General features: G+C 40.9%; 1 protein-coding gene and 3 long non-coding RNA genes across 8 annotated transcripts; 3 read left to right on the top strand and 1 right to left on the bottom strand.

The window, feature by feature from the left end:
- Positions 1-4,074: 4,074 nt before the first annotated feature.
- LOC144380892 (uncharacterized) lies at positions 4,075-13,016 on the top strand. The gene is made up of 3 exons (XR_013445204.1): positions 4,075-5,090; positions 7,939-8,161; positions 12,951-13,016. It is a non-coding gene; the product is annotated as an uncharacterized LOC144380892 (long non-coding RNA).
- Positions 13,017-23,028: 10,012 nt separating this feature from the next.
- On the top strand, positions 23,029-46,025 carry LOC144379835 (uncharacterized). The gene is made up of 3 exons (XR_013443282.1): positions 23,029-23,094; positions 38,312-38,575; positions 45,564-46,025. It is a non-coding gene; the product is annotated as an uncharacterized LOC144379835 (long non-coding RNA).
- Positions 46,026-89,322: 43,297 nt separating this feature from the next.
- Positions 89,323-104,483, bottom strand: LOC118519245 (uncharacterized). 4 transcript variants are annotated; one of them, XR_013445200.1, is made up of 7 exons: positions 102,584-104,483; positions 101,092-101,392; positions 99,552-99,668; positions 97,962-98,034; positions 96,482-97,408; positions 95,232-95,429; positions 89,323-89,836 (listed from the first exon to the last, which is right to left on the bottom strand). It is a non-coding gene; the product is annotated as an uncharacterized LOC118519245 (long non-coding RNA). The 4 variants fall into 4 exon arrangements; XR_004909069.2 differs by lacking the exon at positions 89,323-89,836 and adding an exon at positions 91,829-93,809; XR_013445201.1 differs by lacking the exon at positions 89,323-89,836 and adding an exon at positions 93,818-94,061.
- A 288-nt stretch (positions 104,484-104,771) lies between these two features.
- CCDC80 (coiled-coil domain containing 80) lies at positions 104,772-140,403 on the top strand. Of its 2 annotated transcripts, XM_036066599.2 has the most exons (8): positions 104,772-105,751; positions 106,190-108,096; positions 115,616-115,772; positions 127,865-128,001; positions 129,653-129,801; positions 136,277-136,380; positions 138,810-138,890; positions 139,900-140,403. In XM_036066599.2, the coding sequence occupies exons 2-8, from the start codon at positions 106,201-106,203 to the stop codon at positions 140,244-140,246; spliced, it is 2,871 nt and encodes a 956-aa protein (XP_035922492.2). In that variant the 5' UTR covers positions 104,772-105,751; positions 106,190-106,200; the 3' UTR covers positions 140,247-140,403. The 2 variants fall into 2 exon arrangements, with proteins under 2 accessions (XP_035922492.2, XP_077922173.1); XM_078066047.1 differs by lacking the exon at positions 138,810-138,890.
- The last annotated feature ends 3,776 nt before the right edge of the window (positions 140,404-144,179 follow it).

The following is a 144,179-nucleotide window of genomic DNA, read 5'->3' as shown; positions in this document are numbered from 1 at the left end:
GTGGCTTGAGTTTCATCTGTCAGTAGAAAGACAGTATAAATGTCTGAGGATATACAATTGATTTCTTCCTTGCAATTTAAGTTCATAATTTTACATATAAATGGAAATTATTTTGTTTTAGTTAAAGTGATTGATTGGATCTAGTCCTGTGTGGGCATGGACCTTGTATTCCACTAGTTTGTCCTACTTACAACCAAGGCAGTATTAGATCTTTAGTCTATAGAAATCTACACAATACAGCCACCTCACCCTATCTATAATATTTTTCTCAAGCTACCTGTCACCAAGCCCACAAAATACCATATGCTCAAATTAGGCTAAACTAACTGTATATCAGAAGAATGGTTTAGGGCTCCTGGGTGGCTCAGTCGGTTAAGCATCTGCCTTCGGCTCAGGTCATGATCCTGGAGTCCCAGGATCAAGTTCCGCCTCAGGTCCCCTGCTCAGTGGGGAGTCTGTTTCTCCCTCTGACCCTCCCCTCTCTCGTACTTTCTCTCTCTCTCAAATAAATAAACAAAATCTTTTAAAAAAAAAAGATTAAGACTTGATTTTACAAAGCTTTCTACCCAGTTTGTCCCATGATACAGAGGAATATACACTGTTCTTAATAGTTTATCCATTGAAAAACTCTTTAGGCATCATTAATTATCAAGTAGATTCCATGATTAGGATACAGAGAATGGCAAAATGTGTGTGTGTGTGTGTGTGTGCACGCGCGCATGCTTTGAATATGTAATGCCTTTTTTCCAGTGAAGAAATTTTAGAATTTCTTCTTCTATCATATCTAGATTTCTGAATTATGGAGGTCAACACTGTTTAGTATTTGGACATTATTTTTTCCTAAATGAAAATATAACTCCAAATCACTCTGAGCAGTCTGTTTATATTTCTGCATAACTGAAGAGTTTAACTTTATTTAATGGGATCTTTGAGCTCAGCATAGTGGGAAAAACAGGATACTCTCTCTGGCAAAGCTATGTGGCAGTTTTGTAAAATAAGCTCTCGATAAGGCTATAATCCCTTTGTTGGCTTAACCATGATTAGATTTGAGACTCTGGAAAAGTCCACAAAGGACTTTCATGTAACAGGGTAAAAAATTTATTACTCACATATTCAGAAGGGCACCAGAGGGAGAGATGTTAAGGCCTTTGTTCAATGCATGATTACAGCAAATCTTTAAAGTCAAATTGGATATACCTCTAATTCTGAGAATTCTGAAGACCTTGCCCTATTCCTAGTCCTCTGAGGGACAGATACATGTGGTTGGCATAGCAATAAGGGAAGAGGTAGTATATCTTCCAATATATCTGACTTATGGGGCAAAGATGTACTCTCATGATTTAGTTCTGAGTTTAAGTTCAGTTGGGCTGAAAATCATATCCAGGAAGCAAATAGCAGATTAGAAGGATTCATCCTTGGCCCACTAATCCTACATATTGGTGGTCAGTAGGAGGAAAGAGAGGCTTTGATGAGTCTTTGTAGTTTTGACTCAAATCTGTGAGGGTTTGTATTGTTGGAAAGTGAGGCATGTGGGTGTGCTAGGGTAGACTTCATCCTTGAGCTGTAGTCATCATTTAAAGAAGTGATAGGCAGAGCCACAGACAACCTCACATGGCCAAGACCATATTCACTGGCACTCTGTCAAATCCTGCTTCCCCATCCTCCAGAATCTTCTGGTGTGCAGGCAGGCCCTCAAATGTGTCATTCCACAGCAATGGGTCTCAGTCTTGTCTACATTGAGAAAAATGGATGAATGAGAAAATGATGAATGAGAAAATCCTGATGCCTAGGCTTACCTAACTCGATTAAATCAGAAATGCTGAGGACCAGGGCTCAGGCATTAGTAGTTTTTAAAGCTGTCAAGGGGTCCAATAGGCAGCTCAAGTTGAGAACACTGTTTTCAAGTTCTACATTCAATGATGGAGAATCAACACTCTCAGTCTCCTAACCTGTGGCATGTGGACTTTTTTGGAGGACCCCAGTAAGGTCTGGGGTAATGTATTATACATAGGAGTTTGGGAACTTAGGATAGGACTGATCTTCACTATAAATTCAATACAGCTAGAATCAGCTGAACTCACAAACTCCATCAATAGCTATCAGTTCACAGACATTAAAAAGGCCAGGCTCCAAAGAGCTGAGTGTTGCCATTTTTCTCCTCCTTTTCCATTGTGGTGTTCTACATCTTTCCATTCACTGCCCAACCCCAGTTTGCTGTCTGGCTATGCTCTTATTTTTAACTAAGAAAAATAAATTTGTGGGCTGTGCTGACTATTCTTTGCCCCTCTGATAAGGCAGTCAGCAGTTGTGTTCACAAAGATGTGGAAGGTGGATCTGTTCCAATAATCAATGAGGACAATCATGTTTTGAGTTGTAAAGAGGTCACTTAGTGAGAGTGATAAAGTCCATTGTATTTCCTTTTTGAAACTGGATGAAGGGATGTGAAGAAAGGGAGAAAGGATGCTGTAGGAAGTGATATACACAGTTTTGTTGCTACTTATCTCCTACATTGAAGATAAAGAGCTTGGAAAACAAGGGCCTTTAGAGTTGTAAGCTCTTTGGTGTCCTCTTAGACTAGTTCCTTGAGTCTGGCCCCTGATGAACTAAATAACGGGCAGAACTCCAGTCTTCAAGTGCCTTTGCTGTAGGTCCTGGAACACATCTGTTATCTTTCAATCTATTTCACCCAGGAAACCATCTTTTTCACTTACAGAGGGAGAAATAGTAAACAACTTAAGATCCAAAAAGTTTATATACCACACATGCTGAAAATCCTATGCTAAGCTGGCTAGGCAGAAGTTTCAAGTGGAAGTAATTGCTAAGATTCTTGCCTCTCCTCAGAAGCCTGGAGAAGGTATTCTACTCTGTTTTTAACCTCTCCCAAAGATAGTGCTAAAGGCACAAAACTGTGATCCTGTTCTTGGAAAACTTACACACATAGCTGTTTTTGTATATGGTTGAGGCATATGTAGGGTGTGATGTCTGTTTAGGGAAACAATTTCTTGAGTTGTGTTTAGCTGTATAATTGCTCAAATTTAGTTTTTGTGTGTTTAGGAAAACAGTTTCTTATGTGAAATGATTTCAATCATTTGATGAAAATGGATTGGTATCTATATCACAAGTATGAATTTTACAAAGGAGGGAAATTATATTTATTAAGAAAAAAGACACAAAGAATTTTTTGTTTGAAATTTCTTAGGGAAGATTTTTAAGAAAGGAGAGTTCAAGATTTTTCTTAGTCTTTTGTTCCTGTAACATCTGCTAGTCAATCTGATGCACTATAAGATAGTGAACTAAATAGCTACAAGATTTGAAAGTTCCAATCCTGGCTCTGTCATTTAACTGGCCAGGTGACTTTGAACAGGTTACTCAGCTTTTCCACATCCCAATCTCCACATCTGTAAGTAGGATTTAAAATAGTACTTACCTGATAGGGTGGATATGAAGTTTAAACCAGATCATAAAATTAAGTTAGTATTGTTAGAATAGTTTAAGAATCTCACTTCAGTTTAATGCAGAAACTACTTTTTACTTTTAGAAGGAATTTTGATCTTGATTATAAAGACCAGTGTGGTTAGCTGACCTTGGATTTTTCTTGAGGAGCATAATACATTAAAAGGTAAAACTGCTTTTTTTTTTTTCCCCAATATGTGCCCTCTTTAATACCCGTCACCAGGCTAACCCATCCCCCCACCCCCTCCCCTCTAGAACCCTCAGTTTGTTTCTCAGAGTCCATAGTCTCTCATGGTTCATCTCCCCCTCCAATTTCCCCCCCTTCATTTTTCCCCTCCTACTATCTTCTTTTTTTTTTTTAAACATATAATGTATTATTTGTTTCAGAGGTACAGCTCTGTGATTCATCAGTCTTACATCAACAGATGAATGGATAAAGAAGATGTGGTATATATATATACAATAGAATATTATGTACAACTGCTTTTGAAAATTAGAATTTACTTTTTATTTCTTTGTGAGCACTAATGAAAATATAGCACATCTTCCTTAAGAAAAATTGAGTCTTATCAACTGCGATATAATCCAACTAATGAATTTTTTTTATCTTGCTTTAGATCTTAGAATCCCAGAGTATTAACGCTAAATGGAAACTTAAAAAACATTTTTTTTCAGGTGTACTGCAGAATCTGACATATTTAAGCCTTCAAAAGGAAGAAGACCCATGAAGACATGATCTCTCTTGCCACCACCCTCAATCCCTGTCCTTCTCTCTTTCTGTGTCTCTGTCTCTCTCTCCTCTGACAATTCCACTCTTCCAAAATAAGAAGTTCTGTCTCTGCCCTCCCTACTACTTAAATCCTTTTTGCATCCTGCATGCTCTGGGTGCCTCAGTCTGGACTGGTTGCTGATGGGGACTCTTCAACTTAGGTATTGCTGACTATGGTATTGACTATGGGGGAAGATTTGGATTCTAGTCAGTGAGAGAGCAAAAGTGGGGGGCTCTGTTTGATTTTGGTCCACCTATCATCTAGAGTTCTGGTTTATTTTCTTGCTGATTTTTCCTGGAAGCAAACATACCTTGCCAGGATGAACATTCATCTTAGGAGAAGACAACAAACATAATCTAATCTCATAGGATGAAAATATTCCTTTTGATATCAAGGCTTTGACTCTGCCTTTTGTGAAAACGTTACTTTAGTAACCTTAATAACATGATCTGCTGGCTGTAAGTGGCTCTCTTTGCTATTCTGGAGAGTCAGAAACAACTCTAGGAGGACAGAGAGTAGGGATTTTTCTGCTATGTTACCTGCCATATCACTTGCATAGAGAATAAGGCTGAGCACAAAAAATAGCTCAATATATATTGGTTGAAATAATGAATTTATTTATGGTCCAAACTTATTATCCTGACCACCACCCACTGGAAGAAGAGACTTCTAAATTCATCCTGTAGTACATATGCACACACACACATACACGTATATGCATTCATACATGCACACACACAGAGTACAGAGTTTGGATCTTTCTTTGCAGGGGTAGCAGGCCAGAGGCTTTTAGGTCCAGGCTGTTTTTGATTCCTGCAGACCATTGGTTGGATGCAGAGCAGCACCTCATTTGCTTAACGGCTGAAGGTGAGCATACCCAAGAAAGCAATTGGGGAGGTTATATATGTATACATGTTATCAATCTTAAGGGTCTTGGTGGAGAGGGTGAATCAGGGTAGAGCCACTGGGATAAAGGGAGTTAGAGATCAAATGAGAAAGAATGTTCCAAATATAGTGTAGGAAAGTCAAATTTTGGAGTAATTCTCAGATTCCAGGCAGGGAGCAACATGACTTTTACAAGGTGACTGTGACTTCAGTGTGGGTGAGGACAGAGTAAAGACAATGATCTGGTATGGTTAGATATATTAAAAAGGAGGGTTCTCTTTACTAAAATATACACATCTTCAAGGAAAAGGGGCTTTAATTATTTCTTAAGGTTTGAATCAATTCAGAAAGTGATTTTTCAGGTAAGGGAAAATCTAATAAGGCTCTATATCAGTCAGGATCCTGTCAGGAAAGCCCAGTCCATGCCAGGTAATCCAATATTAATAATTTATATGAATGGGTAGAAGAGATGTGACACACACACACACACACACACACACACACAGGAATATTACTCAGCCATAAAAATGAATGAAATCTAGCCATTTGCAAAACATGGATGGACCTGAAGGGTATTATGCTAAGTGAAATAAGTCAGACAGAGAAAGGCAACTACTGTATGATTTCACTTATAAATGTGGAATTTAAAAACAAAAACAACAACAACAAAAACAAAACAAAACAAAAAAACAACAAATGAACAAACAAAACAAAATAGAAACAGACTCATAAATACAAAGATCAAACTGGTGGTCTCCAGAGGGATGAAAGGTGGGAAGATGGATGAAATTGGTGAATAAGATTAAGAGGTACAAACTTCCAGTTATAAAAAAAATAAGTCATGGGGATGTAATATACAGCATAGGGAATATAGTCAATAATATTATAATAACTTTGCATAGTGACAGCTGGTAGTTACACTTAGCATAGTGAACATTTCATAACGTGTATATAAGTGACAAATCACTGTGTTGTACACTTGAAACTAATATGATATTATATATCAATTATACTTCAATAAAAAAGGTAATACAATCATAATAATTTAATACAGAGAAGTAGTTACAAAGGGACTGGAAAGCTAAGAAACCAAATAAGGTGTTTCAAAGAGTAACAACTCAAAGATTGGTAAAAGGGGGAAGACGCCAACACTAACAGCGATGCAGGGACAAAAGAAGTAGATGATGCTTACTATAACTTAGGAGTCATTGCCACCTGGAGCTGGATCTACAAGATGGCTGCTGGATAGAAGATGGGACCATAGAAGAGGAATGATCATCAGGAGCTAATATTATGGAGAAGATACAGCCAGTGCTGGAGATATAGCCTAAAGCAGAGGAACAGGAGGAGAAATTTTCTGGCTTCTCTTTTCTTCTCATTTTCCAATCCCCTGCTAGTCTGCCAATGAACTATATCTAGTTGGACATCAGCTGGCAAGAGAGTTTGGAAATACCACTTAAAGGGAAGGACATAAAATAAATTTGAGAATAAAAGGTAAGTGACTAGAACAGTGGACTAAATAGGGACAATTTATTTTTCCTATTTAATAAGAGATCCTGAGATAAATACTTGTTAGTGTTGGTTCAGTGTCTATAAGGTAAAAGCAGATGAACTTGAAATTCTCCTGACCTTCCCTTAGTCACTTGAGATGGCTGGTGCAGCTCCATTTCTTACGTCCTATGTGCAAGACAGGAAGGAGAGGGAAGGGTCATGCAATCATTTATGTCTTTATTTATCAGAAAAATTAATTTTCATTTTCTAGAATATGCCTGGTTGACTTCCACTTGAGTTCTCACTGATCAGACTGAAAGGCTGAGAAACTGGGAAAAGGGTGGTCATAATTGGCTTAGACCAACTATGGTTCCCCCTCTGAAGTTGTGCATAATGCCAGTATAAACAAAGCAAGATTTCAGATGGCAAATTAAGAGTGGGGAAAGGAAAGTGGGTAGTGTCTGCCAGAGTCAAAGGTCTTCTGGACTCCCACTTGTTATGACTTGTTTCTGGCTTTAAAGTTTCAGAGCAGGGGGAAGAGTCTAAGATGGCAGAGGATTAGGCAACCTTAATTTCATCTGGTCCCAGGAATTCAGCTAGATAGCTATCAAATCATTCTGAACACCTGTGAACTGAACTGGAGATCAAAGAAAAGAATAGCTGCAACTCTATGAATAGAAAAGCGAACACTTTTTGCAAGGTAGGAGATGCAGAGTAGTGAATGCAAAGCGATATATGGGAAGATAGACTGGAGTGGAGGTGGCCTTCATCAGCTGGCTACCAGAAAGTGATATAGCAGAAGAGCACAAAATCAGAACTTTTAGAAGTTTGCTCCAGTGAGGAACATCACTCAGTTGGTTAAGTGGGGGCAGAACCCTAAGTAGGACAGTGTGGTCTCAGGACCCTCGGGGTCACAGAAAGACCAGGGGTGCCTGAATGTGGCAGAGCTCCCAGGCACCAGAGCAGGGAAGCCACCTGCAAAGAGAACCCAGGAGTGGGCTCTCAGCTCGGGGTTGCCATATACCATGAACCACGGTTAGGCAACTGCTCTCCGCCAACCAGGAGCCCAGCAAGCATCAGAACCCACAAGACCCCCAGGAGGAGTGGGGTGGGAGAACACTGCAGGAGTCTGCAGGTTTTGGAGACTCAAAACGGGTTGTGTACTTGAGATAGAAATGCTTGGTCACAGGCTGGGTGAGCACTGAGTGTGGCTGGAGACCAGGGAGACAGGGGTGACTGACTGCTTTTCCTTGAGGGTGCACTGAGGAGTGGGGACCCAAGCTCTTGGCTTTGGGGCTAGAGATTGGGAGGCTGCCATTTTCATTCTCTTTCTCTAAAGCGGCACAGAAAGCCTTCAGGGAACAAAAGCCACATAGAGCAACCTGGAGCAACTTACTTAGCCTGACCCCTGGCAAGGGCGGTGCAATCCTGCCTGGGGCAAATAGACTCGAGAATCAATGCAACAGCACCACCCCCACCCCCAGAAGATCCACAAGAACATCCAGCCAAGACCAAGTTTACCAATCAACGAGAACTGCAAACTCCAGGGCTAGGGGAATACAGTATGTAGAATTCATGGTTTTCCCCCATGATTCTTTAGTCTTTCAGCTTTAATTTAAAAAAAAAAAAAATTTCTTTCCTTTTTCAACCAATTTCTTATTTTATCAACTCCTTTTTAAAATCTTTTCTAATTTTCATTTTTACAGTTATGTTCTATTCCTTTATTGTATTTAATCTTATTTTTGTATATATATATAAGTTTTCCTTTCTTTACAATTTTGCAATGCAGTTTCTTCTAACAGACCAAAATACACCCAAAATCTAGTGTATGGCTCTGTTCTATTCATCTGTCTGATCATATTCTCTTTTTTGTTGTTGTTGTTTTCTTTTTCTTTTTTCTTTTTTTTGTTAAAGACTTATCTTTACATCTTTCACCTTTAAAGTTACATTCCATCCTTTCAATGTATTTAATTTTGTTTTTGTGTATATAACTTTTACTTTCTTTACAATTTGGACATGTAGTTTCTTCTAGCAAACTGACCAAAATACACTCAGGAGACAATGTATTGCTCTGTTCTCTTCACCTACTGTTTATATCCCTTCCTTTTGTTGTTGTTGTTTTTTTTCTCTTTTGTTTTTTTCTTGTCTTTTAATTTCCATTTACAGTTATGTTCTCCCCTTTCATTGTATTTAATTATATTTTTGTACATATATAAATTTCTCTTTCTTTATAATTTTGGGATCTAATTTTCTAAAACACAGACCAAAATTACACACCAAATCCAGTGTATTGCTCTATTCTACTCACCTGTCTGATTATATTCTTTTTTTTTTTTTTTTTTTGATTCCCAGTTTCGGGTCTCATCTGATTTGTTTAGTGTATATTTCCCTGGGGTGATTGTTGCCATTTTAGTATTTTGTTCTCTCATTCATCTATTCTTCTCTGGACAGAATGACAAGATGGAAAACTCACCTCAAAAAAGAGAACAAGAGACAGTACTGACTGCCAGGGACCTAATTAGTATGGACATTAGTAAGATGTCAGAACTAGAGTTCAGAATAATGATTATGAAGATACTAAGTGGGCTTGAAAAAAAGCATAAAACACATTAGAGAATCCCTTTCTAACCAAATCTAACCCAATCTAACCAAGTCAAAATCAAAAAGGCTATTAATGAGGCGCAATCAAAAATGGAGGCTCAAACTGCTAGGATAAATGATGCAGAAGAGAGAATTAGTGATATAGAAGACCAAATGATGGAGAATAAAGAAGCTGAGAAAAAGAAAGATAAACAACTACTGGATCAGAACGGGAGATTTCAAGAGATAAGTGATACTATAAAGCAAAACAATATTAGAATAATTGGGATCCCAGAAGAAGAGGAAAGAGAGAAGGGGGCAGAGGGTATACTGAGGCAAATTATAGTGGAGAACTTCCCTGATCAGGAGAAGGAAACAGGCATCAAAATCCAGGAGACATAGAGAATCCCCCTCAAAATCAATAAAAACAGGTCAACACCCTGACATATGATAATGAAACTTACAAATCTCGGAGACAAAGAGAAAATCCTGAAAGCAGCTTGGGACAAGATGTTGGTAACCTACAGGGGTAGAAATATTAGGTTGGCAGCAGACCTATCCACAGAGACCTGGCAAGCCAGAAAGGACTGGCATGATATATTCAGGGTGCTATATAAGAAAAATATGCAGCCAAGAATACTTTATCCAGTTAGGACATCTTTCAAAATAGGAGTGCTAAAAAGTTTCCAGGACAAACAGAAACTTAAAGAATTTGTGATCACAAAACCAGCCCTATAAGAAATATTAAAAGGGGTCCTCTAAGCAAAGAGAGAGCCCCAAAATAACATAGACCAGAAAGGAACAGAGACAATATAAATTAACAGTCACTTTACAGGCAACACAATGGCACTAAATCCATATCTTTCAATAGTTACTCTGAATGTAAATGGGCTAAATGCCCCAATCAAAAGGCACAGGGTATCAGATTGGATAAAAAAGCAAACCCTATCGATATGCTGTCTGCAAGAGACTCATTTTAGACCCAAAGACACTTCCAGATTGAAAGTGAGGGGGTGGAAAACCATTACCATGCTAATGGACATCAAAAGAAAGCTGGGGTGGCAATCCTTATATCAGACAAATTAAATTTTAAACCAAAGACTATAATAAGAGAGGAGGAAGGTCACTATATCCTACTTAAAGGGTCTATCCAACAAGAAGTTCTAACAATTGTAAATATCTATGCCCCTAACATGGGAGCAGCCAATTATATAAGCCAATTAATAACAAAATCAAAGAAACACATCGACAACAATACAATAATAGTAGGGGACTTTAACACCCACCACATGGAAATGGACAGATCATCTAAGCAAAAGATCAACAAGGAAATAAAGGCTTTAAATGACAAGCTGGACCAGATGGACTTCACAGATATATTCAGAACATTCCATCCCAAAGCAACAGAATACACATTCTTCTCTAGTGCCCATGGAACATTCTCCAGAATAGATCACATCCTAGGTCACAAATCAGGTCTCAACTGGTACCAAAAGATTGGGATCATTCCCTGCATATTTTCGGACCACAGGGCTTTGAAACTAGAACTCAATCACAAGAGGAAAGTCAGAAAGAACTCAAATACATGGAGGCTAAAGAGCATCCTACTAAAGAATGAATGGGTCAACCAGCAAATTAAAGAAGAATTTAAAAAATTCATGGAAACCAATGAAAATGAAAACACAACTGTTCAAAATCTTTGGGATGCAGCAAAGGCGGTCCTAAGAGGAAAGTACATAGCAATACAAGCCTTTCTCAAGAAACAAGAAAGGTCTCAAATACAGAACCCAACCCTACACCTAACGGAGCTGGAGAAAGAACAGCAAATAAAGCCTAAACCCAGCAGGAGAAGAGAAATAATAAAGATCAGAGCAGAAATCAATGAAATAGAAACCAAAAGAACAGTAGAACAGATCAATGAAACTAGGAGCTGGTTCTTTGAAAGAATTAATAAGATTGATAGACCCCTGGTCAGACTTATCAAAAAGAAAAGAGAAAGGACCCAAATAAATAAAATCATGAATGAAAGAGGAGAGATCATAACCAACACCAAAGAAATACAGACAATTATAAGAACATTTTTGAGCAACTATATGCCAGCAAATTAGACAATCTGGAAGAAATGGATGCATTCCTAGAGAAGTATAAACTGCCAGAACTGAACCAGGAAGAAACAGAAAACCTGAACAGACCCATAACCAGTAAGGAAATTGAAGCAGTAATCAAAAATCTCCCAACAAACAAGAGCCCAGGGCCAGATGGCTTCCCGGGGGAATTCTACCAAACATTTAAAGAAGATTAATACCAATGCTTCTGAAGCTGTTTCAAAAAATAGAAATGAAAAGAAAACTTCCAAACTCTTTCTACGAGCCTAGCATTACCTTGATCCCAAACCAGACAAAGACCTCACCAAAAAGGAGAATTACAGACCAATATCCCTGATGAACATGGATGCAGTAATTCTCACCAATGTATTAGCCAATAGGATCCAACAGTACATTAAAAGGATTATTCACCACTACCAAGGAATTTATTCCTGGGCTGCAAGGTTGGTTCAACATCCACAAATCAATCAATGTGAAAACCTCAACTCTATGGTCAACTAATCTTCGACAAAGCAGCAAAGAATATCCAATGGAAAAAAGACAGTCTCTTCAACAAATGGTGTTGGGAAAATTGGACAGCCACATGCAGAAGAATGACTCTGGACCGTTTCCTTACACCACACACAAAAATAGACTCAAAATGGATGAAAGACCTAAATGTGATACAGGAATCCATCAAAATCCTTGGAGATTTTGGAGAACACAGGGAGCAACCTCTTCTACCTTGGCTGCAGAACTTCTTGCTAGACATGTCTCCAAAGGCAAGGAAAACCAAGGCAAAAATAAACTATAGGGACTTCATTAAGATAAAAAGCTTTCGCAAAGGATAAAAAGCAAAGGCAACAGTTGACAAAAGGAAAAGACAACTGACAGAATGGGAGAAGATATTTGCAAATGACATATCAGATGAAGGGCTAGTATCCAAAATCTATAAAGAATATATCAAACTCAACACTCAAAGAACAAATAATCCAATCAAGAAATGAACAGAAGACATGAACAGATATTTCTCCAAAGAAGACCTTCAAATGGCCAACAGATGCATGAAAAGATGCTCAGAATTACTAGGCATCAGGGAAATACAAATCAAAACCACAATGAGATGCCACCTCACACCAGTCAGAATTGCTAAAATTAACAAGCCAGGAAAGACAGATGTCATCTGGTTCTGTTTACATAAGACTCACTGAATAAACATTCAACACATATTTATTCAGCATCTACCCTGTACCAGGCACTGTTCTAGGATGTTGAGACACCTCAGTGAACAAATTGGCAAACATCATTAACCCTCATAGAGCTTACATTCTGCTGAGAAAAGACAGACAATAAAAAGTAAACAGTCATTAGAAGGAGATAAGTGCTATGGAAAAAAGCAAACATAGCAAAGTGAAGGGATTGGAAGTTCCAGGGCAGGACTATTTGCAATTTTAAGTAAGATGTCTGGGGGTAGGACTCTTTTATGCTGTAGCCTCATTGGACTTTACTAGCACGGTTCTATTTCTTCTTAAAAAATCAGGTCTGGCCTTTGTCATTCTTTGGGATCCTCACACTTCCCCTGGATCTAGATAAAAGCCATTAGAGTGTTTGATTCAGAGTTTCTCTATCTTTCAAAGTAATAATTTTCTGTTCTTTGAAGCTATAATTTGTGTTATTTTTGTTCCAGATTGCAGAAGAGAGTATATTAAACAACTACATCATTCAAGATTTAAAGAAATAAATCTACTTCCACCAGCAGTTTTAGAGTTTGATTAGTTTCTGTCAACATGCCCCTTATTGAAACATTTCTGAATTAAATAGTTGCTAAAAATAGATATGCTAGGGTTGAAATAGAGATGTACCTTAAGAATTTCCAACCACTGACTTCATGCTAACTTTATGCTTAACCACATAATTTTTCTGATCTAGAATTTTGATCTTTAGAGTACAGTTGTTTTCCCAAGAGGACGGTATAAAGATGATTACTTAGTTGCAAGACTGAGTTTTTATATGGCTATCCATCCCTTACCTGTTATATTCCACTTCCTTTCATCAACTGTGACTGGGCCAGCCCTCACCTGGCATCCTGTTCCTATCCTACCTAGGAGTCACATAGTTGGGTCCAGAGCTAGGTTCCCAGATCTGCCCTACCAGTTCTACCCTGAATAAGTGACCAGCTGCCCCTGCTGGAGGATAGCCCAGGCTTGCAGGAACACATTTTTCTCTTAGAACATCAAGGGCAATTTTCATATAAATCCAGTGCCATAGTGTTATCCCAATTGGCTTTGTCCTCTATTTACCAAACACCATTTCATTTCTAAATACACTTTCTCTTTCCTAGAACTTCTTATTAGGAATATTCTTCCTTCTATAACCCTAGTAGTAAGTTAGGAAAACTTGTATGCTTTAGAGGAATCTGGAATTTGTGTTTAGAGATAAAAACCAAAGTAATTAAGTTACTGTTCTATTATTCTGGTGCTGGATAATTTTTTAAAAATTGGATTGCCCCCTGAGTCTTCAATCATCTATGTGCTGATGATAGAAAAAGCCTTTGATATTTCAATAGGTCATAGGGAAGACAGTTGAGGAATTCATTGGCAAGCTTTGGGTGTTGCTTTTTACAGTATTTAATTCTGAAATGTAGATGATTCATTGCCAGATTATTGCTACAAGACTGCAAAAATCTCAAAGAATTTTTATATAAGATTTCAAATGGGGTTGTAAAAAACAGACTTCTGAAGAGAAAGATGCACATAAATCACATAAATCAACAGAGTGTTTATATATGGTGCCATGTGGGGGAATCCTGGTATAGCATTAATCCCTCTTGGAATGTACTGAATTTACGGAACGTGGAACATTTTTGTCAGAGTCTGAGTACTCATTCTTAATATACCACCACCTGTCTGAAACTAGAGTTTGCTTTAGTATTTACTATGAGACTATAATATTATCAATGCAGTGAACCATCATATGGATTTATAGCAGAGAAAAGCTATTAGCCAGCCAATGAAAAGGTTGAACACTTGAACAAAGGTTTATTGACAAAACTACTATGTGTCAAATACTTTGCCAGTTTGCAGGGATACAGATTTGAAAAAACACACTCCCAATTTTGGAGTCCAGGCCAGGAATTGCATACATTGGACACGTGTTCCACTATTCCTTCATGTAGATTTCACACCCTTTTTTCCTTCCAAGCCTAGCTGCTCAGGGGACACACTCTTCAACACAGCCCTTCAGGAAGCCATCACCAAATTATTTGTGTTTGCATGTGAGATAATAGTAATACTATTTCATAACTAATAAGAGCTCATAATTATGGGGACTGACTCTACAGCCAGGGCTCTATGCCATGTCCATGTATTACCTCATGTTAGTTCCACAAAAGTTCCAATAGGTAACTATTATTATTATTATTATTCCCATTTTACAGATAAGAAAGTTGAGGCTTAGAGAGACTAATTTGCCACATTGACATGGCTGGTAAACATCAAAGTCACCATCTGAACCCAGGCAGTCAGAATCAAATGTTCATACTACCCAATACTGCCTGTTATATTCCATCTCTGATTAAGCCCATCAACTGTTTTAATATTAAATCCTCTTATTTAGTTTTTTAGATTTTCTTTTTCAAATCTATGTCTATTAGATATTCTTTTTTTTTTTTTTAAGATTTTATTTATTTATTTGACAGAGAGAGACAGCGAGAGAGGGAACACAAGCAGAGGGAGCTGGAGAGGGAGAAGTAGGCTCCCCGCTGAGCAGGGAGCCCGATGTGGGACTCGATCCCAGGATGCTGGGATCATGACCCGAGCTGAAGGCAGACACTTAATGACTGAGCCACCCAGGTGCCCCTATATATTCATTTTTTTAAAAGATTTATTTATTTTAGAGAGAGAGAGAGAGAGCATGAGCGGGAGGGATAGAGGGAGAGAAAATCTTAAGCAGACTCCTCGCTGAGTGTGGAGCCTGATGTGGGACTCAGTCTATGACCCTGAGATCATGACCTGAGCTGAAACTAAGGGTCGGTGCTTGAATGACTGCACCACCTAGGTGCCCCTGTTAGATATTCTTTTCATTCATGCATGCAAAAATTACTGAACAAGAACTAAGTTCCAAACCCTGGGCTAGACATTGAGAAACAGCAGTGAATAAGGCAAAGAAGTTTCCCACCATGTGGACCTGATATTCTGTACCTGTCTGAATGAGCATCCTGTTCTTTAACTCTAGAACTCTGTCCTGGAGACTTTATTTTGTGAATTTTAGGAGCAGGTGTGTCCTAGGAACACTGCTTGCCGGGGACTTGCTGCAGCAGGATCCAGCTATGTGCCCACCACTCATTGTGCCAGGTGCCATGTCCCACAGCCTCAAAGAGAAGCTGGCTTTGGCCATCATGACTGTGGATCAGGTTGTTCTTTAGGATGTCGCAAAGACTGGGTATTGAAACTTCAAGACAAGACCAAGTCCTTAGAAGGATACACCTATAAGTTCTTGAGTCTGAAGATAGGAGATTTAGGCCACAACTATTATCATAGACCCAAACTGATTCTACGGTCCATGAAGTCACTGTGAACCTCAGTGAAACAGAAAGGAAGTTTCTTAGGCAGGTAGGCAGATAGAGAGTGGGGCATCGGATACAATAACTCAACCATGTGACAAAGGGTTCTTAGGTAGGCAACTCTTGTCTCTTAGGGAAGTTGTTATAGATTTTTTTCTTCTGGAGAACAAGGTAAAAATCTGGTTACCTTTTGTGGTTCAGCTCCCTGGGAGCATGTGTATTGTAAAATTTGGAAAAGATCAAATGCATTGAATATGTATATAAACATTTTTTATGTAAAAAAATGAACATGTACGTAAAAAAAGCATGAATATGTACCTAAGCTCATATATTCCTAGATTCATATGTGTGAAATAAGAGGTACTAAAGACAGCTGTCTCAGATGACTGGAAGTGACCAGAAGGCTTAAAAAAACAGTAAAAACAGCATCTCCTGAGATGAGCTTAATAGTTTCCTGACATTCTAAATGTGAATGGCATAGAAGTAAGTAAAGTATACTTCTGACACCTAAGAAATAAGAGTAGAATCAGATTAAAGGTCTCATGTAGGTGAAAAGCCAGCCCATGTACTGTGAAGATGGAGACAAACCCAGGTAATGCAAAAGACTGGTGTGTACGCCTTGTGAGGAAGGTGTTTTTGGGTCACTAATGCTTCCTTTCGTCAGTGTGGTGAACTTGGTTCCTTGGACTGGCAGGCAAGGGATGAAGCATTTGGAGGGTGTAGAATGCCTCGATGGGTATAAGTGACTCGTTGGAATCATTCAAAGTTTACACCCACATATCAGTCTAGTTCTCTTTTTATTAACTCTCCTTCAAAATCATCCCGTCTAATGTAGTTCTGGAAACCCCAAGATGAGACTAGAACCATCAGAAAGCCCTACTCAGCTGTGTGATTGGTGTTCATTATAAACCACACTCCTCACCACCACAGTACTGCCCAGGGACAAATTTGCCTCCAGAGTGTGAAGTAGCACCTTGTGGACTGAGATTTAAAGATTATCAGGCTGTAGGGGAGAGGAAGTAAGGTCACTGTAACATGGATTGTTTTCTATCTTGAGGTATATCAGAGAATCCTAGGTTCTATGGATATGAAATTTCCCTTTAGCAGATATAGTACTTCCAAGTTAACCATAAAGACAGTGATAATCAGCCACGGTGTGGTGGTGCTATGACAAAGACAATCTGAAGCAAAGGGAAATAGGTTATGATCCTGGGTTCTGCATCTAGGGGGCTAGATTAGCTGAGGGGACATGTAGAGCCCAATGGCTCAGGGCAACATGGCATGGGGTGCTCAGAGGGAGAACTGAAAGTATCTGCCTCAATGAAATAGAATATCAGCCAATAGATGTGAGGAGAATCAGGCTACTAGCAATATGCTTTTCATCTCTGTGTACCTGCCACCCCCTGGGAGACAGGGTTCTAGGGCTCAGCTTTGGTTACTAGGCTTTAGGCATGAATCCTGCTAAGCAATCAGGAAGAAGAGATGTTCTATGTACCTACCACAGCCCCACCTACTGGAAGCATCCATAGTTGGTACCCACAGGAAATACATAGGTGAGGTTCCCACCTACAACTATGGGGAACAGGGTCAGAATAAGCATGGCTGAGTCTGAAGAACATGAATAATTGCTATTGTACCTTTGAACCTAGAAAATGCAGTTAATCTTTTAAGGATCTTTCTTCTGTATTACTTTTTCATGGCAACTGCTAAGCTCAGATTCTTTTTAAAAAGTAAAGTTATATTGAGCATCTACCACAAATCAGACATGAGCTAGGTTCTATTACCTGTGTTCCCTCATTTACCCCTAACAGCTCTGGGAAGCTGGTACAGTTTCCTTTACTTTTCAAATGGGAGAATGGGTCTCACAGAAGTCAGGGAGCGAGAGTTCACAGAGCTAGTAAGTAGGAAGCCTAGACGTGAGCTCTGACCTTCTGATGCTAACTCAATACATATGTAGGTGTTGATAAAAAATGAAACAATCTTAGTGTGAAAAATTGACTTATTTTAATGGAAGGTATATGACACAAGAAGATGCTTTTTGCAGATTCTATATATAATTTCTTCTGACACCCCCTGGTTGACTGTCCTGGGATAAGATTGACTAGACATGTGTAGGGCATATGTAGGAGAAGTTCAGCAAGAGCAAGTCAGGGCCTCTGTACAGGAGAGACTTACATTTCAGGCAGGCCACTGAGGTGAGGCTTGGTACAGAGAGACAGAGACCCAGATTCATTTAGAGCCAAATCATTAACTTGCTTTATAAGTTTATAAAGCTATAAAACTTTAGAAGTTTTATAATGGCTGAGTCCTCAATTTGGACAATAAATGCATGTGGTCACCCTACTTGTAAGGCCAGTCATTATCTGGCTCTTACAACTGGAATCACGTCTTTCGCCCTTCCTCCATGGTCCTCCCAGGCGTCAATCCTATTGAATCATGTTCAGATCCTGAAACCTGTTCTGCTTTCTTTAATCTCTAGGCTGTTGAACTTACTGTTTCTTCCCCCAACATCACTGCCCCACCCACACGCATGGCCCTTTTCTTTGCTGGGCGTAGGTCTACTTGTCTTTGCATGAGGGTTTTCTTATCACTTCCTCTAGGAAGTCTTTCCTGCCCCACCTTCCCTCCCCCAGCTGGGGTTAGCTGCCCTCCTACATGTTTCCATTTCCCCATCCCAGTACTTATCACAGCTTACTTCAACTTCCTGTCTACTGGACCCTGTCTCTCACTAGCCTGTAGTCACCATGAAGCTAGGCCAGTAACTTATTTGTAATTATATCTCCAGTGAAGGCCAGAGTGCCTGATTCATAGCAGGGGTTCCATAAACATTTCTGAGCTAAGGCTGAGGCCCAGTTTTCAGAATTGAAGGTCAAAGTTAGGGAGAGTTTAGAGGCCACAGTAATTGGGGCCAGAACCTAGATGATGGCTGGGCAGGATTGGCTTAAGTTTTGCCTTTTAGGTCAGGGCAAACCTTTGGATGGGGATCAAGGAACCTCACTTGGAGGGCTGTGGAAGCTGGGACCCAGAAGGGCCTGATTCCGGAAAACAGAGACACTCACCAATACCAATTTGGCACCAAATCGGGAAGACAAAATCTCAGAAGATGCATCCCCTCTCTTGGATGCTTTGGGGTCTAGCTTCAGCCCTGATCTCTGCATATGGAAGGGGTGGGGTGGGGTAGAGATAGAACATGTTGTAAGGGAGAAAACATGGATAAGGGGAAACTAACAGAACCTCACTCTCTGGCCTCTATGTCCAGTTCTCAAGACATGACCTCTTTTAGTCTTTGTTATTTTACTCATCCCAACCTCTCACAACCTTGGACATCTGGTCTCTGCCCTTGCCTCCTGTGCCCAAACCCCATCCCTAATATCAGCTTCGAACGTGGCTCTTCCAACAGATGCTTCCTGTTGAATTCATCCTTGCCTTTGCAACATTAGTCCTTGCCTTTTAAAGGTTCATTGTAAGCATCATCATTCCTCAGGCTGATCCATTTCCTAACAGTGGACCCCACAGGGCCTTGGTCTCTCTTCCTCTTAAACCAGCTGATGACCTGGCCTTCAGGTCCCTCAGATCCCCATCTAGGCATGCCTCCTGCTAGCTCTTTGGCTGGAGCTAGACCAAACTTCACCTGGCATTTTTATATCATAGTCCAGTATGTTTTTTTTTTTTTTTATTTTAACCAGTATGTGCTTTACAGGATCAAGAGATTATATGGAAAGGTGAGGGTCATCTCAGCCTGAGTGAGATCTGGAGAACAGAAGAGCCATGCTGTGCAGTGACTAGCCACTCACACAACAATATTTACTGAGAACCTACTGGATGCCCGCTATCAATTCATACAAAAAAATACTTAGAGTAAAAAGTAATAAGAAAGATATGAACAATATTTAAAAATTAGTTACCTATTACTATGGCAATTTAAATATTACTCTATCTTCTCCAGCATCCAAAAATGTGCTTCACCACTTCTGGCAGACACCGCAGAGACCAGTGTGCGAGCCTCCAGCCAAAGGGCATCACTAACCATTACTTCACAATGCAGGAAGCTGCCTGCCTTTTACCTGGTGCAGAGCCTCCTTCTCTGCTTCTCTTGTCCCTGAGGGCTGCACACCTCCACACGTCCAAGTGCTAATTTTACTTTCTAACAGATTCAGTGAAATTGAAGGCTTGTGGGTTCTTTTCAGAAGGAGAAAGGAACCCTGGGTAAGAAATAGCTCACCAGTGGGTGAGGCAATGGGTGAATTACCTGCTTTCGGCTTTTGAAGTTTAACGAATTCTCATTAGACACAGAGGGAACAAAACTTTACTGACTTGCCTCTCATAAAAAAGGGTATTGGGGGGTGGGGCTATTGGATTCCAGACCTAGATCTGCAATTGCTGGCAGCTAGCTCTTAAGTGTATACTGGTTAGCATCTTATGATGATGTGGGTGCCAGGGTGGATTTAAATGACACCCTTAAATGAGCCTCAGGATCTCCTCTGGAGCTGTACTCACTACCCCTGTGGAGTCGGAGACACATCTAAATTCATCAAACATTTATCACACTTTGCCTACCAAACATCCAAGTCCCTCAGGGATCCTGCTTAGATGCTTACGCCTTCTAGTACTGACAGGCATTGAGCCATAGGCAATAGAGGCCAGGTGATATAGAGCCCAGGTAACATGTTGATAGTACATGATCTTTCAGAGAAAATACAGGCTTAATTTAAAAGCCTGAATTAAGTAGTGACATTTCCTGTATTATCCGGGCTATAGAGAGATCTTTGACAATGGGAGAACTTTCTGGACAAGGGGATCTTCCAGCTCCATCAGGTTGCATTGATAGCCTCCAGCAGCTCGAGGGCCCAAGGCCACTGCAGGCCTACCTTTCTCCCAGTGGTTCTCCACCTTTTGTCCTGTGCTGAAAACATCTGTCCACCAGCAACAGTGGCTCCCAGAAGCAGGGGCTCTTACTTGGAGTTAGGGAGAGGGAGGTACATGCTCTCTTGGGGTGTGAGGGCCAGAATCCCATAGGGAAGCACTTTGAACACCCCCCTCCAGGGTGATTCTGATGTCCCCCAAGGTTGTGAGCCCACTATTTGATAATCGCTATAGGACTTAGAACTCTGGAGTATGGAATAGTCTGTGCTCAGACTCTTAAATCAGCCACGTGTCTTAGAGCTGTTTCTCCACCCGACTTGGACAGAAGTGTCCCAGACAGATGATGTCAGTGCAACCAGAGAGAAGACTTGCTAAAATCTGTGCTCTCACTGGCTGAGAAAACTTTTCCCGGAACCCTCAGGAACTGATGGTGGGAATGTAGACTGGGGAAGTCATTCTGGACAGCAATTTGGCAGTACTTGGTGAAATTAAGTGCACACCCTATGACCCAGCCATCCGTCTCTGGAGTCTACGCCCCAGAGAAACTCAGGCCTGGGTCCAATAGGAGGTGTGTAGGAGGGTGCTCCATGCAGTACTGGGTGCAGGAATAATAATCATGATGGTGATGATAATGACGGTTAACACTTGCTGGGAGCGTATGTGTGCCCAGCATTTTACACGTTCTCAGCACTCTGCAAGAGGTAGATACTACAACTCTCTGTATTTTAGAAACAGGAAGCTGAAATATGGGAGGGTGAGTGAATTGGCTCAATTCACACTGTTGGTAAATGGGAATGATGCCATCCAGTCTGGCTCCCAGGCACCCCTAATCATTGTGTTTTGTGATCTACCTCTGTGTCATCATTGACGAATGAATAAGTGAATGTGGGATACTGAAAAACATAGAGCTGAGTGAAAAAAAGAATGAGTCCCCTATCCACTACTTGCTCTCTCTCTTTCTCCATGTATGTTGATACACACATAAATACATATATATTTAAAATGCATACAAAGACAATATAACGTCATAAAATTTCAAGTGTATAAATATACACACACATCCAAGAACATATTAGTGAGTATCTGGGGTGAGGGCAAGTGGAGGAAATGTATAAGACAAAACCAAACGAAACAAGAAAAGGCCTTGCCTAGATGGTAATGATTGGGTGCCATGAGTTGAGGAGGTGCCCTGGTGTTCCTATTACTCCCCTCTCCCATAATTCCCTTCATGAAACTAGGTGCAAAACTCCTTCCCACCTTTAGGGGGGGTCAAAGAAGACAAGATCATTCTCATTCTCTTCCTCAGGGCTCCCACCAGCGAGTAGCAGAACCCTGCAATATGTGTGTGTTCTAGCTGGTGTTTTACTTCATCTAAAAATCTAAGTCTACTTCCTTCCATTTTACAGATGAGAAGACAAGCAATTCAAAGAGGTAGTGACCTTGCAAATTATCAGCAGAACTGGAGCTTAACCCACGTCCCTAGTGTGGAGGTGTGGTCCTGTGGTTTATAAGTCACCTGCTGAAATGGTCCTGGCACTGACTGCTTTCCTCTGTAGAAATAGCCACTGTTGCCATTAATCAGAGGAATTTCCCTGGCATTGTTTGATGAAGGCCTCAAAGCAAGGTCTATACATTCAAAGATGATAATAGAATTATTTTTTTAAAAGATTTTATTTATTTATTTAAGAGAGAGAGAGAGCACATGAGCAGAGGGAGGGACTGAGGAGAAGCAGGCTCCTGCTGAGCAGAGTCTGACATGGGGCTCAATCCCAGGACCCCGGGATCATGACCTGAGACGAAGGCAGACGTTTAACCGACTGAGCCACCCAGGTGCCCCGATAATAAAATTATTTTAATTAAATTTTTCCTAGGGTGGCATAGGAATAAGGTATGATTGCAAACCTTTTGAGAAAATTATTTGTTTACATTTCATGTATCTCTGGAAGTGGCTGATCCTGACAGTTGGCATTGTTTAGGAAGGACATGCCCACACGCCATGGCACACTTGTCTGTAAATGAACATCTCAGCCCATTCTTGCCAGAACATCTAGAAATGTGAATTCCTGTGTTTCTAAGCGAGTTAAATATGTGCATAGCTCACATTACCACATATCATTATTTCCCATACAGATGGAGAATTAATTCATAGTTAATGTTCTAATCAGACAGACTTCAGTGAATGATTCAACAGGCTGTTATTTGGCAAATGCGCAATGACCATAAAGTGCAGTTACCTCATTTGTCCTGTTTGGAGAGTCACATTGGCATGGGAATTCAGCTTCTTTCAACCCTTGAATGTTTTATTCTCACAACACTTATTTATAAGTTGCCCACAGTCTATCTGACATTGACAGAAGACACAGCTCTGATTGGGGGACCAACTGGCTATGAAACTGATCAGACAAAGGTACATGAGGACACACCTATAGGCTTGTGCAGCCCAAACTGGGGTTGCTGTTTAGAGCAGGGCTCTTGGTAAATTTTATAAAGAGGCTATATCAGGGTCCTAAGCAGATGGTGGGTGGGGTTTGGAGAGGAAGAGGGAAGAGGCAAGAAGGCAGAGTAGCAGCCCCCGAGCTGTGAAGTCAGAAGTGAGGAAGGAATGAGGTGGGTGGGGGAGGCAAGGACAGTGGAGAATGAGCCCTGAAGGGGAGGGAGGGAGAACTTAGGAGGTGAGGGTCCAGGCTTGGCCTGCACCATGAGACTGATGGTGACATGGCTGAATGTGTGGCTCATGTTGGCTCATACTCACTACGGGTTTGAAAGCCTGAGTTCACAGATCTGTGCTTTCAGCTCTCTTTACGCACTAGAGGCAGAGAGGGGTGCCAAGTGGCAGAGCAGATTTCCCTGGGAGCTGCTGTCGGGATGCTCAGACTCAGGCAATTCACAGAAAAATGCCCCAAATGCACAGAGCACTCCCATCTGTGAGCCTTTGCACAAATCATTCCGCTCACCTGGATGGTCCTCCAGGTCTCCTCCTAGACCTGGGCCGTCCAAAATGGGGTTCCTAGCCACATATGGACTTGAAGTGCAGATGTACCATAAGTGTGAAATAAATATCTCATCAAGAATTATTTTTATATTTATTACATGTGGAAATGCTAATTTTTGGATGTATCAATTGAAATAAAATATAATATTAAAATTAGTCCATCTCTTTCTTCCTTCTTTTTCATATGTGGCTACTAGAAAATTTAAAAACACCAATGTGGCTTCCCTTCCATGTCTCCTGACAGCCCTGCCTTAGATTTCATGGATATTTCAAGAGGTTGCACAGCATAGTGGCCAAGTTTCCAAGATCTGGAACCAGGTTATTGGAATTCAAGTGCTGGGTTCAGACCTTGCCCTTCACGGCAGGTGCCTGGAGCTGGGTACTTAATCTTTCCAGGCCTCCATTGTCTTCTCTCTTGCCACCATACCTGCCTCTTGGGGAAGTGGAGAGCTCAGATGCAGTCTCTGCTGCCTCCTGGAGGCCCTCCCCTGCACCCTGTTGCATGAGTCTTCCATCTAGCAGGACACGGGGCCTTGGCTGTCTGCTGGTGCTGAGCATACTTGGGCTCAATGTGTGTAAGTTGTTTCATTAATTCACAGAGCTCCTCTATGGAGTTGTGCCCAATTAACTTCTCATTGCCCTCCTGATCTTTCTGCCAATGCCCAGGCATCGTGGAGGGGATGATGGGCCCCTTCCCACAAAGACTGCAGAATTCCACATCATCTGGCAAAGTCTGACTGCAGGTGCAGTGCTGCATCTCACAGGTCACAGTGATGCAGTTTTCTTTTAGGGGTTATATGGGGGGGAGGGACAGGTTCTCCTTGGTTTATAAGTAAACTTATTTTTTATTGACCTACATATAATACATTTGGAAAAATACAAAATTCACAAGTGGACGAATCAGTGAGTTTGTAAAATTTTTATAACCTTCATAAAATCAAGAAATAGATCATGAAAATCTTTTTGGCAACCCCTTGTGGTCCCTCTCTGTCATCTCCCCTCCCCTAAAGATGACCACTATCTTGCCGTTGATCATCATAGACTGCTTTTGCCATTTCAACTCTATGTAAATGAAATTGCACCCTTGTGTTGGACTTCCTTCACTCAATATTATGTTTGTGAGATTCATCAAATGTTGTTATGTTAGCAGTTGTCAGTTCACTTTCAATGCTGAATAATATTCCATTTCTATAAATGTATCCCAGTTGGCTTGTTCATTCTATTGTTAATGGGTATTCAGACTGTTTTCAGTTTGGAACTATTGTGAACAATGCTGTTCTGACTATCCCGCACACTAAGGAGTGGCATTTGGGATTATAGGAAATGCATGTGTACAGTCGCAGTAGATACTTCTAAACCCATTTCCAAAGTGTTTATACCAATTTTCAGTCCCAGCAGCAATGTATGAGAGTTCCGGATGTTCCATATCTTTGCCAATATCTTTTTCTCCCCCATTAATAGGACAAGGAGTGGTTTTAATTTGCATTTCTCGGATGATTATGCTACTTTTCATATGCTTACTGGCCTGGCCATTTGGATATTTTCCCTGTGTAGTTCAAGTCTTTTGCCAATGTCCGTCCCCCTTAAAACTGTATTTATTTAGGTTGTACCTGGGTTGCAAATATCTTTTCCCAGTCCATAGCTTATCTTTTCATGCTCTTAATGGTGTTCCTAAAGAGGAGCAGTTCCTAAATTTAATGAAGTCTAATTAATCTTTTCCTGTAAGAGTTAGTTATTTTTGTAATCTGTTTAAGATGCTTTGCCTACCTGATACAGCCAGTTTAAAGTTAGGGAATATCACCAACCCATTCCACAGTGCTGGAGCCTCAAAGCTAACAAGGACTTGGAACCATCTGACAAACCAAACCATCTGTGTTATCCTTCTACATGGCATGAGTTCTGTGCCTTAATTCAATTTCTCCACTCCCCCAAACCTCATACCCAGATTCACATGCTGGCTCTGTGGTCTTTTTTTTTCCCTATTTGTCCTTCCATCCCCCAGAGCTACCTTTGTGTTCTATTTCAAACTCTCATGTGGCTCTCCTTTGTATTTAATAGTAAAAAAGTAATAGTACTGAGAGCTTACTATATGCCAAGTCCATGTGTTTTCTTGTTTAATGTCATGAAAAATTCATCAGATACCTACTAACACATTTTCAGATGAAAAAAAGTGAGGTTTAGGAAGGTCTAGGTCTCTAGCTAGAAAGCTACAGAGCCAAGCTTCAAACTAAGGTCCACTTGACCACTGAGGTCCCTGAGCTTTCACATCATGCTGCCCCTCCCAGCCCTTAGATTAGCTTTGTAGTCCTGATGAGGCCCCACATCTTGGACCCAGGATAAAAGGCCATTTAGAATTGTTTTTGACTGAGCAGTCAACTTCTGAGCAGAAATTCAATAGCCTCCAGTCCAAGAGAAGTCCCTCCTTTTCACTTCGGCCCGAGATGGAGGTGAGATGACGCTTCTCTTTGCATGCTCCTCTTCCCTCTAACACACCCCACGTTCCTCCCTCCTGACCCACCTCCTTCCACTGTTAGGTCCACCATAGCTGCTTCCTGCCCAGCTACAGCGCTCTGCATACTGCAGGGCAGGGTGGGTGGGCAGCGAGCCAGTCCAGTGTGTGGCCCCAGGGGGGAAGACAGAAGGGGTCCTCATGAGTCACACCTCATGAAAAATTGCAAACAGAGACTCAGCGAGAGAAGGGGAGACTCTCTGAGGTGACTTAGAGAGCCAGCCTGGGGGATGCGGGGATATCCTTTTAAAATAATTCTTTATTATTGCTCCTGCATGAAGAGAGGTGCAAAGGCCCCATCCCTGGCTTCCTGCAATCCAGTCTGGATCAAGGAACATGGCTATAAGCAGGAGGCTCCTGAGAAAACCGATGTCACATTTGTCCTGCATGTCTTACTTTTATATACTTTTATGCCATGACCTCATCCAATCCCTAGAGGGATCCTTGTGAGGTCAAGAAGGCAGGTGAAGGGGGTCCATTTTATAGATGTACAAGCTGACCTTTAGGGAGGATAACTTGCCTACATTAGTTCAAGTAAATGACATCAGGCCCAGGACTAGAATTCAAGTTTCCATATTTCTAGTCCAGTGTTTTCCCACTGGACATTGCTACGTCTATAGCAGGGAGACTAATATTTTTTTTAGAGAGAGTGCAAGCATGGGGGGAGGGGAAGAGAGAGAGGGAGAGAGAGTCTTAAGCGGACTCCAAACTGAGCGTAGAGCCCGACACAGGCCTCGATCCACAACCCTGAAATCACGACCTGAACCAAAACCATGAGTAGGCCACTTAACCTACTGCGTGCAATCCAGGTGCCCCAAGGGTGACTAACATTTAAATCAATGCCTCCTGAGAAGTCTTTAAGTGCCAGGCATTTTGCTATAGGTTAAGAGACATATAGAAACTAAGGTTCTCAGGGAATGGTCAAGATAGGAATAACCCTTTTATTGAAATATAACATACATACAGGAAAGCACACAAATCAGAAGTATTCAGCTTAATGTACCAACAGAGAGTGAACACATGCATGAAATCACCACTTAGATCAAGAAATGGAACAATACTGGCACCCCAGCAGTTCCCTCCATGACCTTGGGTTAGGAGCACTAACGATTAAATATCCTACAGGGCAGACCAAAACTAAGGTAAATAGTTGTAGAAATTAAATTTCTAGGAGCTAATAAATGAAGTCAAGATCACCAAAAGGAGGTTTCCCAGGTGAGGTGACGTGAACAGCTGCCTAGAGCAGGTACCCATTACAGCAAAGAGTCACAGGGTGGGGGGCGGGACCCATGGCAGGAGAGGAGCTCAAAGAACAGGGAGGAGGTTGCCTCTCAGCCCCACAGGAGGAGGAAGAGGGCTGGGAGGGCTGCCCACGCCCCACACTCCACTGGGGGCTGGGGAGCCCCCACAGCCGCAGCCCGCAGCCAAGGAGACCTGGGGTGCTGCTGAGTGCTTCTCAGTTCCCTCTGCCCGACCCTCTCAACCTCATTCTCACACTCTCTCTGTGAGGTTTACATTATGGCAAGAAAGGTGAGAAAATGTCAGTGTCCCCAGATGAAGGGAGGTAAAGTGACTTGTGGCTTTAGCTCAACTGCCTGGACGGCAGCCTTCAAAAGTTCTGCCTGAGATCAAACACAGGATGAGCGAACCGCATGCGCTCTCCTTGCACAATTCAGAGAGAACCTACGGTGCGTGTGGTTTAACTGGACACTTCCTCAGGAAAGACTCTAGCAGCATTTGTAGAGCACGTGATACAGGTGACTAAGAACATAAAACATAAGGCTTTTTCATGTTTCAGTGATAGTGCTTATCAGGTAACCTAACACGGGGGCTCTATGTATGTTATTATTAATCTAAATATCCAAAAGCAGGGGCGGCTGGCTGGCTGGGTTGCTGGAGCACGTGGCTCTTGATCTCCGGGCTGTGGGTTGATCCCCATGTTGCATGTAGAGGTTACTTAAAAAATAAAATCTTAAAAAAAATTTTCCAAAGCAGAAACTCTAAAATAGGAAGCTATGTAAAAAAGCAGTGGGTCAGTCACCCCTTCATGACACCCAATCCAGGAAGGAAACAGAAGTCTCTGGTGTTCTTGATCTTCTTCTTGTGGACATCCTCCTGGACTGATATTTTCCAAGAAGACTCCTTTGGATCAAGGCAGGAATCTATAGCATTATGCCAGAGGCAACAATTACAGGGGTGGGACTTAGGAATTTAGGAAAGTGGTGTTAGGGATGGGCAAATGTGTATGTAGGGTATGGTGTGGTGTGGTGTGTGTGTGAGTTTGGCAGAACTGTGAAGAGGGGACTGGCCTGTTTCTGGTACCTGCCCAGGTGCCCGCCTAGGCCCATCACTGCCCTGCTTTTCCCAACCTGCCTCTTTCAAGCCTCTAGAATCATTTCCACTCTACCCTGGACCACATTCTTTTACAGGGTTTTTTAAACATTTCTGATTGTGACCATGGAAAAAAATGTTTTGCCTTACAAACACACACACACACACACACACACACATTTTTCATAAAGTTCATGGAACAATATCTACATATACCATCTATTTTATACTTTGACGTTTTCTGTTTTATTATGTTCTTTCACTTTAAAAAAATGCTGAACTCCACCCACCAAACTAATTTTCACAACCCGTGGCTTTTCATAAAGTATTCCTTCATCTCATCCCAAGAGACATATTGATAAGTAAGGTCAATTTTTGTTTGGCTTTCCTTTGGTTTTTGATAAGCATTAAGGTTTCACCACTGTGTGAGCCTTTTGAATTTTACCCGTGAGCTCCAGAAGGTTCTATCAGTAGCCTGGGTAAAGGAAAGAGGTTGTATGTAGACCCTCAATTTCCTCCTACCCAGGAGAGTGGTCTCCAGGACTCTTTGGTGCTGCTCTGCAAGCAGTGTGAGGGAGACTTGTGGAGCGGTGGGTGCTCTTCCAAAGCACACAGAAGTCAGATGAGACAGTGCAATAGGCATGTGATACGAGCAGCTTTTCCAACATTTGAATTCTGAATTACTTTATCGTGTTAATATAATACCATAGTAAGTTCTTTGAAACACAGCATCAATATGGCTTATCACAGCCATTTTTATTTTAACTTTCACTTGCTTTAAGAATGAAGAAGGACTTGCAGACTCAAGTTCATGGGTTGCCCATCCTCTTTCTAGGTGGAAAGTGAGACATCATTGGTATGGCTGAGGCTGGTAGGTAGAGACTGAAGGTGTCTTGGAAAGGGGTAAAGGAGAGAGTCAAGGGAGAAAAGCAAGAGCTACAATGAGAGGAGTCATGGCAAAAGCTAAAATAGGGGTATCTGGCTTGCTCCGTCGGAAGAGCATATGACTTGATCTTGGGGTTGTGAATTCGAGCCCCACATTTGTTGTAGAGATTACTTAAAAAAAAAAAAAAGAAAAAAAGCTAAAATAAGGCTGTAATGGGAGTGCCAAGTGAGAAAGCCAGGAATGCAGAGTTCAGCTCACAACAATGAAGAATAAACAAGTCCAAACAAGAACATTAAATGTTGTTAAACACTGATCCTAAAACAGTGTCATACATGAAAAAGAAAGGGGAGTATTCCTGTCTAATGACTCTGGAATGTAAAAATACTCGGGCTTTTTTTTTTTTTTTTTTGTTCAACTTTCATTTATTAAGCATGTGCTCAAATTGAAGGAATTTGCCCAAGGTCACACAGCTTAGAATTGCAATTATATCCAGATCTTTCTGATCCCAAAGGCTGTGTCCTTTTCACAAAATCCCACCAACGCCCCAAATGATTTCCAGTCTAGTGGGAACTATAGGTAGGTTTTTTTCCTCCCTCATTTTTTGTATTTTTTTTTCCATTTTTTCTAGTGATCATAAATTGGTTTTATCATGAAAAGCAAACTCGATGGACTCTATTTTTAAAAAACAGTACCCACCAGGGAACTATTTCCAGTCTCGGACAGAAACAACATTCCAACTATCTCAAACTATTTTGCCAGTGCTGGTTTATTCTGCCTCTAAATATTTGTTCAGATTGGAATGTATTTCATATCTGAGAAGTGCCTTACTCTAATAACCACCTTTATTCAGTTGTAGTGGACCCATCTTTTTAGGCTCAATTCCATTTTCTTTCTTGTCCCCAGTAGATAAAACACAGCTGAACTTTCTAGCTCCTTTCTTTTTTTCTTGGATTTACATAAATTTGCCAGTGAAAGAAAATGACCAGAGTGAAAGACTTAATTATTGAGGTTACAGAGTGGTCACTAGAAATGAATGAAGAGTTCTGATCTTTGAAAGTTTATGTCCATAGAAAGCTTTCTCTTTGCCATAAAAAGGCACTATAACAAAGCAGACCTAAGTAAATTCAGGAAGAGAGAAAACAAAGAAGCCAGGCTTGACCTCAAACCTTACCTTCTTCAGGAAAAAAAGAGAGTGAGAGGGAGAGAGAAGAAAGCAAACCATAAAAGACTCTTACAAATTCAGAACAAACTGAGGGTTGTTGGAGGGTGGGAGGTGGGGATGGGCTAGATGGGTGATGGGCATTAGGAGGGCACTTGTGATGAGCACTGGGTGTTGTATGTAAGTGATGAGTCACTGAATTCTACTCCTGAACTAATATTACACTACATGTTAACTAATTAGAATTTAAATAAAAATTTGAAAAAAACCTTACCTTCTTTAACCTTTCTTTTTAACTGGCATCAGCTCCGGGTGATTCTTCTCATTACGATCATCTTCACATGTGAATTGAGCAATCATGACTTCATGCTCTTGGGATCCACAGGTCCTCCAAGAAGACACTGTGTGCCAGGACTCTTTAAATCTCGCACTCTGAGACAAACTCACTAAAGTGAACACACAGGAGGAATAGAAAAGCAAATGTGCCTTAACCGAACATATGAGCATGATCATTTGGTCGAATGAAACCACTATCTTCTACCCCTCTCTAGTCCTCCTCCAATAGCGTTTGTACTTTACAGCTTGCTTTTTTTTCTGTATGCGCTAGTTTGGCCCTCAAGGCACAATAGAGAGAGAAGTAGTATAGTCTTATTCCAATCTTTTGCTGGGTGATGTTTGGCATCCTGAAGCAATGGGCAAAGGAAAACAACCCTTGTGACCCAGGGCTTTACTGGTTTTCCCATAGACAATAGAGGCTGAAAGACAAGGACGAGACAGTCTAAGGAGCACAACTTTTGTGGACTGAATAACCATATCTGAAGGAGCACAGCACCTGGAAAGTGTCCCAAGAAAACTCAGCATTTGGGAATACATATTGCCTATTTCATTAAATATCAGAGCTACAGGGCTACGTACACAAGAAATGCTGCTGTAGCTGCAGGTATAATGAAGGTGTCTAGAGTGTACTCTTGAAGGCAAAAGTGGTCAGGGTCTGGGTAAATCTCCCATAGTCTTGTGATCTTGGGGGTAAGCAATTCTAAGTAAAGAAATCTCCAGGTGACAACTTAAAAGATTTCTGCAGTATGACAGAAGCCCAAAGAAGAATCATAAGGGGGACTGGGAAGGGCATACGGAGATTTACTTTGGGGGGCAGAAATGCATTGCTGTAAAAGGACCAAAAGCCACAAGACAGCTTCTCATCTGGTGTAATGCCAGACTGGAGTTGCCACAGGGAAACATTCTTAAAGGCTATGATCATCTAGTGGGATTCATGGTCTCAGATCAAATGCAGGCAACCAATTAAGCATGGATATGGATCAGAAGAATTCTAATCATGACAATAGCAGGGAGAATCAATTAAGAGAGCATCCTTCTCTTGGGTCTGAAATTGAAATTTTAAGTTAGAATCTGAATCAAGTCCCTTGTTGAGGGTGCCCCCATCCTAATTCTTTTCTCTGAAACACCTGCCCTTGCCAGATGCTTTGGCAAGTAGGGCCTTTGGTCAGGGCAGGCATTTACCCAATTCAAAAAGTATTTTTTTACTCTCTCTACCTTCCCCACCTCCCTCCCACCAATTCTCTCTCTCTCTCTCTCTCTTCTTGGGAAACCCAATCCAAGGTGTCCTGGGTTCTGATCTCAATTGTAACTCATCCCAACAGAATGGTGGCAAAATTCACTGCTTTGCTCAAGTCTTGAATTTAAGTTTTACTCTGTTCATATTATAGGGGGTTGAACTTTTTCTAACGTTTCTTGCAAAATTGAAGACTATGCATACATAAAGGTATAAACTGTTATTTCTCCTCTTCTTTTCACACAAACACCATCTTTCCAAAGTTGTTGCATTAAGAAAATATCGAACAGCCTCTACTTATAAAATGGCACACACTCTTGCTGAGCTGAGGGTTCAGAACAATAGGAGAAATATCTCAACTGCCATATCTGGGGTAATGTAATGGAATATCGGGTGGGATTAAAAGCATTTGGCACTTCTTAATTTTTTTTTTTTAAGATTTTTTATTTATTTATTTGAGAGAGAGAGAATGAGAGAGAGTGAGTACATGAGAGGGGGGAGGGTCAGAGGGAGAAGCAGACTCCCTGCCGAGCAGGGAGCCTGATGCAGGACTCGATCCAGGGACTCCAGGATCATGACCTGAGCCAAAGGCAGTCGCTTAACCAACTGAGCCACCCAGGCGCCCCGGCACTTCTTAATTTTTAGACATAATTCATTCAATGACCTTGATTCTTGTAAATTCTGGTGGTTTGGGGTCTTGCTTAGTGAATTACTCCTGAAATCCATATTAACAGAAAATGTTAGTGAGATGGGGCAGTCTCTTAATCGGGAGAAAGTGTGGAGCCCTGGGGGAACTGGTACTTGTTTCTAGGGGCTCCTTTGTTAGCTTCATAGGAAAAAAGATTAGGTGTGGTAATTTTTTTTTTTTATAGGGCTCATTTATTAAGTCCCATCTTTGGATTCTTCATTGCCTTTGGGAATTACTTACAATGTTGATTACTTGATATAGTGACAGGTTTTTTTTTTGTTATTGTTGTTGGTTTGTTTTGTTTTTGTTTTTCAGCCCCACATTTACTTCAGAGTGTCTGGCCACAGGAATCAAAGAGAGATGAAATTGGCCCAAGTTCTGATACACACCACATAAAATCTTTTCAAAGGGTCAACTTTGACACGCCTTAAGTCTGCTAACTTCCTGTAATGTTATCTCCGATATTAGAGTCCACACCAAGGGCAAAAGAAATGATGCCATTTCCTTTAACTGTGAGTGGGATTTTAGGAGAGATTGTTGTTGCTGTTGTTGTTGTTGTTGTTGTTGTTGTTGTTGTTAAAAATACTCATATATGCTAAGAACGTCTCCCACAAGATGGTGGCATGATGTCTGCTGATGTACTTGAACCTCACCAGTGTCCTGGGTCAGTTACTTGTGCACCTGTTAATAGATTACAGTTACACAGTTAGGTGGGATGCAAGATGCCATTTATTTTTATGTCTTCTAGCTCAATTCTTTTCATGTAATAGAAACTCCATAATTTTCTTACTTCAATTAGGAGGACTCTGGTATTCTACTTGGCTCCAACATGTACCAAGCCTAAGATGATTCAAATAAATCTGGAGGAATAGGCCATGGGGGAATAGTGGGGTGAATGATGGTCCCCCAAAAAGATATGCCCATGTCTTAATCCCTGGAAACTGTGAATGTGACTTTACTTGGAAAAGAGGTCTTCGCAGATGTAATTAAGTTAAGGATCTTGAGGTATCATCCCAGATCATCCAGATGGGCCCCAAACCTAATAACAGGTATCCTGTAAGAGACACACAGATGACAGACACACACAGAGGAGAAGGTGAGGTGAAGATGGAGGCAGAGGCTGGAGTGATGCTTCTATAAGTCAGGGAACACCAGTAATTGCTGGCAGCCCCCACAAGTTAACAGATAGCCATGGAACTGATTCTCCCTCAGAGTCTCTAGAAGGAACCAAGCCTGCTAACTGTTTGACTGTGGGCTGCTAGCAGCCTCCAGAATGTGAGAGAATAAATTTTTATTCCTTTAAGCTGCCAAGTTTGTGAAAATTTTTTTTTATGGAAGCCACAGGACCTAATACAAAATCTACAGAAAGTCCAGAGAAAGCAGAGTATTTTTCACAGGTTGAACATCCATGTGGAACCGGCAATTCTCCTTCCATAGTAGGGTTAGGTAGATAGGCCAAACGTGGGCATGCCACAGTGTTCACCCCAGGCACGGTACTCTACTGCAAAGTTCACTCAATAAGGACTTTCTGGATAATAATAAGGAGTTCTGGTCCGGCTTTACCTTGAGCTAGATACTCTTTCTTCCTGGACTTCAATTTCCTTGTTACAAAATGGAGGTGCTCTTTCTGTATCCCACATATTTTACAGAAATGTCTGGGGCAGGGTGGAGGACCATGAGTTGGTAGGAGTGTATATGAGAGAAGATAACTTGAGTTGCACAATTTGAAGCTTGGCTAGTAAAGCAGTGAACAGTACAAGATGTTTAGATTATGTGGTAGCCTCCTACCAATGGGTTTGTGACTTCTATGTAATTTCGGAGAGGGGGAACTTGGTCACTTGTTTTCGAGACAGACCCAGACCAAAGCTGATATATTCCATTTATATGAGGAATTAACAGTCTTCAGCTGATGGTGCAGCTGTGTCAGCTAGACTGCCTGCAGCTGAGTCAATATAAATTGTAACCAAGAATATTATAAGCCAGAAAAATGGTCTACCCTGAAAGAACATCAGTCCCAAGAGAGACCACATGGGGCCTTGAACTTTCACATGGAAGTTTGGAGCTTCCACTTGGGCCCCATGAACTGAGCCATCCTTGATATTCCACAACTAGCTTGGGCACTGGCAGCCACTGTTGAAGTGATAGGGATGCTGCAGAGCTTCCCCTTACTCATCCTCAAGGGTGGGGCATAGGAGCACCTGGGACAGTGCAGGAGCCTGCCCTTGAGGGCCAACAGCAGAAGACAACTCTGCATTCTGTTGAGATCCCCATTCTGGCTCTTTCCTGGGTGCCAGGGAGTTGTTAACATGAACTGAGCAACACTTCCTCGGTCACCCAGTTTATCCAGAGTCTGTTAACAGAATTTAGGTTTCTGAAGGATGCTTTCCATGGAGCACCCATGGCAAATAGATAGCTGTCTGTGAAGCAGGCAAAGCTTATCCCACATAGCCCCTCTTAGCACAGGATCTAGCATCTGATAGTCCAGTTGGAATCTTGGTTCTGTCTTTACTCACTGGGGGATGTTACTTTTCTAAGTCTCAGTTTCCTCATTTGTAAAATCATACCACCTAACACATAGGATTGTTATAAATATTAAATCCAATGATATAGATGAGTGGCTTAGCACTGAAGTAAAGGCAGAAAGCATAATAAATATTTGAAGAGGTAGATTTTCTTTCTTTTAAAGACTGATTTTCATGTTGTTTTATTCTTCCTTTTTGGCGTCTTCCTAGTGGCTCATTGTCCTCAACCTTTCAACACACACATTTATGAGATCCCCAAACTTATTTCCCCTAACTAACACAATTGCATGCCTTGGACAAAGAAATAAAATACCCTTCTTTTTTTTTTTCTTTATTTCCTCTGAAGGAGACATTGTCAAGGCCCTCCCTACATCTCTTCGGCCCTTATCCCTCCTCTACACGCTGACAGCCTCTTATAGCAAGACCATGCTCAGACTGGCAGGAGGGACAGACCAAGAATGTCAGTGAGTTAATGACTCTAGGAACTGTCCTGGGCCACTAACAGGAGACAGCAGATAATGCTAATGTCCAAATGTTCCAGTTAAAAGGCAGAGATGAACAGAATAGATTTTAAAAAGCAAGACCTTACTACATGTTTCCTACAAGAGATACATTTAAAATATAAAGACACAGGTTAAAAGCAAATAGTTGGGGGCACCTGCGTGGCTCAGTCGTTAAGCGTCTGCCTTCGGCACAGGGCATGATCCCAGGGTCCTGGGATCGAGCCCAGCATCGGGCTCCCTGCTCCGCGGGAAGCCTGCTTCTCCCTCTCTCACTCCCCCTGCTTGTGTTCCTTCTCTCGCTGTGTCTCTCTCTGTCAAACAAATAAATAAAATCTTAAAAAAAAAAGAAGCAAATAATTGGAAAAAAAAGATAAACCATGAAAACAATAAGCATACGCAGGCTATAGTGACTATATTAGTGCCAGGTAATAAAATAGATTTCAAGCCAAAGAGTATTACCAGTAATAAATTACCAGGGACATTTAATAATAATTAAAAGGACAATTCATCAGAAAGATATAACAATCATAAGGATGCATACACCTAATAACAAGGGCTTAAAATACATGAAGGAAATATTGAAAGAATAAAAGAGAAATAGACAACTCAACACATCCTGCCCGATTTCACCTCCCTTCCATCAACAATTACTAAGGACTCTAGACCATAAAAAATTAATAAAACATGGAAGATCATAAAAAACACTATAAACCAACTAAACTTAATTGACATTTATAAAGCACTACATGCAACTGCAATATACATATTATTTTCAAGTACACATGGTATATCACTAAGAGAAATTGAGAATACCTAAATAAATGGAGAAGCATACCATGATTATAGGGTAGAAGACTTGATATTATTAAGATTCCATATCCCCAAATTTGTCAATAAAATATCAATAAAAATTCCAGCAAACTATTTTTGTAAAAACTGGAGAGCTGATTCAAAATTATGTATGGAAGGGCAAAAGAACTAAAATAACTTAAGCAATTTATAAAAAGAGAGAACAAAGTTGTGGGACTTATCCTACTTGATTTCAAAACTTACTATATACGTGTGTGTGTATATATATGTATACATATATATATATATGGATATGGATGAATACATATATGGATATCCATATATATATATATATGTATATGGGGGAGAGAGAGAAAGAGGGATAAAGAAAGAGAGAACAGAATAGAGACTAGAAATAGACCCCACACATATATGGTCAATTGCTTTATTACAAAGGTGCCGAGGTGACTTAACAAGAAAAAAAAAATCTGTTCAAAAAGTTGTTGCTGGATATCAAGATGAGAAAAGTTAATAAACATCAACTCTTCACAAATACACAAAAATATATCTGAAATGGATCAAAGGCCTAAGTATAAAATCAAAATTACAAAACATCAGGAAGAAAGACAGGAGAAAATTTTGTTACTTTGGGGTGGGCAAAGAGTTCTCAGACTGCAAAGAGCGTAAACCATTTAAAAAAATTTATAAAATTGGACTTCATCAAAATTAAAAACATCTGTTCTTCAAAAGGTAGCAAAAAGGCAAGTTACCAAATTGGATAAAATGCCTGCAACACATATCTCTGATAAAGGATTTGTTTCCAAAATATATAATCCGAGCTATTTTTACTCATAAATACTTCTGACACCAAATGTGTGGGGTTTTTTCCACACTAACTACCAGTTCTCCAACTCTTTGGATACCAATTCCGTGTGCTACTATTCAACCCAGAGTTAATGTCAGATTCCCCAAGCTCAAGGGCGCAGCCCCACAAGACTGCCCTAACTTTAGATGCCTGTCCCAAGTTCCAGACTGCCACCTATACTTCTGAACAACTGGCTATACACCTCCTCACATTTAATAATTTGCTAGAATGCCTCATAGAACTCAGGAAAGTGCTTCAGTTAGTATTATTGGTTTGTTATAAAACATCCAACTCAGGAACAGCCAATTGGAAGAGATGCATAGGTGAAGTATTGGGGCTGGGGTGGGGGGCAGGAATGGAGCTTCCATACCCTCTCCATGCATGCCACCCTTCTACCTTCAACGTGTGTACCAACCTGGAAGTTCTTCCAATCTCATCCCATTGCTTAGGGGTCTTGTTTGTTTGTTTGTTTTGCAATTTCATTTTGAAGATGTGAATAAGAAAATATCTGGGACCCAGGAAATTCACCGGGGCACATTCACTGATTTCATACATGATGATAATCATGAACAGCCAATTCAAGCAGTCTCGGTTTGACAAGAGCAAGGCAGTCATGGCTCAGACCCCTCAGGGCTGAAGGTTTGGGTTACCACACCAAGCAAACAACTAAGGCCAGGTGGACAGCTAAACAAGTGGTAGAGGATGGAGATGATAATTACCAATTATGACTTTGGGCCCAACTGCACCCCTGGAGACTATTTCTTGCCCCATCAACCTTCCTGTTGTCTTTTTTTCTTTTCTCTTTTGAAGTTCTAGTGAATCACCTCCTTGAAGGATCAGCAACAGGACTGAGGCAACATAACATAGGACCCTAGGGGATCTGAGGGATGCTGCAGCAGACACTATCGGAACCAACCTATATTCCCTCAGCACTCATCAGTCTCATGTGCTGACAGCTTTCTTCTTCAAGCCCCTGAGACTCAAGTCACTCCACCCCATACAAGTGGAACACTAATGGTGCTTGGAGGACATGGTGCCCTGGAGCATCCCTCAAACAATGAGGAAGAGCAGTTGGTGAGTAAATACCCCTGCTCCTTATGCCTTGGTTGAGAAAATTCTGAGATGTGCTATGTAATGTCCTGGAGGTACCCCGTGGCACAAGCCCCAGTTGCCATAGTTGTTAATTGCTCATTATCACACCCTCTATTGCTTTCCTCTTTTCCCTGTTTCACTTCCCCATTTCCCTACCCGTGATTTCCTTGATCTGATCTCAAATAAATGACTATCCCTTAAATCTTTGTCTCAGCAACTGCTTCTGGGAGAATCCAATTTAAGACAACCCCCTATCCACTGAAACTTGTCTGACCTGGGTGTTATCACATCAGTAATTCCAAGTAATTGTGACATACATTCTAGCAAAAGTGTTTACAGTTAGGGCGCCTGGGTGGCTCAGTCGTTGGGCGTCTGCCTTCGGCTCAGGTCATGATCCCAGGGTCCTGGGATCGAGTCCCACATCGGGCTCCCTGCTCAGCGGGAGGCCTGCTTCTCCCTCTCCCACTCCCCCTGCTTGTGTTCCCTCTCTCGCTGTGTCTCTCTCTGTCAAATAAATAAATAAAATCTTTAAAAAAAAAAAAAGTGTTTACAGTTAGTTGACAGGCTATTCCTTCCACATCATGGTTCAAAGTTACAGCAGCCCTAAACATAATACATTAAAGAAATGTGATGTGAAAACGGAAGGCAGTGGGTGACTAAATGCGTGGGGAAGATATTCTGCAATAGGAGGGACTTTCTTATTCTGTTATGGGTAGGAGTGACCTTGGCATATGGATGGTCACTTCTTGAAATAGTTCTCCTTTTTATTTTTAGTCACCTTGAGTTCTAATGTGTTAGCATCCTGATTCTGAATGTGTTTAGTAATTTCTAGAATTTATTGGAAAAATAGAATTTTCACTAGAAGTCTATGTTCAGGCTCAGAGATATCTTTCCATTGTTCTTGTGACATTCTCTTTTTATGAGGAAATGTGTATTTGGACTTCAACTAGAATTTTTTGAAGGCAAGAGTAAAACATTCTTTAGCATTGTGCTTATTCTACTGGGTAAAAGAAAAGTGTATGTTTGTATTGGTTAAGAAAAAAAGGGTATATGAAAAATGGTTTGTAGAATTGTAGTTACAAGCCAGATTTGCAAGTCTGAAATAAGCACTATATATGCATTTATGCATAAATAGTGAGGAATTGTATTTGTAGGATGTTTATTTCATGACAGTATAAGTGATAAGCTATCTTAATTACTAGTTTTGAAGAAGTTAAAGATATTCCTAGAACAGTGTTTTCCACTTTTATTTTGATCATAATCACTTGGGGAATCGGTTTCAATGCAGAGTCTTGGGTGCTACTCCAGACTTAGTGAATCATAATCCCTTCGAGCGAAACCTAGGAATCTACATTTTAAGTAGTCAGTCCTGGTGATTCCACTGTGGAGGACTTTTGGGTTAGACTTTGAGAAACACAGCGAGAGATGGGCCCTCTTAAATAGAACTTGAATAGAACTCTTAGGTTGAAATTTATGAAAGGCCTAATGGAACTCCACAGGGGCCAAGTTAAAAATGGTGCTAGCCATGTTGAGGCCAATTAGGGGGAATTTAGAAGCCTGAATAGGATCACATGGGTAGCTGCATCAGCCTTTGGTAAAGGGCACAGATTTTAAGACAAAAAGCAGAATAAAATCTGTAAACCTAGACATCAGGTAGCTACGGCACAGTTATGTACTTTGAAAATCAGATGAATTTTATTTATCGGTTTGTTCTTTGCTCATGTCCTTATTGCTCTCCCTTGCCATATAACAAAATCTTCTTTAAAGTTACAGTTTGAGGGGCACCTGGGTGGCTCAGTCAGTTAAGCATCTGACTCTTAGTTTCTGCTCAGGTCATGATCGAGCCCTGTGTTGGGCTCTGCGCTCAGCATGGAGTCTGCTTGAGATTCTCTCTTTCCCTCTCCCTTTGCCCCTCCCCCAGCTTGAGCGTGTTCGTGGACACAAACACACTCTTTCTCTCTCACAAATAAATAAATAAAATCTTTTAAAAAATTAATCAATCAGGGGCGCCTGGGTGGCTCAGTCGTTAAGTGTCTGCCTTTGGCTCTGGTCATGATCCCAGGGTCCTGGGATCAAGCCCCGCATCCGGCTCCCTGCTCTGGGGGATGCCTGCTTCTCCCTCTCCCACTCCCCCTGCTTGTGTTCCCTCTCTCTTTGTGTCTCTCTCTGTCATATAAATAAATAAAATCTTTTAAAAAAATTAATCAATCAATCAATAAAGTTACAGTTTGATTGTGTCTACATATGGCCTTAAGAGGAAATTTACATACCTTTAGGGATTATGGCTACTTAATTAGCTTCCTACCTCCCTTATACTAAATGGTTTTCCTTTCTGGCTAATCATTGAAAGAGCAGAGAAGCAGTTTTCCCTATCAGCTTCCTGGGTACTTCTAATAAGTATTTAAAGCCAGTTTTCAGCCGCAATTAATGGACAACTCCAAGAAAATTGATCTAAACAAGGAAATGAATATATCTTTAGGTAGGATAGCCCTCAGGAATGACTGATTTAGTGGTTCAACAATGTCTTCAAACATGAAAATATTTTCCATCTCTTTCTGTGTCAAAGGTTTTGCATCAATTTAAGATTGGTTTCTCTTGTGTCTCTAAAATGACTGTCATTAGGAATCAAAGTGACTTGCTCATGTCCAGTGGGTGAGAGGGATAGCATCTTTTCCAATCATAAAATAAAAGTCCTTTCTCTCTGTCTGACTGGGTCCAGATAGATCACATACTCCAGCCCTGGACCAGTACCTGTCACAAGGGGAAATCCCATGGGCTAAATGGTTTAAGCTTACGTTCTGGACATATCACTGACAATGGGATAGGATTAACATATGTCCATCAACTGAGAATGGAGATAGGGTCAGTGCCCCCTAAATAATAGACTGAAAAGAAAAGAGATGGTGGAGACCAAAAAAAAAAATATTTGGAATCTGTTTATAGAAGACCAGAGAAGAAATTGATCCTAAAGAGGCAATCAGTGGTCCACTAACATACAGAGCTTCCCCTTAAAGGTCACTGTCTCAGTTCAGGATATAAGCTTGCTCAACGCAGTCTTCCCAAGTAAAGTTAGAAAAGCGCCTCCCCAGGATTCATAGGAGGATCTAGGGAGTCCTTGATCTTAATGTGCCCTGTGATAGAGAGAGTAGCAATATGGTCTGCACAGTGGCCCTGCGCGGATAACAGGGCAACGTTCTTTGGCAAGATGTTATTGTCTCCATCGTGCAGCCAACTTAGTGAGCTGTTGATACGGATGGAGAAAACTTCCCTCTGAGGTTCCAGGTACAGATTTTGGGATGACTGTCACTTATGTCCACCCTGGATGTTAGATGAAGAGCACTATGATTCTTCTCATATTCAAGACGGTTTTCTAATTCCTCACCCTATATTTCCATGTCAGTGCCCCTTTTCCCCACCCCTTACATCCCATTTCGTTTTCCCAGACAATTCTCCCCCTCCAACAACTCCCCTATTGTCTTGCCCACTGCCCCCAAATGTTAGTATTTTCCATAGCTTCACAAGATAAACCCTCTATCCACGGAGCCCAAAGCCCCGTACTATGTACTTTTCTTTCATGCAATAATCTTCAATGGCTATGCAGTTCAGAGTCGAAATTGTTAGCAAATAAACACTACTTTCTCTTTCCAAAGCAGGGAGGCTTACTCATTAGACACTTGCTAGGGGGAAGGGGAAGTGTTTGCTTTCCCTCCTGGGGTGGAGAGTGATGGGAATGGAGAGAGGGCAGAGAAAGTTCACCCTTTCCTGGAATGGGTCCAATCACTCCTTTAAATGCAGAGAAGCAAAGACAAACAGAAAACAGTGGAGTTTCTGAATTAAAACAAGTTAAAAATTCCCATCCTGCTACCTTTATACTATTTTATATTATGTCTTGGAGGCCTATAATAATTCCTTATAATTAAGGGAAGAAAATTATGGTGCCCTGAGAGCTCCATGAGTCTTGGCTTCTGTTTGCTCTCTGCTTGATGGCACCTGTGTGGGCTGTTGGAATTGAACTGGTGTCAGTGATTCTATTATAAACTTCTATTTTTTATTAAGTTATCTGGACCCTGGTCACCAAATCTCTGGGGTAGCCTCAGCTCAGGAGCAGAGCTAATGGTGGAACTTTGTCACGTTGAGCAGCTTGAATGTCTTTATAGTGTGGATATGCACAAAGGAATGAGAAAAAGCAGGTGTGCTTTTATTAGAAAAATCCTCAGATACTACATGTGCAAGTCAGAGGATTATGAGAATTAGTGACAGAAAAAGAACGTTTTGCCCTCTGTTGAGCTCACACCTGAATCTTTAAGGTCTGAAATCTTAACTTGATGTGCACAAGTCAAAGACCAAAAGTTCCAGGTTTGTGTGTCTCTTATTAAGAGGAAAAAAGAATAAATTCTCTCCCTTCCACATTCAACCAGTTCATTTTAGACCACAGAGTTTATTAATATTCAGTAATATGTGTAGGCTTGAATGGATAAAAATAGCCAAGCCAATTCATTTAGAAACAGGCTTCTGTAAGTTTCTGTAAGCACAAGCGTATTTTCCCCAACACTGCAAGTGTAAAACTGTCTTTGCCGAGAGACGACCTTTCTCCTACCAGTGGCCAGTATGTGGGAGGTCAATCACCATCTCTACTCACTTATTTTGTTTTCTGAAAGGCTGCATCCTTTTGGGCTCTGCCTGTCAGCATCTTTACCTGTCTATTTCTTTTCTCTACTGCACTTTACCTCACCCCACAAAATAATAAAACAGGTTAAATATCTGTTTAATACCCCTTCTATCTGTAAAGGGAAATAGTCTCCTGTAAAAGATGTAAAATTCCCTGGTTATCCTTAGTGTTGCCTTAATCTGCACACTATAGAGACTCATGTGGCTATTTACATTCAAATTCGATACAATACAATGCAATACAATACTTCAGTTCTTCAGTTGCAACTAGCCAGATTTCAAGGGCTCAACAGTTGGCTGTGCCTAGTGACCACCATGACAGACAGCACAAAATATTTCTATCTTTTCAGAAAGTTCTATTGGATAGCACTGGTACAGAGGGTCATTGGAGTAAAGATGCCATTTAGGAAACCATTTTCTTTCTTTCTTTCTTTCTTTCTTTCTTTCTTTCTTTCTTTCTTTCTTTCTTTTTCTTTCTTTCTTTCTTCTTTTTCTTTCTTTCTTTTTCTTCTTTTTCTTTAGAAAACCATTTCAAATTCTAGTTGGCTGTAGCTATCATTTTTAGGCCAGCTTAAGAATTCTAATTGAGCATAACTAAAAGGATTTTGTTGTTGTTTTTGTTTTTTAATAGCTCATGTTTTTCAATCTGTGAAAAACACACTCTTGGATAGACAGAGAGTAATGATCCAAAAGTTATATAGTCCTGGGTCTAGTTCAGATGTTACAACTACTACCAGCAAAATGTCCTTCTTAATCTCCGAGTGTAAACTTGTATAAATTGAGACAATTATGTTGTCTGCTGTGCGATTTTCATCATCGATAGGCATGGATTGTGTTACTAGATTAACAGTGACTGGTACAGAGCAGGTGCTCAATACATGTTCATTGAGCTAAACATGAGATAATTTACATGGATTCCCTTTGTAACTTTAATCTGTTCCTCAATACATCAGTATATAACTAGATGGAGGATTTTATTCACCAAAATTTGAGAGAAGATGGCCTCGTCAATATGAAACTTGGGGAGAAGAAAAGATGTCTAGAGAGGATTTTTAGAAAGTTTTAAAGAAATTGCAACAATGATCTAGTAAATTTTTGAAAGCCTTCTGAGTCAGAATGATGTGGTTTAAATGTCTTGGCCTCACCTGGCTTCAAAACAAGAGTAAGCAGGCCTCATTTTAACATGTGTGGCAATCATATGAGAGATTAAAAATAGATCATGTAAATTAGTTTCGTAGGATCCTTTAAATCATAATCATTTTCCCTTTAACCCCTTGTTCCCCACAACACTCACTACCTCAAAGTCTGTATTGCAGCCAGAGTTTTGGGAGAGTTTAGAGAGAGCACAATGACCCTTTATCCTGTAGGAGCTGCTTTTCCTTAATAGGCGTCATTTATAAAGCTGCACCTTTTTATGGACATTCACAGAACAAAGTGCTGCAGACCACTGACCAATATGCCCATCAAGAGTCAGATTTTTGTCAAGCAGCATCTGAATTAATAGGGAAACAGACCAGCCAGCCAGATGTATGTGCAGTAGAATTCCAACTGAAGGAACACAGAAGTCAGGCCGTATTGGCAGCTTGGTGGAAGGGTTGGGTTACTCTGGGAAGACTTTCTGGAAAGAAAGACTGAATGTTCAAAACAGATTAGCACCCTGACAGATTGGGAATGGGTTTGAGGATCTTTGTGGCCAAAAGACCATGAGGATTATATTGTTCCCTGATTTTCTCTGTAAAGCCAGAGCCCAGATGTGCTAAGCTCCAGGGGTAAGCTAGCCAGGCACATGGCCCAGTCTCAGCTCTATTTTTACTTCACAGAAGGATGCAAGTCTGCTCTCTGCATTCACTCAGCACAGAAGAGCTGGCTTGGTGCTTTGCCATTCATTGCATGCTATCTTCCCTTAGGTGGTTTCACATATACTTATATTCATAGGACATATATGGTGGACCTATATTCGTTTGCATGTTTTTCAAGTTCTATGTGTGATTCAGCAGCCCAGAGGATGGACCTGAGGTGGTGAAACGGCCCTATTTCTTTTCCAAGTCTGACTTCCGTATCTTCTTTTAATTTATGGGAGTTGTGTATGTATAGGTGGAGAGGTTTGGGAGGTCTTCCCTTTTTTGCTCTGATATTGCTTTTTCTGTTATTACTGATATTCTCAAAATGCACTCTAAAGGAGGTGGAAAGTATACTCTTCCGAATGTTGACTTGATGCAGATCCAATGTAAATTCAATTTGAAGAATGAATTAGTATCATTCCAAATCCCTTCCCTGTCACTTTTCTTTTTTTCCTTTTTAGGGTAATCACTTAAGATAGTGATTCCAGATCTGAGCTCCTTCTGGCTGTCACAAGCTCTTTTGCAGAGAGCGGTAGCATTTCATGCCTCCTCACTTCTGTACTAGAACATGGTGCTTCCTTTGGCTCTTTAGGATGCACAACATGATTGTGGCCATGGTCATATAAGTGAAGGTCAGTCTTGAATCCTAAGCATTGCCTCACCCTCCTTTCCCAAAACACATACAAACATGGCTCATTCTGGGAGACCAAATGGTCCAGGCCAAGGACACTGGATGAGCAGGGCGTCCAGAGGCCCAGGCTGAGGTTGCCAGTAACTAGCATGTGTGCTTAGCAAGGCTCTTCGCCGCTTTGTTTTCATCAACTACAAAGTGATGGAGCTGGATTAGGTAATTGCTAAGGCTCTGCCAGCTCTGCTACTGCTTAAATCCACAAAGCCCGGAGAACACTGAGGCAAATACCGGTAGGGAGGACAGAACTCATAAAACAACTGCATCTGTATGAATGTAAGAAAATTCCAAGCAGCAGACTTGAGACTTTTCAGTTGATACTTCTCATCTGGTTTGGAAAGAAGCCAGGAAGTAAAAGATATCATAAGAAAACACTCGCTCAAAAGTGCTTCTTTTAATGAATTCCTTAAAAAAAAATGTCCTAAGTGCTTCTCCAGAAATAAAAGATTTATTCTTTCCCATAACTCCTGATTCCAGGAAGTTTCTCTGTTCTCTATGCTGCTGAATATTTGGTAATGTATTTGAGTTATTATATGAGATTATGACTATTACAAAGTTATTTTCAGATATTCTTTTAGTTAAAAACCTTTAGACATTCTTAAATATGATTTTTAAATGCTAATTTTAGATTTGTGTGCATGTGTGTGTGTGTGTGTGTATCCACGACTTGGAGCTGATAGTGTACGTCAACAGGAGAATGAATCCATTTCCCAAAAGAGTGAAATTTCAGACATTTATCTATCATGTAAACCAAGTCCACCCACAACACTCTTCAGTCTCTTCCCCAAGTTCCACATTGAGTTTCTGCATCACCTTGTCCTCATCTTGCTATGCCCTTCTCTCCCTCCTCTGCCCCATCAACACACCAACAGCTGCTAGCGCATTTCTTGGCCTCTGGTGCTGACAGAATTCCTATAGAATCTTAGGTCTTTATACATAATTTTTCATTCATTCAGTTAATCCAAAGAATATTTTCTATGTCTGATACTTTGTTAAGTAGTGAAGATGCAACAGTAAATGAGAGAGAAGGGCACTGCTCAAGCTGCCCCACAGAACTGTGGGAGAAGTGAACAAGAAGCCAGTAAGAGCTGGTACTTTGTTACAATTCAAGCTACACAGAAGTCAGGGTGCCCAGGAACACAAACTGGGGAATGGTAACTAGTGGGTGACTATATAGGAGGAAAGTCAGGGAAGAGCTACCAGAGGAAAGGACCTTTCCTTAGGCTTAAAGGAGGATAAGTTGTTCAGTGTGGATGAAGTGGGGTGGGCATGGGAGTGGGGAGAACGAATCTCCCAAAGTCTCATATCAACAGCAAAGTTAGCTCTAGAGCCTCCAGTTTCTAATCTCCATTAGCATCTCTACAAAGACTACATCTCCTCAAGACACATTACAATCTTTCAAGCATAAAACAGTGTTAATTCACATACAGAAAAGATCCCCCAAGTTAATAGTACTTATCTACAGGGGTTGCTATTAGGAATGCTATTTTCTCCTTGGTACCTTTCCATATTTTTCATATTCTCTATAATGATCATATAATACCTTTATAACTTTTTAAAAAGTGTATTTTTTTAAAAGGATCAATAGGAAAATGATGTATTTGATTTAGAATAAAAAGACCCCTTGCATATAAGTTGGTTGGCATAATACTTGGGACAGCTGAGGCTCCCAAATGTTTGTCCCCTTTCCTTTTATTTATCTCCTAATTCCCAGTACTAGGCATGGTGCCTAGCATATTGCTCAATAAATATTTGTTGAATGAATCCATAAGCAAAACCTCCATCTAGAATTATGGGTTTTGATTATGAGAATGCTGACCACAGTAGTTAGCATCTGTAAGAAGACTTCAAAAATGACAAATATTTTAGGGGCAGCAGCTCTTACTCATCCTGACAGTGACATGCAATTAATAAAGGCCAGCTGACCTTCTGAGGTCAAACTTTTGACCTTGGCCTAATTATTCCCTGGCGTTACACCACTGAAGTAACTAGACACAGATAACTGTAATATCTGAATACTTATAAAGCAATTCAATAGGAAGAATATTGTCTTTTATGAAAAGACTCCTGATCAAAATGTTTGCATTATAAACTGAAACCTAACAGAATAAACCCTGGTTGGTTGGCTTACATGTTATAACTATCTTATTTTTCATAATGGCTGTGGAAAGCCATTAGAAAATCATAATTTCAGGGTTTCATACCTATTATCATTCAAGATGAGTTAGTTTTAGCAAAATGCATCTTCTTGGCTCTAGGGACTGCAGTCCATCTTTGTGGCCTCAAAGGAGGGGGAGGATAAAGGTCGATTGGAATCCCAAAGCTTTCACCTGCCTTTGGTCCCAAGCAAACCTAGGCTTTAATCAAAAGTACATAAATCCTTTTATATGATGATATCAAGAGTTTGTAGTGTGATCAATGAGTTGCTTCACTGTAGCGGAGGAAACTTCAGCTTGCTTCTTCCCTTTCTGGCTCCTTTCCTCTTACTCTGGGAGAATGAAACAAAATATCGCAACATCTCCATGGATTTCTTCTGTGCTCCACCCAGTGTACTTCCCCTCAGGCTACCAACTGCCCAACAGACACTCCACTTCCACAGAAGATGATCCATCAAGCAATTCATGACTTCCTCCCACTCTCACACTTCTGAATGTCCTTATGGAAATGGACGTTTTATCATGGCCTGCACACCTCTCTATCTCATCCTATGTCATCTCTCCCAGGGAGATATTTAAAATCAACTGTTTTTTAAGATTTGAACATGCCCGTTTATAGGGCTACCAGCATCTGGAGTCCTTATTAAGTCCACATGCAGTTTGTAGGTCTTCCTGTTGAAAGTAGAATAATTCAAAATAACAGATAATATTTAAAAAGCTCTTCCTCTCAACAATATGTGGGTAGCAGAGAATTTGCTAACAGTATAGACTTAGTTTAGAAATCCCAAAATATCCTGGAAGATGGTTAAATTTTCTCAGTTCTAGAATATGTCAGATTTGTTTCTTGATTACCTATGTGGGCACAGAAAATTAAATGCTATGAAAAACTATGAAAAATACCTTACTTCTGCAAGGAATCCTACTAGAATGAAGGCTTGACTTAATGGCTAGGATAAGAGTCAATAATGTGGAAATCTGGGGTCTAGTCATGGAATTTACCACAGCCCTTCACATTTCTCGGTCTAAATTTTGCCTACTATGTAGAAAGGGAAAAAAAAGTAATAGCCCCCAGCTTGTCCCAGAGTCTTAATAAAATATCCTGTAGCTTCAATTTAAAGACACATTTTCCAGGTTTTTTAACAACATCAGAGTTGGTGTTCAAACATATGATTTTAAAGCGAAGTAAAATTTTGAAGCTATCTGTCTTTAAATTGCTATTGCAAAATATGATTGTTTAATTTATAATTCATGGCTAGAAGTTGATACAAATCTTGCAAACCACACTGAGATCATTCTAGATGAAATCATGCAGCAATCATGAACTCCTGTATTATCTGTCACTATCTCACAAGTCACTTTGTACAGCTTTGCTCTAAGATGTACAAGTCTACATGATTTGAGAAGAAAAGAATCAGAGGAAAAATGAAATCAACATAACTGCTATCTTAGACATTGAAGAGATGTCTTCCCAGATTCTTTAAGACATTTTTTGTCTTCTTATCCACCTCTTCCATTCTCTCCAGGACCCAAAACATTGTCTGGAGTGACAAAAATCCTCCAACCTATATATTAAAGCTTCCTCAGTTAAAAAAAAAAAGAGAAATCTGTGAGGGAGAGCAAATGAAATGACAGTACATTGAAGTAGCAGTTGCTAATTCCAAACTATACTAAGGTTGGCAGGTCGTAAGAAGCATCTGGCTGCCACGTAGACAAGAGAACTGGACCAGGAAGGTCAGAACGAAAGGCTGTCATCTTTTCACTGTTTTGGCACTTTTATGAATGAATTGCATCCTCCGTCTTCTCCACGAACTCAAGGCTAACGCAGAACTCCTCATCTTGACAGTTGACCCAAGGGAAATATGAACCCACTTTCAATTGTGGATGGGCCCTTGGGACTCTGCCTTTTCAGGGTCTTCATTTGCCTAAGCTCCCCATGCAGTGCAAAACACTGTAACCAAGGCAAATTTCCTGGGGGCTCCAGTGTTTTGTCTGGTACAGGTATCCCCTGCTTTTCAAACATTCGCATTATGCCACTTCGCTTTTATGAAAGACCTACATTTGTACCTCTTTTGCTAACTGAATGAAATCCAAAGAGGCTTATTGTTTTTATAAAAATAGATGAAAAGTGAAAATAGTGTTCAGTATTCGTGTTGTAGTGAGCCAGGATAGGGGCAACGTGTACCCTGGGCAGTGCCAGTGACCCCACCAAGCTCTTATCCCAGGAACCACACTCATCAAGCCACCAGAGCTTTGAACTGTGTCTGTGAGCATCTCTGCCTTATCTTGATATTTTGTGCATCTGTTGGCAAGTTTTGTCCTAAGGTAACAGAAAAGCCTAAGAGAGGTTAATTTTTTTTTTGGTCCTGGAATGCTCAAAAATTTTTCCATATAAAGTGATGGTAATTGCTTCTTTCCTTTATGCCAAGTTTTTCCAGGACCACTTTCCTTCCAGATGGGGGTAGGAGGAAAAAGTGGACACTTGACCTGAGGTTGTGGCATGTTCTTTCAAATATTTTTGCTGAGGAGATGTCATTCTACTTCTCCAGAAGTGCACTTCCTGGGACTAATCAGATTAGTGTTTCCAACTGCCGGCTCCTTATAAAGTCAAAAGATTATCAAGAAATGTGTGACTTCTTCACTGTTTTCTTGTGTTTTCCTGTCTTTGAACTTGAGGAAAGTTGACCTTGGATGATCACAAAATCAACCAACCAACTAAAACCACAGTCCCTAACAGGAAATTCTGCATTTTTCTCAAAGCATGTAAAAAGCATAATTGGGTAAAAACAATGGAAGGTTATGGATAATTCACTACAGGTCAGACTTTCAAAGGTAAATGTAACAATTAACCTTTGGCCATTACTTCTTGGAAATTTTCAGGAGAAGTAGTTATGCTCCTAAAAGTCTCTGTGCTTGCATTTTATTTTTTCTAACTTAACAAAATTTTTGTCAGTTCTGATCACTTTGGTTAAACCTGTTCCTACTGCCAGGTGTTCACATTACTCACTATTAAAAAGATAGTGTTTTTCACATTGTGCACTATGGAGCTCCAGGAGTCTGAGAAAGTGCTTTAGGAGCTATTACGGAGTGTGGGGGTGCGTGGGGAAGGGGGCAAGCCCTGAGTGTGTCAAGAACCAGATTACCTTGTTCCTGTGACCTGGATATTTGTTTGTTCTTTTGTTTTAAACAATGGACCTCTGTGTAAAACTTTGGAGAAAAGAGTTCTTTGAAATGAGTTGGACGATCTCTGAATTGAGTGTCCAAAAATCTTTGTATAGTTGAACACAAACCATGAAATTCTAAGAGATACAGTAATAGGGAATGAAATTGGTGAGATTCTTAATGGATGAAAACACAAAGTATAAACCCTTCTTTTATATGATTAGCTTTAAGAGATTTAAAATTGTTGTGACAAGCTGATGAAAAATTTCTGAATGCAACTCTCAGTTTCTGTATAATTCTGTCCTGGACTGATAAGAAAAACTCAGCAGTGGTATGTGAACACACTTTGAATAGTGCTAGGTCAGGAGATCTGGAATTGATGGGAGTTGGATTTTTCAAATTTATGTGCAGAGCTGTCCTTGGCCAAAAATGAACACCTGAAGGAGAGAGAGAGAGTGGGAAAGGAGAAAAGGTTCTTCATATTCTATACTTTATCTTATCCAGAGGGATAAAGGGGAAATTCTGTCCAATAGCAGTCCTCCCATGCTTTATGCAACAGAAATATCCCAACCAAAAAGGCCATATAAATGATTTTTATAAGTAGGTTGTATGCATATTCATTAGAAAACTCTAAAGGATTTAGCTGAAGTTGAGATAAAGTTGAAAGATTTTCTTTTCTCCTTTGCAGAATGGGAGGTTATATTAATGTTTGTTCCAATGTTAATGTTTTGTGCTTTTGCCCTGGAAGCCTACTCCATGCCTGGATATTGTCATGAACCAGAGAAATCTCTCTGGTAGAAGCACTTGGCCTGCTCTTCTGATACTTGTTATTACTCACAGTTCTTTGCAACAACTTCCATACCTTAACTCTCATCTTTTTTTTTTTTTTCTGCTGTTTAGAATGTCTAGTAGAGCCACAAGTGTTGAGTGTCATGCTTTGTCAGGAGGTGACATTGACTAATGTGTGTGGAAAATACCCCTGAGTTAGACACTTTAGGTCATGCACAATGGGCAGCTTATTAATGCTTCAGAAGTTCAAAGCTGTTTAGACAAAAATGCATAATTTTGGCTTCTGGTAGTCTTGGTTGCTCAGCAGAAGGTTATAGTCAGCAGGTTTAGGAAATATATTTTTGGAGCTTTCTACAGTGAGTAATCTGAATGGCTCTAGCAGCAACTGGTTGTGAGCTGAAGCTTGACTCTTAGGACCTGTCCGTTTAGAAGTAAAAGCAGATTTGTAGAGGCCACATCCTGCCTTCTAGATAGAGATATCAGCTTTTTTTCAGAAAAAAAGCTTCTTTTGTATTATGCACAAATAGGTGGTAAGAATAATTAGCACTACTATTGGTTTTTTGTTTACTTGTTTCTTCCCACTGTAGCATGTATTATAATGGTTTTACTGAGTAGAAAATCTCTGACTCTGGGGCACCTGGGTGGCTCAGTCGGTTAAACGACTGCCTTCGGCTCCGGTCATGCTCCCAGGGTCCTGCTCGGTGGAGAGCCTGCTTCTCCCTCTCCCTCTGTCTGCCGCTCTGCCTACTTATGCTCTCTCTCTATCTCTGTTAAATAAAGAAATTAAAAAAAACTTAAAAAAAAAAAATCTCTGACTCCTTCCTCAATGATACATGAAGACACATTTCACAAGTGGGTCAAAGAAGGAAGGAGCTTGGGGCGCCTGGGTGGCTCAGTCAGTTAAGCATCTGACTCTTGATTTCAGCTCAGGTCATGATTTCAGGGCTGTGAGATAAAGCCCCATGTGGAGCCCCACGTGGAGCCCCATGTTCGGCTCTGTGCGGGGTGTGGAGCCTGCTTAAGATTCTCTCTCTCCCTCTCTAAAGAAAAGAAAAGAAAGAAAAGAAAAGCAAAGCGGAGGGGCTAGAATAGAATCATAAGTTAGTTTCTAAAATGGATGTACACCAGCCAGGCTGAGGTCCCACCAGCATCGATCAGCACAGCCCTTTGGGTTGCTTGCAGCTAGCATCTGGTCTGATGGGCTGCTGCCTGTGTCATTCCAGTTGTTCAGGGTTTTGAATACCAACTCTGGGTGCACCAGTTACCCTCTGAGAGCTAACCTGGTAAAGCATAACACACAAATGCATGCAATCAATCAAGGCAATTTTCAGAAATACCCAAAAGAGTTCCCACAAATGTGGGCATAAAAGCACCCAAATGCAAGGTGCAGACAGAAGGAAGTGGGCCTGGAATGTGATGGAAACTAAGAACGCCTACATCTAGACAATTCTATTTATAAATTGTGGCTAAATGGGAATGAGACGGTGTTGTCCAGGGACCTAGCTAACAGTCTCACTACGGCTATGTCCCTCTGAAGTTCATGTGGGACATAGGCATCAGGGACAAGACCAGAACATGTATGGTGGCTTCAGTGAACTTTAATCCCAAATTCCAATGAGGTGGCCTGGTGAACCCAGCTGAGGATGCAGAGACCTTCTTGTGATATGTTTAAGGAAGACCTACTTTTCTCATTTTCTTTTGGGCTCAGACCAAAGCCTCTATCGTCTCCATTATACCACGCTGATGGTAAGGAAAAGCAGTACAAAAGCCTGCCACGGAAAATGGAAACACAGCCTGCATCTTCCTAAGGGCTACTGGCCTATCTAAACTGCCTACCCTCTGCTGTCTCAGGACAGGGTAGGCCACGGCCAGCAGCGGCTTCTGATCATCTATTGTACCAGGTATGGAGAAGAAAGACAGACTCCCAAGAAAGAAAATAATGGGGGAAAAAGGACCACACCCTTAGTCTGGTGGCCCAAAGAAGTCTTTCTTGACATGTCCAGATGTGTGTGCACTGGAGTGTGCAAAGTGGCCAACAAAGGAGGGATGAAACCAGAGGCCTGGAGCTCCCCCTGGAGGCCAATTGTATTTTGCCTTGACTGAAAAAGGAACCTGGTATTAGAAGGCTGGTGGCTGGTAAGACCTGAAGTAAAAGTAAATCAGCAGTATTCTGATTTCCTGCGCTATCCAGGAAAGAGAAAGATACTAAATTTAGTGAACAGAGCTGAGTATGTACAAGGCAGGAAGTGTAGGTCCAGAATCCTTTATGAACAGTTCCCAAATCTCAAACACTGGAAATGGAAATAGTTTTCTGACTCATTTGGCAACAAAATGTGATCTGAATTGACGTGAGACAATTTATAGTCTTCATTTATCTCAGTGTGACTGTTTTGTTTTTTTGTTACAGATTTATTCATGTGTTTGATCATGAGATGCTACCACAATCCTACTAGGAGTGTTGTAATGTAAATTATATGAACTGTTTGCTTCTCTAAAATCTTAAAAATTATGAAATGTGAAATATAGCCAGCCCCATCAGCCAAGGGACTGTGCGCCTGTGTATCATAACACTTGATATTGTGTGGATCTCAATCCCATCTCAGCCACTCACACACCATGTGACTTTGAGCACATGACTTATTGGCTCTATGGTTTGGTTTCTTTCTTAGTAAGATGAGGATATTACTAGTTTAGGTATTAAATGAAGTCATGTACAGTGTCCAGCACAGTGCCTGGAAGTGGTAAACATCTAATAATATTAGTGTTTATTATCTTACTTGATCTGAAAAAGGGCTTACCTCGTCTTTCTTTGATTCATAATCACCGAGGAGGCATCTGCCTACCCGCTACCAGGCCCTCTGTTACCTTGAAGGAGGAAACTTAGATAAGGAACATGAGTTTGGGGTCACTAATGATCTGTTGTAAGTCAATAATTTGGTGCCCTAAATCCAATCTCAACCTCTTGAATATCTAAGTAAATAAATAAATAAATAAATAAATAAATAAAATCAAACAGAAATTAGAGATAGACTCACTTCTGAGATATACCTGTATATCTATAACCTTCCTGGTTGCAAGCAGGTTTTAGTTAAAGACATCCAAGAGTGTCTTAAAGTGGGGTAGATAGAGACAAAGGAACTGAGAGATTGAATTTTTTGAAATATATGTACATATTCCACATATGAGTGAAATCATATGGTATCTGTCTTTCTCTGACTAACTTATTTTCACCTAGCATTATACACTAGATCCAACCAAGTTGTGCAAACGACAAGATTTCATTTTTTTTATGGCTGAGTAATATTCCATTATATCTATATCTATATATCTCTATATATCTCACATCTTCTTTATCCATTCATCAGTTGATGTGGACATTTGGGCTCTTTCCATAATTTGGCTATTGTTGATAATGCTGCTATAAACATCAGGGTCCCAGAGCAATCTGCACATTTAATGCAATCCCTATCAAAATATCACCAGCATTTTTCACAGGAGCTAGAAGAAACAATCCTAAAATTTGTATAGAACAACAAAAGACCCCAGCTAGCCCGAGCAATCTTGAAAAAGAAAAGCAGAGTTGGAGCCACCACAATTCCGGACTTCAAACTGTATCACAAAGCTGTCATCATCAAGACAGTATAGTACTTGCACAAAAACAGACACAGAGATCAATGGAACAGAATATAAAACCCAGAAATGGACCCACAACTATATGGAGAATTAGTTTTTCTGGCATGAACATTATAATTTTATAAGAGCCTTGGCTACTGGTTTGTTATTGGTTCACAATGTGGCAAAAAATCAATAATCTTTAGTAGAATTTTCTAAAATGTTTGTATGGAACACAAGATCTCTGAGAGGTTCTGTAAATAAAAGCTTTTCCTCAAATTACATTAAAATAAAACCCTTCTTTCAGGGAATATTTATTAACATCCTCAGAATTCGTGTTAGATGGAGTGCCTTTGGGAAATATTGCTCTAGAGAGTGTCAGCTCCTGGTACATTTTCCGGGAGGCTAGTTCTTGGCTACTGGGTGATTCCAATGGTGTTAAAATTTAATTTTTAAAAATAAAATCATCACTGTCATACAGATCTAAAATGAACATGTCAAGATTTTATGTAATTTAATTAATGAAGGAATGAATGCGATGTTAAAACTGATTCAAAGAAGATTCTGAAGAACGGATACATATATAGATAATCAGCAGTGCTGAAATAAATCTACTAATTGATGTAGAACCATTTAATATTAATAGAGCAAAAGATATAGTTTAGAATTATCTTTTCTCCAGGGCAGAAATAAATTTATGTATTTATTAGGCACAATTTATTTGTATTTCTGTAGAGAAGAATTATTTGCATTGCTCTTAGTGTCTTCAATTTATAGAGTTGTAAAAAAGACTTACTTGTCAAAGACAAGGAGGACATCCACGTGGAGTCAGATACTCCCACTACATAGATAACAATGGGAATTCCATTGAAAGAGCACTGTGGTAGGCAGAATGATGCCCCCCCTCCATGTCCACGTCCTAATTCCAGAACCCGTGAATATGTTATGTCACGTGGAAAAGGGATATTAAGATTGCAGATGGAACAGTTTGTTAATCAGATGGCTTTAGGATAAGGAAATTGTCCTGAGTTATCCAGGTGGGTCCAAGATAACTACAAAATCCTTTAAAGTAAAAAAGGGAGCGAGAGGAGTAGATCATAGTCAGAGGTTTGAAGATACAGCACTGCCTTTGAAGTTGGAGGAACAGTCCACTAGCCAAGAAATGCAGGGGGCTACCAGAACTTGGAAAAGGGAAGGAAACAGATTCTCCCCTCTGTTCTCCAGAAGCAATGTAACCCTGTTGACACTTGGATTTCAGACTTCAGACTTCCCTAAGTATAAGATGATAAATTTGTGTTGTTTTAATCCACTAGGTTTTGATAATTTGTTACAATGGTAAAAGAAAACCGATGGGGACATCTAGTAATTTCTGTCCATTTCTAATCTTTTACAAAGTTTCCTAATAAGGGCAAGTATCAAAGTTCATAATAAATAAACCCCATAAATGCTTCCTTCAATGCTGACACTTTATTATACATTATGGTGCAATGTGATATAGATGAGATACTTTATGTATATAGGAAATGACAAGTACAGTAAAAAGAAGTAATTCAAATTACTTGGATTACATTATGAAGAATCTGGAAGTTTTTTCAGGCTCTTAATAGAAATGAAAGTTCCTTACTTTTGTTTCAAATCAGTAAACACCTATCATACTACAAAGGCCTGCTGAACAGCAACCTGTAGAGGGCTGAGCCAGGCCTGATGTTTCATGCTTCTTGCCCAGAGTGGGTACCCACCTAGTCCTGCTCTGAATTCAATACCCTCTGCCTACAACCTGATGGAATTTTTGTACTAGGGCAAAGCACCATATTTCAGAAGCATATGAATTTTTCACCAAAGGGGATTTAACTCAGTGTGAACTTTTCAAGAGCTCACTTTGCAAATAGATGAGAAGTAGTCCTAACCATTGCTTGCAGAAGGTCTTTCTTCCAGCTGGCTTTATGGAGAGCACATGGAGCAGCAGGGTGATCTGTAAATTAGTAGTGGAATGTGCCCCTATCAGGTTCATTCTCTACCACCAGGAGGTTTATTTGGAAATGGTTGCTCTGGATGCAAGCTACCTCAAAGATAATGACCCAGAATCCAGATTACTGAATTCAAAGGAAATCCTCTATGTGCCTGCTCTACCTCCATCCCCTGCCCTGGAAGGAGACACTGACAAACTGCAGAAGGCTGACAAAGAAAAAATGCTTTAAAATGCAAAACAGAGAGGGGAGGTGGTGGTCGTTGTGGTGGTGATTGTGTGTGTGTGTGTGTTAATGTTAATGGGTGTGGGGTGGGGTGAGAGTTACTAGACAGGTCTCCCTGCAAAGAGCCATGGATAAAACAATACCATTACCTTAAATGAATTTTACTGAGCACAGCCCTAGAATTACAGGGCTATGTGGGAACAGAGCAGCTAGGCTCAAAAGGGAGCAAAGATTCCCCAACTTGCCACTTCCAGTTTATCTTCAAGGTTGGCTATTGTGGGACTTTGTAATTTCCTTGTGGCTCCAGAGAGCCTTTGATGTTAGCTGGTAGTATTCATTTATTTGCCAACTTTGAGAGCTCATCTGGCCAACCAAGGGGACAGAGAGACACCAGGCGATACACATTGATTTCTACCTGAGGTAAGAGGCAGAAGTGGCTACCAGCTTCCTGGAATCAACTGAACCACAGATCTTTTTTGCGAGAGAATGGTTGTCAGGGACCAGCCAATTTTTACCTACCTGATCCTGGGACCAGGCTGTGTGAAACTGGAGAACCTGTGAACAGAGAGTACAGGACGGATATTGAGAAGGTGAGATACTCTTACCGTTTGTTCTCCCCAGGGTAGTCGATGCCAAACTGGCTTGGAGAAGAAGAGAAAGATGCATTTATGTGACTTGGACTGTTAGTGAAGTATTAATTTTGAATTTGACTGGGTGAGAGAAAGTTTCTGAAAGTGACTGGATTAATTTTCTGCCATCATCACAAATAGGGACTTGGAATCACAAAACTCATGTGAAGTTATGAAACAAACTATGTTTTTTAAACTCCTGAGTTAGATGGACAGTTGTAACGGGGAAACACCATAGCAGTTTCAGCAGGATGGAGAAAGTAATCCAAAAGAGAAGTCAGGAGGAAAAGTTATCCTAAGCAAATGAAGGGAATTGAAGCCAACATCAGGAAGTTGATGTGTAGAAAAAGTGACTCAGAGGAAGGGGTGAGTAGTCTTCTGAAAAAGTAGCAGCAATTGACTCTCTCCTCAAACCCACCGACTACTGACTGACTGTTTTGCTGATCTCTTTGGGAATTAATTATATAGGAGCCAAAGAAATCTGGAATGTATCACTGGTGATTTTGAAATCCAGGCTACAAATTGAAGCATTTGGAGAATTTGGACAAGAAAAAAGTTATGGGGGAAGTGAACCATTGGCCACAGAAATGGTTTTAAAGTGTTTTAGACCACGGCTTCTCATGCCACAACATCTGAGCCTTGGCAAGGGATGAAGTGCAGCCCATGAATAAAGGAAAACTGTGTTTGACAGGAGAATTCCTAACCTGTTCCAAAGGGATTTTATCTGAAATAAGAACGAGAGTGAGAAAAGAAAAAGCATAGGTAAAGCTCTAAAAGTTTGGTGATTAACTAACAGGACATTGGAGGATCCATAGCAAAGTGTAAATACCAGTGAAGAGAATCAACAAGTGATTTTATGGTCCTGCCTTAACTCTGGATCCCAATACATAGAGATTGGGTGCAAACTCATAGAACTTGACATTCAACACAACGGGGTCATTGCCATTTCTTGAACATCATTGTGAAGAGATAATGGGATGGGGCTTCTGACCATAATGTGTACTATGGGGTGTGATAGCTCTACTCCTTCAGCTGGTGCAGTCATGCTGGAGAGCAAAGTGGCAGCTCTCAGTCAGATCACATATATTTGTCGAGAACCCAGAAATTTGGATTGTGGGTGTACATCACAGAGTCTTACACAAGCCCATAAAGCTGTTTGTAGCTGTTTTGGTGGTGATAGGGAATTGGAGGCAATCAAGGTGTGCATTGGAAGAAAGTAGATAATTAAAATGTGGTAAATGAAAGCATGGAGCATTATGTAACAGATAGAGCAGAGTGGAAATAGATATAGCAATATGTATAGAACTAAAAATATGCTGCCGGGCGAAAAAGAGTAAGAAACAGGATGAGATACATAACACAATATCAATTACGTATTAAAAAACATATGCACATAGGAAAATCATACACATTTTGAAATTAATTTATGAACATTATATTTCAAAATATAATTTGAACACTTGTGCATTTACAAACACACACACACATGCATTTAACATGTAAAGTAATTACCTATGTAGGGTGATTGGGGTATGGTGATTTAAAAAAACTTGAACAGACTAATATGATAATACGTCATGAACTAACGAGTTCAAATTATAGGGAGTGAAGGGGATGGCAGGGGGAGAGAGAGAGAAGACACAGAGAGAAAAGTCTAATAAAACAAACCAATAGCTTCTCCGCAGAGCAAAGACTGAATGACACTTGTAGAGAATCCATGTATATGTTTTCATTCATGATCAAATCCTGTCTTATGTTTTATCAATAACCTGAATAAAGATGTAAAAGGAAGAATACTGATCAACCTTCTATGACACAAATCTGGGATAAGTTATTACCCAGCTGGATAATGGAAATCAGGGATAACATCTTAGGAGCAGCCAGGGAAACAGTGGTACCCAAGCCTAGTGCTACTGTCTTCCTCTGATGGTGATGTTTAAGATACTTTTGTTGGAGAGAAAGAACCTGGTGGCAAGATGCCAGACTTCTAGGGAAAGCAGGGCTGCATCCCTGGGTCTATGGACCATTACTGATTCAGTGTTTGCTGTGATGGGAGATGCCCAGGGAGAGTCACCCATGGGAGCTGTGATGCTATTTTTTTTCTTTTTCTGGGAAATATAAAGAATTAACATATTATTATTATTAGCTATTTTTATAAAGCAATATTATTAATAAGCAGGAACCTCTTATTGTGGGCCTGGTATTACAAAGTCTTCGCATCCATTACTTTTAATCCTCTATGACCCTATGAAGTAGGTACTATTATTATCCAAGGTCACATCATAGACCAGAATTCATTCCCGCACTATCTGACTCCACAATCTATTCTTTTAACCATTACACTGTAGATCTTCTGAGAATGGGGCTGCATTTTGCACCAAGGAAAGAGAACGTGTAATAATGGTAGATTCCTGATTAAAAGGTCCTTTTGGCTTAAAAAAAACAAAACAAAAACAAAAACAAAAAAACTCTGCTCACTTGCTTTTTTGTATGTTTGAAGGAGAAAGAGAAACCTGCTCCCAGTATTCCAGATTACACAGGAGAGGAGTCATGGGATAGTGCCATGCTTTACATGGCACACCTTCTTTTGCAGTCTGCCTCAGCTCACTGAGGAAGCAGTGTTGGGTCTTTGGAGGAACGAAGAACCCTGCTTTCAGGCGGAGGGCAGAAAGCCACGTGAGTAATAGCTGGGGATGGGCTTGGCACGACATTTGATGGGTAATAAAGGCCATGTAAAACCTTATGGTTTTCCTCTTAGTACGCTGAAATTTCCATTTCATTATAATCCAGAGACTCAAGTATGATCTTGCCCAGGGAGTGAATACTCTTAATTTTGCCTTCAAACACTGCTTCTTCAGCTCCCTTATTTTTAAAACCTATGCCACATTTCTTCACTCAGTCAGGAAATTTCAATCCTTCAGTATTTTTTTCTCCACCTGCTCTCTCTTCCCTGTTCTTCTCTTTTGTATTTTGTTGAGTTGTATACTTATCTGACATCTCCACTACATTTCAAGTTTGTTGAAAAAAAGTATTTGTTTTCCTCACCTTCTCCATCCCTCACTTGCCAATCTAGGAGAGTATTTTGCATATAGCATTTCATAATGAATATTTGTTGAGTTGGTGTATGTATGCATATAGCTAATTTATTAGCTGTAGGTACTGATTTGTTTCCTACTGAAAACACCAAGAGAAAAGCCATTGTCTCTGGTTATCAGCTGGTATGATTTTATAACTCTGTCTGATCTTATTTTTCACTCCCTGGAAAATGTAACTGAAGAGGTTTTTTGCATAAGCCTGGAAAAGAGTCCTCTTGCTGTGAGTTATCCACTGCTCAGAATATCTTACTTTTCCTTTTCCTTTTCCTTCTCTTTCCCCATCTTTGTCCTCTTTTCTTCATTTACCAATGCTTCCAGTGTCTTTTTTTTTTTCAAAGAAATAGAGGCTTTTCATAAAATGAATAAAATATAATCATTAACTTCAGTAAGATGTAGGCTATCAATAACTTTAATAAGATATAGGCTTTTATATGAATTTATTGGATACATTGGTTTTTTTTTTCTTCAATCCAATGACTTAGTTTGGATTTGATTGATTTTTATTGGCACAGAGATGTAATGTGACTGTCCTTAACTTAGGGCAGGGGTTGGGTAGGGTGGAGCTAAGTGTGTTTGGGGAGCCAACCTTGGCTTCTGAGTTTGGTTTGGTGCCAGTTGGTGGAAACTTGAGAGTTTCTAGTTCTTTTCAATATGATTACATAGTGAGGAGAAAAATGTCCAAACTAGGCAGCCGAAAAATAATTTCCCTCAAACCATGTAATAAAAACTCAAGAAGCATTTTTACTTTATTTGGCTGTTATAAAGCAGGGAAAATAAGGGATATTTAAAGATTTGTAATGCACCAACAGGAGCCAATTGCAATTTAGATGATACTCACAAAAGGTATGCATTTTTTTTTTTTAGAGTGGTATGAACTAACCTGCTTTGCCATACAAAAATACTAGTGCTTCAAGTGGGATGCTAGACAATGACATTTATTCATCAACTTTGCAACATATCTTTATACCGAGCCAGGATATTCTTTGAAACTGTTAGTAGTAAATGAATGGCAATTTCTACCCACTACCTCTTCCTGTTTTTGAAGCTCTGCTATCTGTGACATTTATCCAGATTCTTTACTTGTCCATCTTCCAGAAATGCATTTCTGTCTTCCTTGAACTTCTGGTCATACATTTGCAGATGTTCATCTTTCTGGAATATAATTAAGGCTGGACAGCCTCATGGAACATTCTCATTATCCCAGCCTCATTCCTACCCTGCATATGCTCAATGTTCTCATGGATCATTGCAAAATGTTGATTGTTGTTGGTGTTATCTGATTAATATATCCATCCAGGGAACATGACACCTAGTGTTTTATTGTATTAATTTTTTATTCTGGGAGTCCTATCTAGGGTGATGAGATTAGCCATGAAAAAAAATTGTATTGATGGTATATTTTTGTCTCCAATACTGTCTAGAATGCTCTGCAAATCTCTGCAAGATTCTCTGGAGCTTTTGGTATGTTTTCTAAGATCTATACTCCTTAAGCAGATTCCACATTGTTCATCTGGTCTTCCCAGACCTTCTCTTTTTCCTGGGCACATCACCAGATTACATTTTTAGCCCACCCAAGGTATGGCCATATGTTGAGTTCTGGCAGAATCTGGGTGAAAGGAACATAGTCACCTCTAGCCTGGCCTCAAAACCTCTGGAGTGTTCCTTTAAACCAGTGTTCTCAATGGGGGAGGGTACAATTTTTGCCTCCAGAATTTTTAGTAATGTCTGAAAACATTTTGGTTGTGGCAACTGGAAGAATGCTACTGGCATCTAGTGGGTGGAGCCAGAAATATTGCTAAATATCTTACAATGCACAAAATAGCAAAGAACCATCCATGTCAGTAATGCTGAAGTTAGGAAAGCCTGTTTTAAGCTTTTTCTTACTCTGCCTCCTGCCTAGGTACAGAAAACTCACCAGAGGATTCAGAGAACCTAAAAGTTGCCCAAGCCTCCAGATAGAAGGAGACTGGCCTTCACTGAACTATTGGTTGGCTCATGACCTGAGAAAGGAATAAAGCTTTTACTGTGTTATGTCACAAAGATGTGAAGGCTGTAACGCTGTTAAAAATTTTTGACTAATATAAACTAAAATCTTGGGCAAGTTGTTTAATCTCTCCTTGACTTAATTTCCCTTACTATTAAATAAAAATAATAACATTACCTACCTCGTTAAGCTTTTGTGTGCACTGAATGAGTTTGTATTTGAAAACTCTTAGAAGTGTGCCTACCTAATTGGTTAACCATTATATCCATGAAAATTTATTTGTCTTTTGACCCATTCCTACAAAGGACTCCTCAAACGTTTGATAATAGCCAAAGTAGGAACCTAAAAGTGGAGGTTTCCCTATGGTTTTAAGCCCTCTCTAGATAGCATTGTTCAATAGAACTTTCTGCAATGATAGAAATGTTCTATGTGTGGTCTAGTATGGTAGCCATCAGCTACATGTAGCTACTGGAGATTCCAAATATGGCTAGTATGACTGAGAAACTGAAGTTTAGGTTTGATTTAATTTTAATTAATTTAAATTGACTTTTCTGCCAATTGCTACAGTATTGGACAATGCAGCTCTAGAATACAAGTTCTATGAGACCAGGAATTGTTCCAACGTGTTCATTGTATCCTCAGTGCTCAGATTATTCCTGGGACATAGTAGCTGCTCAGTTAATATGAATGAATTTTAGTCCATGGAGAAGAATATTTTTTAGGGGATCCATGTATCCACAAAACTCAATAAAAGCAAAATTATTACCTGTACTAAACTGTTAATTTGTTGCTCCCCACACTCACTGAAGAGCTCCTTATGTCAGATGTGTGTTATGCCACTGCTATTCTGGATAACCTAGAGTCCCTCATAGGACTATCTGTATACAGAATTAAAACTATATTCACCTTCGCTTTATTGCTGCCTCTTGTGCAAGATCCATCTTCCCATAGACTGGTCCTGAGGTAGGCACCACTGACCTATATTCTTCCTCTGCTGCACCTTGACCTTTCTGAGAGAATGGAGGAGGCACCTCTTAACATTAATGCAAGAAAAATAGAGAGAAGATGGTGACTACTTCCCAGTGTGAGCCTTCCTGATCTAGTCTGAGCAGGGTCTCTGAAATTAGCTAGCCTCATTCAACACCAGTAGAAGTCAAGACTACGGTCATTTGTCTACAATTGTCTGTAGGGAGGACCAGAATGCAGCAGGTGCCGAGGTTCCACCCCTGGAGATTGGGGTCCACAAGTCTAATGTGCTGTCAGGGTTGAGACTGCTGGTGTAGACCCTTGTTTATAAATATAAATAGATAACCTAGAATCATCCAGCATTTGAAAAAACCAGCAGTATGAGGGACATAAAACAGAAGAACCAAACACTGAGAAAACAAAGTTTTAGAAAAAATGTAAGATCTTAAAAATATATTCAGTACTCTTTAAGAATTTTTAGAGGCCATCACATCTGTGAAAGAAGCAAGGCTGCTATAAAGAAGAGAAGAATATTTGCATATAGCATCTAGGGGTCTTTTACATTTTTCCCTCTGGATAAACACCCCTACTTTTTCTACCTTGGGATTTTTCAACCCTATCAATGACATTTTAGATCATATAATTCCGTACATTGTAGGATTTTAGAAGTGTCCCTGACCTCTACTCACTAGATGCCAGTAGGAAGGCCCTGTCCCAGCTGACAACTAGAAGTGTCTCTAGACATCCTCAAATATCATTTGCTTTGCCCCTGCGTCATGAGAACCGCCACTCTATTCCAAGAGAAAGGCGATGGCATTTAAAAAAAGAGAATCCCAAAGAGAAGGGCCAATTGTTCATTTCACCAGGCAATCTTTTTTTGGATGAGCTTGCAAACCCAAATTTTGGAGAGACTAGTTTTGTTTTAAGTTGTGTTCCTAGGTTATGTGGTTTCAATATAGACATAAAGACTCTTCCCAATAGTGATGACAAGAATGCACGTTTAGTGGCTGTCAGGGACTAGACTAGCATTTTGCTTGGATTGTCTCATTTTATGCTTAAAACAGCAACCAGGCAATAAATTGGATATTATTAATAGCATTTCACATAGAGGGAAACAGGCACAGAACTGTTAAGAAACGTGTCTAAGGTCAGGCAAATAGTAAGTGCTAGAACTCCATTGAAAGACCAGGTGATCTGACTGCAGTATGTGCACACTTCCTGCATTACCTTCTTAAAAGAGTAATTTTAATAGTAAGACTATGTGACCCTGGAAGCTGCAGGCTGAAGTGAGATTGAGATAGTTGGTTCTCTCTTTGCCCCTCCAACCACATCAGTACTCCATTACCTAACCTACTCATGTCTTGGGCAGTCCTTTCTATGAATGGACAGAAACGCAGAGGGAAAGCCTAAAGCAGTGTCCATCCTTTTACCACCACTGGACCATTTTCCCTTTAAGAAAAGTAGCCAGACTTAGATCATCAAAAGCCTATCCAGTGGCAGTGAAAGCCATGGGAAGAGGGCAGCTTATAGTCACACAAACATAGAACCAAAGTGTAGTGTGGCCAAGGAGCTTCCATTTCTGAGCTTTGGCTTCTTCACCTGCACTTTAGAAATCATAAAGACTTAACCCTGCAGAGTTATGATGTGTAGAAAGCATCAAGCAGAGTGTCTGGCACGTGGGGGGTGTTCAATTTAATGGTAGTTATTCTAGTGGCTGAAAGGATTTTCCTTGATTATTTACCTCTGAAATTGGACTCATGGTTCTCTGTACTCTTACTTTGAACCCCTGTCTTCAAGTTTGGTTCTTTTTGTTGTGTGCTGCTGGCTTTCTCATCTGGCCTACATTCTACATGTCTGGCCTAGTCACTCACCTCTTATGCTCAACCCACCTCTGGGGCCTTTGTGTCTCAGGTCTTCCTGTTCCCATGTGACCTCTGGATTCAGCTTGCACTACATTTTTAGTTTTGGTTAGGTGTCAGGCTCCCCAAACCTGTCTAAGGCTGCCTGTAAGCTGGAGCAAGTAGAATTCAAAGGAAGAGGAAAGAGTAGGTATAAGGAATGCTTACTAAAAGACATGAAGAAAAAATAGCTACAGAATTAGAGAGTCACAAAACGGAAGCAGAAAAACCACAATGCAGAAAACAATAAAAGTTGAATAATCTGTTATGAAAAAAGCCAAAGGTCTGTTCCCTCTGACATCTATGTGGTTTCTACTCTTAGTGCTCATGTCTTAGTGAGACCTACATAGGTCAGAGAACTTGCACTGAATAAGAACTCAGCTCAGAAGGAATCCTTTGAAGCATGTTGAGTTGCTGCTGCCAAAGAGCAAACTGCTTGCCTCCTGTGGGCAGGAGCCCATAAAGCCTTGGAGACATGTGTTCGCAAAACAAATGCTGGCTTTTCATGGGTTTGAAAGCTGCCAGCAACACATTCTTCCCTCTTTTGTACTAGGCTTCTTGCCAATACCAATAAGAAATTTCGGTTCTTAAAAACAAAAACAAAAACAAAAAACCACTGGTTTCAGGTTGATCTTGCAATCTTCAACCACCACCTGCAGAACTGAAAACACTTCCATAGGATACTTCCTCTCCCTCCTCGAAGCTGAAGGCTTTGAAACCTAAAGCTAGGAATGTCCTTTGTGATGGAATATCCCTGGTAAGAAGAAGTCAGGACATGTGCATTAAAAAGTTGACTAGAATAAAGGAAATTTTAGACCCAGGATTAACAGATGACAGGTGATCAACATACTGCCAGCCCCCACGTGTCTGGATGCAGACCATTTATTTTATTTACCTGAAACAAAACCAAATCTGTTTAATTTGTGATAAATTTTCACAGAAATGAGAAGAAAAGACTCTGGGTTTTATTGGTGCTTATAAAGCAGGTTTCCCCCTCAAGTCCAAGACTGTAAAGAAACAGGGCTTCTCAGTCCTTTCTGTTCCCATGAAGCTTGTGAGCAAAGAAAACTCTGGAGGGAATCAGGGGAAAAGAGTGACAGCAATAAACACATAAGCCTAAGTGTCTGCTTGTTGAGCATGATCTTTTACATCCTACCTGGAATGAGTCACAAGAGAGTTCCAGGCAAAACTTGAGAGAAGCCTTTATGTTTCAACTTTGGTGATTTCAGCTTACTGGAACTGCTAACACAGCTGGCCCTCAGAGAAAGAAGCACACAGAATTCGCATGCCCTGGACTTGGCCCTTCACCTGTCTCATGCCCATCCTGGTTCCTGGTTGTGACCTTCCTAAATGTCTGGCTACTCTTGGCTCCTATTTTCCAGTTGAGCTCTTACTTTCAGCATTCATCTTGACCAGCCCTGTTACCACATCCTTCACCTACTCATAATACTCTTGCCTCTGGCTCTGGAAGTTCCCTTGTGTTGTGAGAGTCAGGGGTTGAGGATCAGGGATTGGTGAGTGGACGAAGCAGGGAAACACTCATAGCTTTATTCATTCAACAGATATATATTATCTACCCTGTGCCAAGAGCTAAGACTTCTGTGGTCCATGAGGTAGTCACCAGCTAAGCTTTAAGGATCTTGCTCTTTTATGTGCTTGGGTTCCATGTAATACCACATGCAGGTAACACCTACTGATATTAATGATCCATGCCAAGCACTGTGCAAAGACCTTCATCCTACAAAATACCAACAGGAGCACTATAAGGAGTAAACTGGTCAGTTCTGTTTTGTAAGTTGAGCCACCAGAGGTTGATTAAATTGCCTAGGTTCATAAAGCTAGTAATAGGTGAAGCTAGGATTTTATCCAAGCTCTAACTCCTGCCCCACTACCCTTAATTTCTGTGCTGCACTCTGCTAGTTTGGAATCACAGATCCTTGCACATTGCCACACTTAAATGTTTGTAGAATTGGACCGTTTGTTCAGGGAAGTGTTACAGGGTAACCTTGTGAGTGAGGAAAAGGTGGTGACATAGGTGATGACAATATGATCGATTGTGCATAACTTGAAATCCTGGCTTTGGGATTTACTGTGGGAGGTGACTAATTACCTTCTTTTTTAGTTCTCTTCCAAAGACTGCATAGCTCTGGGATATGATGAAGTTTCACATTCAGGGCAGAACATCTTAATGAGAATTCTTTTATGTCTTTTTTCCCCCTCTGGAGCTAATGAACATCCTAAGAGAAGGGGATTTTGAAGAGTGTTTAGAATGCTTTGACAGCCAGTGAGTCTTCCATCACCATTTGAACCCCAGGGCTGTCCCTAGGACTCTTAGATCAGTGTTTTACTTAAAACCAACCAGACTCTTGTGGGGACCTTATATTTGGCAAGGGATCTATCTCAGATCATAACATATCCCCTGGCCATTACTCAGCATTTCTGGGAAACCCTCCACGCATCTGAGTTTGCAATAATCTCCTTGTTTGGTATAATTGCCAATCAAAACAATATCGCCATCCCTGGTCCAGCATGTTTTCCCTAGCATGGTGGAGTCAGTTCCCACTGATGTCACCCAGGGGTTTTAGAGGACTGCAATCATAGTCATCCACACTATACTGGGGACTATGACAGGAAACCTACCTTCATCCATGTGGGGAATTCTCTACTGTCAAGGGAAAGCTATATCACAGTAAAGTAAGGACCCAGGTGATTGGTTTCAAAGACACAGCTGTTCTATTGTCCAGGTCTGCAAAAATAAGCATGGTCTCTTCTGGGACAGTGCCCTTGTAATTCAGCTATTGTCTAAACTACAAAGCCCTAGACATTTTGTTTGGTTAGTGGCTCAGCAGTGACACAGTTGCTATAAACCCGTAGGCAGACACAGCTCTGTCTAGTTGGCAGGATAAAGCCCATCTTCACTGGGAAACAGGGGATAGTTCTAACATTGTTTGAGCCAGGAGAACTCTGTAAGAGAAGGAAAATATTAATTTCAGACCTCTAAGTTGCTTTCTTTTTTGAGCAGACCCGAGGGTAGACAAAAAGAGGCACCTTAGTGACAGCAACCATTTGTTTCAAGTCTGAGAACCATCTGCTTTTTCTCATCCATAAAGAATCAGGTGGCTGTATCCGATGAAGTCCAGGTGGTAAAAGGATTAAAAATTCTCCAAGGAAATAAATTCTAAGTCTGACAGTCTTTTAAATAATCTATCCAAGGAATTTTATATCTTACCAACGAATTCTCCCTTTTGAAGGTTAGCATAATAATCACTGATATTTACATAGTGCTTATTTTGGGCCGGGCCCTAGTCGAAGTGCTTTTGAAAAAAACTATATATTATATCTTTGAATTCTCACAGCAACTCTATACAGTGGCTCCTATTTTTACTCTTATTTTTTTAAGATGAGGCAACTAAGGCATAGAGAGGATCAGTAACTTGCCCGAGTTCTCACAGCAAGTCAGGGCAAAGTCAGGAGTTGAATTCAGGCAGTCTAGCTCAGAGGCTTAAGATACTCCAAATGCTTTCATCAGAAAAAAAAAAAAAGAATTTAAAGGCAGATAAAGTAGTATCTGTCATTTCTTCTCTTTGATTTAGGTGGCCAAGCTTCATGTCTCAGTGACTGAAACTAATCCACAGTGTTCCAACCAGCAAGAATACTCCATGGCTCTGGAATCCACATCTCTATCCCTTTATTCTTACTACTCCTTCTTTGACCTGTCAGCCTTCTCCATGTGCCAGGTGGTATCTGTGGGCTGGTTCTATTTGAAAGGATGTTGGGGAGTGTGACATATGTCCACTCATAAGAAAGCCACTCCGAGTGGAGCCCTCAGTTGGGGTTTCTGGATGGCTTGGAGCAAATCACCTTCCTTTTAGAGCTGTTACAGGAACCCACACATCGACTCTGGTTAGACGGTCTGTCATTTTCCACAACTCAGCATGTAATTGCCAAACTTCTATTCAAAGGTGACGTTTTATGAAACACCAGATGTTCTTTGGTGTCTGACAAAAGCTAAGTGTAAAAACAGCCATGGTCCATAAGAATAGAATAATAATCTCCCCAGGAAAATTTTCTATCTCTGAGATTGCTGACTAATAACGGAGTTGACCAGGGGCGCCTGGGTGGCACAGTCAGTTAAGCATCTGTCTTCGGCTCAGGTCATAATCCCAGGGTTCTGGGATGAAGTCCTGCATTGGGCTCCCTGCTCAGTGGGGAGTCTGCTTCTCCCTCCCCCTCTCCTGCTCCCCCTGCTTGTGCTCTCTCTCTCAAATAAATAAATAAAATCTTAAAAAAAAAATAATGGAGTTGACCAGTTCAACTAGATGATAGTGTTGCAGAGTGAAGAGAATAGGCTATAATGGGAAGAGATGCTAGCTAGCTGAGTTCATCCAGGTTACAAAACAAATCTTTGTCATTCATTTGTTTATTTTTTCTTCCATTTTATGACTCCTTTTCCTACTGTTCTAATAGTTTCTGTTTTACATTCATTATTTAATATTTTGCATCACAGATTCATGGTGATTGTCTCTAGTTCTGGGATCTTTGAGTCTAAGAGCTTGGACATTGACCCCCTGGGCCAAATATCTTGTTTAGTGAATGAAAGGGCTGAGACCAAATCACGTTAAGGGACTTTTCAAGGGTAGTGAGTGAGATGGTTGGAGATGATGCCTCACAGCCGTGGTGGTGGTGAGAGCTCAGCTTCCTCCAATCAAAATTGGTGGTGGGGCAGAGACAGAGGAGAACGGCAGCTATTTGACCCTGGCTTTATCCCTTGTCCAATCCCTGTGGTAGGTTACCCTGTTATGAACACCAGGAGCCATACTGATGACTTTAGAAGTACCAGGGTAAGACAGGGTGGTACATGGGTCTATTTGTTACAGAGCGACTACCTCCCCATGCCATCTGCCTCCTTATGGTGTTCAGTCCTTCACTTCAGGTCATTTTTCACCTAATGCTTTTGGCTGCTCGGATACCTACACTATGTTCTCTGCAGAGACAAGAGAAATTTAGGGTCTTACAATTATAAAACCTTCATAGTCTTGATCAAAGGCACAACAGATTATTATTCTTTTCCTTATCATTTTTGTGAAGAATGGCTTATTTTTTATTCAGAAGCAGTTAAGGGATCTAAATGACATCTATAATTGCATATATTCTGTAATTTTCTTGTTCTATGTACGATACAGCCACAATGTGTGCATGGGTATATTTGTTTATTTGTATTTATATAACTGAATCTAGGACAGCAGTTTCTGAATCTGGGAGGAAAGTCAGATGAGCCTGATTCTTAAGTCTCAGAGTTTGAACTAATGTTAGACTGAATTGAAAGCTTATCCCAACAGTTGAATTTAGTGATAAGCAACAGTCTCTATGTAGTTGTAGAGATTTGTGTTTCTTTAAAGTCCTGTTCCACTTTATACAACTCTTTCTGATGCATAGCTTGTACTTAGATATTAATTCCCCTAACCTGATAGTTAATATGAAGTTAACTTTTAAGGAAACATTTAATTTTATTTTCTTGGTTCACAAATTCAGGGAAGTACGATGGGTCAGACGTAATCATAAATGTGCTGGGTGGCAGCTGCTAAGGAAACACAGTGAAGGAAAAATGGGATCTTTTTATTTGTGACAAATATTGTAAGATCCCTAGAAGCTGCGTTTAATTTTCCTGTTTCCAAGGGGTGAAAACAGAACCTCTAAGAGTTTCTTTGAACTATGATCATGTGACATGCCAAAGGAGGAACCTGCAGACTATTCTAGATACCAATGTATTCTTTTTACCTAGTTTACTTCCCTTCTATTTGTCAAACTCAATTTGGTCTCAACTTCACTGGCTTAGATTATTTCCTCAGATAAATAACCAGAATGTATTTGCCTCAGCATATTTGAGTGAACTATTCTATGAACTCCTGTATCCAAGGTATATGGAAAGTATAAGGAAAAAATAAAGTAGAAGGAAAGTATAAGGAGGAAACACCCCCAAACGTCCTAACGAGTTGGCAGAAGCTGGGAAGTATGGCCCTGTTATGAGGGGAAATCTCACTGAGACGTCTTAGGGAAGGGAATGTTTTATTGTTCTAATTTCAACACAGTCAGTGAAGGGGATGTTGGCTGGCGGCCAGATAAGGAAACGAAACCTGTAATGAAAAAAAAACCCACCATCAGAAATAGAACCACATCTATCCAAACACTCATTTGAATTTTGTGAAACAACTCTTACAAAGTAACCTGGTAACTTTAAATGTTACATTCATATCCACCTAGTGCTCAATATATCTGGACTTGGGATGCCCTTCAACTCCACCAAACAGAGAAAAAAGGGCATTCCTAACTGAATTCCAGTGAAATGATTTGTGGTCTGAGCCAGAAGGAAACCCAGATAGGAAAGCTGAGCCCAGCCCTCGTAGGCTACATGCTGCCTGCAGAAGCCTACTTCGCTTCAAAAGAAATTCCAAACAGCCAAGAGCAAAACTTGACAAAGTACTGAGGGTTATTGCAATAATCTTAATTTAGACCTGGCTTAGTGGGTATACCTAGATCAGTAAATTTAAAATGATTAAAATCATATGAAATGTAATCTCTGACTACAATGGAATAAAATTAGAAATCAATAACACTAAGAAATTTGGGAAATTCATAAATACATGAAGACTAAACAGCACACTCCTAATTAACCAGTGGGTCAAAAACTACCAGAACTGACTCAAGAAGAAACATAAAATCTGAATAAATCTATAACAAGTAAAGAGATTGAGTCAGTAATTAAAAAATTCCCAACAAGAAAAGTTCAGGACTAGATGCCTTCACAGGTGAATTCTACCAAATATTTAAAGAAAAATTAATACCAAGACTTCTCAAACTCTTGCAAAATCTAGAAGAGGAAGGAATACTTCTTAACTCATTCTATGAGGCCAGCATTACCCTAATTCAAAAACCAGACAAAAACATTATAAAAAAAGAAAACCACAGAACAATATCCCACATGAATATATATGCAAAAATTCTAAACAAAATTTCAGCAATATAATTCCAACAGTATGTAAAAGAAATAATATAATATATTATAACCAAATTGTGTTTATCCCATGAGTATAGTAGTAGCTTAATATTTAAAAATCAATCAATGTAACTAACTGTAGTAACAAAAAAGAAAAGCAAACCATGCTGTAACAATTGGATACCTTTATGCAAAACAAAAAAAAAACAAACAGAAAATGAAGTTTGATCCATATCTTACAAGATAAAAAAAAAAGTTAACTGAAGATGGATCATAGGCCCAAATGTAAAACCAAGACTATAGAACTTCTAGATAAAACTTAGAAGAAAATCCTTGCTACCTTGGGTTAGACAAAAATTTCTTTTATCCAACACCAAAACCACTACCCATAAAAAAAAAAAAAAATTGGAGTTAATGAAAATTAAAAATTTTTGTTCTTTGCAAAACACTGTTCTTTGTAAAATGTTTTCAGGTAAAGCCACAGGCTTGGATAAAATATTTGCAAAGCACATATCTGAAAAAAAGAAAAACTACAACAAACTTGCATCTGGAGTATATAGAGAATTCTCAAGCCAATAATATAAAAGCCAACTATCCAATTTAAAAAAAAAAATGGGCAGAATACTTGAATAGACACTTCAGCAAAGAATATAGATGACAAGTAACTAAATGGCAAGATTAGCTCAACATTTTTAGTTATTAGAAAAATGCAAATTAAATCATAATGAAATAATGCTACATACCTATTAGAATGGCTAAAATTAAAAAGTCTGACTATATCAAGTATTGATGAGGATGTAGAGGAACCACTGATGGGAATGTAAAAATGACATAACTATTTTGGAAAAGAGTTTGGCAGTTTCTTAAAAAGTTAAAAATATATTCTATGATCTAGCCATTTGTCTCTTAGGTATTTACAAAAAAGGAACAAAAACCTATGTCCACACAAAAATTTATACACACATACTCAGAGTAGGTAGATTTGTAGTAGTCCAAACCTAGACACAATCCAAATATCTATCCACAGGGGAATAGATAAACCCATGGATGGTACATCCATACAACGGAGTGCTACTTACTCAGCAATACAAAGGAATGAAGTATAGATACATGCAGCAACATGGATAGATATCAAAACAATCATTCTGAGTGAAAGAAGACACACACAAAAAAGAGTACCTATTGTATGATTCTATTTATATAAAATTCTAGAAAATGCAAACTGGTCTGTAGTGATAGCAAATCAGTAGTTTGCTGGTAACAGGAAGTGGTGGGGAAGTGGAAGACTGGGAAGGAGAGACTACCAAGGACCACAAGAAAACTTTTGGGGGTGATGCATATGTTCACTTCCTTGATTTTGATGGTGGTCTTATGGGTGTATATCATATATATTCTCAAAATTTATCAAATTGCCTACTTTAAATATGTCAGTTATACCTCAGAAATAGTTTTTTTTAAAAATAACAGAATTATGACTATAAATTGAAATTTAAAAAAGAAGTTCAGTGATCAAAAACATGTAAGTTTTGGGCCCCTGTGTAGCTTATTCGTTAAGTGTCTGCCTTCGGCTCAGGTCATGGTGCAAGAGTCCTGGGATCGAGCCCTGCGTCGGGCTCCCTGCTCCACAGGAAGCCTGCTTCTCCCTCTCCCACTCCCCCTGCTTGTGTTCCCTCTCTCACTGTGTCTCTCTCTGCTAAATAAATAAAATCTTTAAAAAAAAAAAAAAAGAAAATTTTGGTATTGTGGCTAAACGTTCTTAATCCTCCCAGTATTAAGTAGTAATAAACAGGTATACTTGGTGAAAGCGTCCCATGAAGTATATAAAATTTTAAGTACTTTACATGTATTCACTTGCTTAATACTCACAACATCCCTGTGAGCTAGATAACCCACTATAACATTTTATAGTTGGGGAAACCGAGGCATGGGTAGCCTTAATCAAGGGCTCACTGCTAAAACTAGCCAAGCCAGAATTTAAATCCAGACTGCGTGGCTCTTGTATGTTTACTCTTGACCACTGCACTGTATAGCCTCTCAGACAAAACTCTCAAATGGTTGTGAACTGAGCTAACTGGCTGGAAATAGAAATACTAGGACAAGAAGGGAGACTTCCAGGGGGCCAAGGAGGAGGGCTGCATGAGGTCCAGACAGAGTGGCCCAAGGCATCCAGATCTGGCTGTGTGCCTGTCCTGCAAGGGCGCGCCTGGCTCTGTGCACGCTACAGCACCACCTAGGTCAAAGGGTTGAGCCTACACCTGGACTCCTTCCCTCATTTGCGCAGTTTGACTGTTTCTGCCCCAGGCCAACCTTGATGCTCAAGGCCCTTCACCAGCTTTCACAAGAAATTCAACCATACTGAGAAAATCCAGAACTTTTTTAGTTTTCATGGAGATCTGGGGCTTTGTGTGAAAGAGCGACACCTCCCAGGGCACAGCATTTATCCAACTCCTTCACATCCTGCAAACCTCTCTTCTTCCTTCCCCGGCCAGCCTCCCGTCCCCCCCTTCATATCTGTCCTGACATGCTTGCTTCCAGCTTCCCTTTGATTTTCCTTCTCCACTTAAAACCTAGTCCATGGCTTCTACCCTCCTCCCAGGCCTATCAAAGTCATTCTCAAGTCAGTTGCTAAGAAGATAAAGTTGTCTCCATATCCTGATAGGAACTCTTGGCCGACTTCCCAAGGCTGACCTGACTGTGTTGCCGTTGCAAGCATATCTAAAAGAAATGCCTGGAGGACAGGCAAGGACCTTCCTCCCAGATAGAACCTCAGCCCTTGGGTATGGAAGCAAAGGCCCAAACTCAATACGTCCCTCAGGAATCTCACTGAGTTTTCTCAGACTGATACCAGAAATCTCTGTGGGCGTCAGTTTGTGTGGTTCTGTTAAGGAGGAGAGAAAAAGGCTTGGATAGTTCTCCCCTCTCCACAAGCTTTGTACAGACAGCTGTGCCACTTGGGCTTGCAAAACACTTTGCTGTGTGAAGGCAGCATTGACAGAGGGGGCATTTATAACTCAGGATCTCAGGTCGCCGAAGGTAGGAAAAACAGAAGGAGAATGATCTCAGCCACCCCCTGCCCCCGATCTGGATTACCCTGCCACCCCCTCTCTGTGACTGCATGTGGGAGAGTAAGGGGTGGAGAGGGAGGAAGAGAAAGCAGATGGGGCCTCTCTCCAACAGTGTGCGCAGACCGAGGTGTGGGAGCAGAATAAACTCTGTGAAAGGAAGTGAAATCCCCGATGGGACAGTCGTGCTACGCCTCTTCTTTGCTGTGTCGCCCCCTCACTCCAGTGATGACTGAGCTGATTCATTCAGGGCACATCCATTTTCAAATGGAGAGCAAGAGTTAGGGCTTGGGAGGGAAGGAGAGAGGCAGGGCTCAATGTCCTCTCCTGTAAGAGCAAAGATGTGTGTGCAGGACAGAAAGATCTGTAGACCCATCTTCTGATAAGTAATCACAGTGTTCTACACAAGCCTGAATTAGTTGCCAGTGTGTGAGAAAGGGAGTTGGGGGTTATTTTTACATAAAAAATCAGAATTCATGAGTATCAGTGCATCTGATAACCTCACCTTATCACTTTAACAGCTTCCTAGCAGGTCTCCCTGTTTACAGTCTGTTTTAAACCCAGCAGCCAGAGGGATCCTTCTACAGTGTAAATCACATCATGTCACATCATTGATCGAATCTGCCTATCATGGCCCATCTCATTCAGAGCAAAAACCCGAGCCCCAGAAGTGTTCTGCAAGACCCTGTAAGGCAGGGCACCGGATTTCCTTAGCTCCCTCCTCCTCCTCTTTCTCCTCTTCCTCCTCTCCCCACAGACTACCAGATTCAAGTCCTGACTCTGTTCTCTGTGTGTCTTTGGGTAAATAACTTAGCTGGGCTGTGTCTCACTTCCTCATCTGTAAAACGAAGCTAGTCATCTTATCTTGCTCACCAGGTTGTTATGAGGACAAAAGGAGTTAATATTTTAAAAGCCCTCAAACAATCCTGTTGCTCCTCTGCTCCAGCCAAGCGGCTTCCTTGCTTTTCTGAAGATAAGCCCCTTTTGTACCTTCCTCAGTGCCTTCGCAAATGCTGTTTTCTCTGCATGGCCCTGGCTTCCAGAGATACCCACGAGATTTGCCCCCCACACCCCCCCACCACCTCCAAGCTTACTTACCAGTATTTGGGATGAATCAAAATTTTAAAAAATTCAAAGCAGGGGCGCCTGGGTGGCTCAGTTGGTTAAGCGACTGCCTTCGGCTCAGGTCGTGATCCTGGAGTCCCGGGATCGAGTCCCACATCAGGCTCCCTGCTCAGCAGGGAGTCTGCTTCTCCCTCTGACCCTCCCCCTCTCATGCTCTCTCTCTCTCTATCTCATTCTCTCTCTCAAGTAAATAAATAAAATCTTTAAAAAAAAAAAATTCAAAGCAAAAATGGACCAAAAAGAAGAAGAAGAAAAAAAAAAAAAAAGCCAGTGCAGAGGAAATGAAATGGGTATTGACTGAATTTAGGAAAGAACTGGGAGAAAAAGATAATTACCTCAAAATGAAGATTCAGTTACAAGGTGACTAAAGGAGAAGAGATTCTGATAAGAATTTAACAAGGAGCATTGAAAAAAGATTGAAAGATAACAAAGACAATTAAAATATGTGATAATTTTTTTCTAGAAAATCATGAGGACACCTAAAGTTATAAACTAGATAGGCATCAGTGCTGTCTCATTTAGGATTTACTAAACTGTTCTAGATGGTCTGTCTGAACATCCAAGACCAGCTTGTCACCGTCCCTGGCTACTGAAAATTTTTACCATGATTTCCATTCTGCTTCTTCCCCCAGTCCAGGCTGAACTGTCCTGTCCGGCCCTGTGGCCACCCAGGAAGCAGAGGGCCCTCACTCCCTGTACCTGTCTAGCCCTGGCTGAGATGCACCATCACAAGGCTCCCCAGAGTTTCCAAGTGGCAAATTATGCCACATGCCCAGCTCCTCCATCCCCTCTCCACCCTTCTTCTTCCCCTCCAAACTCCATGGTCAGGGTCAGGGTTAAGGTTAGATCCTGTGGACCCTTTGCTTCTCTGGAAAATCACAGTTTTTCCATTTCTATTGGGCATGCCAGCAATGATTACTTTCATTCATTCATCAACAATATTTATTTTAAGCAATAAGTATCTAGTAGTTCCTTTATCTCTAGAGAAATCTGAACAATTTTATGTTTTTTTTTCTTATTTCCAAAGAACTCCGAACAATTATAAAGGGATACTTCAGTGTGAGTGCCTTAAATTAATATCACCTATTCAGAGACAGTAGAAGATGCGAGAGGGACACACTCCAAATTCCTGCTTTGGTCCCAGGCCAGGGAGGGGAGGCTACAGAAAACGGTCTCTTCTAGGCAATTTGGAAGATTGCCTGTAGCTCCTGCCCACCCTCCCCTTGGTGATGCCTCTTCTGGGCTCCTTGGCAGCATAAGGGTTATGTAGGGAAGCCTGGCCCAAACTACAAGAGAGAAAGAGATGTTTTCTCCTGCTCCTGGCACAAGCCCCCTCCGCACATTGTCCAGAAGAAGTGAGGCTGAAGTCTGGGAGAACCAGGCAGACTAGAGTGCATCCAGACATATAGGAGCTGTCAAATGGGTGCCAGTGAACGTCATATGATTGAAAGCTTTCCAAAATACTAAACAGCTCAGGGTGGGGAAGGGAAACAAAAATAGAGGAAAAAACTGAATCTCCAAACGTGTAAAGATTTTGTTTGATGTGCTTTGAATGAGAACTGGAGTTAGAGTGGAGACAGTAGTCACTGGCCTTTCCCTGCCCCTTCTGCCTCCCACCCCCCACCCCAACCCCGCTAGACTTGTTTTAGGGGAGGGAGGAGGCTTAGGGATCTCAGATGTTGAGTAGGTTTTTTTTGTTTTTTTTTTTTTCATTTCAGGAAGCTTGTCTGCTGGAGCCCTCATCTAACAGCTCTCTGCCCCTTCAAGGGAGATCATTGTTTTGCTAACAAGTTTTGGGGTGGAAAAAAGTCTTGTGGATTTGTTCCAGAATATTGTCACTTTAACTGAAGCTCACTCATTGATTAGTGTTTTCCCTCAACCTGAAACAAAACCAACTTCCCCATTCTGCCACACCCCTCTTTTCTCCTCTCCTTTTTACCAGAAGCAGGGTTCTGTCACCACACTGGGGAGGAAGTAAGCTGGTCCAGCATTCCCACCTCTGCAGAACCCTAATGAGCATGAAATGACCCTGTTCAGGATGCTCGTTGGCATCACCCACTGTCTCTGACCTGTGGCAGAGGGAAGAAGGCGCAAGAAACATCGTGCCAGGGAAAGGGATTAATTAAGAGGCCAAACATTAAGAACACTCATGAATGTTTTGTAATTAAAATTTGGGTTTATACATGTGTCAATTCTATAAATACAAATTTTAGGAAAATTCTAGATTTGTACATTTTCCCAACTGAAGACCATGTTAATATTCATTTCTGTAGTCACGTAATATGCTACTTTGCCTAGTTGTCCATTCAACCCCAATACTACTGCACTCTGAGATTATTTAAGATTTAACCATTTGAGTTTTGACTTTTGAAATTAGATATGTTTGCAAATATAAAATAAACTGTCTTTTAAAATCCAGAAGTGACGGGCGCCTGGGTGGCTCAGTTGGTTAAGCGACTGCCTTCGGCTCAGGTCATGATCCTGGAGTCCCTGGATCGAGTCCCGCATCGGGCTCCCTGCTCGGCAGGGAGCCTGCTTCTCCCTCTGACCCTCCCCCCCCCCATGTGCTCTCTCTCTCTCATTCTCTCTGTCTCAAATAAATAAATAAAATCTTTAAAAAAAAAAATAAAATAAAATAAAAAAAAATAAAATCCAGAAGTGAGGGGGGGCCTAGGTGGCTCAGTAGGTTGAATGGCTGACTCTTGATTTCAGCTCAAGTCATGACGTCAGGGTCATGAGATAGAGCCTCCATCAGGCTCTGCATTCAGCAGGGAGTCTGCTTGGGATTCTCTCCTCTCCCCCCAAAAAAGAAATCAAATCAAATCAAATCCAGAAGTGAATAGCTTTCAGTCTGACACCCACATTGGAGTATATCAAGGTTTCCGGAGACACTTCTGTATATGCCCCCACTCTCATCAGATTTCACCCCCTGTCACATGGATATACTTGTCCACCTCTGTTCTTACCTGCTGCCCCTGGATGAAGCCTGACTGCTGTTTATATATTCTAGGCTGTGTAAGTGGTAAGACCACATTCTGAAGGTTGACTGCCTGAGAACATGTCATGGCTTTGCGACTTCTTGGCTGTGTGACTTTAGGCAAGTCACTTAGTTTCTCTGTGCATATTGCCTCATCTTTAATATAGGGGATAATTTAGTTCTTATGTCATAAGGATATTGTAAAGAATAAAATCAATTTGTATGTATGAGGTGCCTAGAACAATGCCTGGCAATGTTATGTGACCGTTAGCCATAGTTACTCTTCAGTCCTAGAGTTCAGATTGTCTCTCTGTAAGCCTCTCCCGGGTCATCCCTCTCTGTGACAATCTGAACCCTTCCTGTTCCTTTTAATCTCAGATAAATCTCATCTTTCCTATGAAACCATTACGAGTACCATGTAATTAATCCATAGCGTGTCTTACTTTATTGTATAATGAATTTTTCCCTATGTACCTTTTATCTGCCTCAATTAGACCAAAGTCCTCAAGGACAATAATGCTCTTATATGAGTTTTTTTATCTCCTGTGTCCTGTACAGTGTTTTGCCCACATAGATCCTCAAATAATTTTTGTTACTGGGGCTAGTGAAAATAATAACAAAGAAGATTTGGAAAGAGCATGGCATAAAAATAAAGAAACTCTATTTTGGGTGTGTTGGCTCCTATCCTGATCCTGAAGAAGGGAGAATTTTCATCCTTTCTGAGTTGTAGAGCTGGGATGATCACAGTCCTCTTTGTTGATACCATGTGGGTTTTCTTTGAGATATTATCTCTGCAAACCACATAGGAATTTTCATTTGTCTTCAAATTTATCCGATAAGGAAAAGATGCTGACATGCATTAGCCAATGCAATTCCAGTTTCGTTTTTCTCTCAAAATAGTCTACACATCCCTCTACAGAAAGTTCTGCAGGGCTTTGGCATGAGTGTTGCCCAGCACCTTGTCACCACACATGGTCATGTAGAAGGCAGGCTTTCTACCTGGGCCAGTGTTCCTGAAGCTGGTGTTCCTGCTGAGATTCTGGTAGTGAGATGGATGCATGCAAGTAAGTGCAGAGGGAGGGCGGAGAGAGATGCATGAAGGCGTCCTCATATTCTCTCAGGCTCAGGTGGAAGAGCCTGTCTAGTCTGGCTTAGCTTAAAAGATGTGGGTTTGTCTTGGGGTGAGCTTGATGGGAAAAGTTTGCTCTAGTTCTGAACTCAGTTCTTGGAAACTCCTGCCAAATTAATCTCTGCTGAATGAAGAAATGAGTCAGTGAATGAGGGAGTGGACTTAAGAAAACTGAGTTTGGTATAAGCCCTCAAATTGAAAATGTGAAAAAGACTACATTGGTCTGTGTGGCTATCCTAGTGGCTCAGGCCATACCTTCGATGTCTCCTGGGTTTTAGAATAAAATGGCATCAAAAATTATACAATCTTTCCACCTGGGTCTCTAAGCCTTATACCATCCTCTAATCCATTTCTAGAGTTATCTAAGATGCAGATGTGATCATGTGATACTCACTCCTTCAATGGCTTTTTGCCACACTCAGAAAATGTCCAAAGCCCTTGGCATATCATGCAAAGTGCTCCATGTTTTCCCCTCTGACTTTTTTTGTCATCTTGTCTCTTGGTCTTCGATTTAATATTTAAAGTTCCATTTCTTGTCCTTTGACTATGGGAAGCTATTTGCTGTCCTCCAACGTGTAGGACACCCTCAAGCCTCCTCACCTTTGCATAAATGGTTCCTCTGCCAGGCATACCCACCAGTCTTTTCTCCCTGGCTACCATCTACTCATTCCCCAAGGATTAACTCAAGAGTTTACTCCTGGATGAATCTTTCTCTGATCCCCTTCTAAGTAGTTAGGGGCTCTCTTCTCCATGTTCTCCCAGCAACTTTTGCTGATTTCTTTTGTAACACACTTTCTGTCTCTCCAAACACATTGTGACCTACTCAAGGAAAAATATTTCATCGTACACATGAACATAATTCTGGTAGAGAGCTATTGTTGTCCCTAAGTTTAATGACGGAATTGTAATATAGTATAATGATGATATTATGGATATTGAAGTTAGTATTGCCTGAGTTTCCATTATAGACAACCCCATTTTCTGAATTGTGCTGGTTTTGTAACCTCTTTAAGCCTCAATATCTCCATCTATGAAACAGAGATAATAATCAGCCTCTTGTGAGTATTAAAAGGAAATGTTGACTGTCAATGTCTCAGCACAGTGCCTTGAACACAGTGTGTATTCAGTATTGTAGTGCAGACACAGATGAAGATAAAAGTTTTGTTTTCTCTGCTTCAGCAAAGAAGAAGCCAGAAAAGCACTTTGAACTCACTGAGGCCAACCTTATTTAGAAGGAGATTGGAATGAGGGATGTTCTTTAGAATCACTGTGGATGGCTACCCTTAGAAGGGTAAAGGGATGGAGAAAAGGGACAGACTAAGACTGTGTTGAAGCCCAGACCGTGGGCTAGAAGGGAGAAGAGGAGGATAGGGTTCTGGGTACTGGCAGACTGCTCAGCCAAACCTCACTCTGTGCTCCAGGTCTGACATGTAGCTAGAGTGGGGTGAGTCTGTACAAAGGAGAAACACTGATGTAAAAATGCTGGAATTGAGAATTAGCCCTGCAACAGAGTGCTGGGCTCAGGTCTTACAGCCAGCTTCTCCTTAGCTCTCAGGGTCTCACCACCCAGAGGTAGTGCAGCAAAGTCAGGTGGTGCTAGGCTGGAATGCCGCTCCCAGCCCAAGATACTCTTTTTTTCCTAGCCCTAGATACTCTCTTTTTTTTTTTCCTTGAATGAAAGAGTGTGCAAGCCGGGGCGGGGGGTGGAGGGGTGGGGTTGGGATCAAAGGGAGAGGGAGAGAGAGACTCTTAAGAAATTTCATGCCCAGTGTGGAGCCCAACATGGGCTTGATCTCACAACCCTGAGATCATGACCTGAGCCAAAATCAAGAGTCAGGCACTTAACCAACTGAGTCACCCAGGTGCCCCTCAGCCCAAGATACTGTTATACTGGAACAAAATAGAGTCCAGGGTTTTGGATTGGCTCCATTACTGTAGGTAGAAGGATGGTCTTCTTCATTAGGTCTCTGGATTGAAACTGGATCATAATAGTTGTGTAAGGATACTTAGGAAGGGGTTGGGGACACTCCCATTATGATGTTGCCATCAGCTGTTAAATGAATTGACTCTATAAGGTGGGGTTGTTCTTGAGTTTCCTAAGAGTATCCAAAATGGATGTATATGCCACAGGCTATGCAAGACAGTCCACTGAAGTGTGGGAAGAAAATATTAGAACTTCTATTTATAATTTTTAATATATGTTTAAAAATACATAGAGTTTGGTTTAACCTAGACAAACCACACAAAATGAATAAGTAGCATAAAAAAGATTTCTGCAAAAAACTCCAACACCAAAATCTCCACAATACTCCATATCTTAAAGATAATACTAACAGTATAAAAACAAGAAAATAATAAAACGTGTCAAAACTGACACTTTTCTTACTTTTAGTTGTTAAAAGATAAACTGAGGCATATTAAAAATTTTTAGTTTATTTGAACAAAACTTGATTTGAATCAGGCAGCATCCAATCTAGTAGATAGGAGCTCTGAGGAGCAGTACAAAGTGAAAGACTTTTATAGGGAGAAGAGAACAGGAACTATGAAGTTGCACTAGGCAAAAAAAGACAGTTGGTTATTGCAGTTACTTTCCCTTAGGGGATGGCGGGGGTCTATCTGGCAGATGACCTAACTTCTGCTAATCAAAAGATTCCTGATCCATGTGGTTTAGATTCCATTCTGGAAGACCTGAAACTGTAATTAGGTCTCAGTGTGCTGATGTGGGGATAAGGATAAGCAACTCCTTTTTGGGCCTATTGTCTTGTTTTCAACATAGTATAAACTTGTCAACCATGAAATTATATTAATATAATGATGACTTAAGCAGATAAGACAGTATGCTATATTATAGATATTTTGTAAAAGTAAACTCAATATCTTCTTTCAAGGTAAAGAAAGTATTTTAGCAATGAGAGAGACAATGATTGTTTTTCAAAAGAACCCCATACTCTGAAAAATGCTTTATGAAAATGATGCTTCCATTAATAAGTGATTTTGTTGCTGAAAATGATTTCATGTTATCAGATATTATTCTTTATACACCTACAAAATTAGAAAATACTGCTTTCTGAACTATTTTTAAAGCCTTCTAAAAATATTTAGTGTTGTTTTGACTCATTTGCTTAAAATATATAAAAGTGCAACACCTGGCAGTTCACTTGCAAGAGTAATTGATATCAGGACAAATGTTAATTTGCTAGTTAATTTCATTAAAAAATTTTAGCCTAATTTTACTGATTTGACTATCCACTCAAATTCTAGAAGCAGAGTGAACAGAAGTGTTTTTCTACCCCACTATCCTTACATTATTAGATACCTTTCAATGAGGCAAATGGAGTCCATCTCTCAGTTGGAAGATAATTTTGTGTCTACTTCAAATAATTTTTTTCCCAACAAATATTAAGCCACATAGGAAGTATGACCATACTGGTCTTACTGTTTTTCCCCAAAATACTGTTTTGCGCCACAAATGTGTGAGTACTTTTCTTTCTGGGACTCCAAGTTTCTGAGGAATTTACCTTCAGAAATAAAGAGCTGGCCAGCATTCAGTTAAAAGTGAACACCGACCCAGGGACTCAGATTCTAGGATTTCCTGTGGGTAAATCGCTTAAATGAAAAATATTAAAACTAACATTTTATTTAATCTTCATGAGAAAAATCAGAATCTTAACGTACTAAAAATTACAACACACACACCCCTGGAATTAAGAAAAGAAAAAAAAAAAAAAGAAAAGAAAGGAAAAATGACACGGATACATTTGACTGTGTCTTTTATTTAATAGGGTAACAGGGGCAAACCCAGCAGGTAATCCAGAAACTACTTCAGTTTCTAGGTAAACTGCTTCTTGTCCACCTTTTCTTTGGAGAATTATGCCTACAGGCTGTAGCTCAAATGAATGCCAAACCTTCTGACTATGGGCTGTCCTGATTACTGCCCCACTCACCTCCAGCTGTCCCCTAGATCCAACACACATTCTGTCAGAGTACTGGGGATGGGAGAAAAAAAACATATCAGTTATGATTAGGTTCATTTGCGAGTAAAATAGACCACTTTTCCACCCTTCCTCCCCACACACAAAAAAGTGCCTTAAAACAGAAGTATCATTCCCTCATGTGAAATAATTTCAGAGATAGTAAGTCTAGGAATGATGACAACCTCACAATCATCAAGGAACCAGTCTTTCCCCAAGGTTCTGCTTCAACGTGCTTAAGAGGTGGTCCTTGTTCTTGCGGTTCAACGTGGCTGCTGGAGCTCCCACCATCATAGCAGCAGGATGGAGGAAAGGCAAAGGAGGGCTTTTTAATTAAGAAGAACTCCTGAAGTGTCACACAATGCTTCCACTTATGTCATATGGCCCCAAATTAATCATATGGTTAGTCCTAGCTGAAAGGGAAATTGAACATGCATGTTTTTTACTATATTCTAGGCTAAAATATGTATCTCTTATTACTAAAAAGAAGGGGGAGGGAAATGAATATTAAAAGACAAGTATCAGTCTTTCATGTTTTATAAAAATGACAAAGTCCATCTCAATTATGTAAATGTGACCCTTTTATACTATGGAGTATATAATTCCTTTTAACCCATTTCCCAAAGAATTTTAAGTTATTGGCCCAGAAGCCAAACTCCAGAAGTGTAGACTTCCATATGGCAGTGATCTCTAAATGGGACTCACATCTTTGCTCCAATCCAAAGGTCAATGATTCCCCAAACCATTTGTCTATTGTTCCCACTATCCATCTTTTTATTAATAGCTATAGAAAATGGATACTCTCAAATATATTCAGATTCACAACATGTACTTAGAAGTCTGGTAATTCTATGTGATGCTACTCAAAGCATTGTTATTTTTTTAAAAATAATGAAATTATAGGGCCTACATGACAAGTAACTCAATATTTCCAAATTTCTAGGTATTAAAGCATTGTGAGATCCCAGCTACTTGAGAATCAACCACTTATCTTTTATATGGATGTTTTGGCCTCATTTAAAAATAATATTTTCTTTTTGTCCAATTCCAGATTTTTGAAAAATCATCTTCTTGGTATTCCAGGTTCTTCTGTAAAGATTTTGTGAGCTATTTAAGGTATCTGCCATCTCTCATTTGATACTTATTAAATCCACTTCTTCATCATTCCTAACTTCCTAACTTATCTTCTTAGTATTTTTAGTATTTTCTTAAAATCTTGGGCTTTCTTCTCAAAACTTCTAGAAGAATTCCTGATTATAGAGGCCATATATGCATGAATAAACATATATCTCCTGTTTCAATTCCCTCAAAAAGATTTTTTTGTGCCAGTGATAGGTGGACAGAGCATGGAGATTCCTAGGAAATCCCAGTCCTAGACTGTACTCTAGTGTTTCCCTCACTTGCAGTTTGTACACAACAATTTTGATGTAGTCAAATGACCAAAGAAAGGTACGGTGACCTGTGCATGGTCTTTGCAAGATGTTTTCTAAAACCCACATTTTAGCTATTGAAATAAGTAGAGGAGTTAAATTAATCTACATGTTTGTATAAAATTTGTTTATGCCTCTCAAATGGTCCTTATGGGTTTTGGCTTGTTTCTCCTCATTTGAAGGTATCAGTATATGCCTGTGGTATTGTCCTTGTGGTTTTGTTTTGTCTCTTCTCTTTAACTTATTCTGACTCATATTCCCATGTCGGAAGAAGAAGAGCACAGCAAAGGAGAGAGCTGGAGGTACAAAGAGAATGAGAGAAAATGGCAGAGGTTATGCGGAGTATAGGCTGCCATATCACATCGGTTAGGCAACTAATTCCTTCAAAACCATCATTATATATTACATATCCATTACACCTGGGTATGTCTTGCCAATCCCTGAAGGGTGAACTTCCCCTGGGTCAACAACTGGGGTTATACCCGCTTGGAGCGGGAGGAGGCATTAAATGGCTATTATGGTGGGAAATTCCAGTGGGAGAAGGGGACTAGAGTAATTTACAGGTGGGCAGTAAGGACTGAAAGTAGGCTGGTGCTCTATCAAGACCAGAACCAGACAACTGAAATGAAATGACGTTTAAACCTGATGATGAAGAAATAACAGTTAACACCAGAGTGTGTGATAGTTATAAATCCCGAGGGGTCAAGACTAAGGACTATGGGGGACGCCTGGGTGGCTCAGTCGGTCAAGCGTCTGCCTTCGGCTCAGGTCATTTTCCCAGGAGTTCTGGGATCGAGTCCCACATCGGGCTCCTTGCTCAGTGGGGAGCCTGCTTCTCCCTCTGCCTGTCACTCCCTCTGCTTGTGCTCTCTCTCTCTCTCTCTCTCATTCTCTCTGACAAATAAATAAATAAATACATAAATCTTTTTTTAAAAAAAGGCTAAGGACTATGGTAAAGAAAGGGAACTGTGCTCATTATAGGTGGCAGCAGAAATGGGAAGAGCTTTCAAGGCATTTGCAAGAACCCCTTCTCTTACCTTGCTGTTCTTGACAACTTCTCATCTCTTTGGATCTGGGAACTCTACAGAACTGACCTGGAGCCCTGGAGTATATAGGTGGATACAGGGGCCTATCAAAGAAATGACTACTTATTCCCTATCTTCAGAAGAGGAACTTCCATTTCTATTTAAATTTTATATGTGTGTGTGTGTGTGTGTGTGTGTGTGTGTGTAATGGAATATTACTCACCCATCAAAAAATGGAATCTTGCCATTTGTAACAATGTGAATGGAGCTAGAGAGTATTATGCTAAGTGAAATTGGTCATTCAGAGAAAGGCAAATACCATATGATCTCACTCATATGGGGAATTTAAGGCAGAAAACAGATGAACATAAGGGAAGGGGGAAAAGAGAAAAAGGAGAGAGGGAAACAAGTCATAAGAGACTCTGATTTTTTTTATTTTATTTATTTTTTAATTTTATTATGTTATGTTAGTCACCATACAATAGAGAGTGCGAGAGAGCATGTGCAGGGAAGGGGCAGAGGGAGAGAAAGTCGTAAGCAAACTCTGAGCTGAATGCATCGGCCAACAGAGGTCTTGATCTCAAGACCCATGAGATCGGGGCGCCTGGGTGGCTTAGTCGTTAAGCGTCTGCCTTCGGCTCAGGTCATGATCCCAGAGTCCTGGGATCCAGCCCCGCATCGGGCTCCCTGCTCTGGGGGATGCCTGCTTCTCCCTCTCCCACTCCCCCTGCTTGTGTTCCCTCTCTCGCTGTGTCTCTCTCTGTCAAATATATAAATAAAATCTTAAAAAAAAAAAAAAAAGACCCATGAGATCATGACCTTAGCCAAAACCAAGAATCCGAAGCTTAACCAACTGCACCAGCTAAGCACCCCTACCATAAGAGACTCTTCATGATAGAGAACAAACTGACAGCTGATGGAGGGAGGCGGGCAGGGGATGAGCTAGATGGGTGATGGGTATTAAGGAGGGTACTTGTTGTGATGAGCACTTGTTTTTTTTAAAGATTTTATTTATTACAGAGAGAGAGATAGTGAGAGAGAGAGAGCACAAGCAAGGGGAGCGCCAGGCAGAGGGAGAAGCAGGCTCCCTGCCAAGCTGGGAGCCCGATGTGGGGCTTGATCCCAGGACCCTGGGATCATGACCTGAGCCGAAGGCAGACGCTTAACCGACTGAGCCACCCAGGTGCCCCAAGCACTGGGTGTCGTATGTAAGTGATGAATCACTGAATTCTACTCCAGAAAACAATATTGCACCGTATGTTAACTAAGTAAAATTTAAAATAATTAATAATTATTTCTGCTTCAACATGCTTAAGAGGTGGTACAAATACTTAGAAAATTCTATCTCAAAGGTGTGTTTTTATTTATTTATTTATTTTACAGTTTGCATTTCAGTGTTCCCAACTCCCTTTGCAGATGTCTTTTTCAAGGGGGTGTTGGCTGTAAAAGTCCCCGGCAACAAATTTGAAGTGAAACCATGAAGACAGTAGCAAGAAGACATAAGATATCTTTCCAGTAGTTGTTTTCTTTTGCAAAGCTGGGTTCATGTAAGTATTTTGTACCACAAGTAGCCATGAGAACAGAAATTTTTACAAAAGATTCTGTGTGATGTCAGCTTTGGATCACTTTGAGAGTAATGGTTCCATCTAGGGATTTTTAGATGTTGCTAATCTGCGATGTTTTTAAAAGCTTTCTTTAAATCCGTATCCCAGTGATAGGAACCTGCTGTGGGTAACAAGCAGGGTTCACGGGAATAGTATTAGAGCACAAAACTTTGGCCTAAAGGTCTTTTGTTTTGATCCAATACACTTTGTGAATGACTAACTGCATACCAGTAGTTTGGTAGGTGAGGTCTGCACAGAAACAAAGAAAAACACGTTGTCACTAAAGGCACCATAAATATTAAAGATGCAAATTAGATGATGAGTAGTAAAGATTGATTAACACTGATTTATAAAATATGAATAAACTGGACTCCCTCTTAGAAATCATGTTGAAACAGCCTACCTTTCAAATGAAGTTTTAGACTTGGCTTCCCAAATGTATGTTGGGAAAGAGAAGTCAAACAAATACATTGATCTTGTTATAAAAAGAAAACAAACATTTAAAATAATAATAATAATAATAATAATCATGGGCATTATTTAACTCTCATTTTTACACACATGTTTTAACCAAACACACCATTTCAAGCCCAATGACTTGACCACCAACCACAGTATGAAAACACTATGAAAGAGGACTCAGAAAATTACAAAGTTAAAGACTCCCTTTTGACTTTAGGCATGAGGAAAGTTGTTAAGTCAGAAGAAAGTCTTTCCCCAAATTTCACATAAAGAAAAAGGAGATTTGGACAATTCAATCACATTCTTTTCTTTTGAAATTCAAAAGATATAAAAATAAACCATTCTTAAAAATGAAAGCAATAACATTTCCCTTTGTAAAATAGAGGTAATAATAATGCCCACCTCATCAGGTTATTCACCTCAGAAGTCCTGGCATGGGGCGATTGCTCAATATATGTTCGTTTTCTCTCTTCAAAGACAGCAATCAAAATGTAACTATAGGGGCGCCTGGGTGGCTCAGTCCTTAAACGTCTGCCTTCGGCTCAGGTCATGATCCCAGGGTCCTGGGATCCAGCCCCGCATCGGGCTCCCTGCTCAGTGGGAAGCCTGCTTCTCCCTCTCCCACTCCCCCTGCTTGTGTTCCCTCTCTCACTGTGTCTCTCTCTGCCAAATAAATAAATAAAATCTTTAAAAAAAAAATGTAACTGAATATTCATCTGGATCATTTAGGACAAAGCAAATTGTGATGGGAACTTATTTTTTACTCTTAGATCAAAACAATTCTTCATTTCAAGAAAGCAGAGACCTACAGTAGAGGTAGAGAAATCCTTAGAAAATCATTTCCTCCCTTCCAAGAGTACACCCCCATCTACCTTCACACAGTGATACCACTGGACTCTGTAATTGTGACTAATAACTTATCCACTATTTTATAAATACAATGTCTATAATTAACAGAGATAAATATTTAAGAGTTAAGGTAACCCTTGAAAATATCTTTCTTCTTATAGGATTACAAAGCAATTAAAAGTAAAAAAATAACAAAAGAAAGACTACTTAAAGGCACTTCATAGCAGGCTGATGGTATGAAGGAAAAGACATCAGATCTATAATCACAAGAACTGGGTTTCCATTTCAGCTACATGCACAAGCACTGTGTGCCCCGGAGACTAGATTTCCTTGCCTGTGAAATGGAGGTGATACCTGCTGTGAGAATAACATAATGTACATAGGACATTCAGCCCACTTCTTATCTCATGGTATTCACTCCTTCCTCCATTCAGCAATGTTTAATGAATTTTTATGTCTGGCAATGTGCAAGGCACTGGAAATACAAACACGGTTCCTGCTCTCATGGAGCTTACAATATGGTGGAAGAGGCAGACATTAAGAATGACACAAATCATAGTTTGATAAATAAGTAAAAGTTAATTCTGACTAAAAATTAGTTGTTTCCCTTCTCCACATTTATAATAAAGAGAACACATGTTCTTTGTACTTTCACTTATGAGAATTAACTGAATTGATGAATGTGAATCTACTTTGGAAATTCTACAGCTTTCTACAAATGTCCATTACTATATTTGTAACAAAAATTGATCACGCACCCACTACCTGCAAGCCCTAGGGCAAGTACAGAGGTTACCTGGACACAGGTTCTGCCTGCCCCTGCTGGGGGAAGGTAGGACAACCGGGCACTGTGAGCTGTGAGCTGTTTCCAGGCAGAAAGTCCTAAAAAGTGCTTTAAGATAACTTGGGGAAAGTAATTAGATATTTGGAGGCAGCAGAGATGGGCTTTATTGAGAAGGCTTAGGGAGACTTTAGAGCAGGTATATTTGAACTGGCCTTGACAGGAAGCATTTGGATTTGAGGAGATCAGGAAACAATAAGCAAAAGCACAGAAGTGGGATAACAAGGGGCAACAAAGAAACAGTACATGGTGCATTTTGGCTAGATTGAAGGAGGTGTTAATGACAGTACTTGGCAATTAAGAGTTTTGACAAGTAGTTTGAGATCAGATCATAAGGGACCTCGAATGCCAAGCTATGGAGTATGACCTGTATTTTTTAACAGCTTCAAGCCATGGAAGGAATTTGAGTGAGACAATAACATGATTAGAGCTGTGAGTCAGGAAGGGTAATCATCCTATAACAGCGTGTCAAAAGGAGCGTTATGACTATTGATATAATTTTGCTGAAGGGCCTGGAGAGGAAGCTTTTGAAGTCTTGCATTTTGTCTTCTTGAAACCCAGGGTCCTGAAGCTATCAGAGTCAGAGTGGTCCAGGGAACTTGAAGCATTCTTGTAGTTGGTGGTACTGACACAGGTAGAAAATAAACTTCCTCTTCCAAATAATATAGAACTCATAATAGAGATCCAAAGAGCACTTTTCTTTGGTGAAAATAAAGCACTCTTTGCAACCACATCTCTCATTTGCCTTAGCATGGGTCACATTATCTATAATATCATCTCATAGACGTAGACAAGAGAGACACCAGGAGGTAAAAACAATTGCTCTAAAACCTAAGCTGCTATGACTCACCGTTCTAAAAGGTACACACCAGACCCTGTTTCACACCCACTCAGGGCTGTGACTTTAGCATTCAGTAACGGCTGATCAGAGCAGCTTAATGAAATATCCCTGCTTCTGGAACTCCCATGGGCTGCAGCACAGAACAAGCTGACCCTGACCCTCTCCCTGCACACCCAAGAGCCTCTCAAAGCCAAAACAGCTGTGGGAGATGAGTGGCAGCTGGTCAGCCAATCAACAAACAGCTGGTGGATGACAGGCTCCATTTGTGACTCTACAGAGGTGGTGGGGGAAGCCAAGTTGCCCTACCCAGCTGGGTTCAGAACCTCTTGACTGAAAGAGAATAACAGATGTTCATTTAAAAAGTCCAACTACAAACCCCAAACATAATTTTACTGCACAAGTACATGCCAGTGAATATTTGGGGAATAAGAACATTTTTTTTCGCCAGCCCTCACAGGGCGTTTGGAAGATAGACACAGAGAAAGGTCTACATATTTCTAATCTTTATCACATTTCCATGATGAACTCCAGAGAGTGTGAGACACTGTCTTGGTATGTCCTACAGAGCTCTCAGGGCTTGCACTGGGTTTGTTTAGAGCTGGGACAAACATGGGACTGGGCTTCCTATTCCCAAGGCAAGAAGAATTTATTTAGTAGGAACAAGATAGGTAGCTGAAAGCTTTGTACTATTACTTCTTATATAAGTTTTCACATTAAATAGACACATTTGGCATGAATTGACCAACATAGAAGAAAATGACACTAAGCCATCTACATAAGCTTTTAAAGAATTCAAAGTCCAAGATTTAAAATTCTCTTCATCCAAATAAGCAACGAGCAACTAGGGTTGGGCCTCGTGATGAACGGATTATGTAATAAAGGGAGGCAGCCAGAGGTTAAGCTCTTTCTCGAGATGATGAGCAAGGAAATGGAAATCTCCTATCATGGAGAAGATCATCTGAAGGCCTGTTCTTCAAAAGCTTCACCTTGTTGCCTTGGCCCAAATACCAATGTGTTTATGGCCAACATGTGAAGTTATGAGTTCTGTAAAGGTCAAGGAAGATGCCAGAAAGGTCTTGAAAAGTTGTTTAGGCTGGTCTTTGGGCTCTAGTCTATTTGTGGCTCTGTCTTGTCTGAAACTGCCTCCAAAGTCAGAAAGCTCAATTATGAGAAGGCTGAACCTCCACGTCTGTATCCGGATTTCCTGATCTCTCATGGAGGGCATTACTCTGTAATGAGGGAAGGAGAAAATTGGCTTCGAGTAAACTAGAGGTTTTGGGTATCCAGTTCCCTGGTACTTCACTTGGGGTAGAGTTAAGTTTACTTTAAGAAACCAGGTGATACCTGTGAGGATTGTGAGAGTAGAAATGGACTCCAGTAGGCACTCAAACTGATGTGCTGGATCCCAAAACACTAGAGGTAGGTCAAGAGACCAAGGCAGGGTTCACAGAGTAGAGATCACAGGCAGAGCTGGGATAGACCTGGTTCAGGAGTAAACACCCGAGTCTCAGTATGCTGAATCACCTAAAAATATCACCCATTGTCACCCATAATTGCATTCAGTGACTGAGATCCCTCATGCTTCCTGCCTTGTGTAAACTGTTTTGGGTATAATTGATTAGTGGAATTATCTTAGATTTCTAAAGAAGCTTCTGACACAACAGCATAGACTTTTTCCTTTTAAGTTAACATAATGTCTGCTATTTCTACTGTGGACTTGTGTAGAGTGGGAAAGTTTAAATAATTTCTTAAAAATGATTAATACAATGCCTCTCATTATATATGTTTGTTTTCAGATTGCTTTAAGGCGCTCCCTTGGAAAATACACTAAGTCTTTACTGCTCAACAAAAATGTAATCCTGAGAGAAGACCACCAAAACAAATCCATCTCAACAAGTACTAAATGTCAGAAAATAGTTCAAAGTTTCTTTGTAACCTTATCTTGAAATCTGAGAGAAAAATATAAAGTTTACTTATTTTAGGTATAACATATTGAGTCGCAATTGCAAATGTGGGTTATGTTCTTAGGATGATTAAAGAATGACTCAGCCCTTGATTTGGGGCAGAGTACAATTTTCCCAGCCAAATCACATAATGTGACCCAGTATCCATCACTTCACAGTGGACTTCTATAGCACAGTCCCAATGAGGATCACATTTTTAAGCTTATTCAATGGCTTTTCAGTGGCTTAATTGATTTTCTGAAAGACCTATTTCCAAATAATTTTCAAGTGCAGTACCAATCATTTTTTCACCCTTGTTGATTTTTGTCTTCTGCCAGATCCGTTTGCATGTATCTTTAGCAGTTCTTCACTATTTCTTGTTAGATAAAGATGCTAAATGATGGGCACAGTTGTTACATGGAGAAGAACTTTTGGAAACTAACTTTGTAAGTTAGTTATGACACTTTGTAAGCAAGTGTCATAATAATGCAAAAGTAGTGGACTGTCTACTTACTCACAACTTACTACTTACTTTTGCGTTATTACGACACTTGCTTCTTTTCTACCTTGTGTCTTTAGATAACAATTTTGATGACAGGTATTTCATTAAATTTTTTTTTTCTCAAAAGCAAGCCAGGAAAATTACTTCAATTCATACACAGTAATTATAGTAACCATAGACTCCCAGACTCAAGGCAAAATATTTACCTGGGGTAGCCACTCTCCAAATGTTTGAATTCTCTGCGAAGGAACCCCTATTTTAACACTTTCTCCAACAGGATGCTTACTGCCTCCCCAGGCATCTCTTTTCATGTTTGAACAGCTCTGGTATTTATAACATTTTCCTTATAGTAAGCTGAAATCTTATCGAGTATTTGGACATATGAAAGTACAGCTGTCAGGATGCTGGAAAAACACAGTGGGGAAAAGGGAGGAAAAAATCAACTGGGTTATTTTTGCCATGGAGGCAAATTGAGTTTGAATAGTGAGGTGAACATTTAGCTGGTTCTACTGTAGTTGAAAACACAGAAAAGAAATTGTTCTTTTAAGCATCTGTCAGATTATCATGCTCTGACTATCTACAGAACAAATAGTTTGAAATCTCTCTTTAAGTACTAGTGTCATTTCAATAAACTGGGTGAATATTAAACATTTAAACATAATAAAATATTTGTTTTTCAAAAAAACTCTTAAAAATAACCTGTGGATTTAAATTTTTTTTTTTTTTTTTGCTCTATGTCTATCTATAATCGCTTACTGAATCAGAAATCTTGATAATTTAGACGCACTAGCTCATGAACAGGTGTACATGTGTCATGTTTTAATGCCCATCTATTTGAGACAACACTTAAATTAAAAATAATTTAAAGCTACCATATTTTAAAAATCAAAAAAATTATTTTATTTACAAAAGTAAAATTAAAGGCATAATTTTCTTTCCTTCCTTTTTTCTTTTCTTAAGTTGTATGTTATAGCCAGGTTAATTTAGGGGCAACATGGTAAAAACAAATTATTTCCTTGTTATTCCAAGTTTACACTCAGGAAAACTTTTTTATAATTAAGTTGTTAAAACCCTTAATTAATGGAATCACAGCTCAATTTCTAATGCAATTGTACTGCTCTTTAATTAAAGACAAAGGCTCTGGGGCTCTGCTTTCCCTTCTTACATGGGGATGTTCACCATTTTCAGTGAACCCTGTAAAATGTGTCTGGGGAGGGGCGCCTGGGTGGTTCAGTCATTAAGCATCTGCCTTTGGCTCAGGTCACGATCCCAGGGTCCTGGGATCGAGCGCTGCATCTGGCTCCCTGCTCTGCGGGAAGCCTGCTTCTGCCTCTCCCACTCCCCCTGCTTGTGTTCCCTCTCTCACTGTGTCTCTCTCTGTCAAAAAATAAATAAAATCTTTAAAAAAAAATGTGTCTGGGGAGTTTCATAGTTCCCTGCGTTTTGAGCAACTCACATTCAAACCATGTTCTTCTGAAGACCATGGCCCTGAAGGTCATGCATTTCTCATGTTCCTCTAGGGCACCTTCACACTCATCTCTTGGTTAAAGTTCAAAACCTTCTTTGCAGGAGGAAATCCCAGGGTCCCAAGCTCCACTCAGGTATTTTTACTGAAGGCCTACAGTCTCATGACCACTTCCAGCTTGATCTGACTTCACACCCTCAGCAGGTTTCCATCGTCACTGCTAAAATCAGTGCCTATTTTCCAGCTCACTTCTAGACCAGGGGAACTGTGAGTTTTCCCTCTAAAGTTCTCTGCTCACTGTTGAGGAATTTGCAGCAGGAATGAAATACTGATGTTTGAGGAAAATTACAGTAACAACCATTTCGGGGATAGATGAGAAGGATGAGTCTGGTGGCCAGAAGACCAATTGGAAGACTTTTGCAGCTGTAGAGGTGAAAGCTAACAGAAGACACAAAATGTAAACACTAATCTGGCTTCTGATTTCACGACAGATTGGTACAAAATACTTATTAGGTGAGTCCTCTTCCAGTGTCTAACCATTTCTCTTTGTGTTTGGCGCTTAACACTTCTGTCTGACACTTTAGTTCCTTCCCACATTGTTCCAGTAGCCTTTCACCTTAGGCTGGAAGCCTGAGTTTATGGCTGTTCTTGTGCAGGCACTGTTCCCCTCTCCCCCAGCCAGCTGAGTGTTAGCATTGTGGTAGGCACATTGCATACATTAAAAATAGCCATTCACAGTCCAATCCATAGAGACAGAAGGTAAAATAGTGGTTTCCAGGGACTGAGGAAGGGCAGGCAACAGAGAACAACTGTTTAATAGGTAGAGTTGCAGTTGGGGAAGATGAAAAAGTTCTGGAGATGGATGGTGGTGATGGCTGCACGACAAAGGGATTGCACTCAGTGCTGCTCAACTGGACACTTAAAAATCGTTAAAATGAGAAAAAATCGTTAAAAAGGTAAATGTTATGTTATCTATATTTTATCACAATGAACAAACAAACAAAAAAAGAACGAGAACTCCTGGGGCAAATCAACCCAGAAGCTTGCCCGACTTCAAGATACTTTATTTGTGTGAGCTAACTAATTCCCTGTTGTTTACAGCAGTTAGCTATGGATTTCTTATAATTTGAACCATGAAGCACTCTAATAAAATCACTGTTAGAGAAAAATTAACCCTATTGTTTACATAAAAAAACAACCATTCACATTTTTATAGATGAAGAAACTGAGAGGTTCAGGGAAGTTGACAGCTTGCCCAAGTCACACAGTCAGTGAGTGGAGAACCCACATTCCAATCTAAGGCTTGTTCAGCTGCAAATTTTATACCACCTTCTCTTAAGCAAAACAAATCTTAGCCAATGAATATACGAAATCTCAGACTATGGGAACTGGGAACTGTTCTCCAACCAGGAACAGGCATTTTTTTTTTTTAATCTAAGTTGTTTCTCTTGTTTCTGATGCAGTTACTTACCAACATTTATTTGTAGTGATTGAATCTCCTGAGAGTTAACGCCACGACTCCTGCCAAAATCCATCGAACCAAACTATTTGTAAAGGGACCACATGCTTTTATTTTCCATGCTTAACTTTTAAATAAAAATAACATTTAAAGCTTTGGAATGTTACCTGTTAATATATTCAGAATGAATTTTGTTTTGAACTTTTTAAACTCACTTTGAAGACCACTTTGTATTTGATCTTGATTCTGGAATTTTTGCGACAGATTTTGGCTAAAAATATTTAAGTTATAACAATATAATTTTTAAGCTGAGATTTCTGAGATGTGATTACAAACTAATGTGGCTTTTTAGAAAACAGTGGAGTCCAAATTCGTATCATTGACTTCAAAGCAAACATCTTGGGAGACTGTACATACTGATATTTCAATTATCCATTCACTGAAACACATAAGAAGTACTTATTCTATGTCAGACACTCAGAGAATTTTTGAAATTCCTTTTTGATATTTCTTCCAAAGCCAGTTAATGAGCCATGCAGAAAGCTTATTTATTTATTTATTTTTAATTTTATTTATTTACTTGAGGGAGAATGAGACAGAGAGCACAGAGGAAGAGGGAGAAGCAGACTCTCCACTGAGCAGAGTCTGACGTGGGGCTCAATCCCAGGACCTAGAGATCATGATCTGAGCTGAAAGCAGATGCTTAACCGACTGAGCCACCCAGGTGCCCCAGAAAACTTATCTCTTTATAGTCCTCTATTATTTTGACCCCCAACCAAAAATATACAATTTGGTCATCTACTTTATTCAATACATTTGGCTTCTAGAGACTTCAGGCTATGACTAAAACTCAACTCCAACTTCAGATGTTGAAGAATTGACAAAGCGGAAGATATCCTAAAGATTCCTTTACATGAAGCATACAACTACTCTCGTAAGACTTGCACTTGGTAATACCTGATCACCCCTCTTAAATAGTACCTTTCTTCCTTCATTCGCTATTACTTTCCCCCACGTTGTTTTTCTCTATGGTGCTTATCTCTCACTAATAGAATGTGAGTCTCATGAGAGCAGAGACTTTTGTCTGTTGCTGTCTTCCTGACACTGGAATAATGCCCAACACATAAAAGGTGCTCCATCAACAGTTGAATGAATGAATGAATAAAATGAAGATTTATATTACTTTACATAAATGTTTTGCTTCAATTTCACAATTCCATAAATCAATGCAAGCATAAGGTTTCATTGTGATGACTTACAGTGCCATGTGCTCTGTTACTACTCTTATTATTCAATAAATAGAAATAAAGTGATTCTTTGGTTCATTAACAGTGTAGATTCTTTTCTTCTGTTCTTTCCTACTTTTAGGTGATAAGTCATAGTTGGATTGTCTCCGGGAACTTTGCTGTCTCTCCTTTTAACTGTATTAGATTGGTACAGGCTTCCCATTTTTGTACCATAACTATATGCAGGGTGCTAAGAAAAATGGAAAATAAGAGTAGGGTTACTCCATGTTTTCAGAAGGTTAAAGATGTGTTTGGAAGAACAAGAACCTGTATTTGAAGTACAAAACAATTAGAAGAGTGATGTTCTGCAGAATACCTTCTCAGAGAAAGCAGAATGGCTTGTGTTGGGGCTTCTCAGAAAACACTGTGGAAGAGATAGTACAGGGCCTGGACATTGAGAAATGAGCTGAATGTGGACACGTGCAGTAAGGACCTGTTAAGAAAGGGTCAGAGGCAACATGTGATTCAAGCAGTGGAAAACAGCACGTGCTCTTGCCTTCCTCCCACCCCATCAGCTGCTCCTCCTCCACGTCCTTGACTCCTCTTCTCGTCTTTTAAACATTGTGCTTCAGGCCCCAGGACTCTTCTTCTCTATGTGTACTCACTCCTTAAGTGATTTCTTCCAGCCTCATGCTTCAAACAGCCTCCCAAGTTTATAATTCCAGCCTCAGTCCTCCCTGATGTCCAGACTCATGTACCAACTGCCAACTCAACATCTGTACCACAGCGTCTTAACAGAATTTTCAAACAAAACATTTGATTGTCTCCTCCTCAAACTACTCATATAAGCTCTGTCTTTAAAGTATATACCAAGAAGGATGGCTTTTCTGCACCACCCTCCTGCTAACAGCCTAATTTAAGCTACCACACTGTTCACTTGCTCTAGGACAATGTCTTCCTAACTGGGCTCCCTGCTGTCATTCTCTACTCACCATGTAGTACCCATAGTGATCTCTTCAAATTATGTACCAGTTCTGGCCACATCCTTGCTTAAAATCCTTCAAACATTGCTCTTCTGTGACACGCTTGTGTAACAGAATCTGCTTCAGCGCCTGTGTACCTGCTATTCCTTCCACTTAGAATGTTCTTCCACTCCCCCAGTACTTGGGTGTCTCGCTCCCCTAGCTTCACTTAGGACCATTATGCTTGACCCCTATCTAAAATGGCCATTCTACTCTGAAAAACAAACTGAGGGTTCTAGAGGGGAGGGGGGTGGGAGGATGGGTTAGCCCGGTGATGGGTGTTAAAGAGGGCACGTTCTGCATGGAGCACTGGGTGTTATATGCAAACAATGAATCATGGAACACTACATCAAAAACTAATGATGTAATGTATGGTGATTAACATAACATAATAATAAAATAAATAGATAAAATGGCCATCTTCCCTCCACCACTTTTTCCTCCCTTCCCTTTAAAAAAAAAAAAAAAAAAACTCTTCCAAGCACTTATGATATATTTATTTTTTTATATTCTTATTGCCTGTTTCTTACCACTGGAATACAGGTTCCATGAGGTCAGAGAGTGTTTGTTTACTGCTATAACCCTTGTGACTAGAGTGATACCTGGCACTGAATAAATATCTGTTGAATGAATGAATTGCCATCCTGTTGGTTAACCCCTCCTGATGTAAGGTGGTATCCTAGTGATGTGATCAGAACCCAGAGGGCAGCCTCAATACAGAGAAACAAGTGAAAGATGGGGCAATCCTAGCAGAGCAAGTGCAACAGACAGAATCAAGATGGGGACTGGGAAAACGAGGCTGGAAGGACTGTCAGGTAATCCAGCGCCTCCTGCAGCCCAGATTATTTTAGACCCTTGTAGACTCTAGTGGACTCTGGAGCCAATGAAACATACCAAACAAGATTTTCCAGTGCCACGCTGTAGCTGCCATGGGAAGCCTCTTTCTGGGGAAAAGCCTGCTCCAGGAATCAAAGGAGCAATGTGTCCAACAGGACTGGTCTCCATGCATATTGGCTGCAACCATAGTCAGCACTGAATTTTTACATGAGAAAGTTGGCTGTACTGCTGTGGAAATATAATTGATAATTGTTTATCTTCTCCAATGGGCTGTGAACTTCTAAGGGGAAGAGACTTCCTGGTTCTGTATTGCTCTTGATACAAAGTCTGCACTCCTGGCAAACATTTGAGAGAATGGCTGAAAGAAGGGAGAAAAAAAATGGATCATTAATCTCTTCTTGGCAATACCCACAGGTGTGCAGAGAAGCATAATCTCAATTTGCCTCTTTCAACCTGATTGATAGAAATCTTTTGCATGCATTGAATGGCCAATGGTTAAGACTTTGAACACAGTACGGTCTATCCCTTCCCAACCCTGAACTGACCCCCTAAGCAGCAAACTGATATGTCCACCAATTTACACCTCTTGCACAGGTAGAATGGCAACCAATACAGATCTAAATTTCAAATCATTGACATTAAAGATTTAAAATGAGCCATTAGGTTATTCATATAGTTCCTTAATCTCTGCCAGGGCAAGATCTTTCAATTTGTTCTAATTAAGAGTTCAACATTCTCTTAACTAAATAACCTTCCACTTGGGAAAAAAAAGTGCCTTTACGCCGCACCCCCTACCCCAGCAAATTCTAAAGTAATTAAAAATAAATGAATAAAAAATATACTTCTAACTGTTTCTCAATAGTTTTGGCCATTATCCTGTCAAGTATTTCTTATTTTTATTTATTTTTTTAAATACACATATTCCTCAATTTTGGATTAAATATGTGACCCCGTTGACATTCCAGGAACAATTTCAGAGTGTTTCTTCTTGGGGATTAGCCTTTCTCAGAGCCTCTCTGGGCTGGCAGCATCCTGAATTAACACATTGCTGGCTTTCCCCTGGACCCTGTTGTTTATTTCTTCCATTGTCCTACCCTGTGAATACTGAGAAAGAGGAGAATTCTTTTTCATTCCGAAGGACATAAACGTGGTCTTCATCCTTAAGACTGAACCTTTGATTAAGGTCTGCAAGTGAAAAGGAAAAGCACATAGCAATCTTCAATGTATAATTCCACATCTCTGTCACAAAGGTGTGATAAAATGGCTCTGCTATTTCCCGGAGTCTTCGTCCCAGGTTGCTGAAGCCTTGGGTCAGTGTAGGTCTGACCAGTGAGCACACCTCCTTCTGGATGCCTCCTTACATTTATTCCAACTTCCATCAAATAACTACTCCCATCCTCGTGTCTCTAATCCCTGTGCCATTCTGTTTGGCACATTCATTTCCTTTCCTTCTTCCAAATCACTGTGCAACCAGTGTCAGGCAGTTTCAACACAGTGAATTCCCAAGCTAGCATTTCTAAAATCTACTTTCAAATGTTATTCCTTTTACCTTTCTCTGACGCAACATCCATCTCTTTCAAATCTCTCTTCTCAGCGAATGGGTTAATGTCTCTTTTTTAGGTTACAGGGGGAGAAAATGGAAAGATCTAAGTGGGAGACTTTTTAATACAGAGCTCTTAAATCTTGGACTAGAAATTGAGAATCTTTGCAAACCATATATCATTATAGGGTTCTCTGGAAAGGTGTGGATGCTAACCTGCTTACCTAATCGCTCTTATTAAGTATGTGCTCCCTGGACTTCTGAGGTCTCAGAGAAGGCTTTAGGTATAGAGAGTGAAAAGTTCTGAACAGGCGTAAAATCCCCCACTTTGCCAGCATGTCTGTGCAGATGGGGAGTGCTGGGGAGACGTGGAGGTGGTGTAGTCGGTCCTCTCCTGCCTATGTGTTTAGTGCGCCATCTAGTGAAGCTCGCAGAAGGCAAGAAAGCCTGAGGGCCCCAGGAAGACACACACAGCTCAAGGTTGGGCTGGCTTCCCCTCTGGGTCAAATTTCCATGGCAAAACTGACTGTACTTCAACTCTACCAGTGCACAGGTGACAAATGCTGTACACATCATTAGCAGGTTGGTGGAAGTCATGGGATATTTAAGGAAAAGGATAAAAGACTTTAAGGACCTCTTAAGAAAGGCAAAAAGTACTGTTATACAGTTATTCCAGAGAGTAGGACTCTAAAATTATAAGTCCTCTGGTTGAACAAACAAATAATATTTCTCTATGAATACTAGAAACACAAAAAAGGAGTTGAAGGAAGAGAAAAAAGAGAAGACATGGAGAGAAAATGAAAGATGGGGACAGGATAACATGCTTTCTAGGTAGTTCTAAACCTGGGCTCAAATTTTGGAGCTACCACTTACGATTTGTGTGATGGTAGGCAATTTATTTAAACTTAGTAAGCTTCAATACGTTCATCTGTAAAATGGGCATCATTCCACCTATCTCATAGAGATGCTGTGAGGGATAGATAAAGGAATATATGAAAGCACCAAGCCCAGAGATGCACGTGAAAATGCTCAATAAATGGTAGTGTTATTAGTAGGGAAAAGACAAAAGGAAAAGAGAGGGAAAGAGGAAGGCTCAGTAAAGGATAGCGTAGAACACATTATGATGTGAGAAAGGAAATAACATCTAGGACTGTCCAACTTAGCAGAAGGCATTTATTTGATCAACTGAACAAGTGAACCCATGAAAGGGGATGTCTTCTCCGACTCCAGCAGACCAGGGTCTCTGTCTGAAGTCCACCTTTGTTACTGTACTCACAAGTGTCAGAAAGGGCTCCACAGGAGAGCCCTTCCTCTTGGCACCCCTTGGTCTTCAAGCGGTGGGCTGAGAAGCCTACACGACTCCCCCTACAGGTCTTTCATTCAGTGCTGGGATCTTATGTGAAGGAAAGGTAAATGTGACCAGTCAGAGATGGGGCTGATCAAGGGGTAGCAATTAGGAACTAGGCTTTAGCCAATGAGAGTAGCCACTAACATGGACTAACTTGAAGCAGCCTTCTGAGAATCCTGGTTCACCACTGTTTGTGGCAATTAATACCGACTGCATGATACTTTTTCAGAGACTAGAAGAAATATCTGTATACCCTGAGACACGTACTCTCACCACCAGAAGCCGAATGCCCATGGCAGACCCAGGAGGTGGATACACACAGCTGCCTCAGTCTCTCCTTTGGAACCTGATCTGGTGACGTCTAAGGGTTGCCTAAAACCCTCCAGACTCCTGCAGCCTCTGGAGAGCACAGTCCTGCACTTCCCCCCATACCCTCTCACACACTCATGTCCTCCGAGGAAGCCCCTAGCCTACCATCTCTAGCCAGAGCCCAGGGCTGGAGGTCATAATGCCCTTCCCCTGATGTAATGACCAGCCACAGTCTCAGGGGAACAGCAACCATCGCCTGCCATTTCTAACCTTTTCCCAACTTCCTTCCAGGCCAAAGAGAAAACGAGGAACAAGAACTCAGTAATATGATCCCCAATTAGCATAAAATAAAAACAACCCAGTCATGTTTTCCATGGGCTTTTCCAACCTCAAACTAAACACATAAAACAGGGAGAAAGAGATAAAAATATACACACGGAACTAGAAATATATATATACTGTCCATGGATGTACAGCCAAGCACCCTGACCCAAATGAGTATCTGTCCCTAGGAAAACCAAGCAGCCAGACGCAGAAATCTGAGAATTTTTCCCTTCCCGACGTGCAGTGTGAGTCCAGACAGGAAGGGAAAGTATCCTGATTCCTTGGTATGGAAGGGGTTAAGTCCTCAGCCATCCTATTCTAAAGTGATTTATGATGATGTGTAGTGTTTCAAAACTTTTCCCCCACCCCAAAGAACAGCCCTCTCCTTCCCCACCGAGTCCACTCTCAACGTGCTGAAGTGGGAAGGAGGTGGTGTTTTGCTGATCTGTTAAATTCTTAGTGAAGTTTCCTTGATTTCCAGCGGCTGCTGTTGTTTGAGTTTGGTTTGGATCAAAACTGAGGTTGTCCTGGCATTTCTGGGACCGGGTCCAGGCAAGAGGAAGAAGAAAAAGAAGGAAAAGGAAAAGAGGAGGAAAAAAAAAAAAAAGGTGGGGAGAAATAAAGGAGGGGAGAAGAACAGGAAAAGAAAAAAGTCCTTTTTCAACATCACATTCCTGTGTTTTCCCTCAGCCTGGAAAACATATTAATCCCAGTGCTTTCAGGCTTGGAAACAAAGGGACTCAGCCAGACTGTGGGGGAAAGGGTGATAAGAAGGATCCTGGAACTCTAAAGAGAGAAAGAGCAAGATTCAGGGAGAGCTGGGACTTCACTTTCAGGGGCGCCCTGTGTTGTCGGCACAGGGACTGGCACACACAGACACGCGAGCAGAAACTACAGACAAATGGAGATGCAAAGACTCACAAGGACAGCTCCTTTCCCCTCATCCTACTTGTCAAGAAGGTGAGAAGACAGCCAGAGGAAAGAAGAAAGCAGCTCGGCCCTCAGGTCAGGACAGGCTGTGGGTCCGTGGCGCCTTTGGGAGCCGGAGCTGCAGCACACCCCCCCTTTGTACTGCTCAGCCGGGCGAAGGAGAACGAGGCTTGGGAGGAAAAGTATTTCATCTAGGAAACTGTCCTGGGACCCACACTTCAGATTGCCTTTTAAACCCTCTGCATTCCATCTCCATGAGCCACGATGTAAGTGTGTAATCCTTGCTGTCTTTGGTGTGTTTGTTTGTTTCTTGGTTGCTCATTTGAAGAAATGAAACAGGAATGTTGTCATAATTAATATGCTCAGTGTGCCTTTTCTCTGGAGCATCAGAGAACCGGGTGGAAACAGGGCAAGCACGCTGAATGGGGAACGGAGCTGGGTTTCCTGCTTAATGTAACTGTCTCTGTTAAGCACTAACAAATTACAGGGGTTTAAAAGCAACAGGATCTCATCCTTTTTTTCCATTCCCTGACCTCCTTGCTTCTTCTCTCACCACCCCTTCCCCCACCCCCTTGGCCAAGACAGAGAAAGAGAAAATGCCCAGTTCTGTTTGCAATTAAATGATTTTCTTCTTTTTCTTTCTTTTTTTTTTTTTTCCATTCCCCCTCTCCCTTTCTGTCTTTTGACCCTGCTGCCTTTCAAAGTGGATTGCACAATGACATGGAGAATGGGACTCAGTTTTACCATGCTGTTGGCAATGTGGCTGGTGTGTGGTTCAGAACCCCACCTCCATGCCATGAACAGGGGGAGCCACGGAGGGCGGAAAGCACCTCTGGTTTCCCCAGCCAGCAGAAGGCCAGCTCGGCTTCTGAGGCACACGGGGAGGTCTCAGGGAACTGAGAGAAGCACTCTGGAAGAACCAAACCTTCCGCCTCTCCAGAGAAGGAGGAGTGTGCCGGTGTTGAGAGTAGCCCCCGCGACGACCACGCCGCCAGCCCCACAGCACATCAGTGGGGCCCCAGTGCGACCCAAGCAGAGACCAGTAGCCCCGAGCTCTCCCCGTGACATGATCCGAGATGAGGGGTCCTCAGCTCGCTCAAGAATGTTGCGTTTCCCCTCTGGGTCCAGCTCTCCCAACATCCTTGCCAGCTTTGCAGGGAAGAATAGGGTCTGGGTCATCTCGGCCCCTCACGCCTCGGAGGGCTACTACCGGCTCATGATGAGCCTCCTGAAGGACGATGTGTACTGCGAGCTGGCGGAAAGGCACATCCAGCAGATTGTGCTGTTCCACCAGGCGGGCGAGGAAGGAGGCAAGGTGCGGAGGATCACCAGTGAGGGCCGGGTCCTGGAGCAGCCCCTGGACCCCAACCTCATCCCAAAGCTGATGAGCTTCTTGAAGCTGGAGAAGGGCAAGTTTGGCATGGTGCTGCTGAAGAAGACGTTGCAGGTAGAGGAGCGCTATCCCTATCCCGTCAGGCTGGAGGCCCTGTATGAGATCATCGACCAGGGCCCCATCCGCAGGATAGAGAAAATCAGGCAGAAGGGTTTTGTCCAAAAATGTAAGGCCTCTGGGGTCGAGGGCCAGGTGGTGGAGGAGGGGAACAATGGCGGAGGGGCAGGAAAGCCGGTCGTGAGCAGTGAGAAGAGAAAGGACGACCAGAGGAGAGCCCAAGTCCCACCGACCAGAGAGAGTCGGGTGAAGGTGCTGAGAAAGCCGGCCGCCACCACGGCCGCCCCTCCCCCGCCTCCTCCAACCCCAAGGGCCACCACCCTGCCTCCTGCTGCAGTCCCAACCGTGACCCGGGCCACCTCTCGGGTGGTAACTGCAGCTGCAAGACTGACAACCACCACGGCCTTTCCCACCACCCAGAAGCCCTGGACCCCCAGGGTGCACCCCTCCTCAGATGCCCATAGGCCCCCCGCAACGGCGGACGGGGCCCCTGCCAGGGAGCCCGGGGCCTCAGAGAATCTCTACCCTCAGCCCAGGAAGGAGCAGCACAGGGAGAGGCTGCAGACCACGAGGAGGCCCGGCAAGGCCACCGGCTTCGAGAGCTTCACGGCTGCCCCTCCCACCACCATCTCAGAGCACAGCACTAGGGCGGGCGCGGGACGTTTCCGGGACAACCGCACAGACAGGCGGGAGCACGGCCACCGGGACCCAAATGTGGTGCCAGGTCCTCACAAGCCAGCCAAGGGGAAACCTCCCAAAAAGAAAGCCCAGGACAAAATTCTTAGCAATGAGTATGAGAGTAAGTATGACCTCAGCAGGCCTACTGCCTCTCAGCTGGAGGAGGAGTTGCAGGTGGGGAATATTCCCCCCCAAAAAGCAAAGGAATCGAAAAAGCATGAAAAGCTTGAGAAACCTGAGAAGGAGAAGAAAAAAAAGGTGAAAAATGAGAAAGCAGACAAGTTACTCAAGAGTGAAAGGCAGGTGAAGAAGGAGAAGGCTGAGAAAAAGAGCAGGCAGGAGAAAGAGAAGAGCAAGAAGAAAAAAGCAGGGAAAACAGAGCAGGAGGGCTACCTGAAACCCACCACCAAACACTTTGCTCAGAGTCCCAGGAAGTCGGTGACCAATCTGCTGGGGTCCTTTGAAGGCAAACGAAGGCTTCTTGTAAGTAATCTTCTCCCCAGCATTGTTCTGTGGGCTGAGGCAGGGCATGGTAATGTTTGCTTTACGTTATTTTTCTACAATCATGTTGCTGGATGGCAGACTGGCTGAATCCGTGCCATGTCAAGATCAGGAGGTTCATCCAGAAAGGGCAGCTAGGCCAGTAGCTCCTTTTGGTTTAGTGCTCTATGAACCATACTCTGTCCACACAGGTTCGTGGCCCTGAGGTCCAGACTCAATGGTCGGGAGCCCTTAGACATAAGCCCAGGGAAGCCTCTATGCACAGCTTTTTCCAAACTTGTCAGTACCCATCCCCCATCCTTAGCTCTCTTCCAACGGATAGTTCTCGGTAAGAGCTCCCTTCTACCAAGTTCAAAGAATAAAAGAAGAACAAAGGAGTTCCTAAAATGGCATGCATTGACTCTGGTCACAACTTAGGAAGAGGATGTATCTCTTCATGAGCTTAGGAACTAGAAGCATGTGTATGGGGAAATGGTAAAGTTTCTCCTTTTTCTCCTAATTAGGTCTCTATCAGAGTGGAAGCCTCAAAGAGGAAAGGAAGGCAGCCTGGTTGGGGAGTGGGTATGACTGGGAGTGGGGAAGGGTCCTTGTTGGCGTGACCCTCACGAATGCTTTAAAACCAGCTGGTTGAAGTCTTCTCCCCTTAAAGACTGCCTCCCCCATCACTGCCCAACTCACAGTAAGAGGCCAAAAGGACAGCGTGGGGAACTGGGTTAATTGTTCCAATTTCCAAAATGCTAGAGACAGATGTCAGTTTCTCCTGAGCCTCTGTCAAATGAGTGCCTGTGTGTGTGTGTGTGTGTGTGAGAGAGAGAGAGAGAGAGAGAGAGAGAGAGAAAGGAGACAAGCAAGTCTTGCTCCCACTTTGCCTGTGTTTCTGAAGCCACTGATACAGAGTAAGTCAAGGTCCATCTCAGGAGCTATCTCTTTTGGCCATTACTAGCCTCCATCCCAAGAATAATTAAAGAATCTAGTCAAGCCGAAGGAAGCCTTTGGGCAGAAAGAAACCCCATCTTAAATGTAAGGGCAGTTCTCATCAGCCGTGTGAGAATGGTTCCTTCTTCCCCTCTTCATGTCTCCTTGCCCCCTCTTTTAGGGCCGTTCCAAGATTTCTACCCCTTCTTAATGCTGTCATTTTACTCCAGGCTGTCAAGGAGGAGAAGGTACAGTACAATCACTTCAGAGAAAAGGATCAGCAAATTAATGTCAGGCAGTGTGAGTGAGGAAGGATTTTTTTCGGATACATGGGTGGGAAGGAGACAGCTCAGGCCACTGAGGACAGAGTTTGTCCTACTAAAGGCACGAGGTGACTGCACCCTGCATTATCCCCACCCAAAGAGATAGGCACTCTTCTCTCAAGGCGTCTCTCAAAGGGGCTTTTAGTTTTTCCAATCTGGTCTAAATTTGGATTAATGATCTGAGCAGAGAGGTTCTGGTGTCCATTTATCTTTAGCGGTTTCAAAAAGTTTAAGTATGTATTTGAAATGTTACTCAGAGCAGAGTCCCTGGTGGTGTTTATCATGGGTGGGCATGTCCCAAAATTCTCTCAGCTGTTCCACAACGGTGCCCCTATGCATTAGAACAGAACGTAAGTTTTCATTGATTCTACAGGTTTGTGTGTGTGTGTTGTTATGCATTTTTTGTATATTTTACTCATTTTTAACCAGAGCCTTAAAGTATATAACTTAGTTAGCAAAGGATAGGCTGTCTGCTAGAGTAGTTTAACAGCTACTTGGTTATTTTCAGAGTACATAAATTTAAATGAGAATATTTTAGTCGGAGCCAAAAGAACCATTCATTTCAGAGGAGAATTAATTCTACCTGGTACTTAAATGTTTGTTACAGAACCTAAGGGAGCCAACTGCTCCCTTTGAGGTGTAGGCAAGCCTTCGCGCACTGTGCTCCTCCCGAGGACCCAGGACTTTGTCCAGCCTGTTAAAGCACATCACCCAACCCTGGCCATTTAGCCAACAGGGCGGGCGAAGTGTTCTTCATGGGCAGGTTTTAAGCAGGGGGAAAATAATCATGGGTAAAATGTCAGGATTGTAATTGTGCACCCGTCTGGCAAATACTTCCATTACCCCTGGTTTGTGAGTGCAAAGAAAGAGGTTTTCATACTCTATCCCTGATATTAGTCATGCCTTTCATTTCTCCCCTTTCACTCTACTCCCTTAGTCAGGGATTTGAAAGCCCAGCTGGGTATTTTCTGCTTTAAACAGTATCCCTGATCATAAATTTCTAGCAAATGAAATTCAAACGACAGCCTCTGCTGATGTCATGTGAGGCAAGCCAGAAACCAGCTGGGATGGCTCATGGCAGCATTGCTCTCTGGGGCTGGCGAGAGAACCAAGTTTGTTATTAGGAAGGAAATACCAACAAGAGGCAGTTCAGTCTCGCCATCCCACATGTGCCCAGCTGATGATCATATCAGAAATGTATTTCCTAAAGAGATGATATCTAAAATAGGAATGGATTAGAAAAGACAAGATGAAGTAAACATGATATAATATCAAAAGATGGAGAGAAAAGAAATCTGTTTCACCAGGCAGAGAGGAGACTTGGGTTTCTGGGTGAAAGAGCTGGTTGGTGCCTTTTATCTTTTTTCCACTCATTTTTTCCTACTGTATATGCTGATGTTATTCAGGAAGTGCCACGATTCAATTAATATTCATTAAGGCTTAACATTCTCCAAGCTGTAAAAGGGGGGCTGACGACATATACCTCCAACTGGCCTCAACCGAACCCAGTGTGTTCAAACTGAAACGAGGTTACATTCCCAGAAGTCATGCAGGACTTTTAGCTCCTCTTTCCAGTTTCTCAGTAACCAACTACGATGTATCATAAACCCCCAGGGCTTCACATTTATCTATATCATTCTTTAGATGTGAAAACATCATGTAACCGCTCCTTAATCCATTTTTTAGAGAAACAATGGCCACCATGGTGAACAGTATCCAAGGGGCCTTCCAAGGACCTACAGGTAGAACCAGGTGTCCTATTCTGAGGCCAGAGGTCAGTCCTTCAAACCCCCTTCCTCTCAGCCTATAAACAGAAAAAGGCACATCCTGCAAGGTGCTTTGCCAAAGCTGTGTGGTTTAACTGTCATAACAACCCCATGAGCAGGGACTCATTAACTCCACTATACAGTCAAGGAAAGAAGCTTAGAGAAATTGAGAAGTTTCCCAAGGTGTGCAGCTAATACATGGCCAAGTCAGAATTAGAACTCAGGTCCGTTTGGTTTTAAAACTCATACTCCAGCCACTCCCCCCATTCTGCATCCTATGGGTGTGAGCCTTCAATGGGCATATGCCAGAAAGTGAAGGAGAAACTGAGAAATCATCCTGTTAATCAATACAGATGTTTTAAAATTCACTTTTAACCTTAAATTACTCAGATAAATGGTAAGGTCTATCAATTGTCAACATTTTGTGCTAAGCAACAGTGTAGAGTTTCCGACCTTGATGACCAGCTGGTTCTCTGCACCTGAGCCCTCCGGCTTCCCTGGGGGTCAGTCGAGAACAATAGATTGAATCCCAGTTGACTTAACCCCTCAGACTGGTTGATGTCAGTTTGGGGTTGACAACAGTAAGAATAGAGAAAAGCCGTTTATCGCTAAAACGATGGACTATATGGAGTAGAGCTGAAAAGCCGTCATTTTGTGCCCTGAGATGTACCTACTTGTCAGCTAGCAAGAGTCCTCATAACGTGGAATTACATAGACTCAAGATCAAGTTTAAGCACCTGGAGACTGAATTTCCTATAATTCAACCAGGTTCTTACTTTTAACCCTACCTCAGAAATTTGGATATTGGGACAACAATCTACTTATTTGGTTTAATTTTAGAAAGGGCTATAAAGCTCTGCTTTACTAAGGCGTACTACTAGCTTGGATGTTATTTTTCAGAATCCTGTAAAAATCTAGTGTTTTGAGCTTAACACAGTGCTTAGAATAAGCTGAGACTTAAAATATCTTCCCCCTAGCATCTTCCCATTCTTGTTTGCTCCCTTCACTTATGCAAACAGGCTTCATTATATTCTGACGCTCCTTGTGCCAACACACCAGTTGGAATAGAAACATTAAAAAATAACCACAACACAATTCTGAATCCATGATACATGCCCTGATTTATCACCGCCAAACTGGAAGGAGGCCAAGTGTCAGACAATAATGTTTACTGAGAAGTTCTAGGATGCTCTTTTTAGGAGGAGAGGATTGGACACGGTTACCATTTTAAACACCGTTGAAAATACTGCCAAACTCGACAACGAATGGGACGGAGGTGTCAGCACACAGGGAAAGAGTGGCTGAAATATGTTCACGTGATCAACCTCCTCTACTGTCCCTGATGCAAGCTCGAGCAACAGATTAAATGCAAGGGAAGAGGGGTCTTTAGCAGCTGGTTCGCGGACGGCATCTAGACATTCCTAAGCAGGGGACCACTCCTCCTCTCCTCTGGCTGGAGTGATCTATGGAAACTGAGGAACATCAGCCGGTATTTGAACAACAATTAAAAGGAGAAAGTGACCATCGTGGGCTAGAAAGGATGTTAAGGAGGATGCTGCGTTTGAAGACTGCTTGCATGCAGTTAAGGTGGAGGGTAGGGGAGAGCTTTCTGGGTGGAAGGGGTGATAGGGGCCAAGGCAAGGGAAGGAATGAGAGTCAACTCTTCAGAGGCAACATACACATAGGGTGCTTGTGTGCACGCAGCTGGTACAGATACTTTTTTTTTTTTTTTCCTGATTCTCACTACGATTGTCAGGAAAGTTGTTCCATTTTAAAGATGCAAAAGCCAAGGTTCAGAAAGTTAAGTGGCCTTGTTGAGGCTACAAGGTAGCCAGCGTTGAATTAGGAGCAAATGCAGTCCCTCCCACCTTGACTACACTCACCCTTTCTCTGTGCCCCTCTGCCCAGATTCCTTTCATTTCATAACGGAGACGAGTCTGGCTACAGAGGGAAGAGGTCATGTAAGGGAGGAATAGGAGGAAAGGTTAGCAAGAGAGAGCCTGGGGCCAGGTTGTGGAGGGAGGAAGTGAGTCATGCAAAATAAATGTCACCTCACGGGTAGGTTAAGGCGTCCCAGGGCACAGGTTCTGAGGTGAAAATAAACATCAGGGCTCTTTATTTATTTATGTTGATTCCCACTGGGTATCGAATGGCCTAAGGCTACTGTGTTCAGAGGTACTGAGAGAAGGTGCCAGGCAGGGGAGGATGAGGTTCTGTATGATTCTATGTTGTCTGAAGTTCTCAGTTATTCACAAGAGGGAGAAACAGACCAGAGGGAGCTGTGAGGACTCCTGAAATCCTGTCCTATCATGGTCTGTCCATGGGCTGTAAAGGTCCATGGCAAAGTATAATAAGAATGAAGTAGAATCTACGTATGGATTTGAAGTTACAAAGACAGGTAATTATCAGTCATCTAGCACGTGGGCAGCTGTGCCCTAGAGACTCCTCTAAATATATTCTAAATTTGGGTATATCCTTCATTTAGAAAAGAGAATCCAAAATCATTACCACTAAATCTTCCCTTTGTTTCTGGCTACTTTGTGCTTTCACTTAAACATTCATTTATTTCAAAATAGAGTGTTTGTGAGCAAAGAATGGCCAGAAAGAAAAACCTAAAACATACCAACTGAAAATAAAGCTCCAAGATATGGGCCACCGTCAAAACCTGAAGAAATATGTTCAAATGTCATAAAACCAATTAAAAACTAACAAACAAAGCAAAAATACTATTACCGTATCTTTTTATAGCCACTTTAAATCTTTTTTTTAAGGCTAAGTATGAATCAATGAATAAATTTGGAAAAATATTATTTTTTCTCTTGGGAAATTACATTTCTAAAATCAGCATGTTCTACCCACCCTGTCCATCTGAACAGGCATATAAACACAAAATCAAAAATAAACAAAATCATGACCACTTAAATAAATAACAACCTGAGAAAAAAATAGCTTCATCCCAGAAAAATCTTTGTTAATGTTCTGCTCAAAAGTTATTGAACTTTTTGAACATTTTGATTTCCACGAGGGATAGTATTTTGTATAGCACAGGGAATTTTTAAAAGGGAAAGCCTGCAGGAAACAATAAACACATCTCTGACAGAGAAGGAAAAATAGCAGTATCAAGCTGGGAGCAGATTTATTAACCATTTCGATAAAGTGTTTGGAAGAGATTAACAATAACAACATGGAGACTTGCCCTCTGAAAAATGTCAAGCTAATAGCCACAAATTTCAGGAATATTTTATAAGGTTAGATGGTAAGTAGAAAAGTGGCTGATAAATTTGAATGTGGTCAGGTTTGAGAAAGTGTATAGAGGCTGGTCTCTAAGCCAAGTGATGAGTTAGCAAAGGGTGAATAGACAGTGTTCATAGAGACAACAGCCTAGTGAGCTATTTAAGGTCAGAGAGCTCAACAAAGACCTGCTCATCATCAGAGTGAAATTCCACGTTCTTCCACCTCCAGGGTGAACAGCACCATGCCCACCCACTCGTGGGGTGTGGTACCTAGCTCTGGTCTCTGCTCATGAAGAACCTGGTAAAATTGGAGAAGGCTCAGGAAAAGCCTACAAAAATAATCAAGGAAGTAGAAAAGCTTTTATATCCAGTTAGATGGAAATATTGAGACATTCTTAGAGCATTCAACAGGAGCCCTAAAAATGAAGGGTATCCTCCTTTTATCCAAAATTATAAAATATGCTTTTCCAGATGACTCTGGTGACTATAGCATCTCTTTCTTTTGCTCTGTCTGGGGTTCACAGTGAGCTTAAAAGACACACAGGAGCTCATTGAAAAATGCCAGGCCTAAATTACAGAAGGCTGAACTGAAAGAGCAAAATCCATCTTGCCGGGGCAGACTCCAGTGTCAAAGAAGTCCACCACGAGCTCTGAACAGGCCCAGTGTGACAATGAATATATTCTGTGTGACAAAACATAGGCCAAAGGTCCATCCTAAAAACTTTCTGCAAGGTTGCCTAGTGAAGTATGATAAGAATGAAATAGAATCTATGCATGGATTTGAAGTTACAATGGCTATGAAGCTCTCTCAACCCTGTGGGACATAAAAAAAAAGTAGTAACCACTCAGTTCACAAGAGCAGCCCATTAGGATAATAAAGACCAAAAGGAAGGAGGGGGGATAGCACTTATTGCACTATTATTACATGTCCAGTATTCATGTAATGTCCACAACAGCCTTGTAAAATAAGTATTCCTGTGCAGAGATCACTAATGAGAAAGCTAGGACCCATGAAGACTAGTACTAAAGATAACTAGAGGGAATAGAAAACTCTAAGGTATTTGGAGCCATTACAAAACAGGGAGCCTTTCCAAATGGACTTTTTTGGCGCTAGTTATGCTAACTGTTCAATAGAACACTTTAGTTTAGTTGACTTTAGCATTAGTCACTACCAGCCCTCTATTCCAAATTATCCCTTTGGATTTTGCCTCTGTGTACAACTATCACTGTGAATTAATGTTTGCTTGCCTCCTCCCACCTCTAGCTGATCACAGCTCCGAAGGCTGAGAACAACATGTATGTGCAGCAGCGAGATGAGTATCTGGAAAGTTTCTGCAAGATGGCCACCCGGAAAATCTCCGTGATCACCATCTTTGGCCCTGTCAACAACAGCACCATGAAAATTGACCACTTCCAGCTAGGTTCTCTTAAACATTTTAATTACATTATTGTTTTTCTAGTACCTAAGGTGAGACAAACTTTATGGGAGAGGTCAGCAGGGAATTAAGAGGAAAATTCAGATATTCAGAGGGCTCTTTCCTTGTGGTAACAAAGGTCAGTTTACCTACCTCTTTGTGTAACTATTCTGGATGGTTCTGGTGTAAGTTTTTGGCACCTTACAATGAAAAAAATATGCAAGCATCCTATGGTTTGAAAGTCAATGAGGCGGAGAAAAACAGGAGAAGTAATACAGTGGTGGGAGAGCCAGAAAGGTATGTAGATAGTTTCTTCTGGATCCAGAGTCTTCTTACCTGTGAATAATATCGTTTGATCTTCCTGCCACACTGATGCTGCAGGTGAGTCACTCACAGGTGGGGACCTGCCAGGCCCTTGGAGGCACTTGACTCTGGCAAGGCTGGGGAGGGCTGAGAAAGGCTGTTCAGCTAAATGAAAAGTTAGTGAAAATATGGACTGAATTGCACCCAAGTCCTTTTGGAGAGCTGCAGAATTTGGCTGAATGTAGAGTTTTCATAATTTTTCATATTAATGGTGTGTGTGAGGCTCATGAGGTATAAGCTCAGCGCTGGGCAGCTAACTCCTTGCAGTTCTCATGGCAATGTTGCAAGACTTACTGTGAGTAGTTTGGTCACAGTCAGAAGCCCCAGATCTGACTCACCCAGTTTCTTTTATAATTATTACATCTCTGGGGCTTTATATTTAAAAAAACAAAAAAACTTTTTCCCTTCATGCATTCTCTACTTTTTAAATTTTTTAACTACAACGAAAGTTCTTCATATTTCACCATTTGCAGATCCTGCATATTTTTCATAAAATACATTTCCTCAGAAAGAATGTAAAACATATTTTCCCCATTAGTTAACATTTAACTTCAATGTATATAACACATTATCTCACAGATTTTTCTGTTGTGTGATCTTGATGCAATAGAACACATAGCAGTCATAATTATGTCATGGTAATGCCAATTTGGTTTGGATATTGTCTAGCTTCTAAATCATATTTTAAAATTTGTGGTTAAGGGGCACTTGGATGGCTCAGATGATTAAGCGTCTGACTCTTGGTCCCAGATCAGGTCTTGATCTCAGGGTCATGAGTTCAGGCCTTGTGTTGGGCTCTACACTAGGCGTGGAGCCTACTTTAAAAAAAAAAAAATGTGGTTAAAACATGTGATCCCAACCTTTTTTTTTTTTTTTAAGAGTGAGACAGAGAGATGGGGAGGGGCAGAGGCAGAGGGAGAGAGAGAACCCTAAGCAAGCTCCATGCCCAGAGCAAAGCCTGACACGGTTTTCGATCTCAAAACTCTGAGATCATGACCTGAGCTGAAATCAAGAGTAGGATGCCTAGCCAACTGAGCCACCCGGGTGCCCTGAGTCTGATCTTCTTAACTAATTTTTAATTGCATGATACAGTATTGTATTCCAGTCATAACTATAGACACAATATTATATAGCACGTCTCTAGAATTTATTCAGATATGAAGTTTCAGTTATGCATTCTCTATTTTTATTAGCTCACCTTCCCCTGAGTTAGCTCCAAAGGAAAATAAATACCATCCTTTCCAGTGTCCCATCATAAAACACTGGGGATCAGTGACTGGTTTGTGGACATTCATCCCTGTGCTGAGTGTGTGTTTGGGAGGGAGAACAACAACAACAGAGCCCTTAACAACAACAACAATAATCGTACAAACAGAAGACACAGAACGAGTTCTAGAGTCAAACAGACCAGTTCCCAACTTCTTTGTTGTGTGACTTTGGGCAAATTGCTTCCTAAGCTTCAGCCTAGAAAATAATGATAGCTATTTCAAGGGCTATGGTGAGGATTTAGTAAGATAAGGCCTATAAGTATCCGCCATATAATGAATACTATTATGTGGTCACAATCATCACCATTTTTTCTGGCAGGCATCTGGAGCTCTGAGCTGTCACAGGGACTAGAGCACCTATAATTAAAAAGCACTTGTAATTGCTTTCAGCTAATTACAGAACGTTGACAGGGAACCCTCACAAGTGCCCTCCCAGGTCACAAGGTGCATTACTGCTCCTGGTAATAAAACCAAAGCCCACAACACTAAGACTGCAAAGCCACCTATTTAGTGTTTAATCGAGATTCAACCATTTGTTTCTGGATTTCCAAATAGTAGCAAGAGCCAGTGAGCTTAATTACAATCCAGATGTCTAGAGAGGAAGTATGTATTCAATCCAGTGCAGAAACTGGTGCTGGCTGGCGATGAAAGTCCTCACCTGCCAGGTGTTTCCAGTGTCAAACGTGTTGCCCAAAGAATCCTCATTCCTTATTTCGGAGAAGTTTGGAAAAATCATTATCTGTTCTGCTTCAGCCTCTATGTGGTCCCAACTGTTCTAAGCATCTGGTGTTGCCTTGGCAAATTTTTAGCATTAACCCTGCTGGTTTTTCAGACATCTGGATTGAATATGAGCAGTAGAGGCACGGAGGGGTTTTTCCTGCCCTGTTGGAAGTCAGGTATTGTGCATTGGGTGTTTGCCTCTCACTGAATGGCAGCTTGGACATGATCTGGGGGGCCTTCTATTTTGTTCCTCATTTAATTCCTGGAAGGCCTTGCTCTCCTTGTGTTATGTCCCAGCTTACCCTCCTTATGGGAAAGGCCATAGAATTTTCAGCCAAGACTGGGAGCCAGCCATGGGAAAACAGGAATTGGCATGCACCACGGACTCAGTGAACCAAACTCTAGCCTTGACCGATTTTCAGCTGGAAATCTATCAGATGGCCTTACTTTCCTTAAAAATAAATCAAGCACTCTCTACTCTTCCAGACTTTTACTGGGCCTTAAAAAGAGAGACCCACATCCAACTACACTGTAGGCTGTACTCACCAGCTGGTCCATTTTGCTAAATGTATATGGACTACAGATGATGGCCCTACAAATATCAGGAAATTTACCTTAAGATTTCAGTCATTAGCCTAATGAAAGTCACTCTGCCTGAGCAAATTGTAATGAAGAATAAACCCATCTGGTTTTACCATCCAAGCTAATATTATACATGAGAGTTTAGAAAAACATAGCACATAAAAGCATTCTCAGTTAGTGGCATTTAAAATATCAATTGGATAGAAAAATTGGTGTATATATGAAGAGGATGGATTATAGACAAAGTGTGCCAGATAGGAAGAAGTAGCTGGCTAAAGGCACTTTACTGGGATGCGTGAGTGGCTCAGTCAGTTAAGCGTCTGCCTTCGGCTCAGGTCATGCTCCCAGGATCCTGGGAGCGAGCCCTGCATCAGCGGGGAGTCTGCTTCTCCTTCTCCCTCTGCCTCTGCCTCTCTGCTCTGCTCATGCTCTCTCTCTCTCTCTCTCTCAAATAAATTAAAAAAAAAATTAAGGCGCTTTACTGCAGAACGGAAAGAGAAATAAAAGGAAAACCCGGCAGGCATGTTTCTCTCTTAGCAAGATACAGGGATGAAAAATATTTGACAGTGATATTCAATCACCAGCTTTTAAGGGCTAGAACATACAAGACATTTTTATGGGCAAAGGAAGTTCTTTGAAAGCTTCCTTTGAAGGAAGACAAGTTTGAGGGTATTCGATGAAAAAGGAGGTGGAAAGTTGATGGGGAGGCAGCTGGAATGTGACAACAGGAGAAAAAGTGATTCCATAGTCATATGAGTAAGCAATTCATGGGTGAATTTCTAAAATACCTTTTATAGGTGAGAACGATAGACTCCATTTCAGCCTAATATTCTCTTTCTGTCTCTGATCCTGTGGAAGAGAATTGTTCTTTATGGACAAGCCTCACCTGCTCCATAACAATGCAGAAATGTCACTTCCCCTCAGGAGCACCTGAAAATTTGACCCTTTGCCCCAGCTCCTCCTTTCATCATGATGACAAAGTCTGGCAGCTGCCCCCTTGTGCTGGGAGGCCAGGCTGGGTGAGGGATCCGATTTCCAGACACTGGCTGGGTGTCCCTCTCTGTTTATTCAGTCTCTGATTATCAATCACTATGTGCCCTGGAGGCTGGGGAGCCTGCCCCCAGCTTGTTCAGTCATCCCATTTCACCGACCTCCTGCCTCTCAAGTGCATCAGTGTCGAGATCAACCCCTGATGATCAAGGGATGAAAAGCACCTGATATAAGTCAACCATACAAAACAGTGCTTGAAGAATGTGGTGGAAGGTTAAGCTCTTCCAATTGCAGTCATTAGAGAAGCTGTAAACATCAGAGAATTTTAAAAAGTGGGTTGATTTATTGCAGAGGCCTTGAAAATGAAGATTTTTTGATAGGTGATGACTCCATCAAAGTACTTTTTGTTTTTATTTAATTTCTTAAAGAGATGATGCATTTTTTTGGATTCCAAAGTCAAAGCTGCATAGAAGGGTATACACAGATAAGCATTACACCCATTCCTGACCCCTATACCTTATTAATCTCTGCCCCATAGGTATTTTTATGATTTCTCATTTATCTTTTTTTTTTTTTTTAGGATTTTATTTATTTATTTGACAGAGAGAGAGACAGTGAGAGAGGGAACACAAGCGGGGAGAGTGGGAGAGGGAGAAGCAGGCTTCCCGCGGAGCAGGGATCCCGATGTAGGACTCGATCCCAGGACCCTGGGATCATGACCTGAGCCGAAGGCAGACGCTTAACGACTGAGCCACCCAGGCACCCCTATGATTTCTTATTTATGAATTTAGTGCTTCTTTATGCAAATACAAATAAATATAAACACCTATATCCCCCCTTTAGTACAAAATATAGTATTTATACTACTCTGAACTTTGCTTTTTTCACCTAAAAAATATTTCCTGAAGACCTTCCCTTATGAGTATATAGAAATTGTCCTCATTCTTTATTAAGCCATTATAAAATTCTACCACAGTTTATTTAACCAGTCACCTTGTTAATGGACACTTAGATTGTTTTCAGTATTTTGTTATTATAAGCAATTTCACAATAAATAACCTTATCCTATGTCACTCTATCTATGTGGGTATATCTTTACAATAAATTTTGAGAAACAGGATTATTGGGCCAAGTGGAAAATGTATTTAGCTTTGTTAGATATCACCAGATTTCTCTCCACACAAGGTGTATCATACTGCCATCCCACCAGCATGTATAAGAGTGTCTATTTCCCTAAACCTCTCGAACAGAGTGTATAACCAAACTTGTGAATGTTTTTAGCCAATGTGGTATGTGAAAAATGATATCTTAGTGCAGTGTGTTGTTGGTTTGCATTTTTCTTCTTATGAGAATGATTGAACATCTTTTCATATGTTTAGGAAGCATTCATATTTTGTTTTTAGTGCCCTTTACCTATTTTTCTATTGGATTGTTCTTTAAAAAAAAAAAAGATTTATTTATTTATCTATTTGAGAGAGAGAGCATGAGCAGGAGGGGCAGAAGGAGAGAGAAAAATCTCAAGCAGACTCTATGCTGAGCACGGAGCTTGATGCGGAGCTCAGTCTCATGACCCTGAGATCATGACCTGTGCCAAAACCAAGAGTCCAGACGCTTAACCGACTGCGCTACCCAGGTGCCCCAGGATTGTTCTTTTTAATCTCAATTTATAGGTACTCTTTATAAATGAGGATGAAAATTCAGATTCTGGCTCCCTTCCCCCTTCCAAGATACTGAGCCAGTTTGGGGATAAGGTTCGGGAATTTATATTTTTAAAACGTTGCTCGAGTGGTTCTGATTTGCAGCTAGGTTTGCTTGAGAGCAGAAGATTAAGTGTAGAACAGAGGGAAAAAGAGGCTAGCACCAGATTTTAGAGGATTCCAAATACCAGGCCAGAGAATCCAAACTTTATTTGGTAAACCATGTGGAGTCACTAAAGATTTCTAAGTATATTTTTCAAATAAATTTTAAATAACTTCTAAGTTTTGGTACAGTTAGTCTATGGAACAGAAAAGAACCTGGCAGGACGCTTTCTTCATTGATGGGACAAGTTGCTCTTTCTAGAGATCAAGTGAAAGCAGCAACTTTGTGATCAGGAATGGCCAGGCTAGTCCCACCTATAGGTTTAATCCAGACACTCATCTCACAGGGGGTGGGAGGCAGGCAACCAACCCACTCAAACAGTAAAATAGGAGGAGGGGAATCAACTACAAAGTCATTTAAATTGATCTGTTTCCAATCAAAAGAAAGTAAATCCCATCGCTGGAGCCCAGGGTTATCCTAACTGAGATTAATCTACTACAGACTGCTCAGCAATCCCAGAAAGATTCTTGAGATCAAAGCAATTCAGCTTCTGCTGGAGTCTTTGCTTTCAGATTTATCCACAGTTTTGGCCTGTGCTGACTTCTCGAATAGGATAGTTATATTTTAAATGCCATATAAACACACTTTATCTATGCTGCCTGTTACCCTCCCCCCTGACAGGGTTTATGAAGGTATGGTGATGAATGGGGCAGCACAGTGAATGACACTCAAAAGATCAGAATGCCAAAGGAAAATAGAATTTATCGCTCATGGGTCCCCGAGAGGAAAGAGCAGTATGCCTCCCAGGGCCACAAGAGGAGCCTGGGTTGGGTCTGAAAGCAGAACAAGGAGGGGAGAGCCTTGGTCACTGCCTTTATCCCCGGGATTCCCAAGAGAAAGGCAGGGCAGGACATGGTGAATAGTTTCTGGTTGGCTAGTTTGAATGATTTCAGCAGGCTTTGGGCTATAGGGGTGGTCCCTAGTTGCCTGGTACCTGACCCTGGGATGATTAAAGCAAAGGAATACTGTTTCCTGCGGTGCATGTGCCAGATCCAGGAGGTAGGGTATTGGGCTGGATGGCTTGAATTTAAGAGAGCTGCTGCCGGCTGGACCTTTTGCTGCCTCTAAGAATTGGCTAGCCTTGGGAGGGGCAGTCTCTCCCCAGTCAGAAAGGGTTTTTAAGATGTCAAAAGATCATAATATATAGAAAATTAAAAATATGAGCAATACAATTATAAGACCTCATACATGAAAACCCAAATTTAGAAAATAAATCTATATGATGAGTCTCAAATTACACTTAGAATGGCTGTGTTATAGACTCACCAGATAAAGGAAGTGCAGGGTTTAACGACGGGTTCTCTGTATAGACTCAGAATTGCTCACCTTCTTTACTCTATCCCTCACTACCCTCTTTTTTTTTTCTTTTTACGTGACATCTTTCTTAAGGAAGAGATTTTGTGATTACCAGATCTGTACCTAGTGTTTATGTGTGCCAGGCTGCAGGGATTTAGAAGATAATCAAAGGTCAGTCCCTATTGATGAATTGCTCATTATCTAGTGGGAAGACAGATGCATAAACAACTTGCAGTGCAAGGTGATAAGCATGTTTGCAGAAGCATGTAAAAGTGTTGTGAGTGCACGGATGAGGTAGAGACAGGTTGACAGGTAATTAGATCCCATGTGGACAAGGGTAGGGATAGCATTCCAGAAAGAGAAGGCGTATTTCCAGAAACCGAAAACAGAAGCTGGAGCATAATATTTGGAAGAGTTAAAGGATCAGCTAGCTAAGATCAGCTGACTTCAGGACAGAAATGGCCTTGGTTGCTAAGCCTAAGATTTGGATTTTATCCTGTCCTTGTTCTCTGTCCTCAGACTGCATAACAGTCACTCAGAAAACTTGTTAAAATGCAGATTCCTGGGACACCTGGGTGGCACAGTCGGTTAAGCGTCCCGACTCTCCTTTTCAGCTGGGGTCGTGATCTCAGGTTCGTGAGATGGAGCCTCAAGTTGGGCTCCGTGCTCAGCGTGTAGTCTGCTTGAGATTCTCTCTCCTTTTCCCGCTGCCTCTCCTTCTCATGCTCTCTCTCTCAAATAAATAAATAAATAAATACATACATACATAAATCTTTAAAAGAAATGTAGATTCCTGAGCCTCACGACTAGCAACTCTGATCCAATGGTTCTGGATCCAAGGATTGTAATGTTAACAAGTGCCCCAGGTGATTGTGATGAAGGTAGACAGTGGATCATGCTTTGAAAAACTGCTAGAGGAGATAAGAAACTTCTGAAGCAGTGGGAGAGGCTGATGCGGTCCAGGGACATTGGCAGAATGCCTAAACTCAGGTAGGACAGGGTAGGAGGAGGAGATATACCATGAATATCACAGAGAAGAAGCCATCTCGGATGGAAGCTTCGAACGTAACGCCTGGCACCAGTTGTTGATTAATTAGTTGTGACTGGAGCGGAATTTTTCGGCAATGTCATTGCTGTCTGTAGTCAGACTTGGAAGAACAAATACATGAAGGAGTCTACTGCAATGTGAAATTGGCCACTGACTTTTGGAATTGAGGTTCTTCAAGGATGGAAACCCAAGCCAATGCTGCACTTGCAGGACAGGTCCCCACCAGCGTGTGACAGAGTTCACACTCCCTTCTGTGCCTCCTCAGTCACCTTAGGTCAGGGACAAGCTGTGTGGGATAGCCAAATCCCACCAAATGAGTCTGGATCTGGGAATCCGTTTAGCTGGATCAAGATCATGTGGATGTTTATAGGATGTTTATAGGATGTGTCCTAAAGAATGTTTGCTTCTAAGCCCTGTGAATGAGGACTAGAGAGCTTTGGCAAAACTTGGATAAATATAACAAGAAGCTGTCAGATGTATGCTGCATTTCCAGACTGAGGAGAGCCTCGTGTTCACCCAGTCCTGTCTCAGCTCCAACTGAGACGGAATGCAGAGCGTTAACAGAGACCTGGAGCAGGGCAGGCAGCTGAGCTGGGAATTGGCTTCGCACATACCTTGCTCAGAATTGGGCCAGAGGGGAACTCTGTCTTGTGGTAGAGCTGCGCCCATCTTTGCAGCCACTGTTGATCAGTGTTTTCATTGTTTTTTTGGGGGGTGGATGCTCCTCCTTGACACAAACGTTCATTTGGGATTTAGATATTCTGTAGTCTGGTAGTGTAAAATGTTTTATGTTTAATGTTGAGTCAAAATGTTTCAGAAAATATTTCAGTTGAAAGGAAAAATCAGACCATGAAATTGGTTTCTTGCTATATCCCAGTTAGAACAAAGTTTGGCTTAAATCTTGGTCATAGGTCCTTCCTGTCCTTGAGTGGGACATATTTTGGTAAACTAGAGAGAACACTAGAGAAGAGTGAAGTCTTATTACCTGAGGCTTCACCTCACTCTGTTATTAACTACTAATGTGAACTTGAGCAAGTTGCTCCCCTCGTGGGCTCTGTGATAGGTTCATCCTCTGGGAAAAAGACTCTGAGACTCTGAGATTTGCATGCATGGGGTGAATGGGGAGTATTCTCAGGAATAATGCTTATGAGAGGTGAGGGATAGGCGAGAACAGAGAGAGAATTTTAATTGTAATGCAATCAAACCTTCAGAGTGGTCCACTTCAAGGCAAGGGGGACACCTTTTAGATCTACCCCCTCCCCACCTCATCAACCATTGAATGTGGGCTCTCCCCTAGTAAGAGTGTGACTTGGGGGAAAGGCAGTTCTTTTCCAAGGAGAGTGATTTTTGGAGAGGGAGTCAGCTGCTCAGCTTCACAGCTGCCTTGCTTCTCAAGGTGGGATCTGGACAACACACCACAGTGTCTTCTTCCGTTCCTGTTTCATATAATGTTTCCTATATTATTGTTTCTTGATAATGTGACTGGGTTGTGCCAGATAACGTCTGTATCACTTCTCTATTGCCACAATAAGGCTTTGTAAAGAAGACCTGCACACTTCAGTGGCATATAATTATTAAACATTCAGTCACATGTCTGTAGGGTTCTGCTCATCTGGGCAGGGCTTGGTGAGCCTCAGTGAGGCTGGTCCATGTATTTGCAGTCCTGCTGATCTTAGTTGGGCTTGAACACTTTAGTGGTCAACTGGTGTTGGCTGATCTGGATTGGCCCTGTCTGGGCTGGGGCCAGGGTAACTTGGTGTACCTTATCTTTCAGAAGGCTAGTGTGGATGTTGTTCTCATGGCCGTGGTAGAGGCAAGAGCAATCCCAAACGTACAGGCCCAATTCTAACCTCTGTCTGTGTCACTTGTGCTGACATCAGCTAGCATTGGCCAAAGCAAGTTGTATAGATGAGCTCAGAATCAAGAGGCAGGATAGTTGAACTCATTCACCTTAATGAGAGCTGCAGTTACTGAGCAAAGAGTCTAGGTATAGAGAGGGGTGATGAATCGGGGCCATCTTTGAAATCTACTACAATCTCCTTCCATCTCAGCCATTCAGTGGTTTTTGTAACTTTCTCTGTTAGGTAGATGTAATGGTTTAATTTTGATTCTAATTAGGAACTTGAACTCCATCCAAGTTACTTACCTCTGAATCCTGGGCCCAGCATAGACTTAGCTCAGGACACTGGCAACAAATATTTTGTTGAATGAACAAAAGCAAAAATGACTGTATGTTGGGAATTAAAAATGGTAATCCTTAGGTTCCAGATAAAATCTTGTTTGTAAAATTTTAGAAACATCAGTTGTTAAAAACATTTTTTAAATCAGTTTTTAATGATTTACCTTAGTATTATTATTATTAATTGTAAAGTATGCTTCTTGTTAAATTTTAAATACTATAGACATGTGTGAAATAAACAATGAAAGCTTCCACCTCACCTTTTCCATTCCCTAGAGGCAGCCATTGTTACCAGCTAGATGTCCTTCTGGACATTCTCTGGTGTCTATTCCTGTGCAGATGTGTTTTCTTTTGCTTTATTTCCTTTTAACCAAGAGTAACGTTTACTATACATTTTCTTCAGCAACTTGCTTTTTTTGCTCAATGAGACATATTAAACAAAAACCAACATGGATCTGGCAATTCTTTTTCATTACTTTGTAATTAATTAATGGCAGCGAAAAATATACATTTAAAAAATAGTTCATATGCATGAAGCATGTCATTTTTCATTTTGTAGACAGTGCTTGGTCTTCATATAAGCTATCAGCTCCCATGTCTTTGAACCCCCTCCATGAAGAACTGTCACAATTTGGGGGAGGAAAATAGATTCTTTCTCCTCATGTTTTGATCTGCTTTGGGGGAAATCAAGTTTCTTGTTTGTATACTTTCAATGATCCTAATCAAATAAACCAAAGTAATAGTTAAATTGTAATCATCCCCTTTTTATCCATAAAAGAGCAATGGTCTATGGTACTCAAGCTCTATAACCTCTGTATCTGCAAAACTGTGGTTGTTTCTACTATAATGTTATTCATGGGTAGCAATGTGGATAGTAACTGATAGACTCTTTTCACTAATACATCTATTATCACATATTTGCTAACTTTAATTTTTTCACATTTTTTTAAGTACAGGGGATTATTTTGCAGAGAAAAATTTTAGTAAGGTTGAGGGAAACACGGTGACATGTAAGGGAGGGAAGTAGCATTATCATCTCAGAAATGTTAAAATGATTTCCAGAGACATAGGAGTTGCCATGTTCATACTTCCCATCAACCTAGTGACCTCTTCAAGAACGATTTCAAATTATAGTAATTTATTTTTAGGGCTTGATGTTTAAAAAAATACATAATGGTTAAAAACTTCTGTACATTTAGTAACACTTGGCTTGAAATTGTCTTCACTCACAACATTTGTATTATGAAAAGCCCTACATTTCTGGAGCTAAAATGAACCTGTGGCCAGGCTTGAACCTAGGCTTATTTTTCTCTATAGCAATGACATAGTTCACTGAGTCCCAAGGTGATTCTCTAATAAAAGTGAGGAAAAGACACAGATTTTAGACTCAACTAAATAAATAACTAAAACTAAAATAAATTTTAAATCTCCTTGGTGAGGTGGGGTGATGACTCATTCCCAGGGTAGAATTGGCGGTCTTCTTTCAGGGATGACTCAGCTGCCTTCACTCTCACTTTGCTCATTCTGATTCACTATGACCAAGGTAGGCAGAGGTGGGGCTTGATCAAGTCAGTCAGAGTACTGACTTTCAAAATTAGTTTAGTCATTTATTTCTGTATTTACTTATTCACGTGGGAAACTTCTGTTCAAACAAAATGTTAGTTGAATGTGTGTAATTAATGAAAGCTGTTCTAATTAACTCAGGATGGAGACCCAGAGCCTTCACCCATTTGCTTCCCACTTATTTCTGTCTTGTCGCACCTGTATTTATTCACATTTCACTTGCCTTAAGATAATGAAAAACCCATGCGAGTGGTGGATGATGAGGACTTGGTAGACCAGCATCTCATTGGTGAGCTGAGGAAAGAGTATGGAATGACCTATAATGACTTCTTCATGGTGCTCACAGATGTGGACCTTAGAGTCAAGGTATGGGTTTCTGTTTTAGATGATACAGTTCTATTCCTTTGAATACAACTCGGAATTTTTTGCCAATGAATCAATTAGACATATGAATAGGCACAGATTATTTTATAAGTGGAAAGGTTTGGAATGGTTCAGATATTCCACATTGCCCTATAGAATTTGTGCCTAGAAATGAAGTATATGGAAAGAGCTGGGTTGGATGGCCTCCTGTGGCCCAGCTGTTTGACTCAGACAAAATTCAGGGTCATGCATTCATCAGACACTGGTTGAATAGCTATGATGTGCCAGGCCCAAAGGATAAAAGGTGAAGAGTATTTGGCTTCTTCCTTCAGGAAAGCCAGATTTAACGTGACCTACTCTGGAAGGGCCTGGAAGTTTACCTCCTGATCCAACATGGACAAGACAGCAGGGTTTTATACCTACTTTCTTCCTATGCTTAGGGACAGAAGTTCTGAGCCATGAAAAACTGTGCCATGTAGTAACACTAATAATAATTATAATAGTACTATCAAAAATATCTAACTTTATTAAGTGTTTTCTGCATGCCAGGCACTCACGTCAACCGTTTACAATCCCTATCTCAAACCTCTGAGATAAATAACAAGTATTACCTTTATTTTACAGAAGAACAAAGAGAGACCCAGAATGATTAAGTAACTTGCCCAAGTTCACCCAGTTAGCATTGGGCTTCATACCCATGCAGGCGGGCTCCAGCTTGCACGTCTTAACTATTCGGTACACCAATAGCATACCAGGCTTATGTGAAAATCATCAGGAAAAAGGTCACCTGGACTAACGGAATAGGAATAGCTGATCCAACCTGCAGTATTCTTCTGGATCTGGAGAGAGGACCTTTTATTAATCCATTCCTCACTTGTGTTGCCCCACCTCTAATGTGAGGGGCTGGACTAGATGGGCCCAAAGGTCTCTGCCAGCTTTCACATTTCACATTCCCACTGGGGGCAGAACTCCAAGCTATGTCCAGACTTCTCTCTAGTTTATGCTGCTTATGCTCATCCAGCCCTCAAATCCATCTTAGGTTGCTGTTGTAAGTCCAGACAGCTGTGATCCAGGAAACTGAATTGCATTATCTTGAAGCTGGATTCCAACTTTTTTCTGAGAATACGTATAGAAACATGACCTAATTTTAAGTGACGCTTGCTCAATAAAACAGTCTCTGGGAATCACAAAGGGTTTATGTGGATTCCTGATGACCACAGAACAGTCCTCCCTCTGGTGGAAAATTACCCTTATTGTTCAGGTCAGATACTCTTAACAGGTTATTCCATTCCTGTGTTGTTTATAGTATTTCTCACCTTCTCTTCAGTGGTGTAATGAACAGGAACCAGTTTAGTCCTAGAAATAGGGAAGCGAACCTAAAATATGTGTGATGAGGAAGGCACGGACCCTTTCCACTAAAAGGTATGCATTAAAAAATTCTCATAAAAGGTAAGGGACAGTTGTTTCATGGATTCTGAACCTCAAAACATCAACAGAGGTACTTCTGCAAAAGAGAGTTTAGTTTATAAATCAATGAACCCTCCAGGCTCTGATTTCTCCAGTGCTCTCTTGAATTCTCCCAGGCTTTCTATCCTCCAAACAGAGGGAAGAAACACCCTTATACACTATATGCTTTCTATTCGTTCTTAAACAGCAATACTATGAGGTGCCTATATCAATGAAGTCTGTGTTCGATTTGATCGATACATTCCAGTCCCGAATCAAAGACATGGAAAAGCAGAAGAAGGAAGGCATTGTTTGCAAGGAAGACAAGAAGCAGTCATTGGAGAACTTCCTATCCAGGTACCCCACCTTTGGAGTCCCTGAGGAGGTGGGTGGGAAGGTGTTCTGGGTGAGCTAATACAAAGGCTAAGGAAACACAAAGTAGACCTGTGTGCAGACCTTCCCTGGTGGAAGGTCTGTCTGCTTCATAGCCCTCTGGCCACTGGGCTTAGTCTTTTGAAAGGGCTCTGGTCGCAAGGTTGACTGGGGTCAGCTCCAAGATTGAATATTGATTTGGTGGTTTTGGATAGGTCTTTTCTCTCTTTATGGCTCCTTTTTTGGCACAGAATAGAGAATTCTGACCTGGGAGGGTTCATTTATTCCATCAGTGAATTTAGAGGGCTTTGTATACAGCATTTTTATTTTACATATTTATTTATTAGGCCCCTCTGGTTCCAAACAGGATTTAGAACACTCTGCTTGATTTTCCACTTCCTTCTAACTGTGCAGAAAACAACAAAAGCCCCCTCTAGGACCTCAAAAGAAGAAATCCTCTTAACCCAGCTCCCTGATTCCCTGGGGAGTAGGGTTTATTGAAAACCATTGTAGGAAAATTTCAATAAATACACAATAAATAAATAAACAATTGCTCCACTTTCTCCCTTCTCCATCCCTTCCCCCATGTTGGATAAAAATTCTACAGGGCCTTTGGGGCCCTAGGAGGTACAAAGCGGCAGAAATTCCACTGACAACAAATAAACGCACAGAGATCTCAGCATAACATCTCCCCTCCTCACCCCCCACACCTAGCTGGACTGAGTGGCTAAGGGGCTCCAGAAATGGAGCAGCATTTACTTGGAGACTCATTAACTTGGAAGCTGTTAACTTCTTACTTGCGTTTATAGAGCGTATTCTCCATATGTGAGTTGGAGAATCAAGGATTCTATGATTAGTAGATGAATAGATCATCTGAATTCCTCTAGATTCGGGAGGCTTGGGTCTCTTAAAAGAGAACCTCACAATGTGAAAAGAGCATAGGACTTATTGTTCATCCAAATTTGGGGTCTGCAATTTACTAGCTATGTTGATTTCTCTATGTTTCTCAATTAACCTGCCTTAAAAATCTCACCCATAATGGAGAATATTAACAAGTAGCCCTGACTACATCCCAGGGTTGCTGGGATCACTTTTTTTTTTTTTTTTTTTTTTTGATAGAGTGCGTGCACAGTAGCAGGGGGAGGGGCAGAGGGAAAGGGTGGGAGAAAATCTTAAGCAGGCTCTATGCCCAGCACAGAGCCCAATAGGGGGCTCCATCTCACGACTCTGAGATCATGACCTGAACCAAAATAAAGAGTTGGACACCTAACTGAGCCACCCAGGTGTCCCAAGAGATCACTTTTTGTATGCTTGCCTCTGTGCCAAACACTTCATCTTCCCTCCTGAGTTTAATCTTTACAACAATCCTAGGATCTGAATACTGTAAGTATTATTGTGTTGCAGATGGGACAACTGAGGCTAATGGAGATTAAATAACTGTCAACACTGAGCTAGTGTCAGCTCTAGGACTTGGCCCCAGGAGAATTGAGCTCCCAAAGTCCACATTCTTACCTAATACTCCTTTTGAAAATATAATGTGAATTATTTCTAGTCTTGGAACCAGAAGCCCTGGGTTTGAAGCAAAGAGAGATATCCCTAAAACCACAGGATTTCAGAGCTGAAAGGAACCTGAGGTTCTTCCTTCATTCAAATTTTCAGTGCAGTGCAAGCATCTGAATGGAGATGGAAGGGGCATGTCTTTAGAAGGATGTGAGGCTCGACTCAGTCTTCAGGCCACTCTCTTGGCTGAGAAAGGGCTCTACCACTCCACTGGACAGATGGCTCTTTGTCTAGTCTTGGGTGCACTGAAACATCAACTTCTGGTCCAAGGTCATCCCTCTCGATGGCACTGACGTAGAAGATTGATGATAAAAGCTTTCTGGTGCCCTTGAGGTGTTCTTTTTCCTTTTCCTTCCTTCCCCTGCTCTCCCCTTCCCTCCCTCGGACTGCCTGCTTGCCTTCCTTCCTTCTTTCCTTCCCTCCGTCCTTCCTTCCTTCCTTCCTTCCTCCCTTCCTTCCTTCCTTCTGGCCGATAAGATTCTTTAGAAGTTTACTTTTGATTTTCACAATTAGTGTTAAATATATCCAAGTTATAAATTTAAGACCGTAGCTCTCAAACTTTTAAGTTTGGCTTTTAAATCTTATTATTCTATTTATAACCTAGCAAATTTTAGCTATCACTTTTAAGGGGCTTTGAATAATGTTTGATCTTGCTTGCAAACTCAATAATTAAACAATTTTATTATTTCAAACAGTCATTTTACATTTAATATGTTATTTTTGAATTGTTTGAAATAAACGAACAAAACCTTGCTGAGTACTTAAATGATCCAGTAATCTTATAAATACAGTGAATCTAAAGTTTTTTCAGGGGGCACCTGGGTGGCTCAGTCGTTAAAGTGTCTGCCTTCAGCTCAGGTCATGAACCCGGGATCCTGGGATCGAGCCTCGCATCGGGCTCCCTGCTCTGCGGGAAGCCTGCTTCTCCCTCTCCCACTCCCCCTTCTTGTGTTCCCTCTCTCGCTGTGTCTCTCTCTGTCAAATAAATAAATAAAATCTTTAAAAAAATAAAAAATAAAAAAAATAAAGTCTTCTCAGATATTCTAGTACCTGCACACGATGTAAAACCACACAGCTAAGCCAATTACTCAATTATACTTTATAATTTAAAGTTTCAAGGTTGTCATTTTATTAAGCCAAATTCTCTTAAGTTTCACGAGAACATAAATTATGTATATAAAGAAGACCAGGATCCTTCTTAGAAATATATATTATCACTATGATTCTTTGAAAACTTTCTCTTCTTAGTTCTAAATCTTCCAGGACTAAAAGATGCATACCTGCTGAACCAGCCCTGTAAACTCAGGTTGCCCATGCTCTGCAGCAGTTACCACCCAGTTCATTGTTGTTATTTATAGCCAAGGATTTGGGGCCAGCTCTGGGACCTGCAGCTACAGACATTCCGAGAGATTTTTCTTACCATCCCCAGGCAGGCTGTCTTTTTTATAATTACTGTGTCATGGGTTTCAAATCTTGACAGGGAAGGCTTGACATTATCTCAATTTTGATCACATACAAAGCTTGCAGTGCTCATTCCGGTTGATCACTGATCTGAATTTGGCATATCTTTGATTTTTAAGACTTGTATGCACATTTTTCATCTAAAGCCTTTTGTACTGGATAGGGCACTATGATATGTAAATGTATTTTCATTCGAATGTCAGAGGCTTATGGACTTTAATATTCAGTACTATGTCAGGAACATGCATCTGCTGTAGATACTCAGAATGGATATGATTATAATTTGGATGTCCTATAGCTGTGCATGATTTGTGGTCACAACTCATGAAATCACTGTGCTGATAATTATCATTGATCTTAAAAGTTAAAGTAGAATCGTGTATTACCTAAAGGCATGAGTAAGACAGCCCTGAGTTTGATTCCTGGTTTCTCCATGTATTAGCTATGTGACCTTGGGCTGATTACTTAATTTCTCCGAGTTTTGGTTTTCTCATTTGCAAAATGAGGATAACGAGTGTATCTATTCTTAAGATTGTTGTGAAAGGTAAATTCAATACTAGAGGTAATGATGGGGGGTGGGGCTCCTGGGTGGTTCAGTCCATTAAGCGCCTGCCTTCAGCTCAGGTCATGATCCTAGGGTCCTGGGATGGAGCTCTGCATCTGATCCCCTGCTCTGCGGGGAGCCTGCTTCTCCCTCTCCCTCTGCCAGTCCCCCTACTTGTGCTCTCTGGCTCTCTCTATCTCTCTGTCAAATGAATAAATAAAATCTTTTTATAAAATAAAAATAAAATAAAATAAAATAAAATAAAAATAAAGGTAATGATGGCACACAGCCCAGTACAAAGTAAGTCATCAACAAATGCTGGCTATTAGTAGTATTAGGACCAGTTATTCAGCTCCTAGTTAGAGAACTTTGTCGTGAAAGAAGAGGTAGGGGGAGATTTAGTAAACACCCCAGGATTGAAACCCAGGCAAAAAGAACTGAAAAAAAAAATTTTTTTTTTTTTTTTTAAATAGCAGTTCTATAAATAAATGAGTATCCAATCGGAATTTTCCTTCAAATTTGCTGAGTTGTTGGTGAGTCTATACAGCCTGTCCAGCTGACCAGACTCTGAAGCCAGTCTGGTCTTCAGTGACACTCATCTGGTTCAGGCTATAATTACACTCCTCTGAGACAGAAGCCCCAAAGAGTGGGCAAATGCACACTAATTTGGGAATTCCAGTTAAGAGAAGCAAAAACACACACACATGCAGCTCACAGCATTTTTATTTACTGATAAGTTAAAGTGACAGGAGAACAATTTGTCCGAAATAAGGATGTGGGCCATGTTGACACCTCTTGTTACCCCTATGCAAGTTGTTTCCTTCAGTGTCGAGAGCTGGAGCCTTGTATCTTAATGTGAAGGTCCGTGGGAGAAAGAATCATTACTTAGGGGAAATGACCTTTGCCTAGTTGTGCCTGCGACAGGGAGTCTCAGATCCTGTCCCTGTCCAATCAGGACAGCATTCAGTGGTGCACACAGGTAAACAAGCCAAAATATACCTCACCCAAAATAGCTCCTTCGAGGATACCCTGCAGCTCTGTGTGAGGCCAGGAGGCTGGCCTGGTTTGGATGCTGGCTGAGGGGCCAGTGCTGGGCTGGCCTGCATCCTAAGGAAGCAGGGAGGGTGCAGGAGACCATGTTTGTGATCCGACAGCAGTCACTGTTCCCTTTCCCAGGAGATCTCGGACAGTTTCAGACGCTCCTCTCCCCTCCTCCATGCCAAATACATTCATCTCCCTATCCTCGGTGGAGGTTTTAGTTTTTCTTTCCCTTTGAAGAGAAACAAGCAGAGGAAGCAAATGTAATGTCACAGCAAGCAGTCCTTGGCAAGCCTTGCTATAGGCGTCCATTCAGAGGTTGTATTTCATCAGACTATCATTTTCTCTCATTCACCCAAACCACTATTCCCCCAAGAGGCCATTTTCTGTGGGGTTGAAAACTCTCATGTTCACTGTGAGGCTAGAACGAGCACAGGGAGAGAAGTCATGAATATAATCAACTGGCTTCCAGCTCAGCGAGTGCACTAACACCCCACTGTAGTCTGCACAGAAGGCAGAAAGCACAAGCCCTCCTCCAGTGAAAGTGGGATTGGAGACAACTCCATACTGTTAGCCCTTGGATGCATACCCTCTTTCCTTCCTATCTCCTGAGGGACCCCGGCTGCGTCAGCCACGCCTCAGGATCTCTGAGGGCGATAAACTAGGGAAGCCATTGGTACCACCTCTTTGATTTACTAGTTAGGCAAATTACTTCTCTTCTCTAAGCCCCACTTTGTCATCTGTAAAATGAAGACAATAGGCCGTGCCTTCACTGATCTCTAATGTTGTCAGCGTAGATGAATGTGTGCTATGAAATGATACACAAACATAAGGACTGAATCACTTATCATTTGGCATTATGACCGACAAATGTCCGAGGTCCATTGATAGACAAAGTTCTACATCTAGAAGCCCACAAATCAAGCCACCATCTATATCCACGCCATCACATGGACAACTTACATGGATGGGTTTTAGTTTAATTCTTAGGTGTTATCACCTCTTTTGAGTAGAAGCTATTTTTGGTTCTAGAGATAAGGAAAAACTGAGACTTCGATGAACTCAGTGACATGCTCAAGGAACCCAAAAAGTTAGCAGTGATGAAACATGAACTCAGGTTATAAGACAGAAGCTCTTTCTACTACCCTACGGTGTTGGAGCAGAAACAGATTTACCATACACGCTAAAATCCTAGGCTCTAGGTGTAGCCCCATCCCACTTCACAGGAGGACTCTGTAATGTTGGTTCTTACCAATGATGGTAGGCTACATTTTAGAACTTGCATTTGCTTCTGGAAGAACCGCCGGCTACCAAGAAAGATGCCTAGGGCTTTGTTTTACCAGGAACCCTCCTTGACCTCTTTGAGCCACTTCCCCATTTTCCTTCTTCCTGTCACTGTCACCTACTTTAAATTTAGTTCTCTTTTTCTGCTGTTTCCTGTCCATACATTCAATTCTTAACTCCCTCCAAGCCCTAGTGAACTCTATTAGAACTTGAGTTTTCTTCAGTTCCCTTCTGATTCCCTATTTCTGTGGCTACAATGTAACATACCATTTTGGCCAGTCTTCATGGCATCTGAGAGCTTCGTGTCTCCCCAAGTGACCCCCCCGGCATGGTGGCCAGGCTCATGCCTGATGCTTCATGCAAATGCTACAGTAGGCAGACCGTGAAGTTATAACAGAAAAAGTGCAAGAAATGTGGAAATGCAGTTTAATGGCTTTGAGGAACTATGAGATATTTCTAAGGGCCAGTGTTTTTCATTCTGGGCACAGGCAAACCCACCAGCCAAAGTGACTCCGCTTTCTTACACTAGCCTCTATTGTTTGAAGCAGTAATCATGCCTCCTGCTTGTTCCAGGTTCCGATGGAGGAGGCGGTTGCTGGTGATCTCTGCCCCTAATGATGAAGACTGGGCCTATTCACAGCAGCTCTCGGCTCTCAGTGGCCAGGCCTGCAATTTTGGTGAGTGGGAAGCCTCGTCATCACTGTTTTCCCATACCACTCTCTTTCTGGTCAATTCTAAAATGGAACATAGCAGCTTAGATCATCCAAATATTCCTCAGTCCAGACTGGAGATTCCCAGACACTTACTCAGTTGTACTGAGTATAAAGTTGCTTTCAGACTGGAGCCTTAGTCAACTGGAGTTTTTTTGTTTTTGTTTTTTTTTCTCAATATTCTCCCCTCTGGGTTTCTTCACTGAAGTGTTTGAAAACACCTACTGTTTTACTTTGAGTGATCTGTATTATGTGTATTATGTGCCTTCTTTTTTTTTTTTTTTAACTTGTCTCAACATCATAAAACTCAGGTATTATCATTTCCTTAGGTAACACTTAGCTACAAACACTGGATCTTTCTCCATAGATTAAATGTCTTTTGTAAAACAGGAATGGCTTTGAGAAATAATATATTAATGGAAGCATACTATACTATATTGCCATTCCCTTAAAAAGGATTTTGATCTATAATTGGGCACCAAAGACAGCAAGATTTATTAAACAGAATCTTATTTTTAGGACAAGTAGGTCAAAGAGAAACATAATTTATTATTTATTTTTTTATAGTGAATTGCTCAGTATTTTGAAGACTAACATTTGCTTTCTTTACCAAAATTATTATCCTAGTGGCCTATAGTAGCATTTTGAATATGGACACATAGAATGGAAAATGCATAGTACATAGAACATTAAGTGCTATGGTGAATGATGGAGCTAAGGGCAGTTTCAAAAGTGGAATTCACAATTGAAATCTCATTTAAAATGCACTTCTACAGAGGAAGAATTTGACAGTCATGGGGTGGGGGGGTGGGGGTAGCTAGAAGCCACAGATTTTAAAAATTCCATTCCTAACTGGAACACAGGTGAATCAGCATTATTTTGATCCTTTTACTAGGAAGAAGAATCATTTGTTAGTTATAAAACTGTGCTTGATTTATAAAAAGATGGGGGTATAAGTTTTGTAAAGCATTAACAGAGCCTGGGGCCTTACTATGACCCAGTATCTTAAATTACAAATACATTTCGGTTTTAAGATGTAAAATAATAACTCAAAAGCAGGCAGAAAACAAGCTCATAACAGTAAGAACAACTAGAAAATTCATGAGTTTTTATGTATAGTCCTTATTATCAAAGTTAATAATTAAGACTTTATATCAATATAAAGGGGTTTTTTTTGTATTTTTAAGCATATTTTAAATTATTTGTAGCCACCAATGTTGCTAGGTAAGACAGAAGTTCTTAGAGAAGTTAATGGCCCTTCACAATAAGAATATCAATAAAATCATGGCTTGTTAATTTTCTAAAGACAGTTTTGGAACAGTTATTAAGTGGTGTTTCATTTAATCTCTGCACACAGAACCTAAATCACATTAGTGCAAGCAAACCCTTTTATAATATACAGGAAATGTAAACAAGTCCTATTTTCTGGGAATAATTAAATTCATGATCTTCCCTTTTGAAAACATGACTCAACAACGTGGAGAACAGAATGCTTCACTTCTCTGGGAGAAGAGCAAGACCACAAACTTTTTTTTTTTTTTTTTTTGGAATAGCCTTTTGCTTGGATTTTAGCTCCTCCTTAAAACAGCCCCTGCCGTGACAACCGTCAGTTTTCTCCTCTGAACAAAAAACTCCATCGATATTCATATTATTAGTCCCAAGTTATGACCCTGCCTAGGTTGGCATTTTGTCTAACACCATGAAATCTTGGTATGATGAACTGACAGCCCTCTTGTCCTCCAATGTTTTTTTCTCCTGAATCCCTTCCTGTGCACTTCATCCTCAAAAGAATTCCAACAAGCTACCAAGGCATGACCTTCTCTCCTTTCCTGAAACTGTAGCTGAATGCGGGAAGCACACTGTGCTTGCTTAAGTGCTTCTCCTTTGAATCCTCTAAATAAGTGATAAGAACCTGCCCTTTACACTGACAAACCTTTGTGCAAGAAAGCCAGAACTATTCCTTTAACAATCAAAACAGATGGGTTCTGCTGTCTTTTCTCCTAGATACAGTTGAATTATCCGTGTAAGCTGTTATAACCTCAGGCATGACTTTTTTCAGCACACAAATCAGCTCAGATCATCCCAGATATTTTAATGTTCCAATGGCTTCATTTTTGTTTTGTTATTTAATAGAACCATAGTTTAAGAGCAAATTCTTCTATTTCCATCTACAAACAAAACAAAACAAAACACCACATCTGACCCTGTTGTTAATCCTAAATCTACAATTGGTCTTTTTCGAGGTTTTAAAAGTATGTGATTATTATTTTATAGCAAAATAATCCATCAGGTTATGTTCTATGTTCTTTTTAATGTAGAGATTTCTAATTGTCAGACATCGGCCTTTGGAGGTAAAATATGATTTACCAATTTTATGGTTTTCTTTTTTCTTTCAGGTCTGCGCCACATAACCATTCTGAAACTTTTAGGGGTTGGAGAGGAAGTTGGGGGAGTTTTAGAACTGTTCCCAATTAATGGTAAAGTGCTGTTATTTTAGAACATTATGAACTACTGTTAAGTTCAATTAAATTATACTAAACTGTATGCAAGCAGTGGGTGTACCTCTAAGGTGAACACAGTTCACTGAATTCACCCCACCTTGTGCATGTGCATGCAAATGGGAAATAGAGTGCAATCACTATTATTGTTTTTAATATAAAATCATTCATAAGTGACAGTAAAAGTATCCATTTTTTTTTAACTAGAATAATGCTTTTTGTCTGCATAGGACTTTATGATTTACAAAGCATTTTTATCTATGCCATCTCATTTAATTCCCACAATAATTTTAGGAAGCACCTGGGTCATATCTTACTGATTCCCTTTTAATACATGAGGATCAATACTGAAAGGCTCAGAGAAGCTGAAAGAAAATGACTAGTGACTCAAGTTTTCAGAAAGCAAATCAGTTCTTCCTTGCAAGATCAAGTTCTTCACAAGAGATAAAGTGCATAAACTCCCTGGCACACAAAGCATCAGCACCCTCCCCCTTCCCCTTCTCCTTTTCACTGACTATAATAGTTTAAATACATGTAATCTACATCTTGCATAATTGGTATTTTTCCCTTTGAAAATGAAATAAGCTTTCTGTTATACAAAAAAGTATCAAAAGGAAAGCCATATTTGCAAAGAAGTAACTAAGCTAATTGGAAATAAACTTAGAAATATAAACAATATAATCTCTGTTCGTGACAAACTTGAAAGAAGTTGATCTTGCCAGAATTAAATTAAAGGACTGGTTTTATATTTTGTAACATTCCTATAAAAGAGACATCACGTGTCCTAAAGTTTGACACTAATAGTGTTGCAGAACATCAGGGACATTTAACTTCTAGTGGAAAAACGCAGCAACCTTCTTTAATTGGATTTTGAACCAAAGGACTCATGGGTACTTTCTCTATTCTCATAGTGATTTCTTCTCATTTTGATGTTTGCTCGAGGGCTGACTTCAATCCCCTAACAACAACTTTTCTAACCCTGTTCTAGGGAGTTCTGTTGTGGAGCGAGAAGACATACCAGCCCATTTGGTGAAAGACATCCGGAACTATTTTCAAGTGAGCCCAGAGTACTTCTCCATGCTTCTAGTTGGAAAAGATGGAAATGTCAAATCCTGGTATCCTTCCCCAATGTGGTCCATGGTGATTGTGTATGATTTAATTGATTCGATGCAACTAAGGAGACAGGAAATGGCCATTCAGCAATCACTGGGGATGCGCTGCCCAGAAGATGAGTACGCAGGCTACGGTTACCATGGCTACCACCAAGGATACCAGGATGGTTACCAGGATGACTACCGTCATCATGAGAGTTACCACCATGGATACCCTTACTGAACAGAAACACGTAACCTTAGCCCCAGCCAGTTTCCCCTGCAGCTGTTAAAGCCACAAGTGGCCAGCTATGTAAAGGAGTTTTTCCACACTGCCTACATCCCCTGGCTTTTTCTTTCTGTGTTCTTCCAAAATTAAATAAATAGCAAACTTTTGCCTACTCATGAGTTGTTATTGAAACCTTAAATCATAAAGATGTTTAAAAGAATCGTTTCTTTCTCTAACTGGAGGGGATCTGGTGCTGAATGGATATTTCCCTCTTCTTATATGATAGCCATTATTTAGAACACAAAATTCTATGTAAAAGTATTTATACCTCTCATTTATTTTTTAAAAAGTATTCATTGGTAAGTAAAACTATGATTGTTAAAGAAAATTAAAGATCACAGCACAGATGTTTTCAGGAAACATCTGAACACATGTAACAAAGGAAACACCTTCTTAACACTTTTGGAAATGTCAGTCTAAAAATGATTGAGATGGCTCTGCTTTATATTGTGAGATTCTTTCATAAAGCTTGATACCATAGGAGTCCAATGATATTGGCCACCAAAGCCAGGAAAAGCACCAAACCCAGCTTTGCTATCATAGCCATTTTCTGCCCTGTTTCTCTTATTTTATTGTATTTTCAGAGACAGATCAGAGGGCCAGGAAAAGGAATCCCTAAATCATCACCAGAATCTGGCATTGCAACCAGAGGTGATACTTCCAGAATTTTAGCAGGTGCCATGGAATTCCTGGCACAGAAAAGCTTGACCCCTCACACTTGACACCCCTGTACTTACTAGTTAATGGACTTATTACCATGCTGGCATCTTATATAAGAAAATTACAAAAAAGGAGAGTATATCCAAGGGTTCTTTCTGTTTTCAGAGGTAAATGTTACTAAATTACAATGGATGGAAGTGTAGCTGGAGTGCAAAAAACAATCTTTTAGCTGGAGTGCAAAAAACAATATTTATCTTTGAAAAAGAGCATTTATTTTTAGATACGGCAATTCAAACTAAATGTGCTCCCTCCCTCTTTCCCTTCCCTCTTTTTTTCAACAAACACCAAGTAATATTACCAACTAATATCTGTGAACTTGCCCTGGGCTGTCAGTCCAATTCCCAGGCATTTAGCATCTTAACCGTGCCAGCCTCTATCGATAATTCTTATTTTTCGTCCCTCTTATTAATAATTAATGCTCTTGGTATTGATTATTAACTCTAATGAGCATAGTTATTAATAACTGCATTCAGGCCACATGTGAATATTAGCTATTAACTTATCTGTGCCTATTTGCACAAATTTGTCTTTACATCATCTGGACTTGGTTATACATAATTATATTGTAAAAGTGGAATTTGTAGCTCAATAAACTTGAGAAATCCCTTATTTTGCCCTTCATTCTTCATGAAGACCATTCATTCTTACCTGTTTTATAGGCAAATGAGGTCCAGACAATTCAAGTGACTTTAGAACACAGTTCTCTTATTGTGTAAACTATGCTTCCACCCCAACCCCTCCCATGGTGAAGAGCTTTCTTCCTCTCTCCTTTTAGAACAGTCTATACCAGCTGCTCAAAGTGTGCAGGTGGGAGAACCAGGATGTTGTAATTGCTCTTAAATATTTGCCAAGGTGATGGCTAGCTTAAAATCGCCAGTTAAGAAATGGAGTTCTTTACCATTGCTTCTGAAATTACGCAGGGACAATTTCTAAGTAAGGGGCCCAAAGAGTCTCAATTTCAGGAAATATAATAATGAGTAAGTTTCACCTCCCAAGGAAACCAATTAGATAATAATTGAAAATTTACTTACAGAATAATATTAGTAAAGTTCTAGCTGCCCACAACCAAAGAAAGACAACACTTTCTCATAACCTGAGATTACTTTTCACTGGCACTGAAATCATAATTAGCAATGTATCTGAACTCTCTTTCCTCCTGTGAGTGGGCCAAGAAGCCGTGAATCATCCATTTGCAGTGCTGTAGAATAAGCCATAGCTCAGCAAAGGGACTGAGACACATGCAGAGGAAAATGCCATTGGTAAATGTCCTCAAATCCTATAATCTGGAAAAACACAAAGTACATTTCAGTAAATGGGAAGATTAGACAATGAGCTCACCTGAATCTGTGTCTTCTGGGAGTACAGGTCGGGTCATTTGTAATCTGGGTATTTTGTTTTGTTTTGTTTTGTTTTTTAATGAAAGTGCTTCCTTCCAAACAACAGCAACAAAAAAGACATAGTTTTTGAGAATTATTATGGAATTAGGGTATGCAGAAAGAAAAACACCCAGGAGAGTGAGGGAAACAAAGTTGCTGGTTGTCACAATGCACTTCCATGAATTTCCAGGAATTGTTTTTCACTGGAGAAATTGCAGAGCTCTGGGATTTCACTGGAGAAATTGCAGGGCAGAGAGATCCTTCTGCAGAGGCAGAGGGAGGCAGTCCAGACACAGTGGAATCGGTAGAACCCAGCTGGTCTCATTTTCTGGACTATAGTTAACATTGAAGTTCACACCTTCTCAACTTCTAGAGCCTTGGTGATAAAAACAACTCAAGACCAGGGGGAATGATGGCTCAATGAGTACCAATTGATGATCTCAGTATTCAATAATGTATGGAAATTCCAGAAAAAGAGAAGCTTCTTGAAAAGGACCCCTGTCTGTTTTTCTGCCACCACTAACTCCCCTTTCCCTGCAGGATTGCTTTCCTTGCCTTCTTTCTCCTCCTTGGCTGCTCTGTACTTAATGGTTTGGGGGGTGCAGATAGTGGGGTGTGGTTGATGAGTACTCTGAACTTCATGACAAAATTAAGCACAGTTAAATGCTAACTATGTCTCTTCAGTCCTCTCAAAGTTGGTGCAAATCTCCCAAAGCCAAACTTTCTCTTAGTTTTGTACATGTTATTAAGAACTCAGGAACCAAGGTTAGGGCAGTGAGAGGCAAAGGGTCAGGTGTCATAGAATTCAAGGGTGCCATAAAATGGCCACCGGACTTGGGAAAATAGCTGGTCCTCACTCTGCCACAGACTGACCTGTGTGACCTGAGGTGAGTCATTTTACCTTTGGGACTCAGTACCTCATCTACAAAATGAGAGAGTAGGAATAGATATCTAAGTTATCATCTAACTCCATGGTATTTATGAATCTTTCTTGGCCTGTAGGGAGAAGGATACTAAACTCAGAGGTTTCCTCTGATTGAACTAATGTTAAATTTATAGAGAACCCAGACTTCATAGTTCAGATTCCAGTTCCAGGTTTTTATGGGAATGGGGAAATGTATTGAATAACTTCTTTCCAATATGGTGCACTGCTGCAGCTGGACCCAATGGGCTCATAACCTCTAACACAGAAACCCTCATCATCTCCATATAGCTAGACTGGAGCCTCCAATGACATTCAGGCTGGCAAAGACTGAGCATCCTGAACACTGATGAAGTCCCTCCGATAAGGCATACGCTTGCTCTCCAACACAATTTCCTAATGTGGCGACCACAGGCATCACCTCTCTGATATCCTGAAGCCTGGACAAACTGGGATGTCCCTGGACAGGCTGCAGAGAACTTAAATAATAGCACTTTCCTTCTAGAAAGAGTGATTCCCCATTCCTCCAATCTATGGGTTGATACATGTGGCAAAGATGCTGCGTGAAGGGAGGGGGTGATTTCGAGTAAGTAAAACTGACCCTGGGCAAAATTTTCTTTGGCTTTCCACCTCCTCCATAAGAATCTTTTTCCTCTCTCCTGGGCCTTTTCCCTTTTCCAGCCACTTTCCCATGACCCATTCTGGCTCAGAGATGGCTACAACTGATGAGGCATAACTGATAGGCTAAAGGTGCCACCCTTTCCAAGAATATCTACAATGCAAAGGGAAATCCTTGAGGGAGAGAGACAGGGAACAAACCACTTCTGGAAGATTGCCAATCCCTGGAAGCAAGCCTCACTTTCCTTCCCA

Source organism: Halichoerus grypus, chromosome 1, assembly GCF_964656455.1.
Source record: "Halichoerus grypus chromosome 1, mHalGry1.hap1.1, whole genome shotgun sequence".
NCBI classification, from domain to species: Eukaryota; Metazoa; Chordata; class Mammalia; order Carnivora; family Phocidae; genus Halichoerus; species Halichoerus grypus.
The sequence above is the reverse complement of the archived record's forward strand: the minus strand, read 5'-3'. Positions and strand labels throughout refer to the sequence as shown.

Excerpts from the sequence above, each read along its gene's own strand:
- CCDC80 (XM_036066599.2), top strand. The coding sequence starts at position 106,201 with ATGACATGGAGAATGGGACTCAGTTTTACCATGCTGTTGGCAATGTGG. Across the intron at positions 115,773-127,864 it reads AATTGACCACTTCCAGCTAG|ATAATGAAAAACCCATGCGA; the intron begins GTTCTCTTAAAC and ends ACTTGCCTTAAG. Across the intron at positions 138,891-139,899 it reads AGAACTGTTCCCAATTAATG|GGAGTTCTGTTGTGGAGCGA; the intron begins GTAAAGTGCTGT and ends ACCCTGTTCTAG.